At 42.2% G+C, this 144,179-nt stretch overlaps 5 protein-coding genes across 15 annotated transcripts in view; 2 read left to right on the forward strand and 3 right to left on the reverse strand.

Annotated features, from left to right (window-relative positions):
* ilrun (inflammation and lipid regulator with UBA-like and NBR1-like domains) overlaps positions 1-5,794 on the reverse strand; it is an 11,108-nt gene extending 5,314 nt beyond the window's left edge. The window contains exons 1-4 of the mRNA XM_047583473.1: positions 4,171-5,794; positions 2,084-2,238; positions 1,773-1,970; positions 893-1,197 (exon numbers count right to left, since the gene is read on the reverse strand). Of these exons, the coding sequence (XP_047439429.1) occupies positions 893-1,197; positions 1,773-1,970; positions 2,084-2,238; positions 4,171-4,328 (816 nt within the window). The 5' untranslated portion in view covers positions 4,329-5,794. The remainder of the gene's footprint in view (positions 1-892; positions 1,198-1,772; positions 1,971-2,083; positions 2,239-4,170) is intronic.
* A 1,414-nt stretch (positions 5,795-7,208) lies between these two features.
* snrpc (small nuclear ribonucleoprotein polypeptide C) lies at positions 7,209-10,466 on the forward strand. The gene is made up of 6 exons (XM_047581849.1): positions 7,209-7,282; positions 8,167-8,209; positions 8,312-8,420; positions 8,719-8,778; positions 9,139-9,243; positions 9,940-10,466. The coding sequence occupies exons 1-6, from the start codon at positions 7,275-7,277 to the stop codon at positions 10,059-10,061; spliced, it is 447 nt and encodes a 148-aa protein (XP_047437805.1). The 5' UTR covers positions 7,209-7,274; the 3' UTR covers positions 10,062-10,466.
* Positions 10,467-25,812: 15,346 nt separating this feature from the next.
* On the forward strand, positions 25,813-69,100 carry anks1ab (ankyrin repeat and sterile alpha motif domain containing 1Ab). Of its 9 annotated transcripts, none has more exons than XR_007112595.1 (15): positions 25,813-26,280; positions 42,667-42,739; positions 48,675-48,790; positions 53,501-53,599; positions 55,309-55,455; positions 57,416-57,523; positions 58,223-58,393; positions 59,806-59,943; positions 60,128-60,199; positions 60,391-60,474; positions 60,570-60,707; positions 61,497-61,673; positions 63,693-63,791; positions 64,668-65,231; positions 66,501-69,100. XR_007112595.1 is itself a non-coding variant. In XM_047582668.1 (15 exons), the coding sequence occupies exons 1-15, from the start codon at positions 25,987-25,989 to the stop codon at positions 66,532-66,534; spliced, it is 1,848 nt and encodes a 615-aa protein (XP_047438624.1). In that variant the 5' UTR covers positions 25,813-25,986; the 3' UTR covers positions 66,535-69,100. The 9 variants fall into 9 exon arrangements, 7 of the variants coding, with proteins under 7 accessions (XP_047438624.1, XP_047438625.1, XP_047438626.1 ...); XM_047582668.1 differs by having other exon boundaries at positions 64,668-64,765; XR_007112596.1 differs by lacking the exon at positions 63,693-63,791.
* A 1,334-nt stretch (positions 69,101-70,434) lies between these two features.
* Positions 70,435-79,273, reverse strand: LOC125006542 (T-complex protein 11-like protein 1). The gene is made up of 10 exons (XM_047582676.1): positions 79,177-79,273; positions 77,829-77,919; positions 77,573-77,702; positions 77,367-77,487; positions 75,302-75,522; positions 75,047-75,183; positions 73,721-73,893; positions 72,795-72,979; positions 72,284-72,456; positions 70,435-71,672 (listed from the first exon to the last, which is right to left on the reverse strand). The coding sequence occupies exons 2-10, from the start codon at positions 77,905-77,907 to the stop codon at positions 71,440-71,442; spliced, it is 1,452 nt and encodes a 483-aa protein (XP_047438632.1). The 5' UTR covers positions 77,908-77,919; positions 79,177-79,273; the 3' UTR covers positions 70,435-71,439.
* Positions 79,274-81,051: 1,778 nt separating this feature from the next.
* On the reverse strand, positions 81,052-114,264 carry phc2b (polyhomeotic homolog 2b (Drosophila)). Of its 3 annotated transcripts, none has more exons than XM_047583321.1 (15): positions 114,088-114,264; positions 104,237-104,582; positions 102,622-102,804; positions 102,419-102,496; positions 101,979-102,140; positions 100,920-101,042; positions 100,245-100,539; positions 91,461-91,801; positions 90,074-90,308; positions 87,067-87,278; positions 86,029-86,158; positions 84,594-84,696; positions 84,395-84,509; positions 83,292-83,610; positions 81,052-83,195 (listed from the first exon to the last, which is right to left on the reverse strand). In XM_047583321.1, exons 2-15 carry the CDS (start codon positions 104,522-104,524, stop codon positions 83,041-83,043), a joined length of 2,739 nt encoding a protein of 912 aa, XP_047439277.1. In that variant the 5' UTR covers positions 104,525-104,582; positions 114,088-114,264; the 3' UTR covers positions 81,052-83,040. The 3 variants fall into 3 exon arrangements, with proteins under 3 accessions (XP_047439277.1, XP_047439275.1, XP_047439276.1); XM_047583319.1 differs by lacking the exon at positions 114,088-114,264 and adding an exon at positions 108,047-108,261; XM_047583320.1 differs by lacking the exon at positions 114,088-114,264 and adding an exon at positions 108,047-108,260 and having other exon boundaries at positions 102,643-102,804.
* Between the last annotated feature and the right edge of the window lie 29,915 nt (positions 114,265-144,179).

A 144,179-nucleotide genomic window follows, 5' to 3' on the forward strand; every position in this document is an offset into this window, starting at 1 on the left:
TGACTGTATTAAATACAATAAATAGGGCTTAACCCTGGTCTGGTAGAGTTGTGGTTGACATGTAGTGTTAAGGGGGTAGTTCCCATTGGCTCCAGAAGCAGCCAGAAGAAAACTTGTGTTCTCTAGTTCAAAAATGGGCTGGTCATCCAACACAACAAGCTCTGACTCCATGACGCTGTCTCAAAGAAAAGTTTCTCTTCTTTTAAACACAGTATTTGGCGTTTCTTGTTGTTTCGATGCAGCTTTTTTGTAGGTGACGAATTAAGTTGGTAGCACTCAATGACGATCCCCTACAACGATTTACAAATTGCTGTCTGACTGGCAGCTCAGTCTGGATTGGCCTCGATAGTGATCTCCTGGTACCGCATCTCTAGTAAAAATGTCCCAATCGAAGAAACTGACTTTTCACAATGTGTAAGGTTTAAACTGTTGAGAAGGTAAACTCATCTTTAAACTTAATGGTGTCTAAAGTTCTACCACCAACACTTTAGGTTCTGATATATGTTGATCACATGTCCTGACCCAGAACACGTGGACTGACAAAGCACAACCACCCTGACAAGTTCATAGAAATCTGAAGATTTAAGTTTTGATTAACTTCTAACAAGGGTTTATCAACCAAAACTCATTCCTTAAATGATAAAGAAGACTACAAGTAACCCCACACCAGAGGCCACATATCCAAAGCTATTAGGAAGTCACACATAGCGCAGACCAATACTGATAGATCTAAAATATTATCTTGCAGCCCAGACACAATCCCCGGGCTTTGAGTTTGACAAGTATGCCTTGGATGTAGGCATGTCAAACTATTGATGTAAACTTCATCTATAAACTATATGCTGCACATTCACATGGCAAAGGTTTACAGAAAATGTAGGTGCGTACATACCTGGCCATAAGTCACCACGGAAAGATTGGTTTGGAGACCATTTGACGTCCTATTTACAGCATTATGAGACAGTCCATTCTGATCTTGCTGGATTGGCTCTTGTGTGCGTTCCCATGCTCCGCCAGGATCTCTGAAACTGTTGTCAGTGGGATCGTGCTTGTTCTTCTGTGGTGAGGCAAATGGGTTGAAGTCTCCCTGCACGTTGCGCTGGGGCTGAGTGTTGAATTCTGTCTCGAAGGACGACAGCTGCTGGGTGACGCCGAGGAGTCCTCCAACTTCTACGCTGAGAATCACCCAGATCACGTCTGTGGAGAAATGAAATGAACGTGGGCCGACTTTATTTGAGGCATGACATCAATTTGCTAATTTCCCTTCGGGATCAGAAAGAGTTGAATGTACACACAGTCTACACATCAATACATCATGAAAATGTCTCTTGTGTCTCCAAAACAGCTGTGACACATCAGAGACTGGACATGGACGTTCTCAGGGGTCTTCTGTGGTGTCTGATAACATAATGTTGTTACTATAGGTTGAGGGGATGCTTGACCAGTCTGGGATCTAGTGAATTTAGAGGACACGTCAACACCTTGTTTGTTTTTCATATTTTTTTGAGTTGTTACCTAAATCATTGTGTGCTTCATCCTGTTAGGGAGCTGCTGCCATCAAGGAGTGTCATTGCTAAGGGGTGGGGGTGTCTGGTCTGGTGTAGTTGGGTGGTACATGTCTAAGTAACATCCACATGAATGCCAGGTCCAAAGGTTTCCCAGCAAATCACAGAATTGTCACAGGATGGTCAATGTTATTTACTTTTCCGTTTTAATGTTGTGGCTGATCAGTGTACCTATTATAAATATTTAAAATCATGCTGTTTTCCTACCTCCGTAGAATAACCCGGTGGCTGTACACATCCTCCACTGACCCTGGTACATGCCGGGATTTGTGGGACTTCGCATCTGCACGCTCACATCTGATATTTCCTGGGGATCTAGAGACTTCACCATAACTGTATTTACGTGGCCAAACTGATCTCCGCCAATGTACTTGAGACAAACCCCAGGCGGCCACGACTCTGCACCTACAACAAAGAAGTTGGGTGGAGTCAGCCACAAAATCATGACGGTGTCATTGTGCCTGCCACATACAGCTTTGGGAAGGGTATTTAAAAGATGTAAATACAGTGACGTATACCTGTGTTTTGTATCCTCCAGGTCTTTGTGAACGGTGTATCTGGAGGAACAGACTCTCCTTCCCCAATTGTTACATCTTCAACAAAGGACATGGATGGCGTGTTGACGTTGGGACTTTCGAAGTCATAATATGCACCAATAGCAGCCTGCAGGTTCCTGTAAGAACACAAAAGAGCTGTTATTGGCATTTCAGATTAACTTTAAAGGGTATCTGTGAAAACTCGCAGTAATCTTGGTAAAACAAATAACTAAAAAATTAGTTGGCTGAGTTGTGAGAAGTGGACAAGAAACCTCAAACATGTTGAGCAGCCTATGTTGAAGCTGCCTTTGTTTTTACATATTATTTAAAGGGATATTATGGCAGATTATCATTTTATAAAGTCAATAGACACATAAGGGATATATTTTTATTTAGTAATTGGGCAAAAAATAATGTGTGACAGATATAGATGTAAAAAATAAATAAATATAAATTGTGCGCAATCTCACCTCTGCTCATCTGGCTACGCCAATAAGTGATCATGCTTTTTGAACTGTTGGTTTTCCCCATGTTCCCCATTGTTCCCCATGCTGTTAATGCTTCAAAACACTTTACATCCTACACCCATACTGCCACATAACGCCTGTCGTCAGCTTGGTTAAAATCCACATCAGCCAAATTTTACACCTACAGTTTGCAACAAAAGACACTTTGAAATGCGCTCGCTAGACAGTTCATTACGTGCTGAGGTATAACAGTCCTGCACTAAAGCTTTTAAAACATCTGAGAGAGCTGTCGATTCAACTGTGGCTGAGGCTGTGGTTTGCAGCGCTATTGATTTGCATTGTGTTGTACTGACAAATGTTTCTATTACTTTGACAACCTCATTTTAATCAGTGAGCCAGGCTAAACAACAGAAACACCTTTGTGTTTGATTCAATAGAGTTTAACAGCATCACAAATTATAAAATGATCATACAACTGTAGTGCCACCTTCATAATGCGGTTTCAACATAAAGTGAACATAAGTAAGTATAATAAGTATTATAAGTCATGAGGATAAGATTTATAGCAGGACTGTTATATTAGACTGCATTTTATTTCACTTGTGTACCTGATGATGTGTCTAATGATCCTTTATTTACTGTGTGAATTAGGTGTGAGGTGTGTGTGAGGTATGAATGAAGACATTACTGCCATAATCTGAGACTGGACTCTCTCAAAGTCAGTAAAAGATGTTTCCAGCACTGATAGTTAAACGACTGGAGGATCATTTAATAAATGAGACTCATTTGATAAGTAATTTTAATTAAATCCGGTTATTGGCTGACTAATCAATATTGCTAATTTATTCCCAGAGCTATTTTCAGTGGGCAAATCACAACAACTCTCACATGATCGTGTCATCTGATCTCATGCTACAAACAGAGACCATGTGAATTCTGTTTCTTCTTTGGGGAGGGGAAGCAGACTTTATCTTTTTTTTTTCTTTTTTTTAATCTTTAAACACGACGCGATCAAAGCTATCAAGTTAAAAAACCGTGATTTGAGGCCCAGTTGATCACGAACACAAAGCTACACTGATCAAACACCACTTGTTGGTGGCCGTGGACGTATCACGACTGGTTACGTCACCAGACTAACGTGAAGTGTCGTGCTGGAGTTTAGGAGTGAGGTGTGCCTGGCTCTCCGTGTTATTATGTAACATGGCAGACCATCTACGCCGAGGGTTCCCTGTGCTTAAATTAGACCACCAGCGTGTTGGGCTAAGCTCGCTCTTAGCCTTTTTTTTAATTTATTTCACCTTTATTATAACTCAACGATCAACACAAACTTCCACTTCCGTTTTTCCACTGATCGATCGTGAGGAGTTAACTGCCATTTCCCGTGTGGGAGTGATGAAACGACCCCCCCTCCTCTACTCTGAACACCACCAACTCAGCAGCGTGTGTGTCTGCCTCCATTTTTTTTTTTTTTTTTTTTTTTTTTTTTTTTAAGCATTCTAGCATTTTAACATATGCTAACTGGCTAATTATAAAGCTAGGTGAGCGTCATGGTGCTCGCCTCCTCCTTCACCCCACTACAGGCCCTCAGATCCCCGCACTCACCAGTTGGTCATGTCCAGGAAGAAGGCGCAGCCGGCCGGGTTGAGTTGAAAGCCCAGCAGCCTCTGGAACTCCGAAATGAGGACGTCCTTGTCCGTGGTGCCCATGCAGCTGAACTTCTGCATGAGCTCCGCGTCCACGTCCATGTCCGTGCCCTCCATCGGTGGCGGGTGTCCCGGAGCGGAGACGGGGTGCTGCGGTAGGGAGGGAGGGAGGGAGGGGGGACGGGGACGGAGTCCTGTCTCAGTTTATGGCGAGGCCTCCTCCAGCCATAACAACCAGCTCAACAACAACAACCGTCAGTGCGCATGGCTCGACCGGGAGGGAGAGCGACGTTTGACGTTGGGACAGCGCGCGCGTCATCCTCGCCAATCACCTACGAGACGTCGACGTCATCTGTTGCTATTTGTAGCCCCCTTTTCATTGGTTTATGAATGAAACCGAGGTCCTCTTCATTACCACCATTAACCATCACACACTGATGCTGGATACTATAAATAAACATCATCTGTACCTGGTATCTAATTACTAGAACTATTATTTTTATACACATTTAATTTGTATCTGAATCACGTCTTATTATTTTTGTACAAAAATACCACAGCTCAATTGAACAATAGACGCCCAGCTTTCATTTATGATAAAAAACCACAACTCCAAAATTTTCCCTTTGTTTTATACGTTGGAAACGATCCATTTTACCAAAATAATTATGAATAAAATTTAAACGTATTAGGAAAAAATAAGTCCACCGTTTACTTATGGGTGTTATTTTGTGTCTGCTGCTCTTACTATAACAGTAGAAAAATTAGTAACAGTGGTTATTTTTATTGAAAAATTGCAAACTTCTAATTTTCACAGTTTTCAAAATTATGTTGAAACAGTGTAAGAGTGGTGACCATTCATCTGTGTGATTGTTTTGGAGGTTGTCCAGTTGTCCAGTTGTCCTATACAGTTTCATATGTCAATAACAGTGTACAATCACTACAGCTACATTTTCCACTTACAGATTCCACTTGTATATTTGCTGTTCATACATTTTTTGTGTATTTATTTTGTAGTCATAATGTATCGTGTCAGAAGAAGTAAAAAGTAGTATGATAGTTGTAGTCGTGCTAGAAGTATGGCATAGGTGTAGCACAGTGGGAATGTTTTCATGCACATGTTGTGGACAAAAACACAACTTGAAATTTGAATCTAAATTTATTACAAAACATACAAAGTTAATTCTAAATCAATGTTTAACACAATCAAATTCAACAACAATATCTAAATGAGTCTAAGCAACATGTAAAACATAGATAACTGCCTTTACAAACTGAGACAGTGGTAAGTGATGATAATTACAATGTTTATGAAGGTATTCATTGCAGGATTAATGTATCACATTGTCTTTAATATTAAAATGGCAATTGTATGTGTGCATTTATATGGGCGCCCATAGGTGATTTCTCTAACGATATATGATGTGTTACAGATTCAAAGTCTTAAGTTCAGGATTCATATTGTTACATGTTTCAGAAATCACTGTACTGTATACTGTATACTGTATAAATATGTGATTTTCATCGAGGAGTACTTACCATAGAAAATGTGTTATTTGTATAAAAAAAATCTGATATTAAATTACTAAGCATAGTTTTAAAGGCTTCAACTTTCTTATTGTATCTTTTCAAGCTGTACTCACAGATGCTTTAATACAAAAACTAAAATAAGACATAAGAAATATTTGGAGAACAACATGATTTATGATCATTCATAGTTTTACAAGACACTTAATGTAGCCTACATAAACTTTTATTCTCATGTTTAATTATTATTATAACCTCTTATAATGAACTACTGTTGTGCTCTCAGATGCACATTTGAACTTGTATTGGATCTTAGTATTTGCAGGCATAAAATATTTCTATTCTTCTTTATTGTTTTCTTGAGAAATGTAAGATACGGTTTGAATCTGTACACCCAAGACAACATTCTCTAAAGCTATTTCAATTTCCCTTTGGAAAGGCTTTCAAAATAAACCTTTATTTCAAAGAAAGCAGACATTGTACTGGTAGGAGACTTTTTGTTGACATGCATAAATGATGAAGTGTGTAAATTATACATAGCAACATACAAAAAGCTGCTCTTATGGAAAGAAAGACTCTTTGTCTGGATGACCACTCTTCTTTCTCTGTCTTACTACAAGCCACGTTTTATTATTAGTACTGAATGAATCTTATTCATGCTGAGTATGTGTATTTCTTTAAATATCTTTTAGTTTGGATTTGGCAATGACAGTGTGTATGCTTGCAGTGGGGATAAGTATGATTGTATTAAGTACATTTTGTGGGACTAATTATTAGATATTGTCATTCTCTTCCTTCTTAAACTTCTACCCTACTGCATTTCTGTCACACAATACTGTACTCGTCTCAGCTACTTTTATAGGAAATCTGAAGCTACTTTGAATAATGAATTAATGAAATAGTTAATGACTAAATGAGCATCATGTTTAATAAAAAAAATGTTTTCAGGTATTGTCATTCATACAAACTTGAAACTGTGAATGCAAAAAAACTTACTTGTACTTTTTTGTGATTAAGTAAATTAAGTTTTGGACTGTTAAAAAACTATTCAATTCTAACTATTCAAAGAGTGGACAAGATCTTTAACTCCTATAACAAAGCTTTACTTTGATTTACCCTGCTGACTTACCTATATGTACATATCTGTACAGCTCTATTTCCTTTTTCTTTTCTTTTTTTTTTTAAATTTATTTTACATTTGCACTACTTAAGCCAGGAGCTACTGTCCAAAATTTCATTGTCCTCACATGATGACAAGAAATGACTCTTGACTGATTCTTGATTTCCGATTAACAGACAATAGTCAGATGTTTAACCAACATGCCCGTCATTTAAAAATTGTTGTGTTTTACTGTCAAAACGTTGTCAAGGTGTTTTATAAACAGGGGTTTCATATTTTTATCTTCTGAATCTGAAAAAGACTCACGAGGCAGTTCAGCTCTTAGGGCGGAACTAACCGCTGTTAGGTCAATATCTGGTCGGACACACTTATTGGGGACACCGGAACCGCGCTCTCGACGGAGCTTGCCGAGAATCATGCCTAAGTAAGTCCAGTTATTATTTCATTTTACTACAAAATCTCACCTTCGATGTGTTCAGCAGAATCAATAATTGTCTTTACTCATGTTAAGTGTCGACTGGCTGCCAGATAAAACCCGGAAATGGATGTATTGTAGCGGGTTGTTTGAAAGCGAGCCCTGTGAGCTTTGTTTGGGCTCTGTCTATTTGCTGGAGCTAACCTCGATGTAACCGGCAAATAGTAGCACACAAAACGGCACCGTGATATTCAAAATGTTGATTATTTGGAGTCAGATAACCCCGGCTAACATAACAACAATAACGTTGCCGATTAAACAAACTCGAACTGCATTTTATCCAGTTTGATCTGTAAATTTCGACCTCTATCTCAAGGTCCTCACCAGCAGTTATTTCAAGTCTTCTTCTAGCACAACACTGCTATCGTCCTTTTTTACTATGATTGCTAACAAGTATAGCTTTACGAAAAGGGAGAATAATATACCTTCTGGTTAACCCGACGTTGATTGTAATAGCTGGGACTATAAAAGATAAGCGGCAAAGAAAAGGAGAAGATCAGACATTGTTTGCAGGATCCCAACAAAACTGTAACTTTGGAAAGACATTTTGATTAAAAATAATTATAATACCCAGCAGATCTCCTTTTAAGTTGGACATCTCAAATTGTCTTTGCAACACATCCACAAGTTACACTTAATTTCTGCAGGACTCCAAAATAAAATGTATTTCTGTGAATTTATTTATTTTTGAATTACAGTTACATTTTGCAGTTGCTCAAGTCAAGTAATATATTACGTCAAAAATGTATTGGTTATATACAAGAAAGTGTTACGTTTTGACAGTGTGTTGTATATGTTAACCATTGTCTTTCTTTTGTTTTAACAATTCACAGGTTTTACTGTGATTATTGTGACACTTATCTGACGCATGACTCGGTAAGTTTTGTTTGTATCAAATTGTTGAAAATCTTCAGAGAATTTCCATTTATCGTGCTCCAAATAAAGATGCATCATTTTCCCCCCTCTTTTCTGTTTAAGCCGTCTGTGAGGAAGACCCACTGCAGCGGGCGAAAACACAAAGAAAATGTAAAAGATTACTACCAGAAATGGATGGAGGAGCAGGCTCAAAGCCTGATCGATAAAACAAGTAAGCAGATAATAGTTTAAAAATAGTACACGGTTTGGTTTGAAGGCTTCCTGGCTTTTTTTAAATGTTCAGACTCTCAGCTTAAGTTAAACCTGCAACTGCACTTGCACTTTATACCACACCAGCTCACTGGGAGCCTCCTCTGAGATTTCAAACCACTAATCCACATATGAAAAAGCAAGGCTAATGTTTGGTGTCGTCCACTGTCGAATAATTATTTGTTTTACAGACTGCGTTCTTGTTCAAAACAAAAAGTGATTCCACATGAAATATTTGTCGATGTCTTTTCTCCCGACAGCGGCTGCATTTCAGCAGGGAAAGATTCCTCCCACACCGTTCCCCGGTGGCCCTCCCCCTGGTGAGTCCATCGCCTTTCAGCAGTAATTTAATTTACAAACTATAAAATGAGCGCTGGTAAACCTTTACGTTCCCGCAGGACGTAACGGCTAATTCAAATGGATAGTGCTGCATTTCTTAGCCATGTGTAAGGCCCTGCTTTAAGCACGTCAGAGACACATGTTGATTTGTTGCCAAAATCAAATCAGAATTTGCAAATTCAAAAAAACAAATGAAAGATGTTGAGAAACAATAATCCTACTCATAAATTAGTTTTACATGATTTTGTGTCAGAGTTTTCTCTTCAGTCGGCTCAAATTAAACTCAAAATATTTCACCCACTGAGACTCACATGAATCTGATCTGATGTTGTGTAATACAGGTGGTCCTCCTCGCCCTGGCATGCTACCAACACCCCCGATGGGAGGTCCTCCTATGATGCCTATGATGGGGCCCCCACCACATGGGATGATGCCCGGTGGACCTGGTAAGAAACGTGTTCTTTTTCAAGCTCCAGTAACATTTAAAAGGGGATTTCAGACAAAAAGCCAGTCACCAAACAGTCACCACAAGTTTGCATTAGTTCAGTTTGTTTAGAGAGGAGGCTTTGACCGTGCAGGGTTTCATCTGTTTGTGCAACTCCGCTTCCTGTTCACACAAACAGATGTTTAAATAATAATTCTCTTCATTTCTTCCTCACACATGAAACAGGCTGATTGAAAACAAAAGCAGTTTCCCCTTCAGTTCCTGTGCTTAATAATCGTTGTGTCCTCTGTTTCTGAAATGATATTTAGTTATCATAAGAGTTATCATGTTATTTTGATAAGATTTGCAGCATGTTTGTATGAATATAAATGAAATATCGTTTTTACTCTCTTTATTCTATGAAGCTCTGAATGGCGATGCACTATTTTCCTGACATTTTACAGATTGCATGATAAATTGATAATTAAATTAATTCTTAGTCGCAACAACAGGGATTAAAACTAAAGTCAAACAAATCCCAGTTTGCACAGACACAGTATTGCAGTGCTCTAATGGTTTACTTGATATCTGATAAAAGATTACTCTCTTAGACAGGTTATTCTGAATAATTTGTACTAAATGCGTAGATGTGACTCTTTATGTAAAGCGGTTGTCGTACCAACAACTAAGGTGCATGTTTCAACCCTGTGACATGTAGGAGGCATGAGGCCGCCCATGGGAGGACCGATGCAGATGATGCCAGGGCCGCCACACATGATGCGTCACCCTCGGCCGATGATGATGCCGGTCAGGCCGGGCATGATGCGACCGGACAGATAAGGCCGAGCGGACGTTGTGCGTCCTTTGTTGCCACGAACAGACGCTGTGTAGTGAGGACACTTGGATTTCTAAATGCGACTTTTTTTAAACGCCAACTCTGCCTCCCTTCCACCTGCAACATAAGTTTCCAATTATCAGTTTATTACTTTAGTTTCTGGTATTTATTACTATTCACCTCATTTGAAGTAAACTCGGATTCCCTTATACAAACCTTTTTTTTTTTTTTGAACAAATCCTCTAATTTCACATGTTCTCACTGACGTACTGTTCAGGCCACAGGTCGGGGAGGAAAAAACACGTTTGATTTGACAATATTTGTTGTTGCTTTGTGTTTTTCAGTAGATTTTAAATGTTTTCTTTTATATTCCATTGCATTGTTTTGAGAAATAAAACAGTGATTTCAAACCTGTTTCTGTTAGATTCTGCTTCGCGTCAGCAGCGAATTTAACGATTTAATCATTCTGACCTCTCAAGTCACTAAATGTAACATGCTGATAACCGTCTTAACGTGATAATTTGAGACTTCAGAGTGAGGGGAGGTTTCAATCGAGCCCAGTTTATACGAGCACAGACACCTTGGGAAGAGCTCTAACGAGGCAGTGTGAGTGAAAACACCTGGATGTGCAGGCGAATCTCAATGAGGCACGACTCAAAATTGATGCTAATGTTTCTTTTTAGTTCCTTGATGTGCAAGGCAACTATTTGCATATGCTTAGACAAAGATTTATGAATACTGTCAAGATTAAACTGCTGCGGCTTCTAAACCAAAGCTCCTGGTAGGAAGCTGAACGCTGTTTGAATTACACGGTGTGACGTGTATTTAAAACATGAACAATGCACACAAAACAAAAATAAATTGGTTGCTTTTTTTACTCCAAGCAGAAGGAGGAAAAAAAAGAAATTGTGTGAAACCTTCAAATCAGAGTGCAGTCTGTGAGAGTCTATTGTCCTCTATACCGTCCTGCATCTAGTGTTAAATTTGGCTTGTCCTTTAAACAAACCTTAGCATTTAGTCATTTCTTAAGATTTTAAAGCATAATCGATAAACACAAGTTTGTATATGTGCAGCGTGTCTAGTTGGTGGCCGGCCGCGAGTGAGCTCATCCATTGTTGGCGCTAATCGAGCCTCTGTCTGCAGATTTTCAGCCGATTCAGCAAGTTGACGCTGCACCAGAACACGTTCAGGGTTCCTACGCTAGTATGGAAGAGTATGGAATTTGATTTTAAATTTTATAAATTTGTCTGGAAAAACATGGAAAATGAAAACTAGTGCATGGAAAAATATTCATGTTTCCGAGACTGTTTCCACTGCACAGTTAAAATGTTTATGTGAGAGCACACAGTAGGCTACACATCTAAAAAAAAAAAAAACTAAAACTTTAAAACAAAAAAAACATGCACTGAATTTACCAGCTACATTACCTAGTTATAATCTACTAGAAATCATTTGATCACATAACCACATATATATTCAGAATAATGAAAACAAACCATTAATTCCATAGTTTATTTACATGATACACAAGTATTTACTCAAATGCCATAAATGTACCCTGTCTGGAAATTAGGGTCTGGAAACAGTATGAAATTCTTTAATTTCCAATATGTAGGAACCCTGCACATTGCTCAGAGGGATCACTGTGATCGGCTGTCCGTCTTGGTGAACTGGTGCACGAGAAGAGAAATGGAAGTGATGGAATTAAACTAAATTTTGCTGGTCTGATTTAGGTTTGGTGGTAAATATCTTAAGTAACATCCACGCATGAATGTCAGGTCCAAAAGTTTCCCAGCAGGACGCTGAACTGTCACAAGATGATCAATGTTATGTACTTCCCCTGTCAGTGGTTTTAATGTTGTGGCTCATCGGTGTACACAGCAGCCGACCATTGGCTATAATCTTTGTGCTCATGGACAACTTTTGGGTTCAGACATTGGCAACGTGAGGCGATGTCACTGTTTTTTTTGTCCTTGGTGTTAGTTGGGTGGGTACCTGTACCTTTAAGATCGGTGCTCGACAACGTTAAGACCCTCGGTTTGATGTTTGAACCAACCTTTTCCACCTCAGGTTCCCTTGAATGGAAGCGACGCGTTCTCCCGGCCGGCAGGTGTAAAGATCCCTGTGACAGACTCATTACTTACATCTGGGATGAGCATTTCCCCTGAATACTACAGGCAGATGTTGAAAACAGCTGGATAAATCTAATATTGTTTCATTAGACAAATGAGAGAGTTGACCCAGCCTTCATTAGTTTACTCAGCCAAGCATGTTTGAAGAATTACATAAGAGTCTGCGGCAGCTCGTGAATCATTATCCCGGCTGACATTTGCATCTCCGACGCCCCGCGCCGCTCTGTCCTCTAACTTCTGTCAACATTATGACACCGTCTCAACAGATGGAGCCAGAGAGTCGCTTTGCTTTGCAATTACAGCCGAGACACTGGAATGATGTGACTGATTACGTGCTTCCGTGGACTGTCAAATTTCTTTGTATCTCACATTCCCAGAGGACATTTCTGTGGCTTTATGGTTTAGGAAATTTCTAGGCCACATATAAAAAAAAAAAAAGAAAAAAAAAAGCGTTTGGGAGCAATCGCTGTATGCTTCATGCTGTGTTTGCCGATTTCTATACTTGCAGAGTCATATCAGATGACTTTTGGGAGCTGTCAGTCATGCATGCTGTAAACTGTGATGTTCAAAGGGACTCTGGTAGATTACATTAAAATCTCTTGATCACTCTAACTGGACGGATTCCATTAACCGTCCCATGAACAGCCGCTCTCCACATGGCTGAGACTGAAATAAAACCATGTTAATGCACATTTTATGCATATGCCGAGGACAGGCGGACGCCCGTGTGCCGTCTGAAGTCGGGAGAGTCTTTATGAATATTCAATCTAGCCACGAATAGGAGCGTTGCCCTGAAGGCAATGAAGTGGAGTGGCGAAAAGTGTTTGTGATTAGCACTTGGGAGTAGAGGAAATCCGTATTATGGTGGTTTTATAAAGAAGGAACAATACGCAGGAACAGTCGCTACATGGTTTGGAGAGAGATTTGAGAGTTAGATGAGTGAAAGTAGGTTCTTAAAAAGCTATAACAACAGCGGGAGAAGTGGCCTTTCCAAGGAACCAGCTTTTATTATTGGTACCACGATCTACACTGTAAAAACTTAACACGTTAGCCTCTTATTTCTGAATAAGTTAGGTGGACCTGAGTAAGAAGCTCCTGGTAACTTTCAGGAGTGGACTCCTGTTTTTACATTATTTCAGACTCAACTACACTGTAAACTTACAACCAGTCAAATTAAATCAACTAATCTTTTCTCAGTAGCTCATTGGATTTAGCAAATCCAATTAATTACTGTCTTAATTCTAGTCACAAGCTACAACAACCACTCGACCAAATGTCCACCTGATTGTTTAATTAGCGTTGTGAATGGTGTGTTTGGAGCAGGTGAGTCACATGATAAATCATCAAGGTTTATTTCGTTGTCTTTTTGAATCTATCACAGGAAACTTACACAAAACTGACAAACTATTGATATGATATTATGATTCTACACTCATGCCAAATTCAACATTGCATTCATTTAGACCTGCGACAACCAGTGAATCGTCAGTTGAGGTTTTTATCTCCACATACTTCTTTCTATAAAACAATTGAAAATGATCCCTCAATAAAATTTCACTTATACTGATGTCATTATTGATTCTCTTATCAATTCCTCCTGTGAATTTTCCATCTAGAAAAAGTAGGCGTTCATGGTTTCGTACGAGCTTGTGTAAGTAAACTAATAGGACATTGGTCCTTGGATCCTCATTAGTGCTGCTCCGCTGAAACTTAGCGTCAGCTGCCCTCATTGACCGAAGATTGTTGAACACATGGCACTCTCTGTATTTAATAGCGTGCGCCATCAACACATTCTTCAGGATGTTGGTGCTGTTGCCGCCCTTGCTTGAAATCACAGTGCTGCGTAAGTTGCACGTTGCGCTGTTACTGTCCCTTCTAGAGAGGTGAAGCCATGACAGCTGTGATAGCTACGACAGGCTAGTGTGAGTGAACAATATAGTTAAAGCTTAGACCAGAAGTCCATGGACTGAATGTAAAGATCAACAAACCCTTAGTGATGTCATCCACAGATTTTGGTGTTGTTGCTCCCAACCCCTGGTCACAAATGGGTTGTAGAGTTGTAGTGTGAGTCATCTAGACAGCAAGCTACCTGTGAGGGCCTTCACCTGTCCCTCTAAGTGGCCATGATGTAAATTATGCATTTTTTTTTTTAGCCTTAACTTATATTTAGAGCGGGATATTTTAAAATGGAGGTTTGACTGATGGGGATTGTTTTTGGAGCCAGGCCAGGTCAAATGGCCATTAGAGGGATTGCAGATGAGGGATGGCACTACGGGTTGGCTTAATTTTTCAGCCCTGGAAGCTGCTGCTGCAGAAAACCAAGACATTAAACCTCTGTAGAGCTGAGCTGCTAAATTGCGCATCTTCTAGTACTAACAGACCACAGTATATTAAAGGCGGCGGTATGAAGTGACACTTGTCTTGGCTTTTCTTTAAGTCAACCAATCATATTCGTTTAACTCGTTTACAATGCCGTAACCGTATTGTAACTTTTGTGGCACCAATTATGTTTGTCGATGTTGCACGAAAATGTGTATGTTTTTTTTTTTTCGGCACAAATTTTTGCAGTGTAGTTCAAACTGACCTCTTTTACATTCCTGTCACAAGTGAACGCGTTAATACCACGAATATCAAAACTCAGAGCGTGCAGGAGAGACACTCGGAAAGCAATCTCTCTGCAGCCCCCAGACCCGCCAGCAAGGCCATGTGAGAGGCTTAAGGAGGACTGCTCATTGATTAACTGTTTATACCAAACAGGTTTGCCTATGACTGACAGCCTCCGCAGGCCGCGCAGATTCACGCGCTCTGCAGGGTCGTTTGGGTTCTGTATTCATTACGGTGTGTGTTCTTTAGCTCCCAGCTTGCAGTCGGCATTCTTACCACTCAACAGCCTTGGTTGAATAGAAAATCCCCTGACTAGCAATGCGTCTAAAGCCAACTGGCTCATAAGTGCATAAAGTCCCAGATCATTCTTGGGAGTACGGCGTGCAGGGGATGATTGCACAGGGCTGCTGGGTGGCTTATTGATTACAAGAATCAGGAAGAAAGAAAGCAGTCTGCAAGGCAAAGATTTTGGTAGACTCTTTCAATACAGCCTGTCTCACCCATTCCTCCCTCCCTTTGTTTCTCTCTTCATCTCTTCCACCTCCTCCTCCTCCTCCTCCTACCTCTCGTCTTGTTCTCTCCGCTGCCCTGCTACCAACGCTACTCTGTAATTTAATCCATTTAGTCATGGCTCCAGATCAATATCCATTTTCCTCCGCCTTAGGGAGAGTCTGCTCGTTTCAAACAGTGGTTGTGTTGGCCAGCAGGGGCTCCCATGGGCCTGCGGGCTGATACAGGTGTACTACACCACAGTGTCTCAGAAAACAAAGCAACGCGTGCATCTAACCTCTCACTAACCTACCGAAGAAAACACACGCTGCCACGATGTTCTAACTTCATGCGTGTGTGTGTGTACATCACTAAGAAATCAAAGGCTTCCTTCTAGTTCACAGCTTTCTCGAGATGTTGAAATGCAAACGCCTGGCTGGTTAGCAAATGAATGACATCAAATCAGATTCAATTAAGGCTAATATGATTAGCGGGCCTTGTCAGTGACCAGGAAGAAAGATGGAATTATCATTTCTTCTCCCTCCAGGATTGATTTACTGTCGTCACTGTGTAGTAAACAGGGCCGTCGATGTACAGTGGTTAGTTTAACTGCACTGATGGGATTCAGTCGCCGCTTACAGCCCGCGACTCCTGCCAAAGTGCCTTTGAGCAAAATGACAACAAGCCAAGAACTAGTCACTTCCTGCCACTGGGTAAACATTTGGAGCACTTAATAGTGTTAGCTGCCCTACTTCAGCATAAACTGCCCAGCCCGCCGCGGCCTGCCACCGGCCAGCTGTACGCCCTGTGGACACTGACGGTGATTCTCCTTCACCTGCTCCACTGTGGTTTTTTTCCATTGCCATGATTTATAAATAACCATGTTAAATATTCATTTGTCAGCATTTGCATACAAAGTATTTTGTTTTTCACAGTTGAGTTTCATAAAGTCAAAAGGGCATAAATTTTTACTTCATGGCACCTTTACAAAACAAAGTTGCTAGTCAAAGCACTAATTAAACAACTCAAACTATAATACAAAAGTAAAAATTTATAAGACACACCAACAACATAGAGTGCAAATAAAATAAGATGAAGTAAAAGTATTTTCCAGCTTAAAAGAAACTGCATGTTTTGAAATGGAAATAAAAGAAAAAAAAGGGGTCAAGGCGAACACGTGATAAAGCAATTAAAGTTGAGACAAACTAGAAAGAGAGGGGATAAAACACAGGGGCAGAATGTGCTTTGAACAAAAAATAAAATGAATAAAAGACAGAAAAGGAGATTTGTATGCAATAAAGTGGTAAGTGACTGCACATCAACTACGGTCCAGGAAGACTCTTAAGAGGCAGAAACTTGCAACTGCTTTTATATGCGTGTATGGATGAGAACCATATGTTTGAGGTGATGAGGACCACGATAAAATATTCAAGTCCTCTAGTTGGAGGTGAGGTTACATGAAAAATTTATCAAGTTAAGTTATTCCAAATTTAGACTTTCAGAATTGAGAAAACATGAAAACACCCCAGTAAGATATAGGAGTTTACTATTTCCTCTGCTTTTAAAAATTTTACCGTGGGAAGTGTTTATGGAGCCTAAGGAAGAACAAACACAATAATATTACATATATTTAAATAGAAATATAAGGTTTCTATTAGGTTATTTATATTATATTTCGATAAAGCAAGCTTTGGACTGGATCATATAATCACTTTGTACAAGAATATCAACTTGAAGAAATCGTTAAATGACTAAACTACAATATATTTACTTACCATCCACTTTTACCATGGAAACATCGGCAAACTGACCACAGCTCGAGAACTCAGGCCATTCTGAAAATCTGTAGCTTTGAAGTTAGGATGCCTCTTTCGGTTAAAATACCAGTGAATGGCATGAGCACCTTAAACACGACATCACGTGAAGGAGACAAAAGTTGTGTAACCAGGCCAAACTGCTGCTCTCCTGCTACCATGTGAAATCTAGCTTTAGCGGCTAGCCTTAGCAAAGGCTCACATGAAATGTATTTATTAATTTCCCCCAAGCAAGTCATGGCGTCTGTCTAAGATAATCTAAGTACCTTAGCTGTGGTTACATTTACACTATAGTTCTAAAAAAAAAAAAAAAAAAAATACATAGTGAAACAAAATATGTTTGTATACTTGGTTTCCAAAGGTTAAACCTATGACTTTTTTATTTATTTATATTTTTATAAACTAATGTTTTGATCAGTTATTTAGTTAATATCTCAGAGCTAAACTGTGTTAGTCTCCTTTACTGCTGCCTTCAAATTAGGTTGTGTATTACCTGTTTATTCATTATTACACAGGATAAGATGTTACAATCCCTTGTGCCAAGATCCAATGGCAAAGCACATTAGAAGCCCAGTCCAACTGAAAAACCGACCAGCAGGCTAGCAGTCAGCTACCACTAGCAACCGACAAGAAGACACCAGCTAACTAGCCTAGCCAACAGCAGTAGGTAAGAAGTGATGGGACATGCAACTACATGTCAACCAACAATTCTTTAGAAACCTAGAAACCTAGTCCAACTGAAAAAAACAAACAACAAAAAAAAAAAAAAACGACCAGCAGGCTAGCAGTCAGCTACCACTAGCAACCGACAACAAGACACCAGCTAACTAGCCTAAACAACAGCAGTAGGCAGTAAGTGGCACATCATTGGGGTTTTCGAGTAGGCGCCTCCCTTCGCCAATGTTTCGTTAAGTTAGGCCCACGTCACCTCAAGAAGGCTTAACACTGAGCCCTTTTTACTGCTATCCAGCTCGGGTGTCCAGGCTACCTCTTTTCCCGGAAGGGAAGGGGTGGGATGAGGATACAAATCCTAGTAAAGTGCAGGGGAGGGTAGGTGATGGAGATTGAGAATATAGGACTGAACCACGACCCACTCACCCAGGAATATGAACTGCTCCTTGTTGTTCATAGCATTTATGTTTTATAAGATCCTAGGTCTGAATCAGATGTTAAATTAACATTGTTTGTAAGAAGGTTTATTTGCTTTATCTTATAGTATGTCTGAGTAAGATGCTTATATTCCCTAAGGCCTCATCCTTTTATTATTTCTTTAAATTCGATGCTAGGACCATTAGCTAGCGATTAGCTAGGACTGGTGTCTTCATGTGGCTGATTTTAAAATTTGAACAGCAAAGCTCTTTGTGCATATTCAATTTCATGTATATATATTTAAGCATTTCTGCTTCTATGAAGACCGGTTGTTCTCGTCATTAGCAATGCCCCACAAAATGGCGTTAAATAAAGTAATCCCAAATGTTGTGTAGTTTGCCAGAAAGAAAAAAAAGGAGGGGTGTGGGGAGGGGGGGTTGTGTAGTTCTTCTGCCATAATGGTGAAAATAACATGTAGAGAGTCATAATAGGAGCCGCACTGTGCAGCCGTAGAGACACATCTTTTCTTTCTTATCAGCAGAACGGACAGGCTTACAACCCTCCACTTCAGTCCTTTTCACTTTTAAATGAACACACAAGAGGAAGCGTTCAGAAATCCCTAATGATTGTAGAAGATTACCAGCGGAAAGAAGTTTTAAGAATTGCCTCTTTTACAGCCTCAGAAGAGCACACAGCAACGGCACATCGGGAAGCTGTCTTTGCAATCAAGTGTCGGTGTGCTTATCTCCCCAGCAGAAATTTCTGTTGTTCCCCTTTGTCAGTCAAATGGGAACAAGGTGGAACTAAAATACTCATCATCTGTTACCGTCTCACTCATGCATGTAATTGTGTTTAATACAAAGACTCAGATCTGGTCAAAAATGAGTGAATCCTGTATTTAGCAAAACATACGAGGGACTGCTTTCCACTCTGGAGTATTGTTATTTCTTTGCTTTCTTCTTTCCTGTGCCAAAGATTTGAGTTAGATAGTCAGTTCGTTGCCAAACGAACATATCCAGTCCCCTAAAACAAAACTCATTTCTAGGTACAATTTTATTCATTTAGTCGGAATTCGGTTTCTTGGCCATTAATGAGTTCGCATTGTCGATCCTTCCTTCTCAGAGGAGCTGTTAATTTCCACGTTTGCAGTCACTGAGCTTTCCAAGGAAATATCATGCTCAAAGCAATAGCAAGATTTTCTCCCTCTAAAAATAAGAGCGACCAGGTGACTCAAGGTTGAAACTAAAACCGTCACCTTTTAAATATGTGCGAGTCATCATGGCAGCGTGCTGAGTGCCAGGTTGCCTTTTACTCAGGCAACAAGTAAAATTGCTTCTAAAAATGGGCTTAATATAGAGTCGAGGGCACAGAGTCCTTTTTTTTTTCTTTTTTTTTTAAGGAAAGAAAGGATCCTTACTCTTTAAAATTCATTGATGTTTTGAAGTCTAAAAGCCTGTGGGTGAGCGCTGTGTATCTAAAGACGGAGGCAGATTTAGCCACAGCCATAAACCCTTTTCAGGCCAGGTTTAAGACAGGAGTTTGTGTAGCAAAGAGTACAGTACAGACGGTACAATGAAGCTCCTATAGCACTTAGTATCTCGAGCATGTGCATACTCATATTTTATAAATGGATTTTATTCAACTATCAACAAAGATTAATGTCTCTCGTCTCAACTTGTCTTCTTAATCTATCTTAAAGTGCTGTGTGAGCCGGCTCGTAATGGAAGTGCATTGTCTTAGACTATCACTTCCCTGAGAATAAATTCCTTGAGTCTCAGCTGAATATATTGAGCGTGTCTGATTGATTCATGACTGCCAATATCATTACTTTCATTTTGACGTACATCTCCCGGGCTCACTGGATATGGAGCTTGTCAAGGGCAGCTATTATGGCGATGTTACACTGAAAGTGACCTGGCTATGAACCGTCAGCATTATCTGTGGATTAATTACCCTGCTTTCTCATCCCCTGTATCCTGCCGCATCTCCTCCCCTTCGTCCTCTCTTCCCTCTGAATTTAAATAGGCGCCTCCGTCTTTCGCTCACCGTGCACCTCTGATAAGATGCGGTGCATTGCTAGTTATTCAATTCAATTGATTATTCGCAGTGGGTTTCTTTTTCTCGTTTTTTTTTTTTTTTTTTCCGAGCCAACAGAAATAAAACAGGGAATGTGTTTAATCTGTCAGCGGCTATTGTCATCATCACCCTCCCCGATGGGAAGTTCAGAAACATGGAGCTGAGCCCATTGTTTTCACTGAGAGCAGCACAGAGAGCATTAACCTAACACAGGAAGCTCTGCACGCCTCTGGCTTCAACACAAACGTGCATGCAAACATGCACATCCCCCTCGCGCGCGGGATATCATGCCATCGCTTCTCCTCGTACGTACAAATGAAACAAGTACAGCTGGCGTCCACTGCGCGCTTTGATTCTGATCCGTCAAGCGTGTTAAATTTATCTGTTCATTTTATCTACGCCCCTGTGTGGCCCGCAGCACTTGGTGTGGCACGTGACGCCACGCGGCGCGATAGAATAAAATGAGCAGTCCCCCAGCTTCACTCCAGGCCTAAAGATACATGGATGCTTTGTAGATGCTGTAATAACATCAAAGATATGCGGCTGCTGGAAGTGAGAATTCATGGCAACGACGCCAAAACGTCCCACTCAGAATGGGTCGACCACAGTGCAGTTTATAGGCCAGGGGTGCCAAACTCATTCAGAGGCCCAATTTGATCTCACGGGGGCCGGACCAGTAACACAATAGCATAATAACCTAAAAAAATAAAAACATCTCCAAGTGTTTGTCTTTGTTTTAGTGTGAATAAATCAGTTCTGAAAGCGTTTGCACTGATCTGATTGAAGGAACCAGCTGGAAATACACGTGTTCACTCTTGACGTTCTGCTCAAGGTTTTTTTTTTTCCTGCCACCGTCGCCTTCAGGCTTCCTCTGGAGGTTTCAGGCTGGTTTTTGTAAAGCGTCTTGAGACAATTTATTGTATTGTTATTGACTCTATACAAATAAAATTGAACTGAAATGAAAATTGAATTGAAAATGTGTCTTGCTCTGTACGCTCTGTACCACTAACTTCATTTGCAGTAGAACATTGTCACAGCTGCTGTTCTTCTAATGCATTCATATTGCTGTATCAGAACTTTTGTCGGGTGTGGGTGGAGAGATGGTTCATATTTTGGAACCAACTGTAAAGTCTCTAACTCACAAGCACGCACATAGCTTATATTATAAATTATCAATCTCCACCTGGACATTAGTTTATTTCCATACACATGGTAATCTCAGGAAACGCAGCAGTGACAGAAAAATCTATAGTATAAGTGTAAACAGAGACAATGGTCAGTACTGATTAAATACTGAACTCCACGTGGCTGCTTTACACACATTAAAATGTCCCATAAGCGCCATTTAAAAGGTTTTACACACATTTTCCATTTTTAGGCGATCATTTCTAACAGTGGCTGTGTGTTCCTTTTTCTGAATGAACGAGGCAAAACTCTGCTAATGGAAGAGCGCCCCACTTGAGTTACATTGCCCTTAATGTGACCCGGGCTGAAAGCCTGTATAAATATGGATGGCGTGTCCCCACTTCCTTGCATTGGCCAAACTGACGTTACTTTCCCGGGGATAGATGCATAAGTGGAGTCGCGTGGAGCCGCAATGGCGATGACCCAGCTACACTTCTGCCAGACCCACTTAATTAATAGTCGACTTTGCTCTACCATGACCAGTTACAAGGAATTGTAGGATTTTACACTGTACTTATTTCTCAAAATAGTTTTTACACTCACATTGTAACTCTCTAACTACCTAAAAAAACTGAAACCATCCTTTAAAAAAAGTATTTGATGTGTATTTTAGTATTTTAGTTTTGACCTTAGTCCCATCCACTAACATGTAGGAGGTGGAGCTTATGACCTATACTGCAGCCAGACACCAGGGGGAGCTCTAATTGCTTTGGCTTCAACTGTTTCATGTCCATCTTTATACAGTCCATGCCCAGGATGCACAGTGTGTTTACACTGCTAAAAGAATGTGGCATATTTCGCCATTCAGCACATTTCTGTGCCTTCGGGTTCAGGTTCACATTCCTCTTATCCTGTAGTCTTCATACGAAACACATCATTAGAAATTGGGCAGCTTGTGGTTAAGAGAAGTTGTCTTTTCCTAAAATGTATGATGAAACGAGTTGATGAAGTGCAAAGAGACATGCTGAAATGAAATGAAATGAATGGGTTAGGGTGCTAACAGACAAACAATAACCATGCTGATATTTGCTAGGAATGTTTTCTATGTTCACTATTTTAGTTTCTACTAACACATGTCTAATAATATAAATTCAGGTGCAGTTGGCATTTACAGGAATTTCATTACTTTGGCAAATATTTCATCATAAACTACGACAAAATCTTTTGATCATTTGATGTCAGTCCCTTTAAAACTGTCACGTATTTTACTCAAAACCACAGAGGTGAACCTTGTGTTGCTGCAACAGGAAAGGTCAGGATTCATCACCCTGAGGGGTGCCAATCCATCTCCCCGATACTGAGATAGTTTGCCAACAAAGATGACAGCTTAACTGATGCATGGAAGCTTATTGGTAGACGGGACATGGGGGAAATACACGGAGAGGTGAGAGGGGTCTAGAAAAGAAGGAGTGGGTGAGGTTCAGCGCAGAAATGGAAAATGGTCTACAGACATAGAGAAATCCATAGACTTACACTCTGGGTAGGGGACCGATAGCCGCGAGGCAGTTTTCCGTTAACCCCCAGATGTTTCCGAGAGTGTTTGAGGAAATTCGCCGAATCACCCAGTGAGATCATCAACAAAACCCAGCTAGACTTTGAGAGAAGATCGTGTCTCTTACCCTCCAGTCTCTGTTTCGCCTACTCTCTCTCCTTCTCTAACCCTGACTGATATCCAGCGCTACGTCTTCACTCAGCCATGCACACTTGCCCTCCCATTTCCCTGCTGGGAGGTCAGCTCCGTTCGTGTCAGCTGGAAAGCTTTCACAGGAGCCACATCTTTAGCCATTCTGAGCAAACAGCAGGTAGTTTTGCTGTTGCTTCTGTTTGAAGTGATTTATTCCCTCCCTTGACTTTGAAGTGTCTTTTGCGACGAGGAAGTGTATGTATGAGTCTTATCTCCTGCTCTCAATGGGCCTAGAATGAGGCCACAAATATAACTTTTACCACCTCTGTATTGATTTTGTTTTGGGGACATTTCAAAGTGTGTATACATTGTGCTGATGGCCTGTAAATGACCCCTTTTTTTTCTCTATACATTACTTGATCGAGTATTATGGTATTATTTCCTGGATATTTCCGCTGGTCCAGGGACAACCAGTATGGATTCCCACAATTTGGCGCTTTGAAAATGATAGCTCGGATGAATGGCATATATGCTGCCTCAGGGAACTGACCTCAGAGGTTAGCATTAGAGCATTCCTGTCAGTGACTCTCGGGTTAACGTCCTCTCCAAGGAGAACAAGCCAAACACAGTGCGATGGGATTTCTCAGACTGATCTGTCATTTGGGTTCATATATTCCCGGCCACGCGGGAACTGCACAGCGCTCGGTTTGTTGTTTTATGGCGTTTATGAGATTTGCACCGCGTGTTTTGAAGCCCATCTGCAGGTAATAGCTTGCTAGGTTGATTAGCTTTATTAGATCTTTACCCAGTGGCCTCGTTCCGAGTCTCTGTAGTGACGACTGATTAGGCGGGAACTGCAGGGCCCCGAATTGCAAAGAAGGATAATGACTTATAGGCCGGAGTGGTGACGAAAACGACATTAGAACTTGTGCAGCGTTATTAAAAATGTCACTTGTGGGCCCGGAGACGCATGGAGCAGGTGGAGAGAATATCCTAAAAAGCCGTCCGCGTGTCACGGAACAAAAAGCGTGCGCGCGCGAAATCAGTGCACTCCGAGTGTTTACTGTACGCGCTGCCTCTCTGCGACTTGCACAGTGTGCATGTCTTTGTTAGAGAAGAGTGTTCATGAGTCACCACTGTCTTTACCCGGAGGCTCCGTATCCAGCCAGCTGAAGGAGGAGGGGGGGGGATGCATGTTTTATTTCTGTGGCTCTAATATGCCATGAAAACATCATTATCTTGAAACGTGTCGTATTCCGGAGCCCGCATTGATTAAAACGGCACGGGAGATGCAGATAACTTAAGCCGTTTTCATCCTCGTCGCCGTCACGGAGATGATTAGCTGTGCAATCACCGTGCTTCATTAGATGTGGCTTCTGTTGTTGCCGGCCTAGGCAGCGTGCGCCCGTATGAACCTTCCTTGGTGAGCGAAGGATGTTATCCTTTCTGTCATGCACATACCAGCGCTTGCCCATAGGGAAGAGGTGAGCATGCGAGGAGCTTGGCTGATTGAGGGCACAGGGCAGAGAGGCGCGCTGTGCACGGATCGCCTGTGAATACTAAGGATGCCTCACAAGAGACCCTTTTGTCAGCGTCAGCTCCCTCCGAGGAGAGTCGTAAATAGCGCCTGAGATCTTTTCTATATTCCCGCCATATCATCAACATTTACTATCTCCCACTTTTTAAACCCCACTAGATCCGAACGGTTCATATCTGTGCGCTTGATGGCATTCACGCTAAATGCCATCATCTATCGTTTAAAATGTATCACAGCGTGGTAGAGAAGATCAATGAAATCTAGAGATTTTGGCATCAAAAATGCTTTTGCCTCTACTGCCTCAGTTTGTTATTGTAAAATATGAACGTGCGAGTCCATTAGAGATGAGGGCCCTGGTCAGTGCTGAATTTACAAAGAGATAAACGGGAGAAGCATCCACAGGAACGGCCACAGTTTTTCGGCACGACTTCAGAGTTTTTATATGTGTCAGCGAATGGCACAAAGGTAGAGTGACAGATACAGATCTCATTGGCAGTCCCTGCTGGTTCCATAAACGTCTGAAATGTCTGCTCTGCCATAACAAAACTCAACTCAGTAACCTCCTGCGCACTCGCACACACACACACACACTCGCGCACACACACACACAGTGGTGAATGCACAGACAGCGAAAGGAGGAATCCCGACTCTTCCTCTTTTAAAATGGAGCAGCTACCCGGTGCATCAGTAACCTGATTACCCCAGCTGTCAGTCTGAATAAGGCCAGGCTTTGGGATCCTCCCGTCTTCTGATCCCAGCTATAGGATAGAACCAGTCCTCCCGAAGAGTCTGAAAAGGACCTCCGAAGAGGACGGACACCAACACAACGGGAAGGCGCAAAACCGAGCAGGTGAGAGGATGCAGTGATGAACTGCTGATCCTGATGAGGAATGTAACTAGGCATCGTTGGATAATTTTTTCTGATTGAGGTCTGTGTATTTGTGAGTGTCACACGTATTTGTAGACATGTCTCCGTCTAGTTCTCCTTTCACTCTCAGATTCGTCAGGAAATAGCCTCTTTTAGGATTTGTATGACCACAAACCGGACCTGATGAAAAACAACCGCACAATGTAGATAAGAGAAAGTGTGGGAGTATTAAAGAAGGCGGCTAGCCGCTAAGGGGAGGGCAACAGGATACAACTAGTGGGTGGACCCTGATGATTGTTTCTGTGCACAACAAATCCCTCACTTACGTGCTGCCTTTCCCTCCAAACAGAAGAACTTTTTTTATGACTACACAGAAACTTGTTTACACTTCATTCATCTGTATATTTCAGTTCAGAAACAGCTCAAGAGCTCCACAAAGATCACTCTTTGGATTGACTTTTCGTGCTGCAGGAAGCTGAGGACCCCGAGCTGCCCTCAGCAGCTCCACAACAATGGCAGAGCACACGTCGGATACCGAACCCACCCAGGTGATCCAGAACCCGACGGCTGACGTTAAGGACTCGAGCGAAGCTTCAGCTCAGCCTGCGCCAGCGGCAGCGGTCAAAGCCCGACCCGCGGACCTGGGGCTGATTCGGAGCTTGTCCAAGTCGGATTCGGATTTGTTGGCTTCACCGCTCGGGGAGGAGGATGGAGGTCTGGCCGGCCGCAGTGGGTCGGTGTCCAACTGCAGCGCCGGGCAGCCGTCCATGGAGCGCATGCCTTCCTTCGCCTCTGAGTGGGATGAGGTAATACTCAAGCTCTGGGGATGGGAAACAAGTGGGAGGGTGATGAGGACAGAGAGGGAGTGGCGCTGCCGCCGCTGCTGTTAAGGCACACACGGGCTTTCAAGTGGAGTGTGTTAATGTCCTTCCAGAGAGAGCGCGTTAAGCGAGTGGGAATGTGCGAGAGGGGGGAAAAAGGAGGCTGATAAGAGAAGGCGACTCTGAATCAGTGTGAAAAAGACAAGTGGGGACGGGCGAGGCAGCGCATTTCAGGGCAGAGGAAGGAAGGGAGGAAGGAAGGAAGGAAGACAGAGGGGGGAGAGCAGAGGCAGCAGTACGAGAGCGATCACGAGTCCAGCCAAAGGAGTGACAGAGTAACTTTACCCAGGCTGTCGGCGCAGAATGCCTGCGGGCGAGTGCTTGAATGCATGAATGGCTTGATCACTTGCACCGACCTCCCTGTAGCGGCCCTGGCATCCAAGACTAATTGGGCTTGTGCTGTCACTCCACATCCACTCAGTACATGTCTCAGGGGCCGACCCACGCTTCCACTGTCTCCTCCTGCACTCTTCTGGCTCTTTTGCTCCGTCTTGCGCCATCTACTCTCAGCCCACTGTGAGCAATCCCCCTCCCCAATTATCCCCAAAGGCCTTAACTTGTGACTTTTTGAGCACTTTGGAGCATCAACGCAGTAAGCTGCGCCCTAAAGTGAATAATCATTTGCAGACAGTGGCTGATGACTGATAGTGTTTTATTAAATTACATGGCCGAGGGGCAAAATAGTGCATTTCCTTCCAAACACTTTTGACACTGTGCAGCTAGTGTTTAATCCCCATTACACTGACCGCATTTGTAGGATCTTATTCAGATTATCAGGGTAAGATCTGGCACAATGGGGCAGTCAGATATCGTGGCTGGCCACTGGTTTAAGCGGAAATTAAAAGCCTCTTGTGAAGAGATTCAGCTTTAGAGGGGTTGTTTTGCTGCCAGTGCAACCAGAGATGAACTACTGATGTGTTCACACCTTCAAGTTTAAAGTATCGGGACAATTAAATGAGTGATCTCTAAAATCGTCCCATTGACCTCGTCTGAATGTCTTTTCTGGGGTGCTGTTTCCTGCCCAGCTCCGCTGTCAGGTCATTTCCATACTTCAGTCCAGCAGATACTGAGTAGAAATTTTCGCTAAGGTCCGAGGGTCCTTCATATTGCAGATTTTCGTTGGTTTCATGGTTCACGTCTCAAACAGTGTAGCTTCAGTGTGAATGTGTTCTGATCCTTACGAAAAACAACGAAGGGATGAGGCTTCCTCTACACCTCAGAGTGGGGTAACACAAAGCTGTTGCTCTTGATGCTTAGATAGATGCGTGACACACAAAAAAGGAAATGGCTCCACCAAGAATCTCCCCTGCTTCCTTAGAAAAGCACTGATTGAATGGAGGTCAACAACAAAGGCTTTTCAACCTTTTCTTGACTTCAGTTCACATCCATTCTCTTTGATGCACTGTTTCTTTTCAAACTTTCGACTGCACGCGATTTTACGGTTTTACAGTATATTGATGATGACTTTCTAACTTTGACCGACTGTTAAACAGCTGCTGTGTATTTGTACTTGGTTCAGAAGGAGAATTTACTTGATCTTTACGATAGTTGAGCTTAGTGTATGGTCACTAAGAGGTCTTATACTGCACATTAAGTCATTCCTGTGCTCCTGTATCATCTTAACAACAAGGGCAGCATGTGTGACCTCAGAAAGCTTATAGGCGGTTTATACTTCTGCGTTAAGTTGACGCTAAAGGTGACAGTGCAGACACCTACGCGGAGTCTTTGGAGACCCTAGCGCTGTAACTGACGTACACCTCCCCAGAAATGTAACAATGCAATGTGGTGCTGTGTGCAGAGCACAGAAGCTGTGATTGGTCCGCTTGGTTGTAGCATGTTTCCCCTTTAGTATTTCCGGATGCTTCTCCATCTCTGCAGTTTTCACATTGATTGTTTTGGATCAATAAAGGATCGGTAAAGTTAATTGAGGAGGTTTGGAGATACAGATATGTGTCGTATTTGGCGAAATTCGGCCGAAAAGTTTCAGCTGCCATTGCTGAAAGAGAAGTAGGAATGTATAAATGACTGGCTATGTGCATAGGTCATGACATCGAGGTCCCTGCACCTCCCCAGAAATGTAACTGTGTGATTAGTCCTCTTCTATTTGAGTTTTCAAGTTCATTTTTTTGGATCTGTAAGGTTAACTGATGACTCACGTTCGGCAAAACTTCAGCGAAAGTTTCATTCACCATTGCTGAAAGTGAAGCAGGAAGTAGAAGCAAAAATGGACCCGTCAGCCAAAAAAAGACACAGCGCCCACAAGCGTTTGAGTAGCGTTGTCACAGAGCGAGCCAGACCTTCGTTAGCCCGCCTCCCTGTTTGTCATCTCTGTGCTCCACCCCTGTGATCTCTGACTGAACTGTTTATTCAGGCCATGTTGGGGTTGGGTGGGGTGTCCTGTTCTCAAGGCCATCCTGTTTTGCAGCTGTTCCCAAGTGTCTGTTTCTCTTCCACATTTCAAGGGATTTGTTTTGGTTTGGGGATGTGGGTGTAGGCAAAAAACTGATTTGGCTTATGTATACAGACTGTCCCCCCACACCTAAAAAAAAAAGAATATATATATATATATTTATTTATGTACACCTAAGCTGCCTTTGGAATCAGCCAGCTGTGAAGGTTTCATTCATGTTTAGCCAGCAAAGCTTTCACTTCATCCACATCAGACCACAGTAGAAGCTGCCGTTTTTTGAGAAGCCTTTTTAGATTTTGATCAGGGCTTTTGTGCGAATGCCTGGTGGTCTTCAGATCATCCTCCTGATCCACTTCTATTCCTAGATTTATTTGTAGCAGTTTCTTTAAGGTTCATTGAAATTCCTCCGGGCACCTTAGAGTTTATGACTCTATTGTCAAGTTAACCTACAGAACTACACACTGATCAGCCACAACATTAAAACCGCTGACAGGAGAAGTGAATAACGTTTGGACCTGGCATTCATGTGTGGATGTTAAGATATTTACCACCCACCTAGACCACCAGACCACCAGACACTTGAGTTAGTGATGACACTCCTTGATGGCAGCAGCCACCCCCAGCAGGATGCAGCCTGACACAGACATAAAGACAAAAACGCTTTGAGACGTTCTCTTTTTGAGACCTACGAATGTGTCAAACTCAAACTTTGAAACAATTTCAAACTTGTCTGGGATTTTGCTCTACTAGAGCCACACATTGAATTTGCGTGAAAAACATCATAAGGTGTTGACCTGGCCTCCAAATTCACTAGATCCCAAAATGATCAAGTATCTGGTTGCACTGGAACAAGCCTGATTCACAGAGGCCCCACCCCTCAACCCATAGGACCTAAAAAACCCCACCAACAACATCCTGTTACCAGACACCACAGGACACCCTCAAAAGGCCTATGTCCATTCTCTAATGAGACACAATCATTCTGGAGGCACAAGGGAGACATTAGGGAATATTAGGAAGGTGGTCATAATGTTATGGCTGATAGATGCAAGCCCTCCTTACCTATCTGTGCTCTAAGTGAAATCTGGTTGGAGTTACTCAGGTTGAATTTTGGCCCATCTGAACATAACACAAGTTTCCAAATACGTCTCTCTTTCTCTGCACGGCCTTGTGCAAATTTAATCCCATCTGTCTCATTCCTCCTTCCCAGGACTGGTTTCTGTCATATCACTCTCCCTCCGCACTCATAGATGTTGATCTTATTTGGTGTGGTCTGTGGTTCCTGTAATTCTCACTGATCTCTGAAGTGATCTTTGCTGCTGTTTCTCATCACTTTTTCTTTAAACTTTCTCCTTCCGGCCTGACATTTTTCACCAAACTGTGGAAAGAGGAAGATTCAGTGATGCTGGACTTCACTTGCCTTTTTTTTTTGTGGATATGTGAAGTCAGTTTCCTTGAAACTTCCCATGGGAAGTTCGTCAATGTCATAAATAAGTAAGAAAGAAAGTCACGAGGCAAAATGCTTTTAAATGTCCTATTAGTAGTGCTTTATATGCTTTAGCTAAACAAATGGAAGAGTCAGCTACTGTGACGACGAAGCTTCAGGATGTTTCGATGTGCTTGTTGTTAAAAGGGCTGAATATAGGACACAGCTATCGGATGTGTGAAGCCTTCTGGTTTTGTCTTTGGTGTAATTAAATGAAACTTTAATCATGCCAAATACTCAGCGGAGAACCTCAAAGACTTTCTAATTTCAGCAACAGACGGCTGCGTGGTGAGCGCTGCTGCCTGACGCTGCTCTGATGGTGCATTATGATGTCCTCTACCTGTCCTGTCAGCTTTCGCCACTGGGAGTTCATTATGAGGCGTGTATCAACATATAAAGAGACAAAAAAAAAAAAAACTTTGCACAAAGCTGGATAGTCCTGCACCCAGTTGGAGCTATTGTGTGGTAAAAACATAATAAATCACCTCAGTGTTAGCTGACCTGTAAGAGCATGTTGCTTTCACTCTTGTCCATCATTGCAAAAAGCCGTTCTAAATTATATTATTGGCCCACCATATTTCTCCCTGGGACTCCAGACCAAATTTGGGCTGGCTTCCAGGCTACAAGTGATAAATGGTAAATGACCTTGTTTTTATTCAGCGCCTTTCTACCGATTGCTACCCATTCGCTCGCACAAGCACACACACATTCCCACACCAGTACCACGCACACTGTGAACAACCCGCTCTACCTACTGAGCCACAAGTACGTTTTACATTTACAATTCTATTATTATAAATAGTAAAGTAAGGATTTCAGAGCTCGTACAAAAACATGCACAGTGTTGGGGCTGAATTGTGTGTTAGATGACATGTTAAAATAGCTTGAAGATGTAAAAATTGTAGATATGTTCACTACGTCCTGCAGACATTAATAATGTAAGTCTATATTCAAACTAACTCCACCACAACTGCTATTTCATGTCACCATAAATCATTTTTCTTTGTTTCTTTGTAACTACATTCATATCCACATTACATTGTCTTATTTGTTATTCCACCTAATCTTTTATAAGTACGTAAAAGGGTAAATCAAAACAAATCAACATATTGGATACGAAAAAGAAAAAGAACCAAATAAGCCAAACTAACAATAATTAAAAGTAATCAGAACACAAATATTGCCAATGTATCAATAAAAACAACTATTTCATGTCACCATAATGTTTTTTTATTTTTTCTTTAATTTTAACTGTTTAACTGGAAATGTAATTCCCTGTTAAACTGCGCTGTAGCTGGTACTTAACTTCCTCCTTCCATCTACAGCAACGGGATACGTACTCCCCCATACAGGAAACCACTTTCACTTTTACATGTCCATATACGTATTTTAATGTGGATTCCACCTTTTCCACAAATTATATAAGAATGTGCACTTCAGTGACGACTTCATGCTACTGAGAATAGAAACTCCATACATAATATAGGCGACTCACGTCTTCGCTGCATCTGTTCAATACTCAAAAGGCGAAGGTTAACACAGCCACATGTTCCACGTGTTACAGATGGTTGAGTGGCTTCATTCGTGTGCGTACTCTAAATTTCCCAGCGGTACTCGTGAGGCTTTAACACATGCAACCTTTGGAATTCTAACTTCTTTTCTTAAGTCTGTGGTTTTACCAAACAGAAGCAGATTTTGACCTGTAAATATAATACAATGATATGTTAGATTGAGCCAATTGTAATGTCTTTCAATTGATATTCTCAACATGCTTTTTTTTAAATTTTAATTGCAATGTTGATGGTGTAAAAAAACAGAACAATAGGCCAATAGCGCATAATATAATTCACAAACCACAGTTTATTATCTGTATCCAGTAAATTAAGCTGCATATTGAATAAAGATAAAAAAGATGCTTCGATGTAGGTAATTTTTATCTGATAAAAAAGACACTATGTTTAAAGTATGTGTAAGCTGGTCCATAATTCATATAGCGAGCCACGGCAGAGTGAACACATCCCAAGATCTGGTTAGACAGATGTGGTACATGAATATGAGAGTAGCGGCGATGGCGTTGCAGGGGGTCTGTGAGGGGGGAGGCACAGTCCTGCTTCACCTTCGCTGCCGTGTGCTCTGGAAATTTTCAGGTTTATGAGACATTTCATTGCCTCTAAACTGCTGTTATTCCAGATGTGGACGGACTACCTCTAAAATGCCAGTTTATAAATAGTAATCTAAGGAGTTAAATTTGATGGGACAGTTACGATGGCTGGCTAGTTTCATAGCTTTGAAATGTTCGTGTTATGTTATTTAACAAAAGAAGAGTCTTAAACATATATACACACAACTGCCCACGAAGCTGGAATAATATGTTTCTACCTCCTCTCGTGATTTATTCTTGACTTTACTGATCAGTTTCTTCCAAATATATACTGATGTGTATAAACAGGAATAAAAAGAAGGATTTGTCTGAAAACAAAATTATTCCAACTTTATGGGCAACAGTAGTGCATTTACATTCAAAGCTTAATCAAGCTATGCTCGAAATTCAACTTTCAGTTATGGTGCATGCGCACGCGTGTTGTCCAGTTAAAGTCTGATTAAGGCGTACACATACATTTTCAATCACATTATCTAGGGTGTTGTAATGTTTACATGCACTAAAGCCAAATTCTCCAGTTCAAGTCAGATTAAGTCAGATTAAGGCAATAATTCATTTTATATCTGGCTTTAGTTTAGATGATCATGAGCTGAGATCTGAATTTAATCTAACCAGGTTAACTTTGCATAACTATGCTTAAAACGTTGTAGAAAATAAGTCTGGTATCACGTCACTGGGATTATGAAGCACTTTTCAGTTGATTGAGGGAAAATATATTACTGCACCCAAGTGAATAACCCTACAACCAACCAGAGCTTTTTTGTTGAAAAAACTCACCTCAAAACATATTGTCGCCAGGGGATGACGGGCTGATGTCTAGGCTATGACCAAAAAACAGCTTCTGCAATTGTTTTGTATTTTCCAAACAATAATTAATCACTGGCAAACTTTTAAAAGTTTTAACAAAAAAAATAAAATAAAAAATGAATCGCTGGTGTCTTGAACTAATGTATTGGGCTGGGTGTTAAACCTTGAGTAGTGTTTATGGCACAGAATAAAACGTTGGCACTAAACACTTAGTCAGATACTTCAGACGTGTTTATTACTTAACTGGACAGACATTTCCTAATTCAAGTCATAATTATGGTCATTTTCAGACCACATTTTAGTACAGTGTAGGTGAAGTTTTTTTTTATGGCTTTGATGATGCATTTGCTTTAATTGGTGAAACAGAAAAAAAGAGGAACGCTGATACTGAAACTCATTATTTATGACGAGTCGCTGTTCTATTTATGAGTTGGTCTATACCATAAAGTTGTACCGACATTTTTATTATGCTCAGTTGTAATCGTTGTATAACAAGCCTGTAACAGTCCAGCCAAGAGAAAAACTAATTACACTTTAGCATTTCCAGCTGATTTCCCCACACGTAGTTCCATATTAAATGTATACAAAGATATCAGTGGTGAAATTAGAACTGATTAAAACTGATCAAAATTTCATGAATTAGTCACATGTAGAGATGACGTCTCTTTTTGTTGCTCACCACTCTAATAAGATTTCCCAGCGGGAGTCTGAAAAGCAGAAAAATGAAATGTTAACATCCTAACAAGGGGCCCTGCGATAGGCTGACGACCTGTCCAGGGTGCACCCCGCCTCTCGCCTGATACCCGCTGGGACAGACTCCAGCATATCAGTGTGTGGGGGTCCATGAACTTCTGAAGACCCCATGAACAACATGATAACATTTATCCAGATGAAGTATCATCATACTCCAGAGGTGCCAGAAATGTGATTCATGTGACCCAGCCCAAGCTGGTGATAATCACGGCTCAATAACAAACTCTTTATAGAAAAGCTTTATTTGTCCTAAAGATGCTGTGAAGTAAAACAACCATAAAAACATAGTGTGTTGTTCACACATCTCCCGCTCCCCCACCCCCTGCAGTTATAGTAGGCTGGGAGGGCTTCCTGACTTCCCTGTTAACCATCCTCACTGGATTTATTTATGCTGTGTGGTATCAAATCTGTCAAATAAATGAAATTCAATCCAAATCACAAGCACTGCTGGATAGAATTATGCGATCTGGGTCTTGTATACCGCGGCGCTGCGGGCCCATCTGTCTTTATTGACAGTGATACTGAGTCAGTAATCCCGTTTCCAGACCAGTGCCAGTGAAGCAGGCCGCCTTTTTGGTTAGTTTATTATATCCAGCCATCATTTCCATTATCTCTTCTGTTCTGGGCTCGCAGCCACCATTCATGCACAGAGGAGAAACTGGCTCAGCGAACAATGATGTGCTCTGCATCTCTAAAGCACGTTACTTAAGATTATTTCACATTATCTTTATCGTATTAGCCGGCGTGCGCTTTACCAGACGAGAAGAATGGGAGGAGGAGAATAAATTACATGCGGGTTAGAAGCTGAATTAAAACACATACTTTAATTTATAGACTACCACATACTGCATTGTAGAAAAAAACAGTTCAATCAGCAAATCACTCTAAGGCATAATGTATCCAGCCTCCCAATGCTTTAGTGTATTTCTCTCTGCACGAGGGACCAAATTCACTACCCAAATACTGTATGTCAACATTAATATTAAATTTGTCCAATTTTTCGTGGACATGTTTTAAATAGCAGTTCACAAAATAAATAAAAGAGCAGGTGATGTTCAATTAAAAAAATTAAAGTCAATGGTTTCATTTCTTAAATCCTTAAATATTCTGCATCGCCTATATAGAGTCCAGGGCCATTCTGATATTATTTTAGCATTTTAGCATTTAGCAATGCTGAAGCCAAATTTGGTTAAACAAATTACTGAGAGCCCCGAATCAAAACCATTAACTTGAACAATTGAAATGATATGAAACAAGCTTAAATGTGACTCTTGAAACTGACACATCTTTGTCGTCTGCACGTGGTTGTGCAGGAATGTTGCAGAGTGATGCTCATGAATAATCTTTGGCAGAGTACAGGCTGCAGAGCGCACGCAAAAACATAAAAATAGCCAAGTTTTGTTCTGGCCTGTCTCCAAGCTACCCGTAGAATTAGCATTGGTTAGTGACAGCTGATATGAGCTGACACCAGTGAGGTTTGTTTTTCCGAAACGTTTCACGCTGCTTTTCCTAAATGATTTGTTTTTCTGGCGGAAAGATCTTTGTCTCTTGAAAAAGAGCTAATTTGTTACTGTCAGAGCCAAGTCAAACAAACAGTTTTTCATATTGGCACGTTGTAATTTTTGCTCGCGTACGCAGTGAAATGCTTGCAGTGTAAAGCCCGCCTGTCATTCAGTAGAACAACACGTTGTAGTGTTTAATTTTGGCAAATTTTAGCTGGACGCCCCAGTCAGTTCTTATCAGTTCTTAATACCTGTCCGTCGCTTTCAGGCAGAAAGTTGGTTGCTAATGGACGACCCTGGTTGCCCAGGTAACTGTCTTGTATATTTCCCACTCCAGATATTTTGGCAAACACAAGCACATAAAAATAGTTTATGGACGGTGCTAGTCTACATTTCAAAAGTGACAATTCACAATTTTCTTTGACCTACAGGTCTAGAACAGTGTCTTAGATGGAAGGTGCACATCATGGATCACCCAGTGCTCGCTCCTGTTGTTGTCACTGCTCAACAAATGCGCCCCTCGGTCTGCTTTTACCCGACACTCGAAGCCCACCATCATCTTGGCGAATCTGGTGGTGGGAAAGTCACAGACAGCGTTTCCTTGTAGTAAACAATTGGGCCCAAACAGCTGATCACGCTAGTCGCTCCCATTGGACTCTGTACCTGTCCACTCATCGCTTCAACTCGCTGAACTTCATTCAGATTCCCTGGTGTGTTGATGCCACATTGCTGCTAGTCTCCTCCTGTGTGTGCGTCCCTAGGACAGGATGGGGGGGGGGGGGCTTTACCTTTGAATTAGCTCAGATGTAATACAAACATATGAACCAGCTTTGATTACCAGTGTGACTTTGTACCCCATGGCCATCCCGTCCTCTTTATCACACAGTCCTCCATTGTGTTAGGTTTTCCATTGATCTGCGCTCTTCAAAGCCTGAATCTGACAGGGACGCCGCGGGGGCCGGCGTTCAGGCTATAGTACAATGAGTAGGTTTTTGATAGCGTCTGCTGGTGCTGAATTCAGAATTGTCTCATGCGATTATTTCACTTTAATGGTGTTGATCGTCGGCCTCCACCACTTACCTGGGCCCCCTCCTAGCTGCAAATGTTTCGCCGAGAACTGGTTTCAAATTAAATGTGTGATATGTGATAGAACTGAACAGTAAATGCCTTGTCCAAAACAGAGAACATCCAACAGAAACTCAACCCTATAGCCTTAATTAAAAAAAAGAAGCATGTACTACTAGTGGATTTGTTCCCAGTTTGTCTCTAACCTAAACTTCTCTTTTCCGCCTACAGCCCAAGTTGAGATATTTGCCAATTAATTCTAATTGTATTAAAATATTCCATCCCCTGGTTTAAATTTTCTCTTGGAATTGCGCCACATATGTATATATTCTGTCTGTTTTTCAGGGCCAGTGATGCACGTAATGAGAGTAGGTATAACAAGGAGAGTAACTCAGTCAGCCTCACTGGCTCAGGCTGGAATTGGCCGACTCGAGGCTAATATGGACCTAGCTTCTTAAAAAGTAACAAAAGTAACAAACTGTGAAATGCAGCAGCCACATTGGCTCTGTTTGCAAAATGAATTACCAGGGACGGGCGGTATACGTGCGCCTGATAAGCATAAAGTCCCAGTCCTGGTAATTGAATTGTAATTGATAATGACATCAGCTAATACGGAGCTGAGGCAGATGAGAGACAAATCCTGACTCTGAGGTGATTTGTGTTTATCTGTCGTGTTATTTATGTGCACACACACACACGGTCTTGAGGTTATATCTTAGTCGCTCTGTTACACGAGTGTCATAATCCAAATTATCTGCATGATAATATAGGATAAGGACTCTTTATTGTATACATTAACACAACAAGACTACGAGTTCTCATTGGTGCAGTGCATACAAAAGACAACACTGTAGTATTATATGGTCATAGTCAAAATGCTCTTTCAAATGTAATCACGTTTTATTAAGCAAGGATACCTCACAGGAGGTATGTTTTACACAGACAGAGCTCGTAGCCAATAGAGGATCAAGCTGCAAAACAACAATGGTTGAGTCTAATTAGAGGCTGGAGGTCTCTAAACCTATTGTCTTGTCCTTTAAGACTGTGACCAAACAACCATCCTCCTCCTCCTCCTCTAAACCAGAGGAACCTGTCTTTATATCAGCAGCACAGAGGGAAGGTCATAGGAGAATGAATGAATAGAGTGAAATGATCTGAAGGATTTTTTCCTTTAATCTTAGTCTCTCAAAATGAATCAAGACTGGTCTTCAGAAGAGCTGGACTGTGTTTCCTGGACAAAGCAGAGTACACAAAGTTGCGGGAATACATGAATGCTTCATATCTGTGCTCTAAGACAAAGTGAGCGCACTCCAAGGTCAATATTAGCTGGTCTTTGAGCTTGCGCAGTGATTTAGATCGAAGAGACTGGAGTTCTTCATCAGAACACTTGTACTGAGATTTAGAAGAACAAGTCATGATATCGTGATGAGGAGAAGAAGTGTCAGAGACGTAAACTGATTAGATTTGCACTGGAACTACGCAAAATTAATTCCCCTTTACTGTGAGATCTGAAACGGTGACGTGAAATGAATAATTTCTGCATCATGCGCAGAAGCCGGGAGTGGATCATCCTGTATTAAAGTGTAAATCACTTCAGGATGTAATGCCATCGCTCATTGAGCACCATTGATTTAATGACCACTCCGATTGCTTCATAACAGCATTATCAATTACATTTCTGTGTGAATGGATCTTCTTGCTTTATTATTATTTGCTCCAGGCTCCCAGACGTTTTCCAGAAAGAACATTTTGAGTCAAATTAAATCTCACAGCAGGCTGATCAGGTCACATGTGGACCTTTTCCTCTTTTATATACGTCCAATAAGGACGACTTGATGCTTATCTCATTTCCATAAACACACTGTGAGTGGTGCATGCCTGTTGCTGTGGAGTGTACTGGAGCTAAAATACAATAGACACAGGAAGGAATAGTCTGAGTGTTCCTGGTTTTTAGATAAACTGACTGGCTGCTGGCTGTAGCTTCATATTTACTTAAAGGCAGGTTACGTAATTTCTTGTTGGCGGAAGTTTGTCCAAATTTGATAATAGCCTGACAGCATATTGTAATTCGAGTGTTATGAGAGAACCCTTGACTTCTGTGCCTCCTCCTGTCTGTGTTTAAAGGCTTTATAAAAATCAGCCTGTGAGTGAAGTTTTCCACCACTCACAGGCCCATTGGTTACTCTATGTAAGACATGTGCGTTCATGGTCCGTTGCTAGTCAGTAACTATGCTAAAGTAACATTTGCTTGTTCATAAACTCAATTTGTTCACGACAGAAAGGTAAAGTACTTTACCTGTGACTCGGCCGTGGTGTAAAACTGAATACTTGCTCCACAGAAGTGCACGTTCACGGGGAGGAGGAGGGAGTGTAGCTGTGACATATACACAAGAAGGACATATCGGAGTTTTAACAATCTACTGATCCAACTCTGTAAGAAAGAAAATTAACTTCTCCAAATGTTAATTTGTCTTGTCATTCTTCTCGCATAACTACCATTTGTTACTTTGGAATGAGGTACTCAACTTCACTGATGGAAATGGCAACTCTACTTCATGACAAACAATCTTAAAAGATAAAATTTGCCAGTTTTGAATTTTACTGATGAGTACATTCTTCAGTGGATGCTATCTTGATAAAGTTACACAAAGCTGCATATTACACTCTGACTCCGTCAGGTTCCCCACAATTGGCTGAGACACTATTCAGTCCCCTGGTAAAATTCAGAAGCACGCTATAATATTATATATATGCAGATACATGTATGTTTATGTTTACAGCAGTTGCACGGCCACCCTACTGTTACACATTTGAAATGATTATTTGAACCTGTGTATTCTTTGAATAGCTTTATACTGAATGCAAAATGAACCCCTGCTCCGGCCTAATGCAGCTGCAGCCTCAACGTCTCTCTGATGGATTACTTACTGATTTTTCTGCTGCTAAAACAAAGTAAGCCCTTATTCTGTACATTCGATTCTGCCAATATGTAAATATTCTGGCCAATAACGTCCCTTTCTATTTATCTAAAAGTCGGAAAATTGTTGCTGTTGAAAACGTAGTTTGCTTGCGTTGCAATGCTGTGGAGTTTGAGGAGTGTAATTTCCAGAGATATTACGCAAGACAGCAGCAGAAATAACAAGAGTACAAAGTATCAGGTATAAAAGATAAATAATAAAATTGAATAGAATAAAAAGATACTGGCTAGATACAAGTTCTGGCAAATGTACATAGGAATAGTAATTTTAAAAGCACTGGATGACGACAACAGGTTTTGTTTGACACATTCAGAGGTGACATTTTAACATTTTATGCCAAACACGTATCTAGTTGCACCCAGTGTGTGCACATGAAGTTCTTAAATATCCCAGCACTTTAATTATGATGAGAACAACAACAGGTTTTCTCATAAGCGGCATTTTTGGCATGAGATTTCAAACGCGGATGTAATGTGGTCCTCACCCGTGTGTGTGTGTGTGTGTGTGTGTGTGTGTGCGATATAGAATGTAACTGGGTTAATTCACAGACTAATGTGAGGTCTGTACTGCTGGAGGCATATGCCGTGCGTCCCACGTGCCTGACTTCCAAATGAATCAAGGCTTTTCCACAGTGTTGATGCCACTAGCCAAAGTGCACAGGGCTTTTTCAAACACTAAATATTACATCAAATAAGCCTGGCCGTGTCTCCGGTGTCACTAGTGAAAGCAAAATTGTTTTTTTCAGCTTTGCAAAAATCTTCATTGCCGATTGTGAACAGACCACACTAGTGACTATGAATTTAGTTCACAGCCTGATTTGATAATATGACCTCAGCGCTGGATAAATGACTTGCTTTAAGTTAATTAAGTTCTTGGAGTCAACCTCTTTTCTGCCAAAGGACATTTACTGCTATTAATATGTATAATGTGTTTGTTTGTTGTGAACATGAGGCCCTATTGTTCTTAAAGCATGAAGTGTCAGCATGCAGCATGAGAGGAATTATTATTCAAATATGCAGCACATATGAAAAGTCTGTTTGCTTGAGTTTGAATATCATGAATCATAAATGAATATGCTGAATGTAAAAATTTCAAAATGAAATATCTGTTCCCACTGAAATGAATAAAATTCTATCAGTATGCACTGGTTCACACAAGAGAAAACATTACAGCTAGCAAGTTTGATTTTCTTGCCCGGCGTAGCCTCTTATCAGAATATGAGTCTGGCATCGCGCCATTTTGATCTTTATAATGGGGCGTGTTCAAACTGATACAGAGAGAGAAAAAAAAAAATACTTCTGCACATAAATGGATTGTCCAACAAGCAATCAGAGCAACAAATGGTGTGACATAAGCTTCTCGACAAATGTTTTTAATCGCTGTTAAGTGTTTGTGGATAATCTTTAGACGGAATCTGGCTTCGCTGATGGCAACTATTTTGTAGGCGGTGGACTGTTAAACACGTTCTCCTCCCAGTCCCTGATTGTGATTTTAGGATATCTGTGTGGAATTAATTTGAACTGTTTTTTGTTTTTTTTTGTTGTTGTTTTTTTGTTTTTTTCTATAAGGCCCTTAGGTTCAGGCTTGCTCTAAAAACTCAGTGGGTGGTTTTCCATGATTGAGTGGTGTATAACTGATAGTGGATAAACAGAGTTTTAAAAATAAACTGTACTTTAAGAGGTCGTCCTCCAGATTTACGCCTCGAGTTCTGTTTACTGATTGTTATTCAGCCTGTGACAGCAGTAAATACTAATCTGAATACACCGCGGCTCTGGAGGAACTTTCTAAAGACTCATAAAATGACCCTTACGAATCCACTGATGTCTTTAAGCTTTTTCTCTACTTCCACTTGGAGAATACAAATATATGTAAAAGATGCCACTATGGGTTTGGCGTTCACTGGCATTGCCCTGCAAACGATGAGAATGTAGAAAGATAGACATAACATGCCCACAATCAGTCCACTTACACCAATCAGCCACAACATTAAAACCACAGGAGAAGTAAATAACATTGATCATCTTGTGACACTTAAGTCTCCGCTGGGAAGTCTTTGGACCTGACATTTGTGATAATGTAACTTAGGCATGTACCACCCACCTAGACCAGACCAGACCAGACACCCCATAGTAATGACACTTCTTGACTCCTTGAAACAGTTTAGGAACAACTCAAAACAAACAGCACACGGTGTCGACCTGACCTCCAAATTGACTGGATCCCAAACTGATCAAGTATCGTCTGGAGTCTGATCCACAGGACCCAAAGGCCCCCCACTAACAACATCCTTTTTCCAGACACAGCACAAAAGGCCCATGTCCATTGTCTGATGAGTCACAATTGTCTTGAAGGCACAAAGGAGACCTACACAATATTAGGAAAGTGGTCATAATGTTATGCCTGATCGATGTAACTAATAATCTTAGGACAGACACCAGTCTAATATACAGTATTTGTGTACATTTGCATTGTACGTGTAAGCTGAGAACTATTCAGTTACTCAGCAAAATAAACAAAAGCAAACAAACAACCTGGAAAGCCAGTGTCCTCTTAAATAAACATTTTCATCTCCGAGCCCCAAAACAGCTCTTTCTCTGAGTCGCTCTCTAATCTCCCGCGCGCAGCATTGTGCACACTTAGCCGTGCCCCGAACTGCTAGTTTATTCTGGGAAGTCTAAATAATACAGGTCTGACAGGGCAAACAAATAGTCCCAGGGAAACAGTCGGCAACGGATCTCGGATTCCCCGGGACTGGGTTTGGACGTGCTTGCAGAACTTCCCGCAGGCCCCCGGGTAACTCAGAGAACTTTTCTGGAGATTCTTGAGTCACCTCATCACCGGGCTGTTTTTTTGCTGAGTGGTGGATTAGTCATTGAATTGCTGTCCACGTTGGGCTGCTGCTTGTAATCCATCATTGCAAAGCAGCCCGCCTTCTTCCCAACACTCCCAGCATCAGCATCAGCAGCAGCAGCAGCAGCAACACACAGTCCTAACTCTGTCCCACTCCTACGGTGTTCCTCTATTATAATTGGGTTTGGCATGGTTAGAAGAGAGGAGGGTCAGACGGGAGTTTAATGCACGCTTGACATTAATTTTACAATGTCCATTTGAGTAGTTCACCAGTGTTTCGCGCTTGTTCTCTTCAACAGATCGAGAAGATCATGAACTTGATCGGAGCGGGCATCGAAACGTCCAAAAACAAACAGCCGACCGCCGACTCAGGTAAAGCTCCGCAACACTTCGACGCCTGTTTTGTTGCCGTTAATTTCTGCGCTTTTCCCCAAAGATATGTCCGTCTGTACGCGCGATCTACGGTTCGGTTAATGCAAAATGACAACTGGGTTTGGGGGATTAAACAGGCCTTATTAATTGGCCATTTAGAGCTCTTAATTGCCCCCGGCGCCTCACCGGTGAAGGCACCTTGGGGTTTATTTCATAGGAATTATGTGCAATATTTGCTGCAGTCAGACATTTTACACCTCCTTAACCGGCAACATTTGTGAGCAGCGGCAATTTCCCGAGCCATCTGATATTCAAACACGGCTCTGGAGACAGCGAGAGGTAGTTTTACCGTCCTTATAAGTCACCGAGATTCAAGCTGACATTTGCTTGGCACCTTGTTGTTGTTATTTGTTGCTCGCGGAGTAATGGGAAATCTAATTCTGAATTCCCTGCACTGTTGTATATAGAAATCTATTTATTTATTTATTTTCCTTGACTTACTGTACATCTCACTAAGGCTTGATTTGATGGCACGCTTCATCAGCTGTCCTTCAGGCGGCGTAGAGGGAGAAGCCAGCTGGCATCGCCTCAGTGCGTTTAGATAACACTCCTGAGATGGTACAGTGTAAACCCACCTCCATTAGATACTGTGTCACAAGGTGGTTTCATCACACAGGGTTGTGTAACAGCTTTTCTCATCAAAGTAACTGTATATAGATACAACCTTTAGTTATATGTGGTATACAGTGGGCTGACTATAAGAATCACACGGGCAGGACAGAAATAATAAATAACTGTGTCTAATTATGATAAAAAATAAATAAATGTGATGAAACTGTTACTGCTGTATAGTTCTGACACACAATCCTGTCATAATTATTTTCTCATTATCACAAAAGGATGTCTTTGTATAGATTAACAATCATAATTGCAGTGCTCACAATTAAAAAAAAAAAAAAAGTGAGTGATTGTTTGATGGCTTTCGATGCAACACACATTTCCTCTGGAGTCCATTTTTAATTATCAGTCCAACTGTGGCAAGATTTCATTTTGGCCTCAAGAACTAAAACCAATATTCTGAGAGGAAATTAAAATTCCCCAATTATGAATGTAATGAAATAAAGCTTTAATTGCGCTTCAGCCTTCATATCAAAGCGCCTGAAAGAGAAAAGAGCGCACAATTCAAATGGTTAAAATGCACGAGTCTGTTTTAAGAGTGGGAGCAGAAACCAGAAAACAAATTGAAAAGAAAAAATATATTAAAACTAGATGAAGTTGGCATTATTATAAAAAAATCTTCACCATAACCATATAAAATAAAATAACACAAAAATCTAAAAAAAATCTCTATTAGCTGTTGTTTTAGGCCAATGAGGCGCATTTTAAAGAAACAGCAGCGTTTAATTATGACTTTGATTCCACCTCACTGAGCGCTCACAGAATAATTGCTACCCAAACAATTAAGACCTGAAGTTATTTCACGTTACGTAAGAGGAAATATGGTGTGTTATTTTTTTTTATTCATTCTTTTTTCTTTTTTTTTTTAACACTTATAGGTGTGTGCTATTTATAGGCTGCCGTTTGAAGAAAAGGCATGCTGAAAGTGTCCCAGATTCAGCTGAGTCATGCGGTTGCAGCTCCGATTTTAATCATAGATTGTGTGTAAGTAGTACCGGAGGTTGCGAGGCCGCTCTCGTCGCAGCTCCTGTGTCTGTCTCTCAGTAAAAAGGTCATATTTCTTTTGTGCACAACGCAATAAAAGGAAACAAACGGGTACCTTTCACAATAACTGCAAGAAGCGGGGCTGAGACGGAGAGAGGGGAGGGGGGATTGTAGAGTGATGGAGACCTAAGTTGTAATTCTTGATTCCGGCGTTTTATTTCGATTGTGAAACTTTCACTTATATACAGTCTCACATCACAAGTCGAGGATGGTTAATTCGCCCTCTGGATGTCTGATTTCTGTGCAGTCTCGCTCCCTTCTGCGCGCTCGGGGATGAGGTTGTTTGTGTTGTGTGCCCGTCGCGGGTTCCTCGATTGTGTGCTCGGAGAGCTCTGAGTAAATGAGCTTAAAAAGAAAGAGGGAGTGGAAAGAGACAGCACCGCTAACAGCACACAGGAGGCATCGGCTCGGCTTGTGTACAGGCACACGCTGACGTTCAAAGGAAAAGAGTCCGCCTTCAGTTTCCCTGAATTAATTCAGCTTTGCGGCTCATTTTCTCCAGCGCTTGGGTGTGTTGACAAGGAGCTAGCGCTTTTCTCCCGCTCTGATACGGCGGTGCGGCCTTATCTAGCCGCAGCCTTCTACCTCGTCCTCCGTAAATAGGCCTTCCTGGGCGCTCCTCGGAGCCAAGTCCAGACCTGGCAGTGCTCAAACAGAACAGAAACCCACTCGGATAGGTTTGACAGCTTGGCCTGTTTAACAGCGGATAAGACAGTGACCCAGTTCCACCCAACGGAGGAGCATCGGATACTCTGTCAGTCAGCAATTAGGTCTTACTACTAACGGGATGTGCTCCTGTCCCAAATGAATTGAAGTAATTGGGCGGGGTGGCTGGTATTTTTAACGCTCTTTGTCTGGATATTGTGTCGTAAAAGCTTACTCCGATATGAGGCTCGGGAAGGAAAAAAAAAAAGAAAGGGAAAAAAAAAGGAGGAGGACGCGTTGTGGGATCTTGTAGTGAATCATAATTAGTCCACTTCAATCCTTCTTACTTCCTATTACCATCTTATCTCGCCCATATGTTTCATCGCCTCCTCCTCTATTAGTCTTTCTCTGTCTTATCTGTCTCGCTCATTCGCTCCTTCTCCCACCCCCCCCACCCCCCCATCCCTCCATCATTCCTCTCGTCAGTCAGTGCAAATCTGATCGCAGCCTCTCCGCCCGATAACGACAGAGCGAACGCGCGCTGGTCCTCGCGGGTGACGGACGGGTCGCGGAGGCCCGGGCACGGCCTCTGTACCTGACCGTTAACACCAGAGCGGCGGGGAGGGTGGGGGGGGGTACAGGTGGGCAATCAATAGCCCTCCGCTTGCCGTCGTTGCCTCCCCTTTGCCTGGCTGCCTCTCCGACTGCCCGTCTGGGAACGTGCGAGGTGATTGCAAGCAGCTTGAAAGCCTGCATAATTACGCTGTGCCTGCAGATAACACCCAGTGCTCGATGCGAGGAGCAGCCCCAGCATAGGTGGGTGCTGAAGTCTCTCAGAGTCAAATTGGTTAATTCTATATCATCTTCGCTCGCTCAACCCAGGCTTTTCCCCCCTTTAAGTATCCTCTGTCGTGCTCTAAAGACGTTTGACGTGACACGAGCATCTGGAGGTACATAATGGAATTCGCCTCTTTTCTGTCATGCCGCACGACAGGGCTCGAAGTCGAAGTGTGTGTTTTCTCTTCTCCTCTCTTCTCCCGTGCGAGTGCATTGCAGACTGCTGACTTGAATCAATGCCCCCCCCTCCCCTCCTCTCCCCTCCCCTCCTTGTCCTATCATCAAAGTGAGATGTAAATGAATTAAAGCCTCCTGGTAATAGGCAGGGGGTCTGAGGTGACGCTTTGTTTCATTACCCCCCCCCCCCCCCCCCCCACCCCACCCGACGACGAACAGGATCGAGGCGCCGCCGTCATCGCCCTTTACATTCGAGGCGTCCCTTGCAGTAAAGGACTGTGTTTTTTTTGTTTTTTTTTGGGATCTCGGCGCTTGTTCCTCGCCTCTGATAGTGGTGTCCTTTCTGCACTGGCGAGATCAGAGCGCCTCTGTGCAATTCTAATCAGTGCAGTGGAGGGAGAGAGGTGGGGGGGGGGGGGGGGGGGGTGAGGTTAGAGGGAAGAGGAGAGGAGAAGAGAAGAGAAGAGTGAGTATGCATGCGTTTGTTTGAGGTTGAGACACGGGCGATGAAGAAAGAGGGAGAAAGGGTGTGTGTCTTTGCGCGCGCGCGTCCGCATCCGTCTGTGGCTCCGAGAGCGGAAAGCCAGGGAGCGAGACGGAGCGACGGGAGGGATGGAGAGAGAGAGGCAGAGGCGGAGGGAGGGGAATTGATGTAGTGGGAGAGAGAGGGAGAGGTGGCTACGTGGAGCAGCACCCCACTTCATCAGGCAGCATACGGCAGCCCCGCAGTGCGATCACACAGTGTGGGAAAGGGGCTATGAGAGCGAGAGAAAGAAAGCAGAGAGGGACGGGAGCGAGAAAGGAGGAGGGGGGGGAGTTAAAAAGAGGAGCTTGAGGGATTTGCTCGGATAGAAAAAAAAAAAGAAAAGGGGGTTGGTTGGGTTGGGGTGGGGGGGGGGTGATCACTGAGTCTGATGCCTGTCGTGGATGTGGGAAGGACGTGGCAGCAGCGGCTGAGGGGTTGAGGCAGATCTGTGGTCTCCTGTGTTGAAAGTAGCCGGCGTCAGGACGTTATGCCCTGTGAGCAGTGAGGGGTAGCGCGTGCGAGCCAGGAGCAGCTGCTGTGACCGCATCTGCGCTGCCTGCATGTCTCAGAGAGGCAGGGGATGCAGCAAACCTCTGCCCTGAGCACACAGGCTGCTAGCTGTACCCGGCGAGGAGAAGAACCAGGTGGGCTGGGGCAGAAGTGGAGAGGGCTCTTATTTTTTTTAATTTTTTGGGGTTTTTTTTTTGTTTTTTTTGGCGGGTGGCGGGGGTCGCCTGCCACAGAGAAGAGGGAGCTAGCTTAACCTGCACTGTGATCCCCCGCTTCAGAGTCGAGAGGCTCACCTGCCGTCTGTCGGATCCGAACCTGGATTTACTGCTTTGAGGGATGAGGAGCACGTTCTCCGGCGGAGCCGCGCAGCCAGCAGCCTGCTGAGGAGCGTGAATGCAGGGCAGCGCGGGGAGCACCGGCACCACCAAGGACACGCAGCTCTTCTCCGCGGGCACACAGCCTACCTGGAGCTTTATCATCAAGGAATCTATACTTGGATTTTATTATGAATTGAGGAGTTTGGAATCAGCACACTGTGGAAAAATCCTAAGCCAAGGTTTCTTTGATGTAGGATTTACAATATGTCTACCTGACCGTACTCCCGTGTGGCTCTGGAGTAAGGACGAAGTATGATTTGAGCGAATGTGTGTTTCCCTGATCAAAAATAACACGAGTACCTCAACAGTACTTTAGAAATGCTGCTACCTTCATTGTATGAGCCTTGTCCTAGCTCTCAAAGAGGTTGACCAATGAAGCCATGGGACTCAGCCAGAGCTTTACAAGTATGTGGTGAAAACCCTGACAAATTCATTTTTTGGGGGAACTGAATATTTGTGTGTTGCTTCCTGATGGAATCATTTCTGATTTTAGAATACATGACGGGGATGTTTTTTTTTGTTGCTTTTTTTTGTTTTTTTTTAGCAGAGTAAATAATGTGTGATATATGAAAATGTCTTGATTTAGAGATAAATAATTTCACCTTTTTCCTCTACCTGAAAGCGATCTAGCCTCCTGACTTGTGTTCATGTTGTCGGACTAGCTAGGCACTAATTTTTTTACACCTGCTCATCTGCTCACTAAAGGAATGTTTAGTGAGCCGTGTTTGTTGGAAGGCGCCGTAGCGGCTCGGTCCAACATGAGTTAACGGCACCGATCTTCAGATGGGCTTCCTTCCCTGCACTACCTCCACCCTCGCCTGACATTTCCAGTCAGTCACACTAACACTAGTGGGTGTATATTAGCCTAGTCAGTCCCCTGCAGGGCTCGAGCGGTCCCTGCAGCACTTTTCCTCTCCCCTCCTCCCGTGTTTTGAGTTTAGCCGGGCCCCCGCCTGTACTGTGGGAGCCCCCTCACCCCCGGCCTGGACCCTGTCTCCCCCCCACCCCGCCTGGTGCTGCTGCACTCGGCTCTGCCTCTGCTGGCCGAGGATGATGTGGCAATGCCATGTGTCGTCCTCTGAGTGCCGCTGCTACCGGCTGAACGGCTTCTCCCTGCTGAAGCGCTTCCCTCTCTCGGCAGATGGGGCCTGTGGTAAAGCCCTGGACCAGCCGGTGGGAGAGTGGCTGGAGCACGTGGGGCTGCCGCAGTACGAGAGCAAGTTCCTGCTCAATGGCTTTGACGACCTACGATTCATGGTGAGTCACCTGCGGCATGTCATCTCGGGGGTCGCTTCCACTTCACGTCACCCCCGTCCATCCCCCCCCCCCCCCCCGTCCGTCCCTCCGCCGGCCCACATGCATTTGTCTTTTCGTGTCACCGCTCTGCTCGTCTCCTCTGTGGCTCCGCCCCCTCCACGTTTCTCTCTCTCTTTCAGCCTTGCACCTTTCCCCTCCTCCCTCCATAACACTTTCCCCTCTCGCCCTCATAACTCCTCTTCACCTCCGTGCCACGCATGACCCTGCCGAGATTTATGGCCGCTCACCGAATCCCCTCTAAGAGTACGGGCTGTCACCGACGGCAAGACAAACGGCAACCAGAACCTATTAACTCCCCCCCCCCCACAGTATTCCCAATCACGCCATCTCATTTGTAGTAATTCCACAGTTATCTCCTCCCACCTGTGCCTATTTAAAGCCTCCGGACTTGACCCCGGCGCAGATGCAGTCAAACAGTCCTCAATGTAAACACACGGCGGTTTATTCTAAATACACTTGGCATGGTCGCTCGCCAAATCTCACTAAATCCTCCACCCATTATGCTCTGTGCCGTGCTTGTGGTGCTTAAGAGACAGCCTTGCAATAACTGCATGGTATGATTACACTGCAGCAGCTTGCTCTAATGCTGTGTTTATACACGCCGTGCCATTTTAAGAGTTTAATCACACGTGCGTGTGTGCGTGGGCGTTTATCCTGGTTATAAGTGTGTTATTTAGCCAGAAAAATAAATCATTAAAATACACATAATTATTCCACTAAAAAAAAAAAAAAAAACACATAGGACAACATAGATAAGTGTGTCTGAAAATCACTGAAACATTTTGCGTAAAAAAAAAAAATGTTTTGCATTTCTCTAAAAGCCCCAGTCAGATCACACATTACAGATTCATTTAACCGCGGCTTGACGCACGTCCACGATCTGTCTAAAAGCGTTATCATGTTTCCCGTAAAGAACATTCGCCAGGGAACTCGATATTACGTCTGGCAGTGATTGTACCATTACGTTTTCCATCCGCCGGTCATGTTTCTCTGAAAACATGGCTGCGCGGCCGTAAATAAGCAGGCCTGAAGGGGCAATGTGGATGCTCAGTCCCACCACAGAGCTGTATTAGCACCACGGGTTGCGCGTTACGTCTGTTTGTCACAGCTGAGCTCAGTTAAGTGAGACGAGTGAGCTTTGAGATGAAGCGGTCGCATTCACAAAGCGTCGCACTTGAGAGGTGCTGCTGCCTTCTGCTCGGTTTTCCTTTCTGGGAAGACTTGAGGTCACGTATATAATGGGAGCGCTTAAGAACGCGAGATTACTCCTATTATCAGGTGAAGGGCAGATGCGAGTTTTAGATTCAGGGTTGTGTTCGTTCGTGAGGTGGCTGCATGTGTCATTGTGTGTGTGTGTTTATTTGAGGAACACAGGGGAGGGTGGGTGTTATGGAGCCAAACCAACAAATCACTGTTAATCGATATTAATGCCGATATAGTGATAGTGATGTATCTGTAGAGTACAAGTAATCACAGATTAGTTGGTGATCTAAGAGATTTAGAAATGTTAGTTTTTAGTTTCTCCAGCTGGGACAGGTTGATTTTTAAGACGTCCCGCTTGGCACAGACGGTATCAGGTGGGTTATTGATCCGGCTCTGCAGAAATAGAGTACTGATGTCATCCTTGTCCTCTGCATTCCCAAATTTAAACTCTCGATACCTCACTGAATGTGACTCATACAGTGTGTGTATATATATATATTATTTAAAGTAACACGAGGTGCTGCAGTGGCACCAAAATCTGAGCTAGTGTCCCATCCTGCCTGAAAGACTGACAAACACTCAACGCCTAATCTAATCACACTGATAAAGAAACTGCACTCAACGTGGATTAATCCTATTATTATCACTTCATAGGGGCAGAAGTGGACCATATCGATCCAACGTATTTAACTGGCCCGTATGTAGTGGAGATGTGTATCTTCTTGTATAAATATGGATAATAACTGCAGTCCTCGTAGGCTCTTAAAATAAACCACCTTAATCTGTACGTGAAATGTCTTTATATATCCGCATTAATAATGCACTCTATGTGACAATTGAGTCATTTTTTTTTATTTTAACAAAGAAATAGGTCATTTATTATGTTCTAATTCATTTTTCCCCCATTGTTTTAACAAATGAAATGCACGACCGAAAAGGCCATTAATTCAACTGATGGAGAAATCCAATCTTGCCATAAATCAGTCCTTGGTATTGATTTGCAAGGTAGCCTACAACCGCCTAAATCAACCAGAGGCATTAAAGAAATGGCCCTAAAGCAATATCTCTACCCATGCAACAAATGTTTATATACTGTATAAATATAAATATATATCATCGTATCGCCCGCGACTGTATAATTATCTAGAGTAGTCATAACGAAAATAAAGCGACTTCCTTGTCTGATTGGCTTTAAAGGATCCGTGCTGACCAAGATTTCCCGAGACATAATGAGATGAGGACTGTGGGTCATTAGCCATTCTGATGTTCTTTTTCATGCCACAACCGATGCGTCTGCCGGACCTGACGCATCAAGGAAATAAATCATTAGCTCCACTAGGCAAATTAAACACGGATATTTACAAGGATGTGGAGGTTGCCAACAAGGGAAAGGTCAGAGGAGTCAGGCCTGCCGACGTGAATGTTTAATATTGTGCCCTTTTAGATCGCGCCAGACCTGCTGCAGATGTGATCAATCTAACTGAACTCGAACATCACAAGTCATTCGTGGGATTCACTGCGAAGACGGGCAGATGGAGCGGTGGAGGATGGCGCTCATTTTCAATTCAGTGTCAGTGTCACACTTTTTACGAAAGAACAGCGAATTGAAGAATGACGCCCAGAGACCGGGTTTAATGAGACGCTGTTTGGTTCGTACGTAGAGAGGAGGGCAAAAACCTTCCTCGGGTCTCCCAGAGTGTTTGTGTTACTGTACCTATAAACCATAGCTGAAGGTTTACTGTACACCGCTGCTGGGAAAGTTTCTCCCAGCTCCCGCCCACCGGGAGAGCAGGCACTCACATGAGTCGACAGGGCTCTCTGCATGTGATGATTGCTCTGAGATGCAGCTTTTGAGGGATCATAAATTATGAACAGCTGTGTGCCCATTCTCATAATTTTTACACGATGATTATCATTTTTGTGCTCCTTTCATGCTACCAGAAGTGGGGCGCCTGTGGCTTTCATTCTCTTGGCCTTCTCCTGCTCGCACACATTTCATTCTAGTAAAAAAGAAAGTCCTTATAATTTCATTGTTACACAGCACCGTGCTTTGTTGCTCTAATGCCCCAAACCGGCGTGGAAATCAGGCAAATTGCGTTGCATCTCTTCCGCGTTAATATTGCATCGGACTGCAGCCCCCTATTTTTAACAAACGTTGTAACGTGGAGCTGAAAATACATTTTGTAACACGTAATTTTTTTTTTTTCTTTTTGTTACGCCCAGTGATTCTTGAAAAACCGAGAGAATCTATTGCTCTGTGGGGCAGAGCAATAGAGCAATCCTAATTCACTGTTGACTTAACTGAGTGCATTTAGAGCGATGAAGGACTTCTACCATGGCTACATCTGCAAGTCATATCAAATTAAATCAAGCTACCATAGCTCATAAGCTATGTAAGAAGTGAACCATACATTCCCGTCACATGTTTCAAATGCAGCATGAAATAATAAGTTTGCCGAGTCTCCCGAGGCGTCATCAAACTTCAGACTGCGTTAATAAAAGTAGGGGGATCTATTTTGGGCAGACCCCGCTTCATTTTGACCTTTATTCTTGCGATCAGTGAGTAATCTTCAGACTGCGCACTGATACGGGCCCGTGAACACTGCTGCATTGTGTCGAGAAACCAATCCAGCGAGAGCAGATTGAGTAAAGACTACAGAACATTTTAACATTCTTGGCCAGGAACAATCAATCCGCAGCAGTCCGCGGGGGGAAAACGCTTAGCTCCACACTTTCACGCATCTCCCCGTGTCTTCATTCCTGCGTATAAACTGGAATAAGACCACGAAGCGGCCAGATATGTAGATGGACGTCTTGTGTACACGGCGTGGACAAGAAGCCGCTTTCCAATCGAGATTTCAGGACGTGAAAAAACAGTCATTGTTCATTGTGGCTGTCTCCTAAATTAGGAATAGTTACAAAATGGAGTGACATATTTTAATTTCCTCATGGACAGTTTAGTGTCCCTCAAAGACACACAGCAGCAAAGTGTCCCGTAGATGCTGCTGCAGTTATGAAGGCTGTGTTCCCTCTGAGTCACATCAGATTAAATTGATTACTCTTGGCATGCACAATTTATTTGACTTCATTGTCCTCCCACTCTGTTGTTACTGCTTGTGTCAGGGATGTGCATATTCTGTGTGTGTGTGTGTGTGTGTGTGTGTGTGTTAAAAGCAAGTGTGTATTTGTATAGCTACAATTTTACCCTGGTAGTGAATACGTCATGTTATTTTATTGACCTGAGCAGGTGTCCTATCTGCCTATACCAAAGCTGGATCATAGAAGACTGATTTTTCTCACATCGTATGTCCACATTGTACATTGTCGTTGCGCGTGCATATGTGTATGTGACTGTTTGCATGTGCGTCTGATGACTTTGTTTGTTCGTGCGTGTGCCTGCGCGTGAATGTGTTTATTTGTGTCTCTCTCGTGTTTGTGCACATGCAGGGAAGTAACGTGATGGAGGACCAGGACCTCAGAGACATGGGGATCACTGATCCAGGACACAGGAAGAAAATCCTCCATGCGGCACGCAGCTTGCCCAAGGTACTTAACATCATAACTCATCACCACTGAGGTAAATGGTGACTGACGCTGCCTCGGGAAATAAATAAGTACGCGCACTTTCAAGACAATATCTGACATGCCAAAAATAGTTTACTAAAATAAAAGACTGTGGATAGATGAATGTGCCATGTTGTTCACCTGGACAAAGAAACCTCCCATTAATTATGCTAAACCAGGGGTCTCTCAGCATTTTTCAGGCCATGGACCCCCAAACTGGTGGAGAGATTAAGTGGGGACTAGGGACCCCCTACCAACTAGTGCTAGTGGCTACTGCTAATATAAATACACATTATTATCATTTTGCATTCAAAATTAAGCTATTCAAATAATACACAGGTTCTATTATTCAGTTTTGTTATTTCAAACATGTGCAGCAGTAGGTCGTGCAACTGCTATAAATATAAACGTACAATCGACAGGTCTCGGCTACCAAAAAATAACGCCTTGTGCCTCCATTTATCCCTTTACTAAAATGCGTTAGATTCATGCTAATGTACTGTGTATTTAAAGAAATTTAAATTTGTGGGAATAATGAAAAAAAAATATAGAAAATCAACCAAAGATTCAGCGACCCCCGCTGCAGTACCTTCGCAGACCCCCTGATATTCACCTTATTGCAATTTGAAAGAAGGCTAAATGTATTCTAAGTTATTAGGTCAATGTCAGAACAACAAATTAAAACCTTTAGCTAAATGCTGACCAACATGCTAACAGCCTTAATTCAGCCTGTAAATGTTAATGTCGACATGCTAATAGTTGCAAACAAAATGCAAACAGTTGCCTTAGTCTATAGTGTAAATGCTAACTTTGTCAGGCTAATGGTCTCTTTTGCGTGGCCTAGAACATTGTCCTGCTTACATGTCAGTTTAGCCTGCGAATGCTAACACGGTATGCTAAAAGTCACCTTAATTTAGCTTGTAAAAGCATGCTAACAGTCCTCTGAACATAGCGCATGAATCCTTACATAGACAGGCTAACATTGACGGCTTAGCTTGTTGGCAACAATGCAGGGCTCTCAACTTTTGAATTTAGCTTTGAGTGAGACTTGACTGTAATAAGCAACTGTAAACTGTTATTGTAAATAATAACAATAATAATAAATTAAGTGATGAAGTGATTACCAGATCACGCACTTCCACTTCCAGTTCTTCTTTGAGGAGTGCACATTTTCGTGCATTTGTGGACGGCGTGGTTAGGTTGCTCCTATTTCACCCGGCAACGACAAATACTATTTTCTGATTGGGTGATTGGCCGCAGATATTTTCTGATTGGCTGATTGGCCACAGATATTTTCTGATTGGTCGCTGATTGAAGTGGAGCAGCCTGACTTCGTCTCATCTGTCCATAGATTACTAATCTCTTTTAACGTAAGTGTGAGGCGAGTATAATCATTTTTCGGCGTGAGAAATGTCATGCGTGGCGTGAGAGCGTGTGAACTTATTTAAATGAGACTTGAGAGCCCTGCGGGAGAGATGAGTTAATGAAAAGTCATGAGGTTTACAAAGATACATCCTTGGCAGATGGAAGAATGAAAGTGTTGAGACTTCCCATCATTTGATTCACGCTGCTGTCATGCATAGCAACAGCTTCAGTTAGGTTGCCTTAAATCCTAAATTTGTGAGGTATGCTAATGTTTTAAGTCATTGAAGCTACAATCCTTGCTTACTCAAACAAATTTGCCTCAACAGGTAAAAGCACTGGGCTGTGATGGCAGCACATCTCTTGCCTCCTGGCTGGACGGCCTCGGCCTGCATGAGTATCTGCCCAACTTCCTCTCAAGCGGCTACCGCACACTGGAGTGTGTCAAGAACCTGTGGGAGCTGGAGATCGTCAATGTAAGAAGCCACTTTTACTGAGTGTCTCCCGACTGCTCTGCTTAATGACAAGGCCACGTTGTGTTTGAGGTTAATAAGCACTTTAAGACACAGTGTTAACACATCAGAGAAGTGGTGACTGGTGCCAGGGAAATTTGTAATTTGGCTTTTTGGAAACAGCGTCACATTTGACGATAATTAGATGCATGTCTCAGTTTGGTTCAACATTTATGTGCAGCGTGTGATGTTTGTGTGTGTGCAGCAGCGTTTTCCTAATGGCTTTCTAAGATAAATCTATTTGCACAAAGATTAATGGAACAAAGAAGAAAAAAGACATTGTATTCAGCTGTCTGTTCTTTATTTTTTGTGGGTTTTTTTGGGTTGGTTTGGTGCATTGAACTATTATGGTGAAGCGCTAAGCCTTGATCACCTATCGTCATGAGTGTCTTCAAATGAAGTTCCTCCATGTGGTGACTGGACTCAGCTCTTTTGTGGCTAAAGGCACCAGTTTTGTGGTTGAGGCATCTCATGAAGACGTCTCCTGGGTGCCAGCAAGCTGGGAGGAGACCCCAGGGTAGATCCAGGATCTGCTGTAGGGATTATATATCTCGGCCGATCTGGGAATGCCCCGGGATACCTCAAGAGGATATCTGAAAAGCATGACTGGGAAGAGGAACTTCTTGTTTAGCCTCTCGTCACTGTGGCCCAACCTCAGATAAGCAGATGAGAATGGATGGATAGATTGATATTAGAGTTACAATAAATATTATTTTTGGGCTCTGCCAAAAAATCGAAACTCGGTTGTTACGAAGTAAGTGGTGATGACTGGTATGTGTGGAAGCTTCTGGCTGGGAATTGGTGTGTTTATAGTCTTCACACTTACGACTGCTTCTTTGTGGGCCTGGTTGTGGTGAAACAGCTGCAGTGGAAGCAGCAGCAACAGGGAAGCAGCAGCCAAGCACACTGCCTCTGCGGCGTGTGCGAGGGAAGGCGTCCAGCAGACTGCGATGCAGAAAGATGGACATAAGTGCAGGGCACATTACTTTCAGTGTGCAGAGTAGCAGAACTGCCTCTGAGCGTCTTGGCAGGGCTCACTTTGTCCATTACATTTCCTACACCTTCCTCAGCATCTTCCAGCAAATAGCGTCGAGCTTCAGAGTGATCTACGATCTTGTTCACATGCGCATACAATCCCGGGGATCAGACTTTCACTTATTACAAGCTCCTCCTGCACACTGGTCTCATTGGGATCCGGTGCATGAGGATGATGAAAACAGCACCAGAAACCCGGCGCGCAGACCAGTTGCGTCTTCTGCCGCCGACTCTCCCTGAATGAATTATTGAATCCGTCTTGACAAAGAATCATATGAGCCTGTTACAAGATATTTTGCACCAGCTATGTAATTGCGAATGTAGCATTAATCACTCAACAGCCACCTTTGCTGGATGAGCATGAATGTTAATAGCCAATTATGCAAATATACAGTGTTAAGATAATAGGTTTCGACTACATAAAATTAACCTATGGTTCGTCCTGTGAGGATTTTAGACACTGAAACGGTTGAAAGGGAGAGACGCTGCAAATTGCCGTCATACATTTTAAATGCGGCAACTTAATCTATGCGACGCAATTATCTGATCTGAAAATCTCTTTCTTATTTCCATGTTATTTCCCCACAAACCATTATCTGTGTTCTTTAAGCCCTGTGTCTAAAGTTGCATCTTGAATTATAGAGTGTACCGAGAAAGAGACAGCGCTGTACTTTAAGCTTACGGCAAAACAGATTGAGGCTGAATTATTGACGAGAGTCATTTCTGTTTGCCTGTGGATGCCTGCCAGTGAGGGATGCATGCCACCGACCCTGTGTCAGTGTATTTAGGATATATCTCTATTAGCTTGGTCTAGATATATTCTTGAGAGATATTGATGTGACGGTTCACTGGAGAGTCTGATACCGTGCCTTCACGTTGCCCTCTCTAGGTTATTAAGATTGGTCCTCTGGGCCACAGGAAGAGGATCATTGCTTCTCTAGCGGAGAGGCCGTATGAAGAGGCACCGACTAAGTCCCGTCGTCTGTCCCCAATTATGGTAAGACTGTGGAAACTGATAGAGCTAAAAACCCACTTTATTGAGTGTTATTCTGTATAGATGCTTCAGAAAGAAAGTGCAATATAAGGAGGATGTTTTTAACTGAAGCACCAAGACTGCAGCACTGTTACTATTTAAACACTAAAGTGCAGAAACATTCCATCAGAGCTAATTAATGGATTAGACTTGCTTAACGAGCAGAACTAGAAGAGTAGCTACGCACATGTGCCCAGTATAACTAGTATTTAATGTCCCCAATGTATTTAAATTGGGTTCTCTTTTGTTTTTAACTCAAAGTAGACATTCGTGATTGCACCTTGTTATTTTTTTTCTCACTGAGCATCAGTCAGAACGGAGCTGGAGTTAAACAGGATGACATGGCCACAATTTTCTGTGCCAACATAATTTTGTGAGAAAATGGATCCTTTTCTTTGTGCGGCGGATGTCTAATTTTGGAATGCGATTCTTCAATATCGTTATGTTCACAACAGTTAAATACTCGGGGCTGATTTCCCAGGCAGATTAAACCGGGCTGAAAAGCGCTGAGCGCATACACGGAGGAGGCTCTTTTTGTGGAGGATTAAGCTTGGATGTGGATCAGGGAAACCAGTGCGTGTAGACAGTGCTTTCAAATCATTAATCTGTCGTGTGTGTGTGTTTTTGTGTGCGTGCTCCGTCGTGTGGCTGTTTGTGCGGCAGTTCCACGACCTCCTGTCCCAGACCACGTCTCCCCTCAGCCAGATGGACCCCTACACCAGTCGCTCCATGGACATGCTCCTGCCCCTGTCCGAGTCGGACCGGAGGCGGAGAGGAATTGACCAAGACTGTAGTGTATCTCTGCGTTCTTACAGCGAGAGGCCGCGCTCTGTAGTGAGTTCCCCCTTCTTTGGCTTTGGTCATCTTCAACTTTTTTTTTTCCATGAGGTAAAACAGAGGGATGCAAACTACCCGACTGAATTATGTTGTAGTGGAGTTCAGTTAAATGTCATTGAAAAAAAACATTTTTGTTTCTTAATATTTTGGGGTAATATGAGCGAATAATTTGAGTCATTACTCGCTGAATTGGCAAGAATACAGAAGCCCTAAGCGGCCATGCCCTTAACACTTTAATGTAGTAAAATAATAATAGTAATAGGTCTACTGTAGGGCGAGACGTTTGTTTTGTGCTTTAAGGGTAATAAACAATAATGATCTTGGGAAAACAAGGCTTTGTTTTCCCGAGGTAAATAACTCGAGATCTTGAGAAAACAGAAAACTCGTTGTCACAGGAAAACGAGGAAAAATATAATATGTGAACTTCCGTACAAGAAGACAAATTTGTGTCTGATATTTTGTCCATTTGTCGAACATAATCTTAACTGAAAGTCATATTTTGGACCCTTATCTAAACATCGCATGTTTTTAGAGATTGTCTAACAATCCGTCACACCTGGTTGGTTGATGAATTATTTCACGTTCCAAAGACAATACACACCAGGATGTGGAAAACACATGCAAAACAACAGATTAATTGAAAAGAAGTTAAATGAAATGAACGGCTCCAAAACTCTTCAGATATATGATGATTTTTTTTTTTTTTTCGTTACATTTGCGCATTATCGTTCATTTGGTTGAACACGACATTACATCCTTTTTTGATTCTTGTTGACTGGCATGAATTCAGTCCTTGGGTTCTTCTGCAAGAGAACGAACTAAGAATAACTCTGTGATCAAATTTTAGCATTTGCTAAAGGTCAAGCTGAGACACGCGCAGTCAAGTTGGCACGCCTGCGTTCTGACTCACCGAGGCCAAAGAGAAAACACAGAGGAGCCTCCACAGATGAGGAAGATGTTGCTCCGTTCAGGGAGCGTGATTGGAAAAAAAAAAATAAATAAAATACTAATTTTACTAAAACCTTAGTGTATTATTAGCATAAGTATTTTTTTTACTCTGACAAGTGATTTATGAAAACGCTGAGCACGTTAACCTAAGGGCCCAACATGCATGAATATTTATAAGCCCACCAGCGTAGCATATCATAGGAGGCTGGAAGTGCTGAGCAGACAAACTTCAGTTGGCTTAAGCAGTCAGAAATCTTTTGCCTCACCGGCTCAACCAAAATAAGGCTACAAGTTTGCTTTCTGATTGTAGTGCGCAAAGTGCAACATCCTGAGATGTGTGGATCTCAGAGAAAAAGCGAGAAGGCTCGTTGCCGCCTTACAGAATAATAAGTTTGCGCCGCAAAACCTTCAGTCCCTCCTTTTCGTTGTTTCACCGCCTTGTTTTTCTGGCGTCTCCTCAGGACAGACACAGCGAACGACACAAAGAGTCTCGTTTAAACCTCCGGCCGCCGAGCCAGTCTGCTACCTACGCCACGGTGTCCGCCTGGCATCACCAGCCTGAGAAACTCATCCTGGACTCCTGCGGCTACGAGGCAACGGTGAGTCACGTTTACCGCGCACACATCTGCCGTTAATGTACAAAATACATGACATAATTACTGATGTCGAGCGCGGCTGCCGTTCATTCGCTGCAGGACATTTAAATCATCCCGTGTTTGCGCTCTGTGCCGTGCGTCAGCATGAAAATTAAAATCTAAACCGTGTTTTAATTCTTTCTCTCAGTACCTGGGATCAATGATAATCAGGGATCTACGAGGAATTGAGTCCACACAAGATGCCTGTGCTAAAATTAGAGTAAGCATTACTTTCCTTATAATTTTATTTGCTGGGACCTTTGGGAGAGCAACTAAAACGGTTTTATTGATTGTGGGAATTAATAAGTTCCTGAAGTGAGCAATTATAATGTCACTTAGAACAAAGCTACAGAGAAAAAAATACTGCCACGTTTTTGTTTTGTTGGCTACTTTTTTTTTAATCTATTCTAGAAATCAAAGGACTCAAGAAAGGGTCCAGTTGTCATCCTGTCCATTACCTACAGAGGGGTGAAGTTCATTGACGCAGCCACGAAGGTAATGTTTGCGTGTGTGTTCATCGATCTGCCCGACGCCAAACACCGTGGCTGATTTCCAGTCGTCAGCGCTCACCTTATTTCTGTCTCCTTCAGACTATAGTTGCAGAGCACGAGATCAGGAACATCTCCTGTGCCGCCCAAGACCCAGACGACCTCTGCACGTTTGCCTACATCACCAAGGATCTGAAGAGTGGCCACCACTTCTGCCATGTCTTCAGCACAGTGGAAGTGGTGAGTGACGTAGATCTCATCTCGGTAAAACTCCCAACATCAGCATCGTGTCACGGATTTAACACAAACGTTATGGTCCACGGGATCCACCTGCGGATTTCTCTGCCAATAATGTGGAAAAACCAACAAGCACAGTAGTTATGAGGGGTCTTGAAGTTGAGTCTGCATGCAGCTTCCTGTGGACATTATTTTCTTGATTGGCTCATCAGACAGATTGATTGAAGCCCCGCTCCCGCTATGAAGATGGCATTTCCATGAACAGGCGCAGATTATGTCATTTGTGCCTCGAAAGGTCTCAAAAGGCCAAGATTTTTTTCTTCTATTTATTTATTTCTTTGCTTGACGAACCACAGCAGACCCACCTGCAACAGCAGGAAACCAGTTTTTAACCGAATTTAACAGAGCTGCTCTGTGCACATAATAACATAATTATTAAAAACATGATGATAATTACTCTGTAATATGTATTCTAACAAGAGCAAGGTGACAACTGTGGGAAACGTTTATGCCAAAAAGAGCGGTGCTTTTGTGCGCCGGGAAAGGATTTCTGTGTGATGCACAACAATTTGCCGACCTAATGAAGTAGTTGTTAAACAAACAACAGTGAGCAGTAGATTTTTATAGTCAAAGCTCTGTTGTGTAAGTTTGTGAAAGCGAAATTAAAGAGTTTATCTCAATGTTACAAAGTCAGTAGTCGGTTAAAACCACCTACGGATGAGAGGCAGCCACCGAGACGAAGCCCCTCGGCCTCCACCGATTTGAAACGCGTTTTTTTATTAACTCACACAGACACAGACCTACGAGATCATCCTGACGCTGGGGCAGGCGTTCGAGGTGGCCTATCAGATGGCGGTGCAGTCCAGGGCGAGACAGTATGTCCCCCCTACATCTCTGGTCTCCGAAGTCGTAGAAACCAAAAGCAGCCGTCCCGTATCTCAGTCCTGGAGCGGCATGCGAAGATCAGCAGTGAGTACCACCCTACAAACCCTCAAAGACAACTTGGTGAATATGTGTGTGTGTGTGTGTGTGTGTCTTTGAGGCTGAGTGAGTGTTGAATTTGCTCCATTAAAGGACAGAGGGAGATCAGAAAGATGCCGCACAAACGACCCCGTGACCAACTTTTTCTCCACAGCTCAACCCCCCCCAATGGGCCCACCTACAAATGAAGATTTGCCGCGCGCGTAGCAGAAAGTGATGAGTCATTACTTTGCAAACAATTCTATCTTCCCCACCCCCTGAAAATCCGCGAGTCACTCCGATATCAGGGCCGATTTTCTATTTGTGCATACGTGATGAATGAACGGCTTTATTCGTCGCTTGCGGGCGACTCCATGATTTCCTCTGGGACTTTTTTCTGGACCCACCGCAGCTTCCTCACCTCTGATTGAGTGCGTTGCATAAATGTTCACGTATGCACCCTGAGCAGCGCGTTGATGCATTGACCTCTCAAGCAGCACATAATGCGCATTCAGTGATCACTGCCACCTGAGAGAGCTGCACAGCCGGCGTGCACCCACCCTGCTGGACCACATGCTCATGCAGAGACACAAATCACTTTGTTTTACTACCTGTCTCCAAAGAGGATATATGGAGTAATCAAAGAGCTGCATAATGAGTCTGGCTGGTTGTTTAAGTTTCCGATGAGAAGGGGGGTGATTTCTGTCAACTGCAATTTGTTTTAATGTGTTTCACTGCTACCAGATGTAGTTGCTCCCGACAAGAAACTGAGACCGAATTCTCCCCAAGGGACCAATTGACGGTTTGCTGAGTCCTGTCCTTGCTCTTACAGTTATGCCTATCAAGTTTTCCATTCACACATGCCACTTATGCGGTTTACCATAACAGCAGTGACAGATTTGTGACAAAAAAAAACATCTGTGATGTTTTGAAACTTTGCTTACAAGGACACAAACGCAGGCTGAAAAAAAAAAAAACTGACACCAGCAGATTTCATCCGCTGTAGCTGTTGGGTTAATTAAGTGAACTTTAGCCCCCTGAGATTTTTCAGGAAATGCTGTCTCCCGCCGTCTTTTTAATCATTTCAACTGACTAGTTATATATAAAAAAAAGTAAATACAGTGAAGGGATCTTAAATATTCACTAAATGACACTTTGCTTAAAGGCTGAGCCCGAGCATCATCAGCTGATGATCCATGTAAACCACTTTAAGTACGATGTAGATAAATGTGAGCCTCTAATGGTCTTCAGGTGATTAAAAGTAATTATGCAGATAACTAATTATTGTAACTTGGGCAATAAATACAGTTCATTAAATGTTATACCCAAAGATAAAGAGCAGGACAGAGACGCGCATAATAAAAAACACTTTGGAAGAAGGTAAGTTCATCAGTGTAGGTAATAAGCTAGTTAGCCGCGACAGCTAACAATACGTCCTTACGTTTAAACGGACAAACATATCGTTTCATTGGTCTCTGTCACCCAGCCCCCTACAGGTCCTCTGCTGTCTTCAAATATTGTGTTTACTGTGTTCACAGGAAAAATGCACATTCACAACCTCACAACTGGAAACTGTCAACAATGATCGAATGCTTCATGTGCTGTGTCGTGTTCGCTAACATTTTCAGAAATGATAGTTTACACATTGCAAATAAGTAGTAGAAGTTTCTCTGTAGTTTTGCTGTATGTACTGTAAGTACATACTGAAGGCCAACATTACGATACCTGGTCGTTAGCTTGCTAACTGTTAGCCTCGCGTGCTTCTAGATGCTAATGAATGTCCTAACCACGAGCCCCACTTTAAACCAACAACACCTTCCTTGCTACGACCACGTTTAGTAAGTGGTCAGTGACAAAAGCACAAGTAGAACTTCTGTTGAACATTGTCGCAGCTTTAACTTTAAAAAAACTTTATGAACTGCTCCTGTCTTCACTGACCATTGGGTGCCTTGAAATGCTTTGTCCCTGTCCTCTCTTCTCTGTTTAACATGTCTTTGTTCTTGTCTTCTTGGTCCTCCTGCTTCCCAGGGTGCCCCTCTGCTCGAATGCCGCTGCTGTCACTGTCACACGTGTACTACCCACCGTCCTTCCTTCCTCCCGTTGCACTCTGTTAGCCCTGGAGTCCAGGTCCTTCTCTTTCCTTTCCTCTATTCAACCCCCGAATCATCATCCATCTTCTCTCACGCCAGTCCCCCTCCAACCACGTTTCTTTTCCCTGTCGTCCGGGGGGGTGCCGCAGTGCACTTCGCCCCCTCCTCATGGTGTGGTTCTCAATATTTCAGCCATAAACGTTTTCCCCATCCGTTTACTTTTCGCATCTCTCATCTTCATCTTCCATTTTAAGGGTTTAAAGCGCAGTTAGCTCGAGCTCTGTCGATAAACACATTCAGGGAGAAGAGGCTTTCTTGACGTTATTTACCTTCTCTTTATGAAGACGGGTGGCTAAATTTAATCCATGGCAGCAGTGGAAGTTGTCTCCGTTGGATGGTTTTAAACTGTTTTCTATTTTTTTTTTCAGTGTGTGTGTGTGTGTATGTGTGTGTACTGTATCGTTTTTAAGTTGTCATCCATGAGCAGGGAATTATAAAACATCTAATGCCTACGTCTTAGCTATTTAACATTCGCATGTAGCTCAAAGTGAATTAATCAGCATAATGTATGTAGAGCAGCGTGTGTCTCGACTGTTCATGCTACACAGTAGCCACTGGTGTAGAGCACATCTTGCTGTTGTACCTCTAATCAGCATATTTGTGTAGCTCCCAGAGGGTCGTATCTCCGGTTTACTGCTGCGGCTCACAGCAGCCGAGGGCGTTTTCTGTCAGACATCATCCATGTTGTGGATTGAGCCCTGAGTGTCTGTGATTATAACATGATCACTGGACTGTACCTCTAATCCACATGCACGTGTGTGAGCTGAGGACTTGTCAGTGTGGCGCAATGGCCTCCACTGCCGCTCGTCTCACGCCCTCCTCTCGTCCCTCCTCCCTCCCTCCCCCCCGGCAGATCGACCCCCTGGAGATGGACGCAGACATGCAGTCCCTGGGCAGCACCACCTGGCTCTTGGACCAGCGGGACTCCAACAGGCGCCCCGTCAGCACCAAGTACGAGACCACCATATTCTGAGGCCGGATCCCCACAGCCGCCCCTCTCTGCACCCCCTCGTACTTTTTTTCCTCCCCCTTCTCCCCCTCTGCATCCGGTTCTCTTATTTATTTATCTCTCTCTCTCACGCACACACACTCACACATATATATATATACATGTGAGTCCCGTGCCTTCTCACTGTGATGGTATAGCATCCCTCAGGGCTGCCTACTCCTGCACCCTCCTCTGCCCTCCCACCTGCCATGACAAACAATCCCGCGGCTCTCCCGTGCCTCCCCAACACCCCCGGCAGCCTCCCTCGCCTGTTGCTGCTGCAGCCAATGGCGGAGCCCTGGAACGGATGATCCTGGACTGATCTCATTTTACAGTGGCCCTGCTCTCTCAACCAAACTGCCTCTTCCTCCTCATCCTCCTCCTCCTGACAACTTGCATCTGCCTCCAAATCCCAGATAGCTCCTAGAGGTTGCATCTTTATAATTATTATTATTATTATTATTATTATTCTTAATATTCTTTCAAGTCATCTTTTAAACAGGCAAAACGAGCATGTTCATCTTTATTTTGTTGTGTATATCTAGATTTTTAGGCATTACTGACGGGTCAGAAACCGTTAAATGAAGCGTTTGGCATTTTGGGAAGTATGCATATTCGTTTTATTTTCAGATCTGGTTGAGATGAGGAAATTGAAAACATTTGGATATCTGTTAAAACAACAGGGGGTTAGGTACAAACCCTGATAGAGTTGCTTCCATTATTCTTCGATTTTCCTAGTTATAGAGGGTATGCATTGACATCACTACCGCCTGGGGCCACGCCCACCTGAGTGGCAAAAACATGGTGAAATGTATCAGTAAATACAGCGAGACCAGGAAAAATGTGGATTATCAGATAAACGGACTAGTATGGATTTGGAAAAGTGGATTAGCCTCAGTTTCAGTTAGTTTTAGGTAATTTCAGTCATGATAAATGTAGCTAAATAAAAGATGCTAATGCTAAGAGCTTTACGGAGAAGTAACGTACAATACTGTAGCGTCCAACTGGACGTTAAAAGGATGATGACGAGTGATCACAGATATTCCTTTTATTTTTTTATTGTTATTTATTGTTGGAACTAAAATAGTTGGCCATAACTACGCCAAAACAACAACATCCAGAAACATATCTGACAGCCCTCCAGAACATAACTTAAGAAGTAATTTAAGACATGACTTCATCAAAAAATACAGTATAAATTAATATCACCTGACATTAAATGTGAACCACAACACCACTTTGCTAGCTGTGACGTCACATGCATACACTCTATTCCTTAAAAGTTTGACATTTGGCCTTGTGTGGCGTATTGTCTGATGCTGATTTGTCAGTAATTTAGCGAGTTTTAGAGGCGCTACTAGAGTTAGCGATGCTGATTTTGTCCCTTTACAGCAGAGCCAGTGTTGCTATTTCCTTCTATTTGCAACGATTATGCTAAGCTAACTAGCTTCTGGCACCAGATGTGTGTGTTTTATCAGTCTAGTTCTCGGCAAGAAAGTGACAATGCCTATTACCCGAAATGTTAAACTTTTCGTTTAACACGTCACACCGACTGAATAGTTAGATTCCAAATATGTGACCAATGCTTTCAGTTTTTTATTTTTTTAAAGATCATTTTTCTGTTGTTGTTTTTCATCTACTAAATTGTTTGGTAGTTTTGCCTCAAGGTATTTATTTTTTTTCTTTCTCCATCTGTAGCCTGTCCTGTCTTACCAGGCATCTACCACTGTGAGGCACTATGAGGAGGCTGCTTTGCTAGCATGGGATGCAAGATGGACAATTAATGAGTGAAAAGACAAAACATGCAGAGCGACATGCAGAGAACATCCAGTTTTTTCTTTTTCTACGCATTTGTACAATAGTCATAGCGAGACCACAACGGACTGGTCGAACAAATCTGTCAATGATGTCTCCGAACGGACCAAGAACCGAGACCTCGAACACTGACACGCAGGAGGACAGCTGTCCTTCGCCCTACCGAGGACAACAGCCTTACTTCATTTAGTTTTCTATAATCGGCTAAATCCCCTGACCCCTCCTGCCCCCGCCCCCGCCCCCCGAACACCGCCACCCAACAACTGCACGCCTCCACCCTGCTTCTAAAAGACTGAAAAAAAAAAATGAAAAAAAAAGGACATGTTATTACCCGGTGTATTAAACTGACTGTGACTGGCTGGGATGATGTTGTTCTGATGATGGTACAGTTTTGTCAGGATGAGTCTTTGCTCTGGCCTTGTACTGCCCCGTGCCTCTCAGCATTCATGGTAGCACAGAGAGAGCTAATCACAGCATCTTCTTCTTCTTCTTGTCAAGTTTTTATAAGAAAGAAAGAAAGAAACACTGTGTTTAAAAAAAAAAAAAAAACAAGAACAAAAAAAACGTGGCACTATCCCTTTTAAAAAAACTTGTTTTCTTTTCTTACAGCGCAAATGGGAAATTGGTGGGTTTTGTGATAGACGGGGGCTACATGAAACACACAAGGGTAGATAAGGGACCGCAAAGGATCCCGACTTGATTACAACCAGAAGCAAAAAACAAACAAACAACTGAAAACTAACTGACCTTGCTGGCACATTTCACAATTTTTGGGAATCTTACACCAAAAACAAGGTGATTTCATAGTCAACTGTATTAGCGAGCCCCCGGCACAGATTTGGTGCACGTAGCGTCCTGTTATCATGATTACATGCTGTTTCACGCCAATTTAGAATGAGGTGCAAAGTACGTCACCTGAGAATAAACAGCAGTGAAAAGATTTAATCCCAGACGTAAACGTCGCTCCGGTGTCGCGTTAGTGGATTTGTCACGGAGGGAACATGGCACCATTTGATTTATTTATTTGTTTGTTTGTTTGGTTAAAAGGGATTTTCCTCCTGCACTGTGACTGAAAAATGCTCGTTGTTGGAGTCGACACATGTCTGCGGGTTCCCCCCTCCTCCACTTTTTTTTATTTGTGTGCACTTACCTGCCGTGCGTCGCTGTATGCCTTGTTTCTGTCTGTCCTCGTGGGAGTTTGGACTGTTAACGTCGCACACACACATCCTCCCGCACCCCCACCCCCCACCGTCCTGGCCACCGTCCTTGTCTCTGTGTGCTGCAGGAGACGCGAGGGACTGGAGAGTGTTGAGATGTAACCGGTCTGTGTGCGGTACCGTGGCTGTGTCATTGCCACTCTGTTCTGACTGTTACCCGTTAGCTTCCACTGGCGATGCATGTTGGCAGTGTTTCTTTTCCTTTGTGTTCTGTACTCTTTGATGCACTTGGCCTGGGCCGTCTCTGTATGTTACTGTAGCAGTGTCTCGTCTCCTCTCGCTCATCCGCTTCCTGCGTTCTTCGCCGGTTCCAGCGTTCCATGCGCACATCTCCCATTTTTTTGCCATCGTCTTCATTCCTCCCAACCTTTTCGTATGTCCTGGCATTTTGTGTGTCACCAAGACAACCTGCTCTAGTATGGATGCATAATATATATATATACGTTTATATATATACATATATATAAAGAAAAAGCACTACACTTTAATGAGCAGCAGCTGTTTTTAAAGCAAGTTTTGGTGGCATGATGATACGGCTGTGCATGTACCGGTCTTTTTTAACATTGGTGTTTTCCTTGTGTAGCTCACCCCAGCGTTCAAGTTTCCGGATACCAAGCTGTGAGTTGAAGGGGAGCGGCCGATGCGAGAGTGTGTTTGCGTATGTGTTGAGTTTAGTGGGAAAAGAGTTAGAGAGAAGCCGAGAGGTAAGCCTTTACGCAGCGTGCAGGGCCCACCAACACTACTCTTGACATTTAGATCTCACTCTGTATAACCCCCCACCCCCCCTAGCCGCCCCCTACTCCTCCTGCTCCTCCACTGCCCCTGAGATGAATCCCAACACGAAGACGAAAGGTAACCCGTGATCCCGCATCACCGGCTAAACAGGGCCCGTGTATCACTCCTGTCTTGAGAAAGGTCAGCCAGAAAGGTCAAGTCTATTTCCTGGCCTCCGTCTGACTTTCTGATCCTGTCATGTAGGTACTGTAACGTTTAGAGCACTGTAGACCATTAATGATATAGACCAGTAATGAGCATTTCTATTGATTCAGGTCTATTGAGGATAGAATACTGTGGGAATTATTAAAGGGTAACAAAATGTAGAGATAAAAAAAAAAAAAAGAAGAAAAACTGTACCAGCATACAATGCTTTGCCCATGTTTGTGGACAGAGTGTGGTTTGTCAATGAAAATGTGATACTGTTTCAAATTTCAAAGCAATATTATATTAATGAAATTAAATAATACAAAGACTAAAGAATCCCTCTCACGTCTGTGGTCGGCATTGATTCTTTTTTTACACGTGGTTGCGACGGAGACGTTACACCGGCTGTCTCTGAAATTTAAAGTGGCACATTTAACAACGTGGCAATTATTGCACAATTATACTCGCAGTGTTTCCCCCATCCCCCCCTCCCCATCCCCCCCCCCCCCCTGAAAAGATTAGTGGGTGGTTTAACTTTGAATCTAAACAAACGATTAGACTCAGTTTGTGCCTCTCATGTGTTTTTAGTGCGTTCAGAGCTAAGCGTTGGAGCGCCTGCTGATCTCTGAGACGCACGGATCAGGGTGGCTCCCTTTATAATGACGGTATTTACACAATACAGATGTAGACTTTTGAAGCTCTTTCCAAACTGCAGCTTTCCCCAAACAAAGAAGAGTAGCAGGATATTAAATCAGATCAGTTGTATATTGATTATATATTTCGTTTATCAAAATGTGAAGGAGCGTTTCTGGTGTTACTGCATGTTTCACGAATAGTTCAGACACTACAACGTTTTAGGAGTTTGTTGTACGTGGTTATATTACAGGTATTATTTGCATTATTTGCAGCTGACTCTTGAAACCTAAACATATTTTGTTGTATGATCCGTGACCCCAATAATGTAACTCTGACACAAGTTAAATGCTACGTTCACTGCGATGGGTTATTCAACGTAACAAGACGGAAATGAACAGACACGATCAGTTTCCTGACGTGTTGAACCGATATCGTAAAATATTTGACATTCCAGCTATTAATGAAACCAGTGAAAAGCAAAAAAACATTCTTCTCTCCACTAAGTGAATGGACGTGCTGCAACAAATGAATATTTCTTTTCCATTAACCCGTCGGTTATCGTCTGTACAGTCAATTAATCTTTTTGCTTTCTAAAAATATTAGTTTTACCATTAAATGTTGAACATTTTATTCCAAAATATGAATGATTGAACCATTTCAAACTTTAGTGTTTACCTAATGACACTGTGCAACAAAAGCTAAGATTTAATTAGATTTAACTGCGGAGGTTAGTGGTGATTGCAATTGTGTATAAAATAAGATGTTCCTTTCATTTATCCCACAGTGGGGACATTTACATTGTTGCAACAGCATGTAGTTAAAGAATTACTGATCCGCGCACAGTTAGGAGTATAACATTAATGGAAGTCTGTGCTGTTTACTTTAATGTCTATATGTGAGGAAACAAGCTGTTTAAATTGTTTACATTTGTTTAAACACACATATTTTTAGTGGTATGGTATAATCTATTTTAATAGCTGGTGAAAAACTGAATCACTTCTGTATTTGTTCCCAAGTATACCACCATCACTAATGACAACAACTGTAGAAAACACATTTTTTTGGTTTATAAGCAAAAGTGCAAAGAAACAACAACAACAAAAAGAAAAATATATGAATATAAAAAGTGCGAACTGCCTGTGGTAAGTTACACATAAACATCTGTCACCATAAAGATAAAGAGTCACATATTAAAGCTTAAGTGATACAGTATTTACAAAAAGTTAGCATATTTTCTTTGGCACGGCCTCTTTAAAAAACATGAGATTCAGAGATGAATGAATTTTCTCGTTAACACACTTTGCAATTCAGTGGAAAACACTTACTGTGATCACACGGGTCTGGGTCAAAATGATTAACATGATTAACATCTAATTAATATTTGATTGATTGTTATGTAACTGCAACGGAACTGGACCACTTCCTGTGTCCTGTGTTTCCATCACTAGCAGCCATGACTGTTTCTCATTGTGTGATGAGATTTCATGAGGTAGGATGAGGAAACGTCTGCTGCCGTCTCTCGTTTATGGCCGTTTGGCAGGTTTGGGGAGACGACATTTGTCAGTGAAAGAGACTGACATTCTTTATCACCTCATGACTTCAAGCAGATAAGTTATAGCGAGGTCAACGATCAGGGAGGAAAGAAAATTATTACTATACTTTCAGACTTATTTCTCATATGCTCTCATGTATTATGACTTCTCTGATCTGTGATCACTATAAACTGTTTCCACTGAATCTGTAACTCCGGTTCATGAGAAAACTATTATTGGTCTCTTTTTTTTTCCAACACTATTTTATCCTAATGTCTTGCACACACCTGTGGTTGAACTGCACCATAATAATCGATTAATTAATACCTGAAAAGATTCTCAAACAACAGAGGAAGGAATATTAAATCAGCTGTCCTGTTTTACAGTTTGGGTTTGACCTCTGACAACTGAGTTCCTCTCGTTTCATCCACTGTATTTACACTCTAAAGCTACACATCCAGCATCAAATTGCAGCTCATGTTCGGGTCACTGCCGGTTGTCTGGGTCACACTCGGCTCAGCGCGAGTCCTCCCCGTCCTCGGCCTCTCCTGGCGGGAACAGCAGTTTCCTGAGGATGGGGGCGTAGAAGGGGCCGAAGACTGTTCGGTTGAAGTGGACGATTCGCCCGAAGGCCGTCCCCAGCTCGGCCAGCTCGGCGCTCACCAGCCCGAGGGGAGCAGGGAGATCTGGATTCCTTTTAGCCGGGCCGCCCTGCAGCGTGGCCTGGAGGAAGCCCTGGACTCGTTCTCCTACGTTTTATTGAGAGAGAGAGGAAGAGAAGTCATATTTCTGCAGCAACAACTTCCAAGATTAAAAGCATTATGAAAACACCCAAATTCAACGAGAGCATTTATTCTTGGCCTCATGCTATTTATAGATGTACATTATTATTATCATTTTGCATTCAATATAAAGCTATCCCTTATCCCTTTACTGAAATATGTTGGATCCAATGTGTGTTTAAAGAAATTATATCTATCTATCTATCTATCTATATATATATATATATACATGTATAAAATGTATAATCAACCAAAGATTTTGCGACCCCCCTGCAGTATCTCCGCTGACCCCCTAGGGGTAGCGGACCCCCGGTTGAAGACCTATGGTCTACAGAGTCAAATCTAAAATGTAAAGTCAGATCTACTAACCTTTGTCACTTAAAGCCAAAGGAGGTCAGGTTATTTGCATTAAGTATTTTTTCTACTGCACAGTGGAGATCAGATAGAGTGCTATTAAGTATCTATTTCCTAAGACTGAAAAATCAATACCAAGAAATAAAGATGCAGATTTAAATGTATAATATCCTTCCACTTGCACTTGTTTTAGTCGTGTATCCCCATTCAAGCTCATAGCTGACCTAGAAGCGTGCGGACGGGGTTGTTGTGCTTCCACAGGTCGGATATTTGTCCCTTCAGCAGATCCTGGTTCTCCTGAGGCAGCGCTGCTCCTCCCTGGGCGCTCAGACCTTCGGTCACCTGCTGCAGTACCGTCTCCCCGAGTCCCAACAGGGCCGTCTTCAGGTCAGCTTCCCTGGAGCGCCACAGAGCAGCATCACATCAATTAGCGGCAGGCTAAATAACACAGAGTTCTCTCTGAAGGGATTTCAATTAAACCAATTTGTATTTTAATAAAGGCGACGAGGAGAGAACTGCCGATGCTACGAGTGTGAGCAGTCCCTGAATATCACAAGCTGCTGTTCCACATTCATCCACTAATCATGACGGGGCTTCTCTTAAACAGAAAGAATGAGGTTAGCTGGATCTGTTCTGACAAGCTAGTTGCCTCCTGTCACCTCCATTGGTTTCCTGCTCGTGCAATACCTGTTCCCCGTGACAGCCGCTACATGCATCACCACATCCTCCTCTTACCTGGTGTGACTGCCCTCCAGCAGGGCAGTGACGGACTGCCTGAGTTTACCTACAAACCCCTGCAGGGAGAAAACGCCGCTGCCGCCACACTGAGCGCTGGTCAGGAGCAGCACCGACGCCTCCAGGACCAGCGTGCGGAGCCGGCGGCCCAGAGCGTCCAGACGGGCCCGGTCCATCAGCACCGTCTGTGAGTGGAGGGCAGGTCAGGGTCACACAGCAAATAGACGTAAACACGGGGCTTTTAAAAAGATAAGCAACGGCTGAAAGGTGCACTTGATAGTTTACAGAGGATGGTCCTGCAAGTTATTATAAAGATTAGACATTATCACATTTTGTTTGTGTCTAGCTAAAATAATTATATAATGTGTTGATTTTTGAGGCTATAAATAAAATAAATCAATCAATAAAAGGTGAATTTCTTTGCTAAATTAAATTTTTATAGCTGAAATAATTTTGTAAAAATTTTGATTAAATTTAGAAATTCAGATTTTTAAAATCTGAACCAATGGATACATTTTTTTTTTTGCTTTAAACCTTTGAAATATCATGTCCGAACAGAGAAATAATTCACAACAAATGAAAACGTGACCAAATCAATTTCAAGTATCGGTTATATGAAAAAACAGAACTGTCACGTTGGATAACATCAAGCTTAAAATCAGGTCAACCTGAACGCATTTAAAACACATCTTATGTTGATTAATGAGTTTGTGAGTCCATGTGACAGGCCTGTGTGGGTCTGTCTGATAGAACAGGTTTGGAGCTGCTCCTCTACTACAGCTGTAACGTGTTGTCACATGCTCTCAGATGCAGCAGGCTGAGGAGTGTGCGTAGGGAAAACGAATATTCCCTCCTAATCAATAAAATATCCTTCGCAGTAATGAAAAGAGCGATGTGATGTAATTTTTTTTTTTTTCCGGGCTGACCTCGGGATATTTCTGGTCCTGCGGGTCCCAGCGGAGCAGACGGATGTAGGCTCGGTTGAGGACGGCGGTGGCGCTGAGAGGACCTCGGCTCTGGGGACCGGGAGAATCTGACTGAGACGACGATTCCTCTGATGCTGCTGCCTGAAGCCAAGCGGTGGTATTATCCAGAGAATCTGAGCAAAAATGGAATATTATAAACATGCTGATGTAAAAAAATAATAAATAAGTCATATGATTTCATGATGGGTTTAAGAGTCTGATGACAGAGTGTGACAGTAATTTCTGGAGGTGGTAACTTTAAAATGTTTACATATTGGTTTCTTTAAGGAAAAACTAGAATTTCCTAGAAACTAGATGACTTAACTAACCAACCAGTAAGTGGCAATGTATACATGGACAGTAGTATTTTGCTAATAATTTGAATAACAGCCTCATCGGAACAAGATGTCTCAAAAATTTGCCACTTAAACCAGAAGAAGACGCCCGATGGAAAAGCATTTCTAATCAGATTTAGAAATGTAAATTTGTAATCTGTTCTAAAGGAAGACGCTAACTCCTAATAACCATGTAAACCCACGACCCAATTGTTTCTGGAATTAAGACATTCTTTATGTGCACATTTGCCCCACATCTGGTGAACATCAGGTTACGTGTCAGAAAAATAGAGTTGTCTTGGTTTGGATAAAAATCATCTCCTGTTACATTTCCTCCAGGTTTGATGCTCCACAGCCGGCGGAACCTTTTCGCACATCATTTTATTTAGTGTCTATGTAAGCAGTTGAGCAGAAATCTCTAATTAGATGTATTTCAGTCGGGCTGAAGAAATGCTGTCAAGGTAAATGTAGCCAATTAAAAAAAAAAAATAGATAAATAAAGTGGATGTCTTCGTTCTGGACTCCTGATCGAATAAAAAAATAGCATCTTTGTTAGTGGAAGAAGATCCGCTGATCAGTCATGAAATCCATCCACTTCTACTTATTATTCAACAGAGTGAGGACATAGATACTTAGTAAAACGCCTGCTAGACGTTTTCCTGATTATATTTAGGTGTCCCAGCTAGCGTGGCTGCATAAGCAGCTGTCTGTGCCAGTGAGGAGATTAGCCGGCTCTATTTAAGACAGAATACGGGAGCCAGAGGTCAGTGATTGGCTGTACCGCTCCTCACCCAGCGTACGGGATGAGAAGCTGAAAAACGGCCGGATGGCGCCTTAAAGCATCAAGGGTCAAAATGTATTTAATTGAAAACTGAAACATCCAGTGACCATAAAATTAACAACGCACAGAGTCACCTTCACCATCCACCACTCTGAGCGTGTCGGTCCTCACCTGGCTGCTGCTCCAGGATCTGCTGGAACTTGATCCTCTCGTACTGCACGGCCTGCTGCATCAGATGAGGCCTCAGGCTCTGGACGGTGAAGTTAACCATGTCCGTCTTCATCAGGCCCAGGACGCGGAAGATCTCCCTGAAATGAGAGCAGGGGGGACAACGTGTTACACCACACGTTAATAATTAATAAATATCTGGGGCCCTGACCCCATGTCAGACGTGAACTCATTCTCCAGAGGCGTTCTGCCCTCTACCTCAGAAGCTCCACAGGGTTCTCCAGGTCCCGCAGTGCCTTGATCTCCGGGTCGCGCACCGGAGCACACAAAGACGCCATGGTGTTGATAACGAACGCTGCCAGCCTGTGGAGGTCCAGAGCTCCGTGGTCGACCTCCTGCTGGATCAGCTCCATGTCCAGCACCTCCTCCAGCTGGGACCGCAGTCGGACGTGGCCCGGCAGGAGGAGAGACAGAAGCATCTGACGGGAAACAAAAGCTGCTTCTAATCGTAGTTCGCTTACAATTTAGATATCAAGACAAACCTTAAAATAGTACCTTAAACGTTAAAATAGACAACAAACTACCAGCTCTGTTACTGTTATGAACATCATAAGAAAATTATGAATTTACCAATATTGTCTCCAGGCTAATTTGCACACACAATCATCTTAGATACATGACTGATTATTATTTGGTGCAGATTTGATTATTCATCATCACTGAAGTGAACCATTAGATGACATTTTAGATGATTTAAGTGTTTCACTTATTTATCAGATAAACACAAATAATCTTTGAGTTTGTATTTCTTTGGAAAGAACACTACCAGAAGAAATCATATTGACTCGAGACTTGAGATTTGTTATAATTGGTTTGCACAAAAAAATAAAAATGATAATATATATATTAATAATTCTCTTTGCTTATAATAGTAATTTTTAGTGTCAGTCTTATATCCGTAGTGTTAGGTCACTTCCTCTGTGTGATGTCGGTGATGTGTTTGGGTTTATTTGGTGTTTGGTGAATCTCGATGGAAGACGCTGGTTCTGGTCAGACCAGCTGTTATAACGTGTCCTGGGTGATGAATCACAATTGACCAGCATTTGAGATCTGATTATTCTGACCACATTTGGAGGTGTATTCTGCACTTGTGACCGTCTGGATGCTTGCAGAGGTTCAAGGTATAATCAGAGCTTCTTTCAAGTCTCTAAAATAACATCAGGGGTGGAAATTAATAAATAACCAAATAATAACTTTGTCTCATTGAATTTGTACCACGTCCCCATGTCTGGACACACAACAACAAACAGTGCTGCTTGATCCATTAGAGACAGTAGCTGTTAATAAATTCTGTGGTTTATTTGTGTTCAGAGGCCAAAACCAGATCAGATCTTTAGCGGCAGCTCCAGACGCATATGGAGACACATTTTAATTCTAGGTGTGAATACACAACGTTTTCAGACCAATGACCCCAAACTAAAGGAGAGATTAAGTAGGGACCACCAACCTACTATATGTGTTCTACATTAAGCTCAGCCTAGTGCTATTAATAAATATACATTATTATCACCATCATTTTGCGTTCAATATTAAACTGTTCAAATAATACAAAGGTTCAAATTTCAAACATGCAACAGTAGGATGCCCGTGCAACTGCCATTAAAATACATACCTTTACCTTTAAACATACCTAAATGTAGTAAAGACAGGAAATCACCAAAAAATATTGGCCTCGACAGTTGGCTGACGGGACTGAACTGCACGTTTAGCTTCTCTTCTACAGCAGGTGTCTGGATTTTATCTGGGCTCTCGGCCAATAGTAGGGAACCTGACAGAGTCAGGAGGCATAGATTGACATGTCTAATGTGCTGCATGTGAAACAGTGCAGTGTTGAGACATCACTGAATGAGTGGAGTGGTGACTGAAAGATAACCTCAATTTATACCTTTACTAAAATATGTTGGATTCATGTTAATGTGCATTTAAACTAATTTAAATTTTAGAGGGGAAAATTAAAAAAAATATATATGAAAAATGTCTAATCACCCAAAGATTTTGCGAGCCCCCTGCAGTACCCCCACAGACCACCTAGAGCAGTGGTTAGCTGAAAGTTTTTCATAAAATAAGAAATTGCACTTGCACCTTGCACTTCTTAAGAAATTCACGGGAGTTGTCGTTATTTACCAGATAATAAGCTAATGTGTTACACGTCCGGCCCCCTTGAGATCAAATTGGGCTGTGTGTGGCCCCTGAACTAAAATGAATTTGACACCCCCGCCCTAGAGGATGCATGTTGATACCAGGCGTGAACACGACCACTCACAGTTTTGACCTCCTGCAGCAGAATGACAGCATGGCTGTAGTTTGGAGGATCACTGCTCAGCTGCTCCTGAAGACTGTCCCAGAACGCACGGTGCATCATCTCCGTCACTCTACCCTCCAGACTATAAGAGAACAAACCGTTAAAGAGCCTCTGTGAAGTCGGGAAGTAAAAATAGCCAAAGCCTCTTTAGCAGTGTTTTTCCTTGCCTGTCGGTGGGAGGGCTCCTGGGTTTGAAGCAGAAGTCTCTGTTCACCAGTATCTCATGTGCGAGGCTCAGGTTGGAAACACAATTTTCCAGCTCCATCAGACTGGATAATGAGGCGGTGGGTGGGCTCCCTGACACCACAGACAGGACACACACACCCACAGATAATTAAAGCTGCCACGCTGGTAATAATTCAATTACTAATGGTCCCTGAACGTGAATGAAAACAATAAGCGCTATAATAAAAAGCTTCGTACCTGTAGGTGAGTCAAGTTTTTCCAGACAGGGGAGGTCAGCGGGGGAATCATCAGCGGACTCGTCTCTCAAATTTGGCATTTCGGCAGCGGCCTAGAAGTTTAGATGACTCAATAAATTGGTAAAACTGGTCATTTAGATTCACCCGTGCTTTAAAATTTGCAGCTTAGACCTTCAGTCGGTTGATAAATCATCTCAGTGACTTATTTTAAACAAATGTGCTAAACACAAGATAATTTCCGATGTTAGAATTTGCTTATTTTTTCTTGTTATCTTTGATTTTTGATTTTCTTTTCCCAAGAGCAATACATATACCTTTTTATTTATTTATTTATTTTAACCCATCATGTCATTTCTGTGTAGTATTTCTTTTTAAGAGCTATACTCGCATTGGAACAATTCAGCCTCTACCACTTCTAATTAAATCTATTCAGTATCTAGTTTTGTACCCTTAATATATTTACTCACACTTAGCTCATTGCATTCTTGGACTTGTAGCTTAATTGCACATAGAAGAACCACACGTAAAATGAAAGAAATAAAATAAAAATAAAATAAAATCTTTTTTTTTTTTTTTTTTGCATTGTTTTGCCCTGCTGCTATAACAGCTGAATCTCTCCTTGGGACTTTGGAATTTGTCTTGTATTAACTTATAAAACAAAACATCTTAAAGTGTCTCACTAACTAACCACTGTCTGTCTGTCATTTACAGATTAAACAGTGAGTAAATTGAATAATCTGCAGACAAACTGACATTAAAAATTGCAAATTGCAGCCATAATAATCATAATTCATTAAAAAAAAAAGAATTCACTTTGAAGGATATACGTTTTTACAGTCAAAAATGAGTGGTGGATATTTAGATCTTATATTTAAGAAAAAAGAATGATGCATTCAAGTCACACCATTACAGTAGCAACCCCTCCTTTTTTTTACTTGATTATGATATTAATAGAAATTAATTTGCATACTACTGGGTAGCTTGTTATCTACAGCAAGGGACCAATAAAGCCTTATGAGTCATTTGTTAATACTATTAACAAAATAATTTGTATTTTTTAATCTATATATGCAAATTTGTCTACTTGCAACTATTGTAACTAAATCTACACCAATAAAGAACACAATATTTGCAACTAAAATGTAGTCTTAGTAAGGTATGAATACCTCCAAATAATGCAGTAACAGTTAGTGAAAAGGTAGGAAAGGAATTTGCAGACTTTACATCAAAATAAGTGAAACGCTGCTTATTAAAATATATAAATAATTACGTGGTTTACAAGAACCACAGAGAGAAGATTAAACTTCGACTCTAATATATAATATTGCACTTTTTAAATGGTGACTTACCTGGTGCTGTTGTTTAATTGAATTTCTAATGAGTAACACGTCGCCTCCAGCTGTTCGCCGTGTTTCTTTCTACCGTTTAAAATCCACGTTCAACAAGTTCAAACCTGGGTTAAACCATTACTCTCCGTGTACGGGGGTGCTCACAAATGTCATAATTTGTTTAAGTTTGAAAACATTACCTAAAACCTTAACATGTGAGCAAATTGCGTTATAATAAGTCGATATGAGTGTAACGCGTGGCGAGTTTTGTTAGTTTCTATATAAGATACATAAAAGTGTGTGGTGCTACTTTTGGTATGTTCCATTCTCAAATCAAAACAATGGGCGTGTCACTACAGCTGCCCCCCGCCCCTCGCTAACAGATACAAACACAACGCAGCTTTGAAACTAAAGTCACTTTACCTGTTTGCTATTGTTCAGTTTGGTGGAAACAAAACGGAAAGCGGGAGGTGTGCTCGTATAAACGGTCTGTTGTGTAAAACAAAAGTTATAATGCAGCTGGAAATGTCCCGTTTCTTACAAAACCAGGAACTTCGAGAAGACACGTGACTTCATGTTTGGACCCATATGATGCAGTTTAACTAAAGAGCATGATCAAAAATGTAAAATAATATAAATTACTTAGACGTTTACTTAGATTTTCCCCGTTTAAATTATTATTATTGCTATAGTTGTTAACATGTAGTCATTGCTCACAACGGAGACTGAATAAGTCTATAGCCTTTATAGATATGCACATCCGCGAAAAAAGTTGTGTTAGACGATCTATTTATGTTTTTGTGTCTATAACCTTTCAGAAGAATTCCCTTATTTCATTTTTTTGGGAGGTTAAAATAATTCATTGCACTTATTTAGCCTTGATTGTATGTTTTATTTCTACTTTGGGCATGTTTGCTACTCTGTGTTGTCATTTCTGGGAACACTACTTTTTTTGTACTTCTGCCACAGTTTGGGAAGTATACTTTTGGTCAATGTCCATTTAGAAGACCATTTCCCTCCCGGGCACTAGCTTCTAAGATGATGTCTGCACCAGTGCCCCATGCAACAAATCACCACCGGCATGCTGCTGCTACCTCCATGCTTCACTGCTGGGATGGTGCTCTAAAAGGCTAACAACCACCCATTCTTTCCCCTCCACAAGACCAGAAAACAGTTTTCAAAATAAAGTATGATCTTTATCTCCATGTGACAAATAAATCATCCTTTTTAATGGCAGATTTGGAGCAGTAGCTTCCTCCTTGCTGAGCAGCCTTTCAGGTTAGGATGATGTATGACTCTTTTTTCCTGTGTATATAAATATTTTTGTACCCATTTCCTCAAGTGTCTTCACACGATACTTTGCTGTTGTTCCGGGAGTGAGTTGTTCTTTTTCTAACCTCTCTCCTGAGTGGTATGAAACGTACATGGTCCCATGGTGTGTCGTATTGTTTGTAGAGATGAACGCGGGACCTTCAGGCATTTGGAAATTGCTCGCAAGGAGAAAGCAGACTTGTGGAGGTCAACAGTGTTTACTGATTTGTTGGCTTTGAAATATATCCCCAAGCACACCTCTGATTGACTCAAATGATACCAGTTAGCCAATTAAAAGCTTCTAAAGGGCATGAATTCTCCAAGCTGTTTAAAGGCATAATCAACTGAGTTTATGTAAATTTCAGACCAAGTGGAATTGCAAAATAGTTAATTACAAGTCAAATATTTGTTGGGAAATGTAGATGTCCTAACCAACTTTAACATGTAAGTTTTTGTAGAGTGGTCAAAAATAATTTGAATTACTTCAATGTGAGGGTATGTACGCTTAATTCTACATTAATTCATAAAGCTGCTTTTTGTTGCATTATATTGTAAATTTGATCAATTGCAATAAACACAAAGACGTCCAAAAACAGAGCTGTATTGCAAATTATTTATAACTGCAAAATGTGTAACAAACCGTTTTGATAAATACAAGCATTTGACAAAGCATTATCTAAAAAAAGTCAAATTTTCATCACACCCACAACACACAAATAGATACGATAAAATTTTCATTAAAAAAAGACCGTAATAAAAACAACTCCCAGGCCAATGATATTTTATACATTTGCATATTTCAAAATATCAAACACCGCTGAACTTTAAACATAACAAGGATAACTTAAAGAAATAACAGACTCTTTTTTTCTCACATTAGCTGCTATGTACATATAATTATTATTTTTTTTTCTTGCATCGCTTCACAAATGCCACTCTGGACTTCTCTCTTTAGGCAGCATATCTCTTAGCGTTAAAGCAAACGACAGGGGAAATAAGTGCCAAAAGCAGGGCTATGTGAAGAGACACGGCGCGGTTGTTCCCTGGATAACTTAGTGTCCTCCTCTGAAACTGAGATAAGGAATCAATGTCATATCTGAGCAAATTGTTTCAGAAAAAAAAGAAAATCGTAAGCAGTTTACGGGAGGAAAACGGTGAGAGAAAGGAAAATCAATATCAGAAGAGAAGCTGCTTAAATGCTTTCTCTGCATTGGAGCTTTGTATTCCAGAGCTATTGTGAGAAAAGGAGCATCTACTGAATAAAAATGAGCAAATTAATGAATGCAATGTTCTGTTCCCAGCCACACATACAGCCATCTCGCTCGCTCGCTCGCTCTCATTTACACACGAACAAAATTGTACAAAAACATGTCTAATTATATCAGAAATTCAGACTTTTGTTTTGTCCTAATGCCACGATTTATACCTGCTGCACGTCGAGACCCAGACCTGCCTGGTGGTGAACCAACGTTACCGGTTATTCTCTCGGACTCGTTTTCTTTTCCTCGGGCCAAACCCAAGACCCCTTTTACACCTGAGCCTTTGTGTCTACATCTGATATTAATAAGCGTTCGCTATTTTAATTCTGACGCAGTGCGATCAGATCCTAACAGATAAAACATGGCGGTGATGATGTCTCAGGTGAAGGTACGCAAAGCCGTACGAGACAGATAAAAGGGCAATTTGCAGCATTTTGATGCAGAAGTTTGAGAGAGCAGGCGAAGGCGAAGGAAGGTGACCTTTTAATTTACTGGGGAGAGTTTCTTTATTTCTTTCTTCAAATTGAGGTTTACGACAGTGAACATAAACCCCAGCCTCCTGTGTGTCCGCGTTTTCCCCTGTCATCTCTCTATATTTGATTCCAGAACAAAAGCACAAATTGCCCCAACCTGATGGACATTCAGCTCAGAGTTCAGCTCTGCCTCATCAATCCTTTACACTTTTCCAATCTGCTTACCTATTTAGTGTAAGAACAAACATTTTAGACTTTGGCACTGGTTTTGTAAAGAGTCACTGTTTCTATGACGTTTGAGTGCATGTGAACACAGATGAACGACTTCCCGTCAGCGCTGCAGACCACTAACAGAACCACCGACATACGTACTGAACACAAATACACGCAGATGAGCCATAACATTAAAACTCGTGGGCCGCTGTTGGATCAGACTGGCCAACGTCCGTTTCCCACATTCATCTGAGTTTTGGCCTCACATGACCATGTCACCACCTCTTCTCCTTCCTTGGACCATTTTTGAACGTACCAAAAGAGCTGCAGTGGAGATGCTCTCAGCAGTTAGCCATCGCATCACCTTTGAGGACAAACTGTTCTCCTACTGCCAAATGATAACAAGATAATGAGTGTTATCCACCTGACCAGTGATTATGACCAGGTGGTCACAATGTTATGACTGATCGGTGTAACTTGCGATATGGTGACTCAGATGATGTAGGTGAGTATGAAGATCTGTCTGTGGGGTTTATCCTAGTTTGAGTGAGTCCAGAAGTTTGAAGAAGGCCGGGTCACAGTGCAGTCTGTGCAGTCAGTGCTACGATGTACACTCACACCATCTCCTGCTATGAGTCTTTGAGCATGTTGATGCGAGCAAAGATCTTGAGTGCAGGTCCCAGCTTAATGTTCATGGTGCTCATCAGGTGGTCCTCCTTCAGCAGGAGTAAGGCCTGTCCGTCAATCTCCTGAGAGCGAAACTCCTCCGCTATCTCCCGACAACCTGCGCGGACGACAAAGACAAAAGTTGCTGTTTAATTAATATGGTGAAATATTGTCAGCTTTTTAAAAATGTGCTTCCTGGACCAACTCCGCTGACCTGGCAGTGAACGGATGAACTCATAAACCTCCTCCACGTTCCACTTGGTGGGGTCGTTGGGTAAGAAGGCATGACAGAGCGGCGCCGCGTCCCTCCCGGCGCAGCCGTCTTGGTCCGAGGTCCTGCTTGGCTGCCGGTGAACGGGGACCTGGGCCGGGGCGGGAGCCAGGGGTCCCGAGCTGGCCGCCGACATCGGAGAAGGCAGCTCCTCGTAGCTGGACATGTCTGAGCACGGGCTGGACTCCTCCTGACTCGGCTGTGAGGCGTGAGGCGAGGATATAGAACCGCCCTGAGGCTGCTGGGGAGACGGGGACATCTTCTGGAAGGACGAGAGCAGGAATGATGTCGTAACTCGCTATCAGACAAACTGATGGCCTTATCGGTTAAACACTGCTGCGACGTTATATTAAGACAAAATGGCTAATCAGTAAGGTTTATACTGTACAGCAGCCTCAAGTGGCTATAATACACACGCAGGGAGTTCACAGGATTATTGGATCAATACCAGTTGCTCGAAGATTATTTTGTCAGACGTTGAACCCTCTAGATTATACAAGTCATTTGTGGGTCCAAACATGAGACAAAAGCACCCCCCACTGGAGATCCAAGACTCAACCTTCAAAACATTACATAACTCAAGCTGGGAAAAAAAAAATGCTCCACTGGCAAAATGAATGTGTATTTTAGTAATAACTATTGTAACACACCATGTTTTATTACCTCATAACAGCTCTTATATATGTAGCGAAAAATTAAAACAAAAAAGTAATCATGGTTCGAGTTTGATGTCTAGATAAGTCGTGGAGCAGGCTGATAATCTGTCTTTGCTAATGTTTCCCCATCGCTGCTGGTCAATGATAAAGGTTGACGGCGATCATAGAGTACCTAATGACCCTTTAAAAGGCAGAGGGAGACAATCAGGCCCACACAAATTATAGTCAAGCTCATCAAAGGACGCGAGGCGTGAAAAACCCAGGCAGGATATAAAATGTGCAGCGGAGGCAGAATCCGATGAGAGGTAAAGTGTTGATGAGGAAGTTTTACAGCAGTGAGAAAGACGTGTGTGTGTGTGTGTGTGTGTGTGTGTGTGTGTGTTTCAGTACCTGCTTTTTGGCCTCTATACTGGGACGGCCCTGAGATTTCCTACGCCAGCGACTCGCTGGTTTGGTCCTCTCCGGGCGGAACAGTCCTATCCTCTTCGTACAGCCAACATTGTACCTGTTCAGGGAGATCAGAATCATTTTTAGTTTGGCACGGCTGGTAAACACAGCTCACCTCACCAGACGCATGAAGGTGACGTACCTCTTTGCACAAACCACCGAGCAGAACCTCTTGGAGCCCTTGAACGTGTAGGCAAAGTCGACCCAGCCGCAGTATTCACACGTCAGCTTGGGTTCTTCTTTTTCTGTGGCAGAGGAATATTAAGTTTTAATTGAGAAATGTTTGCTTGAAAACTTATGTACAGTCTTACCAAATAACTGAAATTAGAAATTAGAAAGGCATATAATAATCAGCATATTCAAATGTTTAACATGCATGAAATAAAGCAGTGTGACCACCCCCAGGCTTTATTAGACAATATTTAAGTTTCTAGTCCAGAAAGCACCCACCAAACCTTGTGTTCTTGTGATGTTTGTTTTGGGGATGGACAGATAATGAACACACAGTTCGCTGGTCACCACTATTGACACCTTTTCATTTTTTGCATAACCTGTACAATATATTTGGAAATAAATGGAAATGTACTTAATGGGATGCCACTAATCCACACGAAATACGATGCACATTGTTTATTTACAGTAAGAATATGTGTGTAAAGCCACTGATGCCATTTCCTGCACCAAGTTGTCATGGAAAGGCTACTTGTTATAACAAAGCCAGATAAATGAGATGTCTGATGAAACAAGAACTGACATTACGAATTAGTGAAAACAAACCTCCAGCAGCTGAAAAAAAAGGGACTTTTAGAGAAGCTACATTATTGAGCAGGTTAGTTAAGAGATGCAGATAGATCAAGGATTCACAAAATGTGGTGCATGCAGCTGCCTCTAGGGGGAGAAGAAGTTATCTTCTTCTACCAACTGTATATTCGCACCAAGATTGTGGCCTCTTACATCACAAATTTTTATGCAAATATTCTCAGCTGGGGGCGGCACAACAACAGCTCTGTGGTTAGCACTCTTCTCTGGGTACACGAGTTTCCTCCCACCTCCAGAGACGTGCTCGTTAGGCTGATCGGTGACTCAAAATTGACCCTAGGTGTGAGTGTGAGTGCGAATGGTTGTTTGTCTCTGTGTTAGCCCTGCGATAGCCCTGCCCGTGACCCTAGTGAGGATAAGCGGTAGTAGAAGATGAGATGAGAGGCTAAACTGGCTGATATCAGGGAAACTGTCAGGTGGGATAACTCAAACCAAACTCTTTGATGAAGGAGGAGAGGAACCAAGAGAGAGTGAGGAATCTGAGGCAACAGGAGAGAAATGCAAAGGATCCAGGAGAAGAAAACGAGCCAATCCAAAACAACAGAATTCAAATTACTGACGTTCTAATTGCATTTCCACAACCGCGGTGTTATGATAACGGGGTCATGTTAGCTCCACGGCCTTTTAAAGTTGCCGCAATTTTTGTTTAACGCGGCTGACAATATTCTGACATTTGCCTCAATGTATCTGAGAGAGGGAAATAGTACAGCATAAACAAATAACCACAGCCTATTACACGTCAGTCTGTTCGGTCTCACCTGGTTGGTTCATGTCCTCGGCCTCAGAGTCGCTGTTGGCCGCGTTGCTGACTGGAGTTTTGTCGGGGTCCGATGAGAGCTGGTGATCCAGCTTCTTAGGGCTGTCGATGAGAATAGGCAGACGCTCCACCTGGTGTCAGGAGGCAAATATTTACAGAGGTCACAAAATGAAACGCTACACGCTCCTCGAATAAGAAACAACACATTCACTCGAGTACAAACAGTTGGACTGCAACCATTCTGTCCACAACCAGTGTGAATGCTTACTTTTCTTTGTAAGAGTCGCCCTGTGCCAGTTAAAAGGCTGACTGACTCATTATACTATACATTACTCTTGTCTATGCTTCCCATAAGAAAAAAGAGATCATCTAAAATGTAAAGTCATCTTTTGGTACTAAACTAAATGTCTGCAGTGAAAAGGTTGACTAAGTAATCAACACATTAAAATGAAAAAAATTGCACTATGAGTCACTTAATCAAGATAAAAATGCATTTTCCCAAAAATAAAAATTCTAATGAATTAAGTGGAAAACCACGTCCACACTGAATAACAACCATTAGGAAATAGTGAATGCGTTAGAAAATACAGTGCGCAGTTACACCACACGTCCAGTAGGAGGCAGAGAACCCAAAGTATAGAAATTACCAGAAGCACATGTCATTGTGTTGTACTTTTTTCTTTTTTTAAAATGACTAATATGAAATAAGAAGATATAAATGTTAAACACAGGCATGGAGACGCGCTGTACAAACAATATGACACAATAAAGCATCGGTTTTAAGGGAGATGACACAGATTTTATCCCTTGAGATAATTGAGTCTACAACGGTCCGCAGCTCATTACACATACCTCCATCCTTCATCTGTATTCTTTACCAGCTACAGAGCCCTATCTACCCATAATTAATGACTGGCCCTGTGTGCTGTCGCTACTAGCAGTAACAGAGGGTTTGTGTTTGCCAGCTGACAGCTCCCTGCAGGCATCTACACTGGAGAGCGCGGTGGGTTGTTTATCATGTTTCAGTCGGGGCACTCACACACACGGGGAACGGTTCGGCTCCCTCCTGGATGACAAAGCCCTCGATGACATGTGTGAGGACCTGGGGCTTGACGATGGCCTGAGGCGGTTTGTTCTCTCCGTTCTGCGGCGTGCTGCCCGTCACGGTGGGCGCTTGGCTCTCATTTCCTGAGGTCATGGCTGGGGGCGGGGTCCCCGGTGGCACGCTTGGCCTCTTGGTCGAACCCCCTCCTGACGGGGAAATGAACACAGTGTCCGGTTAATACTCAAGAGTGTGCTGTGTGTGACAAAGGTCTGGGTTTAAATTAAATTAGTCATTCTTAAAAGATGAAAGTAAAACAACTCTGCTGTTTCAAGGGAAATTAAAAATATTTAATGCTTCACTTGAAATATTCGGAGTTTTAATATCTTAGTTTTTGTGGCATTTTATAGACAAAGTAAGTCATTAGCTGAGTAAATTTCTAAACAAAAATGTAAAATAAACATGTTTAAGCTTCTTAAATGGGAATATATGCAGCTTTTCCTCCTTATAAGTGATAGTAAACTATATAATTAGTGGTCTCATACTTTAAGGTGGAGCAAACTAAACATTTAAAGCCATAAAGTGAGTTGTATTGGTTCATTTTGTAAGTAAACAGATAAATTAATGATTAAAATAATTAGTTGCAGCATTTAATGTAAACGAGGTTTTCCTAAAGAAATGAGAAAGTGAATTTATTGTACTGATTAGTTCAACTTTTTTTTAAAAAATACACATATATTACAGATGCTGTGTCCTGTAACATTATTATTACGCTGTTCAAATCACCAACATGCAGATCAGTTTCCTTCAGCCACATCACAACACGTTTCTGCTGTCGATGATCAGACAATAGCTGAAGTGACCGACTGAGACGATGTCGATGGACAATAAATAAACCTAAAAATATATCTGGATTACTTCGACCTTCACAGCGACGAGTCAGATTTTAGATAAAAAAACGCACAAAAGCGAAAGTAAACATCAATCCGCTTCGTCACGTGAAATCAAGTCTGCTGAGTGAGAAGACTTTTCTTACCGCGCCACTTCCGCCCCGTTCAGACAGAGAACATGTGGTTTGGTTTGTTTTTGTTGTTCTACTGATCCGACAGCCTCACAACGACCCCTCCGCTGCTGCTACTGCTGCTGGTTGACGCTGAGCGGATTTAAAGCTGCTGCGCCGCTTCACACCCGTAAATGAAAAGCTTTCAAAGCAAGGTCCGCCTCCCCTTTCCTCCCACAGCGGATCCTCCTCAATCTGCTGCACATCAACACGTTTCAGGCGACTCACGCCGGCAGCTAGACGCGAGTGGGCCACAGACTTCAAGCTTCAGCACGGAACATATTTTCGTTTTTTTTTATCCCACCTACCCACTGCGGCCAGCTCCCCCGTAATTGAGTAATAAAGCCTTGAATAAACATAACGCCAGTGTTTTCAGCAGGGCCGTAGAAGCGGGTTTAGAGGCACCGAGGGCCTGCTGGTCCCCCACACCCCCTCCGTGTTATTTCATGAAAATCTAAATGCAGCAGTGTAGTAACCTTCTACACAAGTCCCAATGTAAATTGTACCAGTGTATACACCAATCAGCCACAACATTAAAACCACTGACAGGAGAAGTAAACACTGACCATCCTCTGACAAATCAACGTTCTGTTGTGAAACTTTTGGATCCAACATTTAGACTCTCTTTACTTAGACATGTACCACCCACCTACATCAGACCGGGCACCCCTGCCCCATAGCAATGACACTCCTTGGTGGCAGCCAATTAAAAAAAAACATGAAGAAGCACAAGGTGTTGACCCGGTCTACATCCCAAACTACTCAAGTAGCTGTGGGGATTAAACTACATACCACCAAATATCATATTATAAAATGTCCTCACCACATTTTCACTCTATGGCTATACTATGTCTCAAATATTGGCAAACTTGGAGAAAAAAACATTTTCAGGCAACAATTGTCTGTCATATACTTCAAGCAGGTATTAGCCAGCTGGCAAAAATGGACAGTTGAGCATAGAGATTAGCAGAAAAATTAACTGTAACATGAATTAAAAATAAAAAGGTGAGGGCTGTTGTGCGATTGACTGTACCAACAGATCTGAAAAGCAGTCAGAGATATATTTTTACATATAGTTTTACATCTCCAACTGCCAAAGAAAAGAGAAGTTAATGGATTGCTGCATTAGTAATCCATTACAACTGGAATCCAGACAAGGAAACCTGGTGCTGTAGTTTACATTTAGTGTCAGGTGATATTCATTTATGCTGTATGTTTTGATGAAGTCATACTTTAAGTTACTTATGAAGTTACGTTCTGGAGGGCTGTCAGATAAATTTGTTGATGTTGTTGTTTTGGCGAAGTTATGGCCGACAGTAACTATTTCAGTTCCAACAATAAATAACAATAAAACAATAAACATAATATTCACTCATCATCCTTTTAACACCCTGTCAGACACTACAGTACTATATGACTAATGTCACTGCTCAGTAAAACGCTTAGCGTCTTTTATTTAGCTATATTTATCATGACTGAAATTACCTAAAGCTAACTTAAACTAACTGAAACTGAGGCTAATCCACTTTTCCAAAACCATATTAGTTCGTATTGATCACTGTGGAGTCCAACTGCCCTTAATTTTATCTGATAATCCACATTTTTCCTGGCCTCGCTGTATTTACTGATACATTTCACCATGTTTTCGCCACTCAAGGGGACGTGGCCCCAGGCGGTAGTAAAGCAATTACACGTAACTATGAAATCAAATGAGTTGCCGACATAACAAACATCTAACACAAGTAAGCATAGGCAGTGATTCCTTTTTTCTTCACTGGAGATGGGACAGAATGTGCTTGATTTCCCGATTATAAGACAAAAGCTGTAGTTATCATAGCTAGTACTGTTCTCCCAGACGCTAATTGGTCAAAGTGTTTTTCTATTAAGAGTAGGTACTCAATTGAGAGTCATTTAGCAGCTTAGAAAATCCTGCTGAGTCCTTACCTTGCGGCTGTGCAGCTGGTGCGACTGGGTCGACCTTGGGCAGCTCTGCAGGCTTGGAGGGTTGTGATGGGGAAGGTGCAGGTTGTTGCTGCTGCTGCTGCTGCTGTTGCTGCTGCTGCTGCTGCTGATGATGATGATGATGATGCTGATGCTGCTGCATGGACGGGGTCTGACATGTCTCTCTGACCACTAGAGAAGTTGGCTTATCTTTACTGTCCTGAACCGGCCGAGGACCCTACGAAGTGCAACAGAAACATAATATGAGAAAAGATATCTGCGGCAGTAATGACAACACCCATCAGGGGCTGTTAGTGCTGCTTATGTCAGGGAGTTTGGAAAATATCACACCACTAGGAAAATACTGCAGAGAATTCCAAACTCAGGAAGATTCCTGTGTTTTTTCACATGTATGTTTTGGAGAAGAGATGGAGACTGTGGGTGTTGTTGGAAGAAGAGTTTTTGTTTTTCTGGTTACCCCTTTCAAAATACCAAATTCAAGAATAGATACAACAACACAAAATGTCAGTGTTAAGTGAAGCAGAAATTCACATTCTAATAAGGTACGAACACACCAAACCCATCATAGAACTAGAGGCAACAAAGTTCAACTGTGATGCTACCTCACACCTCGACCAAAAGGTTACGCTTCAGCATATGGCAACACGCGCCCTTCCAGTAGGCAGCAGTAGTCTGTTTTAATAAATGAAAATAGGTAACAAGAAGAGCTACTATTAGCTGGGAGGCTGGGAAGAACTACAAACTGCTGAGCAGAGCTGGCCTCTGTTGAATCATGCTGATAGTTTGTCTAAAAATCCTTTGTTCTATATGATCATGTTGTCATAAATATATCCTGTTACATATTTGTGTATTTGAATGTTTAGACAAAGATGATTAATGAAAAGCTTTCCACGTGTGCCCTTATGTGCCCCTTTCATTTCTTTATTCCTGCCCTCGTTCACTAAGCTGATCAGAGTGATGTCTGTGGCTTAATCATCAGAAAAGCCAGCAGCGGTCTGACTGGTGCCAACGGGGCAATACACACTAACAAAAACTAGCATCAGACGCTCGCCAACAGCCCGACGCTGACAAAAGTGTGACAGTCGGCTTGGTATGCAACAAAGGTGGAAGGCACCAAACTAAACACATTCAATAAACAAATTCTGAAACACCTACAATGGCTAGTGTAGTGACTAATTGAGACAAACACATCCAATCTGGTAGGATGAGGAGCATGATTCTTTTTTGCATCTTCTTGATTAAGTTATTTTTCTCTTTATATATGATCTGGTGCTGTTTTTTTCAGAGAAACACAGCAACGCGCCAACAAAAACACTGAAAAAAACTAAGACTGCAAGCCCGTTGACGTGGATGCAGACCGTGTACATACCGTCGGCTGTATTTGTAGGTTGATGGCAGTGAGCTGAACGGGCTGCGATTTGGCATGGTTGAGGGAGGAGTGGAGGGCGTGGGGGCTGATGGTGGAGTGGAAGATGGTGGCCTGCTGGCTGGGCGCGGAGGGCTGGTGAGGAGCGGGTTTGGGCAACACGGGGACGGGATGCTGCGACGGCTGAATGGAGGCCGTCTGCAGCAGCTGGCCCGCCGTCCTCTGGGAACCTTGGCTCTGCTGGACCACGAACTGCTGCGGTTGCTGTTGCTGCTGCTGCTGCTGCTGCTGCTGCTGCTGCTTGTGCTGCTGAACCAGCGAATGAGGCTGAATCTGGGTGTATGCTGGAACAACAACAAGCAATTCAATCAACCGCTGCGTTCGTCAGGCACAACACTATGATATGACGTTAAATATTAATGCGATTGGTATCGTTGCCGTTTCCAAGAATCGGTTATTTTCACGGAATAAAACGCAGTCTGCTTCAGTCTTTTCTGACAACATCTATTTGGGAGAGTCACTTTGAAATTGTGAAGGGAATTTTCCACATAGTTTCCCCATATATAGATATAAAACGTTTCATCTGAAACAACTGTCAACTAATCAAATGGTGCACACAGAGATTACGTACCAGAAGCCAAAAATGATGTTCTTCTGTTGGAGAATTCAGGATATTGCTTAAACAATGGAACTCACAACTTGCTGTGAATAATGGGCATGATTCATTTCGTGCGCGCGCACGAGTTTCCAAACTCCGGCTATCAGGAACACTGCGCCTCAGGGTCATAAACAGTGAAAAATGTAGACATCTGCACAAAAGGGCTTGTTTTGTAGCGTCGCCTTCACCTGCGTGCCCCTTGTTGACAGAATGTAATATTAAGAGCTTGTTGAAATGTGCACAGAGGGGCCCACTGTTGCAGTTTTTTGCCTGACCATTACTCACAAATTGTTTCAAAATGGCCTGTCACCACCTGTCAGTGCTGTGTTGAGGGTAAGAAGACATCCTGAGCTCATAACTTCCCCTGAAGCCATAGACACAGCACATCAATCATGCATTGCGGGAGCATGCGAGTGGGGGAGTGTTCGGCAGAAGTAGCCCGGGGCTGGTCTAATATGAGAAATCCTTTAGAAAAGAAACATGTAGAGCCCAACGTCCGTGACACAGTTTACAGAGTTAATGCTAATGAGTCAGTAGGCCCATATCTTTGATCTCCACCGACTCCACAATAAAACGAGACTCCATCTCATTACTAAAACCAATCAAGAAATTAGCTTCCCCTGCATCAAAGTGCTGCATAGCAGCTCCTGCTGTACGAGCCATTTGAACTTGGAGGAGCTGTTAATAAACCTCCCAATAAATCCAAGAGTGGAAAACTGCCAAGTGCATCAGTGATTATCTCAACTCCCCACGTCTCACCCTCCTTCCCTCCCTGTTCTTTTCATGATGTTTTGTGTGGGATAGGCTCCATCGGCTTTCAAAGTTTCCCTGTGAGGCACTAACCGCAGTCTGTGCCCTGCCGTGGAAAAATATAGATGTTTCTATCCAGCAGAGTGTGCATGCGATTAGTCGCTTTAATGCCACGGGATCTGCTGAAGAGCGTTTTCTTTTTCACATGGTGAAACACGGCGGAATCGACCGACAGAAAATGTGGTTAGCTGCGGTGTAGACGGAAGACTTTCTGTTAATATTTGCGATGTTCAGAGCGGGATGAAAATGAGCAGCCAGCAGCACGACGATCAAAAGGTTCCTGTTTGAAAAGCAATTTGAAAGACACTTCAATGGATAATAACATCCATCAGTTCAGAAGCTACGCCTATGGGTGGCAGAGATAACTGATTTTCAGAGGCTGCAAAGATTTTCTACTGAAATATTTAGCATGTATAACTCCTTTTTCGTTAAAGGAGTTTTTTTTTTAATGCAAGTGTAGTTACTCTCTTGAAGCGTGCAAACTTTGAAGAAGAAAAGAACCAATAATGCTTTACATGTCAACAATCAAAAAAATCAACACTGACTTATGAGGATTTTTATGTCAAACAGTTTGACACGGTCTTAGGCAAACTCAGTAGATTTGCTGGCATGCAGTCAAAAACTACATGTTATTACGTCCCTCAATGGAAGTCATTTCATTCCCACTATATTACAATTCAGCGTGTTGCTAACTTGAATGTGCTCCAACTTCCAGGGTGATTATTAAACATTTGTCGAGACTTGCTAATCTCACTTAAAACCACAGGGCTCCTTCCACAAAGTGGCGAATGAACAACACAGACCTCTCATTAGAGCGCACGTCTCTTCCTTTGTTATTACTACAACTGGGTCTGAAAACAAAGGCGCATAAGAAACCAGTGTAATTGAAATTGAACTGTGCAAACAATTACCCAGCAACTCTTATAAAAAGAGGCAATAAGTCAAACCCGTTCGTAGTGTTACAGTCTATGAAGTAGAGGACATGGTTTCCCCAAAACAACAATGCCTTGACGGCAGCCTACTCTAAATGGCCTTTTTTTTTTAAATCAAAAAGCATTATGGGAAATGTAGTGGTCTTCCACGGCCTAAAATATTTGTGCTGCATCAGTTTTGGTTTGCACTTTGCTTTATCCTCAGTTCACATCAGAGCCAAAGGAGACCACGTCCTCTCTGTAGCAATCACATTCTAAAATGAATACTAAAAAGACAGTCAAAATAACTTTATGTGAACTTTTTAAATTTCCCATGGCAGATAATTGTAAATTATAAGAACATTGTAAATGTGGTCATAAAACGAAATAAAACTATGGAAAGCTGCCTCAGAGGATGCAAAACATGCAACCGAGCAGTAGCGAAAGCTCCCCGAGTCATTATATTCCCAGGCCTGGTCTGTGCGAAGGAGGGGGATTTCAGAATCACCGGATACAAACAGCACTCCTCATGAATCCTGACAACTTTCTCAAGGCCCTAATAAAAAACAGAGAGAAGACTTGAAGGAAGGGGAAGGCAGGGAAACTCATTTAAATGCTATTCCCCCTCAAGCTCTTGGGATTAAGGACTGGAATGACTCAGGCCCCAACGCCTACACACATACACGTGCAGATCACGCAATCTTCAGCATGTTGCAGTGACCTCCTCTCTCCCCGAGTTATGGATGTTTGCAGCGTTGAGTCTATCTGCGAGTTGTTAAGCAACGTCCTGAGAGTGAGGACAGTATACATTCCTTTCAGCGTTTGTAGCACCAGGCCCTGGAAAATCCCTGAGTTTCCACATTCTCACACATTCTCACTGGCTCACTTTCCTGAAAACACATTCTGACCTACAACAACACAGCAACAGCATGATTTAAGTCGTCCTACTCCCTTCAATACGATTCAAAATCAGGTTGGCAGGTACTTGCATGTTTATACTTTCACCTTTAATAGGCATGTTTATACTATGTACCCACATAAAAAGAATTTGTCCTCTGCCTTTAACCCGTCCAAGCGAGTACTCGTGGAGCTGTGTGCAGCCATGACAAGTGCCCAAGTCGGCATGAGACGCTTATCAACAGAAACTCACGCCAAACACATTTTGCACTGTGATGAACTTGAACTTCCTAATGATAAACTGTGTGATTACAACGCAGAAGTCATGGCTCATTCAAAATTAGTGCTAATAATGTGATGAAAAAGAAGAGGCGCTGGCGGCTGCTTAGCCGACTACACAAATGTTTGCGGGCGAAACAAGCAGACCCTAAGCATCGTACGGGCGGAGCTCGCTCTTCTCGCCATCAGCGCTCTGCTCTCAATTTGAAAAGCAAATAATCGTCAACAACGTCATCACTCCATCCGAGTTCACCACACACTCGCTGTCAGCTAGGGCTTGTAAAAATTGACTTCACCGTTGGGCCATGACGCCTTAAGGGGGAAATGAAGCACTCAATCAAGTAAACCACATTTTATGGACGGAGTTCCGCTTTTATCAAAAAATATATAACACTACTGGGAAATGTTAGCATATAAGGAGAAAATACAGCTGCCGTTATGTTTTTTTTTTAGCACAGGTACCGCCATCTTGGCGTACTGTGGCCTGTGACATCATGGGGTGGGATGGCTTGGCGATTCACATCGTGGTAGACTGTGAGAAGACAGAGCTTGGTGAAGGATAGATAGCGAAAAATAGATCATATTCCTGTATCTACCGAACATTGATTTATATCGCATTTTAACACGTGGTTAAAGCTAGCTTGGTGTACCTGCTACAAATGGGGCGTTGCAGTGTTTCCTCTCGGACGTCTTTCAGTGAAAGCACTGCCACCATATAATGTGGACAGTACGCGATGTGGTGATACAGGACAGACCGTGGATTAAATGGTCCAGCAGATGTACAGTGAAACGGTGGCATCAGTCTAACAACTATATCAACTTCTCGGTTTCTATGCCATATTGGTGCAAAAGCATCTCTATTTCATCCTTGTCCATTTCCAACGGCGTTCAGAGGGATCCAACCAACCCTGTGATGCATTTGATTACGTCACTTTGAAATGGCAACTCCCTAGCAGGCAAGTCAGGTGAAAGTTATGAAAAATAAACTTTTTATAAAAAGTAAAGGTGTTATATCAGATGTAGGCTGCAGTACAAGGACCAATACCTGCACGTTTCATTTGCCCTTTAAGCATCATGACGACCAGTCAATGATCACGTGACAGTAACAACATAGTCGGCTCAGAGAAGACAGGTGACCAAGCACCAAGTGAAGTGAAATACTTAGACTAAAGATGAAGCCCTACTACTACTACTACCACTACAACTACTACTACTACTACATCAGTCAATCAATGACTCCACCTAACGCCCCGTAGTAACAAGTCAACAATTTGCTGTTGAAGTTCATCGTCAAAGATATTAGACGTTTAGCTGCGCTGATGGTTCCAAGTAACAGCCTGACGTATCTGCAGCGTACAGTATGCAGCACATGAGCTGTCTGATCTCAGCATATCTATTCAAGTCAAGAATATATAGATTTCATTGTTGCAAAGCATTACTTTCTAATTTGTTTTTATTAGTGACATCAACAGTGTCATTGATTTATGTGATTCACATAACAGTCGTGCAGCCCTTAGTGTTAGCATGGTGGATTTGATGGTGTTTCCTTGCAGTATGTGAATGTATCATGTGTCAATCAACTGTATAAGAATCTCCCGTTGGTCGTTGCCTCAACTGCGCCACATCAAAGTTGAAATTAGTTCCACTTGATAACCTCTGAAGTTGTACGCCCTATCTGTGCCCTAACTGAATCTCGTAACCTTTCGTTCGTTGCCACCACATCAATGCTAGTCTCTGCATGTGTGCACGCCCCTCAAGAGCAGCAATTTCAGTTGAAAATGGAGCAACTGCGATAGGTCTATGTTATTGTTCGTAGAACAATGAGTGAAGCAAGACAAAGGCTTTGTTAGCAGACCCTCTGTGGTCAAAATAATGAGTTTCAGAGTCTTTTACTGTTTACCCTGCATATATATATATATATATATATATATATATATATGTATATATATATATATATATATAATAAATATAATATATATATAATATATATATATATATATATATATATATATATATTTCTGTTCTTCCCTGGAAGAAGTGAAAAGCCCCACGTAATAGTGGAAAGACTATTCTCCCAACAGTATGCACTTAAACCATCATACGAAGTTGTTAAAATGTTTGGGACAGAGGGGGAAACACAAACAACACAACATCTCAAACGCTGTTCTCTCCATTTTTTTTTTATCTAGTATGTAATCAATACACTGCACAGTTTTGTTCTGCCTGGCTGTGTGTCAGGTCTGTGCAGTGACTGCAGTTTGAATGTTTCTTCTGGTAAAAGAGACAGAGAGTTCCAAGAAATGCGTCTCAGCCATTGTGACAAAACTGTAGTCTGTCAGTATGGTGATTTGGGGCTTCCCTGCTGTGGTTTGTGTAGTAAGGTGTTGACTCTTCCTCGTGTAGTGAAGGAGACGACAGACGCTTACTGCGCTGAGTCAGACGGTCTAACATTTGTTTCCTGCCCAGTTCCAACACAAGTGAAAGTGTCTGTCTCTGTATTTAGGCATTGGGAGTAACTGAAACGCTGCATTAGAAAAAACTCATGACCAAAAATAGTAATAACGTTTAATCATACCTCCCCCAAAGATTTTTTTCTTCTTTTTTGAGGCCAGACTACAGTACTCTCTGTTGACTCACATTAAAATCTGAGTGTGATACATATGAGTCTGATTAACAGAGTAATGACATCAAGCTTCCTGGGTTCTTGCCTTTACTTCTTTAACTCGAAATTTAAGAAGTAGTTCAACTTCTTACTTAACAGTAACACTGTACAAGTGTAATAAAAACTTAATGCTATAAACAACATAGTTTTATTTAAATCAGCTCCACCTCTGCCAAGGCGATCAACACACTCATGCTTCTATAAATAAAATATACACAGCAGACTTTGCTGCCGTGCACATCAACCATCTTACCATCATTCAAGATTTCGCACCTCAGCTGTCCAAACTTTGATTTATAATTGCCAACATAGCCTACATAATTCTTCAGGGAGAAAGCGGCAGAAGAAAAAAAATGCTGCAAAGGAATCGAAACTCTTTGAAAATAAATAAATAAATAAAAGTGTAACCCATATCCCAGAGACGCCGACTCGCGCGGGAATGGATTCTTTCTCTGTGTTTACAGAAACATGAGAAGGCAATTTACTGTGTCATTTTTACTTTACATATTATGGATATGTGACGATTTGCAATGAATCACGGACGAACTCTGCAAAGGCTGCAAATTACGAGACATCATCAGGTTAAAGTAGTCTGGTGTGAATGGAGCTGAAATGGATTTTAATGATATATCCAGGAGGAGAACTGACACAACTAACTGAATGTTGCACAACCACGTGGCAAAAATAAGGTAAAATTATTACCTTGCCTGCTTTTGCAAAAATGATATTTCCTTGTAACACCATTAAGGTTTAACAGGTGTAAATGTAGTTACTGACCTGTGTCTGCTTAGTCAGTAATTACATCTACTATAAAGCCTTAAGTATAAATAAATAAAATTGTGAAATTAGCATTCAACACTAACGAGCAGCAGAATCTCTGGCTTCCTGCAGCTGAAATCCATAAACGTAAAGACAGTACGCTGAGTTTGGTGTTTTTATCCTGAAAATCAAAAGTGCACCATGACCCTGTCGCAGTCAAGATGAATCCAAGCTTTTATCCTAATCTGAATCCCATCAGCCACCCATTCAGCCTCCCCTCCTCCTGATCCACAGTGTATTAACTCCCCAGCATCTCATGTGCACACCTGTCCCTCGTGGCCCGCTGCTATGGCAACTACGTGTTAATTTTTTCAGACAGCGTGCAGCCAGATTTTCGGCTTCCATCCTCCCTTTCATTTTATGTGAATCCATTACTGAAACAAAGCAAGACACAGTTGTGCACCGACACACTCACATAATCCCCACCCCACACCCCCACTCCCCCAACCCCCCCAGCCTTCCCCCACAAACAGACAAGCCCCAAAAAATACACACACACACGCATTTGAACGCGCAGACAAAAACAACTCGGTGCATTAGTACAGCATTTGGTTTATAAAAGCTTTACAGACATGCACATAAGCGCAGATGTGGCGCACACACACACACAAATCACTTTGTGAAACGTGATGTGTTATCAGGACCTTCTTGAGAATCAGGAAATGCACGGCTTATCCCATAAACAAACTGGACCTAATTTGTCGTAACGAGCTTGTGCCGCTGGCACATTTGCAACCATTCACACAAAAAAAAAAAAAAAAAAAAAAAAACAGCTGCCGACTTTCAATTACACAATAAGTGGTTTAAAAAGACTCTAGCGAGGCAGTGTGCCTCTCACAGCTTCTGGTTCACAAAGCAGCTAGACTGTTCTAGACACAGCCCAACACGCCGTCTTTAATATGGCTCGTTTCACCCTTTTAGTCAATGAATGCATTCGCGAGGCAGGCCCCGACATGTCACAGCAACAGCCAAGAAGTCGCTTAAAACCCTCCTCGTATAATTTTAGTATAAACACAAGAGCGCATTCCTATTGTACATGACAGCCGCCTGAAAGTAAAAGGCTATTTTTACGGCGTGAAATGTATATCTATTACCAAAAATGAAGTATGCAGCAGCTGGCAGGCTACTTTGCCTTTTCATTTATCTACCCACAAAAATGAAAACAACCTTCCTATGGAGCACTGTGCCAATAATAACGCGACCTCTTTAAAAATGTGAACGGGCACCAACCATACTTACTAACCGGTGTGGACACCGTGGCAGAGGAAATGCCCATTTTGTGCGTACACAGGAAACACAGGAAACACAGCAAACGCGGCTTCAGTGTTCCTTCTGTGTCAAGTTCAAAGTCTTGAAACCAGACCGTGATTAGAGATTTTTTTGGGATAAAAGGACACGGTGACCTACCAGTGGTGCTAGAGGGAAAATCAGGGGATCACCAAAGTCATTAGCTCCTCTCCTCTTGGGACTCTGAATGTCTGTACAAATCTCATCAAGATTCTGAGATATTTCCGTAAGGTCCAATCTGGTGGCAATAGCATTTATAGAGCCACAGCACAGGCTTAATGCTAATTGTTATATTTGGCTATATGTACTCGTAGCAGCTATTTAACTCACTGAAGGATAAATATCTCGTTTCAGACCAACCTTCATATTTAGTAAAGCTTGAAAACCAAGCACACATTAGATGTGTGATTGGGTATGATACCTTTAACTGCCTTTAATGTTGTGGAAATGCAAGCTCCACTTACCTGGAGCAATCAGAGGCTGAGCACTGACGGCTGTGACGTTGCGGCTCATGTTTATAGCTCGGACTTCTGTGGCTGCCGCACCGTCCCCCTTCCTCCCTCCTTCAGAGAGGCCGTCGGAGGAGCCCAGCTTCCCTCCTGCGGGGGCCTGGGTCACCGGGCTGGGATTCTTGATCAATGAGGCGGGCTGAATGGGCACAGGGCTCTGCTTCAGACTGAGGGCCTGCAGTGTCTGAGTCTGAGAAGAGGACGTTGTCGCCCCCTGCTGGCCACGGATGGCCAGGTTCTGGACCTGATTCTAAGGAAAAATACAAACAGAAATACTAAATGAGGTACAGCAGAGGATTTGATTTAATTTTCAGGACTAACTTCACTGTGATTTGAATGACAAACTCAAGAACCATATTAGGCTCCCACTAATATAGTGCTTTCTTATTTAATAATAATAATAATTAATAATACATTTTATTTGTGGGCACTTTTCAAACACTCAAGATTAAAACAACAATACATAAAACATTACAATAAAATATACAGTACAAATATACAATAAAAACAGATTAAAGTACATAAGAATGAGTGGGTTATTTGTATTAGCAGGCAAAATCCAAGCGAGGATGTTAACGCTGGATAAAAGCTTGATTTCTTTATTATTATAATCTGTTCCGATAAGCCTACCTGTGAAGAGGTCTGCGTGGAGCTCTCTGACTGGACAGCTGTTACTGTGGCCGCTGGAGTGAAGATGAGCTGGGGGGACAAAGGAACAGCTCGACCCAGGCTCCTGGCCACCTGCACCTGGGCCTGAGGAAGTGCCAAACAAATACGCAGAACATATGTTGGATCTTGAATCACATTCTTCTCTCTCCTTCTAGCTCCAATACGTGAAGCAAAGTACTGGTAAAAAGTGGGAGAACATGTAATATGATATCGTTCAAACAGAACTTAAACACAATTTGGTCAAGTAAAGATGAACAAACACATAAAGAGTCTTATTTTCTTACTCTGGCATGTCATTTCTTTATTAATTTTATTTATTTTTATTCCATAAAGCTGAAAATATTTAGAGTGTCATTATATGTTTGTACCAACTTCTAATAGGCGTATGCATTGAAAACAAACATATATATTATCTACATCACTATACCACTATAGGGGTTTATAGTCTTATGCACAAATTTAAAGCTCAGAGACATAAAACAAAGCCCTCGTCAGTCTACTTTAAAGAGACATTTTTATTGAAGCCTGCTGCCTGCCACAAGAATCGCTAACGTCTGATCAGTTGTGTACTGGATCCTTATCTAACAATCTGTAGATCAGCTGCACAACTGACAGCAAATTGACGCCAACAAATCACCGACAAGCAGCTTTAGCAAAAGGGTAAAAAACAAACAAACAAAAAAAATACTCTTTATGCAGCTCTTCTTAAAAACAACTGGACCTCAAGAGAGAACACCTGTGACCTCCCAAACATGCTTTATGGAGATCCATGCACATTCATAACGCTGCCTTCTGTTTGTAATGAGCCCTCTGGGGCCGGGCGGATTAACCTGACCACCTACTCTGGAAGCAGTATGACAACAAGCCGCACCGTTCACTGCGACATTAACACATATCGAGTTGAAAACACACACTCGGCCGTCGGGGGAGAGAATTTATGCACTCGAGCTGCGCGCGAGCGCGCTTGTGTTTATGCATATGTACGCGCTCGTATGAATATGCCGGCGGCTGTATTCTCACCATCTGCGCACGCAGGTACATCTGTGCCTGGCTGGCTGTGAGAGCGGGGCTTGAAGGGCTGCCCAGCAGAACGGCCTGCTGGGAAATACTGGTAGGGGTGGAGCTGATGCTCTGGGCCCGACTGATCAGCTGAGCAGCTGCTGGGGAGGTGGTCAGGTTGATCTGCGTGGAGAGACAAACAGGATAATTAGGTCGCGCACTTCTCTGCTGATATTTAACCAACGGATTATTCTAAAGACATGAATCACAACATGTAACTCCTTAATATGTTATTCAAAGAAAGCTTGATCTCTTCAAAAGTAAAAGAGGCAGAGCCCAGCGGCTCGAGATGCAAGTATCATGTTGCAAAAATCAACTTCCACGGTGATCTTCTTGAATGTTGGTAACTTTTGTTATGAAGGCCATCAGGAGGCAGCGTTTACACTCAAAACAAGACTTACTGTAGCCTGAGTGGATCCGGTTTGCTGAGATGAAGTGCCATTTTGTGAGGAGCTCTGCCGGCCAGCCGCAATACTGGCCTGTCACAAGAAGTCAAGGAGCGGACAGGGAGGACAGAGAGAGTACTGTAAAATTTATGAAATGCGTCTCGCGGCAGGGAAACAACAGCAGCGATAACTGTCTGCGAGGTGAGAGGACGGATTACATTTGGTGAGCGTTTGCTGACCTGCTGTACAGCAGCCAGGCTCTGGAGCTGAGCGGTGCTGAGGCCGTGCTGCTGCTGGAGGGCTGCGGTCTGTAACATCAGGTGCTGCTGCTGAGCTGCGTACATCTGCTGCAGGTACTGCGCTGCTGTGTTGGGCTGTCTGTGTAACGCCTGCTGGAATACCTGCAGGTGAAGACCGACATGGACCAGTTATGTTCCCTTGGCGAAAACAAACAAACAAACAACAACAACTTTTCACAAATCCTGCATGGACTGTTCATACAGCCGACAGAAACCTTACGCATTTGTTTGAAGCCATCCAAATCACTCCTCCACTAAAATGAATGGCGTGTTTTGTACATAATGCTGCCTGCAACATTCACGTCATGCATCAAAACATGGTGGTGGCTTTGCTCTCAGTAAAGTTCCTAAGACAAGCAGATAGTAAAAGATATTAACACTAGAATTACCAGCTAATGCTACTTCTAACGAGACCAAACTACTCGGCTGAAGGAAAAGTTGCAAATGAAGTCCTGTGTGGTTTCATTAAATGGGGCATTCAGTCACACGGTGCTTTTATGCAAATGACACCAGGAACTGAGAAAGCCACACCTAGTCAGCAGCATTTGATCCACTGTAGGATATCAGTTATCAGATTACTATGAATGGAAAAGCTAACTTGATCTGTTATAGTAGCCCTATATTTTAATAGGATGTGAGGATTTATAGCTTTTCACTATCTCACATCATCATGAACTGAAAAATGGTAGTTGGACAAAACAAAGGAGACATCTGAAGACAAGACCTTCACCTTTAAAATTAGGCTTATTAGACTAATCATTGTTAATTAAAAAGTAAAAAATAGTTGTTAGTTACAATCAAACTACATTAAATCAGAGACTGACATATTGTTGGACTGATCACATGGTAACACAGACAATAAATAAACCCTCAATCAGCGTTGGCTAGAAAAGTCTCAACAGCTCCCAGCGCAACAGAGCTAAACCTCTTCACCGTTCACCTCAGTAATTAACCTCTGTCATGTCGCCAAGTAACTAGAGAGGATGCGGGCCTGTAGTCCATGGTGTCAAGGAACCATCCAGAATAGTTTCTTGTGGAATGAGGGTTAAAATTAGCAAATGTGGATACACGCATGCATTCGGCACCGACTGACCATAAAAGACCAACAGTTCTTTATGCTCAAGAGGGCAGCTTGGTGAATACAGCGCTTGGCTTCTGAATTGTTATCAGGTTGAGAGCAAGGCAAGGAGAGCTGAAAGTCACAATGGCGACCTTTAGCACTAAAAGCTGAGTGGACCTTATTCAGAGCAAGACTAAGCCTGTGTAGAGGCTAATCCTGGGGTTAAAGGGTCAAGAGCACTAAAGCAGAGAAAGCATTCCTTCATTCAAAGTGGTCGGTTCCTCAAACTCTGAAGCCATCACTCGTTGGAGCTTCCTTCATCACAAGCATCTTATTTCCTTAATATATTTTCAATTAGAAGATGCATTTATATATAGATGTGTCACAAACTTGTATGTGGCTTCGTGACACCAACAGGGGGCAGTAGAGAAAAGCAGCTGACTTTTGTGCAACATCAACAAACAGCACACTCACCTGCACCGTTTGTCGGTCGGGTATCCCGCTGTAAACCGATATCTGAGGCACCGCCTGTCTTCCTGCTGTAGTACTACTACTACTGCTACTACTACCATTACTACTGCTAGTGGAAGTAGTAGAAGTAGTGGTAGTAGCAGCGGTGTTGGAGGTACTACTGCTGCCGACGGCCGTGGTGCTGGAGCTGGTGGTGGATGAGGAGGAGGAGGAGGAGGAGGAGGCGGCGGTGGTGGTGGCGGTCCCGGCGCTGCTGGCAGTGGAGGCAGGGGCCCCCGCCTCACTCTCCATGGTGCCCTCTGCTCTTCTCACCTTTGACCCTCGGCTCTTCTGAATGGCTCTCCTGTGCCTTACAGAGCAAAGACAACAGAGCGCATGAGGAAAAGTCCTCCCCACATATTTTCGTTGAACACAAGCCAGGGAAAACTGGTATTACGTGCAACTGTCACACAGAGAAAAACCTGCAGCAGAAGCTGAAATGCACCTCGCAAATGATAAACTGCTCAGTGTCAAGTAAAGCAAGTCATTAATTATGCGAATAGAACAGATAAATTACTTTAAATCTAAACAAGCAAACATTAACTCACAAACTTTATTTACATGTCTGAACATGACTTTGAGTTTTAATGATTCGAATCAATGAAGTTGCTCACTGATCCAAAACAGTGGGAAACAACAACAACACTTTACCCGGTTCTGATTTTTAAATTTGAATCAGTGTTCAGGCAAAACAATTTCAACATTTCAACTTCAGCTTTAGGATAATGTGATGCTGATTTGCTGCCATTTCCTAAGACATGAGGCAAAATGATTAATCAGTCATCCCCTAAAATAACTCTCAGTCTAATTAACAATGAAAATTATAGTTCAAGCCCTAAACTTAATGATAGCGTGAGCAAAACACCACAATTGAGAAAGAACTACTGGTCAGGATCACAGATGAGATTAAATGATTAACTGATTTACTATTCTCAGAAAGCTGCAGGGGTCTCATGCTAGTAGCCCTTAGAAACCACAGTAACTTAAGGTCCCGTGCACCTGGACAACATAGAGCTTCAACAGTCGCGTCTATGGGAAACACGGCAGGAATCTAAATAAACCGGAGTTCTCCTTCACTGTAAACAGTAAAGTACGCGCTTCAAAGGCAGACGAGGAAAACATCTGCTGTAGCATCTAAAACCTTCGCATGTTTCAAGCTTCGAAATCCGTCTCCGGTTCTGAAAATTGTGCACCAATTCACAACAATATAACAGCAGCAGAGCTCATTTACATTTTGTTGTGGTTGGGTCATAGTCTTTGTTCAGGATGGTAATTTTATTCAGTGGCCTTTTGTCATTTCTGATCCAAACCAAGGACCTGTCTGTTCCCTCGTGTTGTTAGTATTATTTACCTGTTGTGTATGTGCAGAATTATTAAGATGAGCCCCACTAATTTTATCAATTCAGAAAAAGTCCTAAAATATACACGGTGCACTGTCTGCTGTCTGCTGCACTGCCTCATCACACCTCTGCTATTCCAGGAGAAACCTGCTGTCTGACTGCAAATTGACCTATTGCTGCGAAATCCGCAGAAGGACACGAGCGCCAGCTGGAAAAGAAGAAGAGTTCTTCTTTTTATTTACATACACAAATACAACAGAAAAATGACGTGTAAATGGAGGAGTCTTGCAGAGCAGGGCGCCAGAGCACAGCTGGTTAGAGAAGCACACAACAATTTACTGATTTAGCGAACTAATGAACTCCAATGAATTTAGCATAAAACGGAGATCGGCTAAATGAAGATCATCAGCGGTCGTCCCAAATTACCTTCAACAACTAGATGTTTCACATGAAAGTAATTCAACCTTAATGTAAATATGAGCCAAATACACTCCCGTGATTAGATTCTCGTTACATTTTAACAGTATTTACACCACTTAAAATCACATTTCTATCACATAATGTATCTCAGGCTTCCAGATCCACTTCCTCTTGTCAGTCATGAGAATAAGAACAAGTGATTTAGACCCCTTCCATAAAAACCTTTTAAGGCTGCTCCCATGGTGCTTCCTATCCATTAGCACGGGAGGAAAAGGGTTCAGAGCCAAGGGGGGGGGGGGGGGGGGGGGGGGGGTGGAAGGGTACTCAGTATGGCAGGTGATAAGAGGTGAAGAAGATGGGGAGGAAGGATCCTTGCTTGGTGGAGAGAAAAAAAAAAAAAAAGACAGCGATTACGCCGTTGAAATGATGTAACGGAAGTTCAGAAGTCTTCGGTGATTCTCATAAACAAGAAAATTATCTGAACTTATCAAGAAGGAGGTGGGTTTAATGAGTGTGCGTGATGGGGGATTAAAACAGCATGACAGCCAACGTAACAGAGCTGAAAAAACGGGGGCCAAAACAAAAGCATGGAATTTCTAGCCTTGAGGTTAGAGGTGCTCGTGTCGAGTTTAGGCGGCTGAAAGGGAGAGAGAGCGAGCGAGGGGTGAAGGTTGTGGATTTTAAATGGGCTGGAGTGGGAAGAGGGTGTGATGGAAGTAATTAAATAAGGAGCAACGCTGCTGCCATGCCGCAATTCTTAAGCTATTTCCTCCTCCTCCTCCTCGTTATTCTTTTGAGCGGATTAGGAGCCAAAGCAAAGCTCTATAGCCCACTTATGCTACAAAGGAGATTTTGGAAACAAACTGCAATCTCACTAAACCATATGCTATTACTTAAACGGCAAAACCAGAGAAGCTCCAAATAGCTCTAAAATGCTAGAATATAAAAAAAGGTTGGAATTTAAGTTGGACTGTGTATGCTGAATAGAATGGATTTTAATTTAAAACTATAGATGCATCATGAGACAAGTTGAAAACAGTCATATTCAGCATTTCAGCTCAAGTTGCAATTCAAGATGTTTTCACACCCACAAAACTGACAAATCCAAAATATAAAACACTACTATACATTTCTAATGTTCTAAAACAAACTCACATTTATTTTACAGTCATGTGTGCCTGTCATTTAAATTTTCTGGAACTGGGAAAAAAAAAAAAAATCAAAATCCAGTCAGGCAAACTGGGTTTCTGCTAGTAAACAAAGCACCGCTGCTGCCTCCATGCCGTCATTAGCCTACATCCCACAGTCTGCTTCCTATTGCCTCCTTATGTGCAGAGAGGGGAGGGAATCCCCTCTGGTAATGAAGCCTTCAACCCCCTGTCTCTCTGAGAGGAGTCACCCATCCATCAGTAAAGGGGTGCAATGAAACACCCCCCAATCCAGTCCTAAATCCCACATCTACAATCTGGCTATAAGTTGATTTTTAGGAAGAACACAATTCCCTTCAAGGGAGCCAAAGTCAATGTGTTCGAGGGCGCATCAGTGTAGGGTGTAATAGATTACAAAGAGCCGGTCAATATCATAACAATGTAATTTCAGAGGCCCTAACAGTGGGACGTATTGATCGAAAGAACGCCGGCATTAAGAGACCACGAGAAATGCCTGTCAGACTTCTGTCTACAGGATCTGCATAAGCAGCGGGATGATGAGGGCTGTTAAAAGGCTGTCAGACAGACTGGCTGTCTCTGCGGAGCTTACATCACAGAGAGGAAGTTCAGGAGCCTCCATCAGGGTCCGTCCTTCAGTCCGCATTTAGGACAACTCTGATGACCCGCATTAAAAACACCACAAGGAGGCCTCGGCGGCGCAAATCGATACAAGCGCAATAACGGCTTTAACAGCGTTGAGATCCACAGAGAAACGCACGAGTCTGTGTAAATGTTGGTGTGTGTATATGTGTGTGGAGGGGTTGCTCTGCTGCTGAGACAAAGCCCCCTAACCCTGGTGCTCCTACCTCCTCCGACACCCCCGCCGCGATGCAGGGGTATGATGCCCCATCCCCCGGGAGCGTGCTGTCCTCCTGCAGGATGCTGCTCCTCTTTGTCTGTCTAACTGAGTGGCTGGCTGGTTGGCTGACTGACTGACTGAATGAATGAATGAGCGTGTGCGAGGGTGTCTCCGCGCTGTATCCAAACCCCCCAGCACCTCTCGTCTACACCCGACACTCGGCGAGCTCGTCGTCCCAGCATCAACACCGTGGTCCACCAACCAGGCCACGGCCTGCCTCCTGATTATGTGGTATCCTAGCGACAGCCAACGGGGTTCTTATGGAATCCCCGTGCAGAGCAGCGTGCTGATTGGACAACGGGATCCTCTCTAATGAAGATGATGGTAATGATTTTACTCAGTTGCTCCCCTCCCCCTCGATGTTGCCTGAATACTGAATTTTAAATTTCCTTTTTTTAAAAAAAAAATAAATAAATAAAAAAACACACATAGACCCTTTAAGATAAACCATAACTATGACCTAAATTGGGTTTGATAAGATATAAATGCAAGTTGCTGACATATTCCTTTAAAATGACAGCCCTTCTCAATCTGAAAAGCAGAAAACTGAAGGCTCACTTTCAAATTCAGTGCCTCAGTTTTGACTTCAAGTCTGCCGCACAGCTTTTAAAAAAAAAGGTTTCCACATATATCCTGCAACTTTAAGTGGGTCAGTTTCATTTCATCTCAGTCAGGTAATGACTGAGAACTAACACATTCTTTTGACAGGGCAGGGCTGTAATGAACATACATTTTCATTTTTTTACACAGAGAGAAAACAAGTAAGGAGAGTCGAGCAAAAATGACAAAAAAAAATCTTTCAACAAAATTTACCCTAATCCCGTTAAAACGACTCCATTAAATACCTAACACAACTTATGACTAATCCAAATCCCAGCAGGTAAGCAACAAACCACCTATTTTCCAACAGTTATAGAAATTAAATGCTAAACAGCGACAGCAGAAAATCACAACCCCCCCCCATAAAAGTGAAATGGGATAGCTTTTGAGTTCAATCCAAACCTCTCTTTAATGACAAGAGAATTCATTTATGCAGAATAGGCTAGATAAAACCAGAGGATAATAGCATGCTTATGGTGCGCCCCGCCACATTAACACACCACCCAACTGTCTGGCTGTATGAAATGTAGCAATTTGAGTCGTTTGCCTGCGCTATGTCATATTGATTGGGGCCAACCATGCGTGAACCTCATTGATTATCATCTTCTCATTAGCATATAGATTAGCTGGCGGTGCAGCCAGAAATGCAAGCCTGGAGTCTCGCACTTGGCTAACGGAGCAGCGCAAGCGGAGGGGGTCAAAACAACAATGAGAGACGGGGTGGCCTGGTTTGATACGAGCTATTTGATGACTTACCTCCAGAGCCCCGAAATGCTATAAAACAAAGCAGCGAGCCGCGGTCAGGGGAGGGATACGGGGTGGATTGGCATGGGGCTAAAAAAAAAACAACAACAAACCCCACCTACTGTTCAAAGAGCATTCAAGCTCATTACCAATTTCCAACTTCTGGGGAGTAGCATAAAAATAAATGATCAAGGCACCATATGAGCTTTGTTTTTAGGCTTTTACATCAAAGACGTCGCCAGCCGACGCACTAAAAAGTTTCCTTGAAATTATACTCGTTATGATCCTTCTAAAAAGTTGGAAATTATAAAATGATGTGTCTGAAACACACGAGCCGCTAACAGAAATGATTTCTACCCTTAAGGCTTTGTCTATGTCTGTCTTCAATTATTTTTTGGCCTACATATATCACACAGGGGAAATGTGACTAGTAGACTGATTGATTTTTCTGGATGGAGTTTAAGCCGAATTAAATTCGTCTAGAAAAAAAGAAAAAAAAAACATAGCAAAAGTGAAAGATTTTTTATTCGTTACTTATGGCAGGATTAACAGAAGAGGGTTTTAATAACCAAATATTCAGTTATAGAATAATGCCAAATGAATGTCTGTGGAAATGAATCACACGTTATGAAAGAAAACCAGCAACTTCAGGTGCTTGATCATGTGGAATTATGATACAAACTTCTGATCTTTTGCTCATTAGGTCCACAGCTACACAAGTTTCAGTTTGATTGCGCTCATTATGGTGAACGATCAAATTTCTAATATCGCAATATAAGATGACAAAAGGCCAAGCAGATATAAAAAGGAAGCCAGGACAAAACATATGTCCCCGAAGGAGTCGCCGGCGATGGTGGGATCATCCCCTGACGCTGCTGATAGTCGATGAGCCTTGTCCAAACAGAGCAAGCAGGGCAATGCCTTTGTTGGAGTGTGTAAGACATTGATCCTGAGGCAAGATTGGTGGGGCAGCGGTAATTGAGCCATCTCATTCAGTCGGACCTTGCCTTCCACAGCCGAGTAGCCCAGCACAAAAGAGGCTCTGGCTGCTTTCCAGTTAAACTGCGTTGAGCGTGTCTGCGATTCCAGCAAACTGTGAAGATACAAACTACTTTCATCTGACTCCCCCGGGAGGCCCTCTGCCTTTTTCAGTTTAGCTTCATTTAGCAAGGCCTCAACGTTTAAGGTGAAGAATGCTTCACAGGATGCTAAACATTTCTTGGACTTTTAACACCCCTCTAAATAAACACATGGGAAGCAGACGGAAGGACACAAGCTGTGTTTCCATTACAGGTTTTCCATTACGATTTCTGAAATTTCTATTAGGTACAATTGAGCTTTGTACAAGTTTCATTGAAAGGTATTTTGTAAATTAGCTGAAACTCGTAAAGTCTTGTCTCGCGATATCCCATTATTCTCTTAAATTCTCGTCGCGCAAGACTTGAAAAATGGACTTCAAATGAACTGGTCACACGACCCCCTACGTCATCTCCAGTGTCACTGGTGACAGGGAATTGTGAAAAAAGTGCTTCAATTGCACTTTTGTGAAACATTTTTATATCAACACGTCTGAAAAAGGTGCTATGTGAGACATTTTTCAAAATGTAGGTGTTTCCATTACCAGTATTTATATTGCGATATTTAGACTTTTGCATTTACAGCGGTAGTAGAAGCACAGCAACAGAGACAGACCGAGAAGAGCCAACAATACTGATAGAGGAATGACAGATTCTCTCTCTGATCTATAAATACCACAGTTAAATAGTTCTGGCAAAGCCTGAAGATTAGTAACATGCTTCAATCCACACTGTTCCACCACGTCTCTGAGGGATCACTCTCAAGTGTCTTTCATACAGGGAGGGGAAAATGGGTCAGGTATGAGCTGGGATGAGCAGCAGCACACAGAAATGACTGCCTTCATCAGAAACGACATCTTTAAGATCATAGGAACGCCAGCAGTGGACCAGTACAACTTATCCCAAACATAACAGAAAAGTCCCTCAATCGTTGATGAAATGCTATTTTAATTTAATTTAATTTTAATTTGCATCAATGTTATTCTCACAACAAATATGCCGCATCCTAACAGAAAACCTTAGTCTGCATGTAGACTTCTTAAAGCAGACACAAAGGTCAAGCTAATAATCAATAAGCCTGTTTCCTGTGATAAATACACAAAGGTCATCAGTGGGTCTTTGACCTGATCTGACATTTTGTCGTATGTGTTGGCTCATTTTGACATTTTCTATTGTGGAGGGAAAGCACTTTCAGGGAGCACCGGGGCTTTCTCACATATAAATGATCACATCTCCCAACAAAACTCCAGAATCATATATGGCTTTAATGTTTGTGAAATAAACAAATCAGTCTTTTCAAAACACTCCCATAAACAGTACAGAACATACTATTTGAATGAGCTTAATGCATCAGCTCAGGTGTCGGCAGTGAGAATGGATGTGCAAGTAATTATCTCTGGATAATTTTCCCTCACAGGTTTTAAGGGAGTTCTCCTATTCCTTAATAACAGCTTGCTATGCTTTTAAGCGGGGAAAGAGTGCATCTCCATGCAATTAACCCCGGGAACCTTGAGAAAAATCCATGAGCTTCATTGCTGAGCAGGTTGGTGCTTTTTATTCCTGAAATAAGCAAATTAGTGGGCATCATTTGACCCTCAGAGTGCTGATAATGAGAGGGTGAGTGTCAACAATTATGTGCTGGCAAGCAAGGACACCAGCAGGCAAAACTGGCTTTATCTGAAGAACATTAACATAATGTAATGATTCACCACAAGCTAAACCTATAGACATTATTACATACAATTAACAGGTCCCTGAATCATTGGCTTCTCCTAGCTGGATTCACATAGTAAAACAATCTAACCCATTTTGCAGCACCTTGTAAAGTGACATCAAACCTAATTGTCCCCAAGGAATGTTTACTTAAGTAGCACACAACAACTTTCAAAACAAGGAAATAAACCGACAAGCATCACGAGCCGTCCCCGTCAATTAACTATGGTTAAGCTTTAAATGAAACAAAAAAAGGACTCAGGTGGACGTTGGGTCAGCTCGCACTCACAAATGAAAACATACTGAAAACACCAGCTAATTAAAAGCAACAACTCCGATGATTACAGCAGCTATGTTGTTGCTGTTAATTATTTTTATGGCCATTGCTCATGCCATATCCATGTCTATGCCACAGCCTGGCAGGTATCAGGCAGAAATGTAACTATGTGTGGTCACAAACTGCGACAGCTGTGATGGGGAGGTAATTAATTTCCTTGTTTACACATCATCCACGTGGATGTCTCCTTAAACGTTGTTCAGCATTTATTAACTTTAACACGTGATGCTCACTTCCAGATGCTACTGCCTGAAACACACAGAGAAACTCAACAGAGATGACCAACTAGGATTTAAGCAGCATGATTACAGAACAATGCAGAGACACGGGTATATATTCTTATAGTGGTGAAACTACACCTGTGGTGTCGACTACATGCTCAGTTGCATCTTTAGTCTTCTGAATTATTTTGCAGTTTATTTAAATAGTCGCTAATATTCTGATTCATCGTCCGAGTGAGTTTTGCATAGGCTGCGGAGACGCACAATCGCACAGTGTATATACTCAGCGCCTGCCTCTACTGGCCATTTCATTGGGTACACATTTGGCTGTTAAAACGGTTCTCAAGTAAAAAAACAAAGACGTTTCCATCATTTAGCCCAACCCATAGACTGAAATGGGGTTGTCAAAATAATAGAAACAAGTGTCAGTGCAATACAATACGTTCAACAGTACTTCAAACTACAGCATCAAAAATGAAAACACAGTTGGGTGAACAGTTCTCCAAGTTATTTTAAACAAATGTAAAGTATCATTAGCTTCATAAAGCCAAGATTTTGTGCATTCATTTTCACTAGTACGCGAAATAAACTAGCAAGTGAGTGTATACCAAGGTCTACCCTTAAGCTTTGCTGTTCTTGTATTTGTATTGTTGTCTGTTTTTATATTCTGAATAGTTTGTGTAGTTGTTATTCAGCATTTTATTGCAGTGTTATTTGTCCACCTCCTTGTTTTGGAGATTTATGAGACATTTCAGATGACCTTCACTTGCCAAAATAAAAAGCTCCTCCTCTGGGGCAAAGGTCACGAGAAATGGGACCTCAGGTTCCTCAAGTAAACACCTCGCTAACCTTAGCCAAGTGATGAGGCATAAACTACATGTAAATGCACCGAGGAAGACGCGTTACTGCTGCGCACAACTTCACACACTTCAACGTCAATCTCACGTTAGTTAGTACGTTTCACTTTATAGCCAATTGTTCCCCTTTCCGGAACAATTCCTTCATAAATCGGGCTAACGTTAGCTCCAGTTGGGCTCCTCTCCTTGTAGTAAAGCTCTTTTGTCGCCATGGGAGACGCTGCAGACTAAACTTAGCCGTTCAACTCGGCGTTAGCAGACAAGCTAGAAACAAACGCTGCTGCTTCTGCTGCTGCTGCTGTTTTGGGGCCCCGGACAGACATTAGCTTGTGAGACCGATTAACCTCACGCGTTCCAACACACAGAAACTCAAACTGTAACTAAACCTCTAACCAACCGTGACAAGAGTGGCAAAGGGGCAAAAACATACGCAGCCTTACCGCTAACGTGAAGCCTGTAGCCTTGCTCCTCTTTTCTGTCCGCTCTTCCTCAGTATCGCTCCTGGTATTCTACACCATGTCTGGACGGTGGCTCGCTGCACCCAACAGGCTCCAGGGCAGAGAGCAGCAGCGGGGCTGAGGGGCTGCGGAGTAGCTGACTGGGCCGAAGCAACTTACCATTAGCATTCCACACTGACAACGTGACGAACACCTGACCAATGAGGACCGAGTATGACGTTTGGCCCCACCCCTCTCTGCCGTCAATCAACGGTATCCCCAAACAACCCCCGCCCCCACCCCCTTTGCTCCACGCGCCTGTCAAGTGGCGACCGCGGCTGTCCTGATCTCCATGGTAACAAAGGACCTCAGCCCCAGCTCTGTGATGTGTTTGTACTGCAGCTACGGGCAGATAGTGTTTTTGTAACGAAGCTCAGTGATATCTGTGATGTTACCAGAAGACCAGAGTAAAGTTGTACATGTATGTGGCAGTTGTTTTTTCTTAAATAAGGAGGTCAGGATTAGGGCCCACAAAACAGCGCATCCTGCGGCCCTTAGTAGAGATTTGGGGTATTGTTTGGGGGCACTTCATCTGCTTGTCAGCTTAGCAGCTTTTATAGGCTTATTATTGCTGCAGTCAAATAGAATATGTGAGCTCGTGTACACAGAGTGCTTGGTGTTCAAGCTGCAACAACACTGATAGAAGCCACCTCCTAGCAGCGCTAACCATTTAGCAAGCTAATGTTTTTCTTAGACATATTATGAAAATTGAAAAAACAAATACAGTATATTCACCATCATCACCATCATTCACCCCTGCCATTGTAATGCCCTAATATGGGTCAGAAAAGTGAGAGGAATAAAGAAGCAGCTTGTGTCTTCATTCATTTGTATTAAACGATTTCAAACAGACAGATTTTCCGGTTCGAACAGTAACATACTAATTACATTTTCTTTTTACTTGTTTTTAACTCACATGTGCATGTATTAATTAACTGAGTTCCACTACAACAAAACAAAGACTCAAAACAAGTGATACAAGACTTACACAGACATATCAAGAAAAAGGCTAACAAATAGCCACTAGCTTTCTGACTTCTAGCTTAACATATCTCAACTCAGCCTGAAACTCTCCAAAACAACAATAACAAAACACTTTCCCCTGACTCAGTAGATGATAGTAGCCTAATTAAAACTAACCTGAATAGAGTTTAAAACTACTTAATCGACATAAAATTGTGTCTTCTTTCATTTGTATTAAGCAATGAAGAGCAGTGCGATCCCCCTGCTGGAACCCCAAGGTATTGTTGTCCCCAACATCCTAACCTTTGACCTTTAGTGCAAATAAGGGGTTAAACTGTACACCATTAATAAACACACAATGCAGCAGTTCAGATGATTCTTCTGCTACATTTGACCTTATATAGTGCAATGTTACAGGCTGGAACTCTTTTTATACATTTCTTCATAGATGGGCAAACACCCAGTCTATTTTTTTCTTCTTTGTTTTTGGGTCCATTCTCTTAACGTACACTGTCCATTTAGCAATGCATAGCGTCAACACAGTGTCCACAATCCATAGCTGCCTTGTTACCAGTTCTGTCTCTGTAGCATACAACAGTCCATTAGCATGTCAGTTCTGTGTTAAACAGTCCATTTGGTTGATTCTCTGAGTGTAATGTCTATACACCTACTCATTTCAATTAGTTCAATGTTCCTACTGTCCATGTCTCTAGTGCCGAAAGTGCTGGAAGTGGTACGGCTGTACAGTATACGCCCAAGGCACCCTACAGTTGCTGCTGTAGTGCTCCTATATGGTAACATGCTGGTGTGCCAACCTATCATATGTGAAGAGCTTGGGCCGTCTGTGTTGTCGTCTAGGCCGCGGATGTTCTTCCCAGTCAGGAACATTTTGCACAGGCGGGGGGACAGTATTCTCCACAGGCAGATCCTCAACATAACTGTTCTCTCTCTCAGATGAGTCCTTTATTTGGTTTGTCGGTCCTTGCTCTGTCAGTGGCTCGGGTGGCATGTTTTCCTCTGACTGTATGCATTCAAGCTGTGGGGGTGTACTAGCACACACAGGATTCACTGGCTCAGGTGGGCTCATCATCATCCTCGTCCTCTTCCTCCGACTCGTCTACTTGCTCAACTCCTTCCACCCCTTTTTTTGTGCTGTTTCCAAGGGCAAGTGGTCACATGGGAGGAGAAGATTACGGTGCAAGATCTGAGTTCATTCATTCATTCACTTGGTGCACAACTGTGTGAACAGTGTCCTCCCAGTGGTTTCTCAGTTTGCCTGGACCACCACGTGGTGTCAAGTACCTGATTAAAACATGATCACCAGGCTGTAGTACAGAGCTTTTCACTTTACTGTCACAATGTCCCTTACTTCACATGGCAGCTTTGTTGGCATGTTCTTTAATGATCTCATACGCTTCTTCCATGCCCTGCTTCCACTTTTCCATGTAGTTGCGATGATTACCATCTCCTTGTTCTGATGTCATCGGAAGTAGTGTCCGGTTAAACCGCTCCACCTGTCCGTTCCCTTGGGGGTAGTAGGGAGTAGTTCTGGACCCAGCAACTCCACAGTACTTTTTCAGTTGTGTGAATAGTTGGTTTTCAAATTCACCACCCTGATCATGGTGTATTCTAGTTGGAAAGCCAAATCTCAGTGCATAGTCATTAAAGATTTTGCCTGCAGCTGTTTTACCTGATTTGGAAGTAGTGGCATAGGCCTGGGCAAAACGGGTAAAGTGGTCAATGATTACAAGGATATATTCATAGCCACCCTTACATTTGTCAAGGTGCAAGAAATCGACTGAAACAAGCTCGAAAGGTTGAGTGGTTACGATGATTGTCAGTGGGGCTCTTGTCTCACGGCTTGGCTTCCTATGTTTGAGGCACACACATCTCCTTGTGGCATAATCCTCTATCTCTCTTTGCATATAGGGCCAGGAAAAACGGTCCCATATCAGTGATGTTGTCCTGTCCACACCTTGATGGCCCATTTCATCGTTAAGTTCCTTCAGTACTGTACTTTGTACATTGTATTGTATTTTGTACCGAATCACTGGTGCAATGGTGGGGTCATCCTCCTGATCATGTCTGTTAGTGGGGTGAGGGATGTGCCTATAGTTACTGCTGCACATTTGACTGAAACACCCATGGACCAAGACACACTGGATTCATCCTGATTTTCCACTGCTCGTGTGGCTGCTCCTCTGTACACTGTTTCATGAACGTTTCCTCATCTAACGGCATTCTGGACAGGCTGTCTGTATCAATATTTGATTACAAAATGGAAATCAGCTAGTTCTGCGACCCACCGGCACCCTGTTACATTCAGTTTGGCAGTCAACAGTACATACGTCAGTGGATTATTGTCACTGTAGACAGTAAAGAATGGTGCATAGTAGAGATAATCACGAAATGTCCCTGTGATCGCCCATTTGAGGGCTAGGAACTCTAACTTGCCTGAGTGTAAATGGTAGTTTTTCTCAGCTGCAGTTAAAGTACGGGAGCCATAAGCAATCAAATGGAGCTTTCCATTCTGTGTCTGGTACAATACAGCACCTAATCCTTGGTTGGAAGCATCAGTATGAAGTATAAATGGCTGCAAAAAGTCTGGGAAACCCAAAACAGGAGGTTCAATGAGACAGTCTATTAACTTTCCCAAGACTGACTGGTGCACGTCAGTCCACTCAATGGGTGTGTTGGATAGGACACCCTTGCTATTTTTCCTTGTTTGCCACTTTCTCTTTTTGTTTTGTGGGATCTCAGTTTCTACTGGTGCTTTAAACAGGCAGTGATGGGAGTAACGGCATTAAAATAAACGGCGTTACTAACGGCATTACTTTTTTCAGTAACATGGGAAGTCTATCTAATTACTGTTTCCATCATAAATGGGGCACGTTACTTGTTTCTCAGCCACCGCAGCAACCAAACTGTGGTTTGTTTGTTTGTTTTTTTGCTTTTTTTTGGCGAGGATAGGAAGAAGGGGCGAAACAACCGCATAGGCGATGATGATTGGCTAAGGTGCAGTAGGCTTTCACGATAAGCCGATCTCAGGCAGTGTTCAGTTTATACACAAATCACACCCACAACAAACTAGCAGAGGTCAGCGGCAGCAATGCCAAAAGAAAAGTTGCGAGCCGTCACTGGTTGGACCGGTATATTATGACTCGACAGCCTGACAGATTGTATCATTGTAGAAGCTTCAGTTCAAAAACAAGTTTTGATCTTCTCCCATAAAGACCGATCTCTGAAGGGCGGAGATTGTTGTTCCTTTTTTTTTTTTTTTAATCAAACAAATCAATATGTTGTTACACGATGGTTAATGGAAGTTCATAGGTGAATAGTGATTGTGTTTATATCCATCTTGTATAGTGATCTCCCACACTTTAACAATCATGGCAGCGCTTTACATTCAAGAAAAGGGGGGATTTGGCGTCAGATATCGGGCTGTACAGGACACAGTGATTGATTCGAATATCAGCAGCCTTTTGAAAGAGCGCGGGTTTGACCAGTCCAATCTTTCAGGTCATCAACAAACTGCAACTTTATCTGCAATGTACGCGATGAGGTATGAGGGAAGAAAAAAACAGGCACGCAACTCTCACAGCTGGAGGGCCGACTTGGGACTTTTGCCAATGTGAAAGCCTTATATGTTTACCAGTTGGGGTCTGAGGTGCAATAAATATTAAAAGTTCTAGTAAGTATGTGTCTATACAATTCTATATGCAACTGGCTGTGAAACCTGCTAAGAAAAAAATCTAATTATTAGACATATTTAAACTTAAAAAAAAGAAAAGAAAAGAAGAGTAACGCAATAGTTACTTTGGTTGTTAGTAACTTTTATAGTGGAGTAATTCAGTTACTAACTCAGTTACTTTTCGGGGAGAAGTAACTAGTAACTATAACTAATTACTTTTTAAAAGTAACATGCCCAACACTGTAAGCAGGTCATATAAGGGGCTGGCAATACGTGAAAAATCTTTGATATACTGCCCGTAATAACTCAACAGTCCCAAGATTGCTCTTAACTCACCGACAGTACCTGGCTGTTTACTTTTCAAGGCATTGTCGGCAGGGTCCATCCTGTTTCCATCAGCAGACACGATCCGCCCAAGGTAACGTACTTCTGCTTTAAACAAGTCACACTTTCTCGGTTTCAGTTTTATGCCATGTTCCCTCAGCCGTTGCAGCACGCTTCTGACATCACTGACATGGTCCTCAAATTTCCTGCTAAACACAAGAACATCGTCAAGATTAGGCACACATATTTCATCTCTTAGACCTTCTAAGCACTCTTCCATACAGCGCTGGAATGCTGCAGGTGCATTCATCAGTCCAAAAGGGATTCGGACCCACTCATATAGGCCCCAGGGGGTCACAAAGGCTGTTAGATGCCTACTGTCCTTGGCCATAAACCCTTGGTGATATGCCTTTCTCTGGTCCAGTAGTGAGAAGAGAGTGTTTCCTCCCAGAGTGTCCATGATGTCCTGTACTCTGGGGATGGGGTGGCGGTCTGGATGAGTTTACTTATTGGGCTCCCTATAGTCAATACACAAACACAGCGTACCATCCCTTTTTCTGACACAGACAACTGGGGAGGAATACGAAGATGCAGACTTTTCAACCCACCCTTGCGCTATCAAGTCCTGTAAATAATCCTTCATCTCCTTGTACAAAGGAGATCCCTCAGCGTCTCAGTGACTACTTGTTCTGCTGTTCATTGAGGTGAGTCAAATCAACAGGAGGATCCCATTGTTCGTGGGCAGGGGTGCTGTCACTGGAGCTGTGAGTTTGAACATTATGGATGGATGCAGTTGAAGGGTGATCTCTCTTGAATATGTTAGCAGGATAAACAGACCTGACTGACAGTACAGTTCCGATAACAGTTCTCCCTGCAAGCATAATGTCGTGACTTGTGACATTAAAGCCAATAATAGGACAATGTTGTTGGTTACCTTTTAGAACTAGCATGGGTATTAGCAACCTCTCATCACTCACAGTGAGCTTAAAGGGCGCTTCAAGCCAACCAACATATGGCATCTCCGTTCCATTTGCTGCTTTAATTTGTAGTGGGTCAAGCGGATCAACTAGCTCTGCTACATCTCTGAGTGGCACATCAGGTAAATGACTTTCTTTCCACACCTCATCTATAGCACAAACTTGTGAACCTGTATTCCAAAGTGCCTGAATTTTCTGCTTGTGCAGGAAACACTGGATGGTGCACTTTTTCCCTACCAACTGCCTTACAGTCTGTGTTTTCTTTGGAGCACTATTTTCTTTGCATTTGATCTTCTCACCTGACTACATCGCTTGTTTCTCAATATCTGAACAGGCATACGGCTTACAGTGTCTTTTGTGTACAGGCCAATGAGTTTGCTGGCATTCTCTTGAACAGTACAGTGTGGTTTTACAAGCTGAGCAACATTTTAGCATCTAAGTTCCTTCCTTCTCACAACTTGCACTTATCTGTCTTGCCGGTTGCTCCATGTCCCATGGGAGCAACCCCTCTTAGTTTAAAGGGTCCTTTCTAGCAGATTCCCTTGGTCCCTGTACCTTACAACCTGCTCTGAAGTGTTCACTGCTTCTGCACCTAAAACAATCCTGACAGTAGTCTTCACCTGCTTGCATGCAAGAGAAACACCTTGGCGTGGTGCTGGGTAATATCGCTGTGGTGCGAACCTCTGTTGGAACTGAGCTGTTCCTCTCATCTGTCCAGGGCCGAATGCTGGTTGGTACTCCTGTACTGCTGCTGATGGCCGCTGGTGGTAAGAAGGCATGGTATTTGATTCAGTCAGTCAGGTGGGGATGAAAACACTGGATAAGAGGCAGATACATTTGCTGGTCCGCTGCTTGGTGGAACAAACTGTGGGGGTGCAGGTGTGGACCTTTGGATGGTTTCTCTAATTTGGGAAACTTCAGCTCTCAAATCTTTCAACAGCACATGTCAGAGCGCATTTCTTTGACTTCTGACATCAGATCGGGGGGCAGAGTGACTACGTTATGTGATGTGGCACTTTTCTTTTCCACCATACCTTCACTTGACTGGTCTGTATGCACATTAGTTGCACGTGATGGATGTTTCTTTTTGTCCTGTCTCTCCTTTTCATTGGTGCAGGCAATATTCAGTTTCTCCAGCAGCAGCAGCTCATCTGAGGTGTTTTTCTGCAGAAGCTAAGGCTGCAGGTCACTTTTAATATTGTCATTTTGTAGGCCAGTTAGGACAGTATGCATGAATAGACTCTGAACTAGCGCTGGGTCGTATTTTGAACTCGAATCAGCCTCCTGAGAAGCAAACAGAATTTTCTGTCTCAAGTCCATTGCCCTTATCAGAAAATTTTGAGGGGTCTCTTTAATGTTCTGGACCTCAGAGGTGAGTTGCTTATATAACTCTGTTGCACCTCTCTCCTGGTAGTGAGACCTGAGAATCCGGCGGAATGAAGGTAGTGTGAGCTTGTCTTTTCCTTCAAGATAACTACGTAACGGCAGGCCTGGTATCATGGCGCGGATCACAGCATCAACAATCTCTGATTCTGGATAGCCTTTGCTAAGCCCACTTTCAATTTGTCTGGCCAGACTGGGAAAAGTTAGCCTATCTTTTTGCCCTGGCTCGCCTATCTGGCCTGATATCTTAAAATCTTTGCGCCACATGGAGCCAGTAGGGGGTGCTGGGGGTACAGTCTTTGATGGTAGGGTGGGACTGGCAGCGGGGTTCCTGTTCATACTCAATAGGCCATTCATTGCATTCTCTTTGTCTTGCAGCGTCAGTCTTAGTGCCTCTACCTCCTTCTGGAGGTTCTCCTGTTCATCAGCCTGACTTAGGGTTTCATATTCACTTAAGCATGCTGCCATCTGGATTTTGTCTATTATGTCCTGAACATTAAGGAGGTCTGACTTGCCCTCATCCTCTAGTTCTAGTTCTAATTCTTCCCGTTCGAGATACTTTGTGATATGTGAAATCAACTGACTGCAGGTTTTACCTGCCACATATTCTAAGTGCGTTACATGCTTCAATCAGTTGTTCTACAGTCAGTCTGTACAATGCTCCTTTAGCTTCCAGCTGCAGCTTCTCCAATTCAGACTCCATCTTATCAAATTTATCAGACGTGAGCCAAAGCAGTAAAACGGGATTTGTCTGACTTAACTGGCTTTATACTGCTCCCCAGTGGTCACTTTTTCTCACTTCAGGATACAAGTTGCGAACGTTTGTCTGACGACCACCTCAACCGCTTCGCTCCTTTCTCTGATGTCTGGGTAAGTTTAAGGGATGATCAACAAGAAGACCTGCTGGAACCCCAAGGTATTGCTACAGATGCCACTTGCAGGCTGCTAGCATTAGCATTTAGCCTAGCTCGATAAACATGTACATGGACATGTTTCGACAGCGTGGCTTCCTTCAAACAGTGGTGCTGTCAGGCACTTCCAAGATGGCGTCAGCCTGATCCACTTTGAGCTTCAAAAGTAGACTACCCTTCAAGTTTTTGGTGGTGTCATTTCATTTTATAGACAGAACACGGTAAACAGAATCCCATTTGAAGGTGGCATATTTCACTTGCGAGTGTGGCGACATTTAATGAATGCTCACTTAGCATTGTTGTCCCAAAATTGAAAGGGCAGTCACAGAGATGTTCATGTTCAACAAAAACTATTTTAAAATATTTTCTGTGCTTTTCGGTGCTTATGTGAAAAGACGAACCTTTTTATCTGCAAAATGGAACTGTATTTATGAGCTCAAAATAGAAAATTTATTGAAAACTGACTCTCAAATGGCTACAGTGACCTTTTTCACATCACATTCGATTGGATACCACTGTCATTAGTGAATAGACCTTGTCTGCAGGGGCTGTCAATTGCATTAGTTAAACCTTTGCTCTAAAAGCCAGAAATATATATATATATATATATATATATATATATATATATATATATATATATATATATTATATATATATATATATATATTTTTACATCCTGCGGAATCACGTTGTTCACTGAAGGAACTATTATCACGCAAATTAATATATTTTTTCATGAGTGTCGTTTTGTAGTTTCACATGACTGCGTTGTCTTGTTCAAGTTCTGATGTGGATGTCTTCAGTCACAGTCAACATTCACCATACTGTGCAGGACCTCATTGTACAAGCAATGAATCTTGAATGAAATGTGTATCCAGATGGAAATGACCCAGCATGGTAATAAAATGGACAGCAATGAATTGCTAATGTTTCAGTGAGTCACTATTGTGTTGCCTGCAACATGAGGAGGGAGAGCATTCATCCGCCTGCAAATACTGAATAATTTATCAGAATATGACTGATTTGGTTGGACCCTGAGTTAATTATCTGGTCTTTCATAGCTCCCTTGATACCTCGCTCACAGCATCAGTATGAACACAGTATCGTTCCAGTAGCATGGTCAACTCCCCCAGGGACACATTATGGGCCCGCAGGCAGGCAGATGGATGTATGATATAAATATTATAGCGGAGGTAACAGTGAACTGAAACACTGCTGTGCTGGACTGGAGCACAACTTTAAGGGTGTCATGGACCAGATGTAATGGTGTGAAGATGATACACGAGAACCTTAATGGAATATTTATGCAAGCTCTCGTCCAGTTTGGTTGATCCTCTGTGTCAACAAAGTGATAAAGACAGTATCCCCGTATTTCCCTGCTGCTGCTTTCCTTTCCTTTCACACAGGAAGATTGGTTTCAAACACAATGTTTTGACTGTTTTGTGGTCTCGTGGTGGGGGCGTTTTTGCCCAGATATTTCATGGCGATATGCATCACATATCCTTTCAGTATTTATCGCGTGAAACTAAAACCACAATCCAGGAGACACGGACTGTTTCTTCACTTGGTTGTGCTTGTGCATATATTTCCAAAGCACAAACCAGTCTGCCTTTCAAAATCTAAACAAAAGCACCATTTGTATCGGTACTGTGGCCAACCTGGCTTGGACAAACAGAGCATTATAAAAACGACAACAACAACAAAAACTTTAAAACCACAAGTCATAGAAAATTAATTCATTTAATTAATTTCTCATTTGCCAGAGAAAGTTTATTATTATTGATGTTGCATTTTCAGCTACTTAATTTTACAGTTTCTTTAAAATCATTTTAGATTATGTTACAAGTTGTCACTAATGTTTAGTGCTTATGTGTAAGTGTGTTGTGCAGTAAGACATTGATAATAACATTGATCTTCTTGTGACAATAGAATCTTCTGCTGTGAAACTTTTGGACCTGACATTCACGTGGATGTTACCTATATATGTAGCACCACCTAGACCAGACCAGGTATCTCCAACTAAACAGGAACATCTAAATAAAATAAAAACGTGAAAAACAGCAGAAGGTTTTGACCTGGCCTCCAAGTGGTACCTCCACAGAGACACCTCCCCTCAACCCATAGGACCCAAAGACCCCCCACTAACAACATAATGTGGCCAGACACCACAGGACCTTCTCAGAAGGCCTGTGTCCATTCTTTGTTTTGGAGGCACAAGGGAGACCTACACAATATCAGACAGGTGGTCATAATGTTATGTCTGATTGCCATGTTTTAAAGGTGTTTAACTTCTTGTTTGGAGTTGACAGTGTGACCACTCCCAGAGCCCTTTTTTTTTTCATCTGCATTTCTCCTCATAGTTTAACACAAAAGGGTGTTGACATTATATGAGATTGATGCAGTTATATTCTTGCAGCTAAATTTTACTGTTTCAGTGTGTGTGTGACCATCTCCAGCCCTCCTTGGAAGTTTGTTTGTTGATCTTTACTCGGTAGAATGAGCTTGTGTGGCAGGGAGAGCAGTGCTACGCCTCAGTGAACATAGGAAGGATAGACAGAGGAAGGGAAGCAGGTGGCGCTGCTAAGAACTGGCGTGGTCCTGTGCTTTTCCTGTCACCTCATTCAGGATTAAGAGAGTCCAGAGGGTTTTTGTGTAGATCTCTGGAGAGACAGGAGTCCAGGTAGGTAAAGGTGTCCCAATAGAGGAGCAAAGACAAAGACAGGGCACATAGTGATGGAATGAAAGAGGGATTCATCAGTTCTTCTTGATGTGACCCAACACGAGCTGGCAAGTGAAACCACACATGCATGTGGACATTCCCTAAATGAGTGAGACCGTCACCAGGGCCCAGAGATGTGTCAGGAGTGCCGGCTCCCCATGCCCACCACACTGGTGAGACCAGTTTTAAATCCTGAGTTTCTCTCTCCAGCAACAAACAACAGGACTTTATTAAGTCAGGACAATCATCTGAAACAGTTCACAGCTAATTTAAAGTGCAACTAACGTGCTTCAGCTTGAGGTCAAGGCATCTGCCTTAACTCATGATGGGTCAGAGAAGGATAATGACTTCATTACATCATAAATCAGGTGATCTGGCAGAAGGAAGAGGACCCTCGAAGACAGAACTGTTAACTGTGTGAAAGTGAACAGAGCGAAAATGGTAACAGTTGTTACCCAACATCACTTTTTGTGGCTGGAAATGCTAGAGCTGTGAAATGCGTCCATGAATTGAAGGTAAGAATTTTTTTTTTATCAGCGGTGCATGACTTGGAACAGACTCAGGAATGACCAGAACTCAGTAAATGGATGAAAATGAGGCGAAATCCTACACTGAAAAGGGGTATTTCTGTTTTCCTCTGCAAAATCCCGTCATGGGTTGAGAGGACGCCTGGTATTTGGTGGGTGGGAGAAGAAAATCTGCTATGGTTCTGACCCGAATCACAATTTTGAAGCCTTAAGTGTTCATTTGGATGTGTGACAGTTGTGTGAGTGTCTGTCACTATCATCTGCTGAGCTCTTGGAGACTGGCATGTGGTTTATAGATGTCCACTGTCTGGGAAACAGTTTACAGAAGGCTGGAAATAGTCTACTGCGGAATTTAACACGTAATCTGGACTATGTTCGGGGATAAAGTCACTCCTAGTAGGTGACTTTTTGACCCGGTGTACCGCTTGCTTTATCATGCCGTATGATTTCAAGCAATATTTCATTTTCCAACTTTAATTGTTCGGTTATGTGGCAATTCTGTGGAAACATTTGAAGGGAGAGGTCATATTTTCTTGCAACACCGACATGACAATACATAGAAGACTGGCTGGATTTCATCATATTGCAAAGTGAATGTTTGTGTTCACTATTTGAATTTAACATTCAAAGACAAGGTCCAATAAGCCACACCAACAGTTTATTTATGAACGGCAGAATGATGGATGGTGGTAGGTGTTTAGGAAGAACAGCGTTTTTTTTTTTTTCTAAATAAAATATAAAAATACACAAAATCAAATTAAACATAATTGAAGGGCGCACAAAGGTCAGGGATTTAATGGGGAATAAAATGTCAGCATGCCAACTCACGTCACTAATGCAGCTGTTTTAATATAATAATACTCTTCACATAATACAGAAATCTAAATTAGGATAAAGAGGTCAGCAACTGATAGACACCACTAAGCCAAATAAAGGGGTTTAAAACATCCATGTTCTTCAGGTTCTTTGTTCTTATGAAGGAATGGGCCTTGCAGGCTGCAGAAGGCGTGGTTTTGAGGCTTGTTTGTTCTTTGAGTTGCGCTGGCTGACTTGTAATTTAACACCACCTGTTAAGTTTCAATCTCCTCTGATATGAACTATGCTTCCCATTTGAAGAGCAAAGCACACTAAACCTTTGCTAAAGTTATCGGCATATTTAAATTTAGATAAGTTCACCGGCAGAGCGAGACGACACCACGACAATCACCAGGCTTCAGGAAAGGTGCAGGGAGTGGTCTTTATTGCCTTCATCATCCAGGAAGTGCTTGGCAGCAGTTATCGACGTATTTGAATGTTGTAAAAACTCCCAGCTAAAGGGCAACACGCATCAATGGAGCGCTGCTTTTAAAGGTGGACCCATCTGTCGATGGTGCAGAAAGTATTGTTCTGTTGAGTTAAAATAATAGTTGTAAAGCCATGAATTCAGAGCCACAGAATAGATAAATACATCTTTGAAGATTGTTGTGCTATCTTTCTGCCACAAGGGGGTGGCATCATGTTACCAGTCTGCAAAGGATATGCCCTGCCTGATGAGGAACACATTCATACGGAAAACTTTACAGTACTTGTAAAGAATATTCCTTATTAACTGTTTTATAAAGGTATGAGTGTAATCTTTTGGATCTTCAGAGATTAATGTTTACCCATTGTTTGACTTTTAAAGAAGCATTGAATGACTTTTATGAACATTTTTAAAGGTACGGCTTCAAACCATCCCAGTTTTCTGATAATACGTTCATATAACGTTTTCTGGGAGTTCTTTTCCCAGTTGTCATCATTCTCGCTAGTAGAAGGTGTTCAAAATAGCCTCCAGGAAAAGGTTAATTGTTCCCTCGAAACAATGAAAATTCCTGAACTCAAAGGCAGTGTGTGGTTGCTTCCTCAGTCCTGTTGTGTTTGCTTTTATAATTTTCTTCAAAAGACGGTCCAAAACACCACCTTGATGCCTTTTTGAATTGTTGTTTTTCTCTCTGCTTGCGAATGACGATAGAGAGGCCACCGGCATCAAAGTTTGCTTATTAGTTCAAGAATTACGCACTTTTCTTCTCATTGTTTTATAGTTCTCCGATTTGTCTGACTTGCGTTTGACCATTGTGAGGAAGGATATTTAGTCTCATTCAACCCCAGCAGACATCCCCTCCCTGCCACAGACCAACTACACAACAAAGTTTGGAGGGTTACAAGCATCCTGTACTTTGACCTCTGCATCAAGCACTTAATCATGCCATCTTGCATTACTGTTACTAATATTTACACTTCTGGAGATTATTGTTAAGCAATAAGGGAAACTGACAAGCCCATGTGGAGCAAGAAGAGGTCGAAAACTACCTTTCGTCTTTCAATGACGTGTCTAAAGACAAAAAAGTCACCCTTCGACCTTTCCAGTTACTGTCCTTGTGTGAGAATGAAGTAAGACTTATTTCTGCCATATTAGAAAGTGTGTTAGAATGAAATCCTCTCTATATTCCTGTACTCAGAAACAGCCCAGTACCCTCTCCTTGCATTGATCCATTCATAAGAAAAATGTGTGTGTGTGTTTTTTTTTTTAAAAGAGGCATCAGAGGCAGCAGCACTGAATAACAACAGCTTATAGCGTCTCAGAAACCGAACGGTCGAATGTATCCAACACTTTCATTACTTCAATGTTCACACACTAGATCAAAATAATAGGATTTTTGCCATCGACATTACGCCACGCTGGGCATGTGTGCAGTGATGTGTGTGGAGGAACAAGGGTCCAGTGTTTTCACTGCCAATGAAAGGCCAGTCAGCTGTATGTGGACTGTAGCTGCCCATGCCCGAGTCTTGCCTTTTGGCTCGGTGTGCTCACGTCCTTTCTCTTTTGATTGTTGGCGTGTTGTAGTCGGAACAAAATGTCATGTCAGTTCCTGCAGAAGTAGCTGTTAGTGAGAGAGACATTTTCCTAGATTAAATGTGATCGATGTTGTACAAGACAAGACCCTAGGGCTACCTAACCCTAACCCTAACCCTAACCCTAACCCTAACCCTTGACCCTGACACCACATGTGGCCCACAGGTAAATGACACATATGGGCCCTTTTAAAATATATACAGTATATGCAACAAACTCTGACACCCGTACACATCTGTATACAATAAACAAATCCTTATATGACTGTATGCAGTGTTCATGGTAAATTGCTCAAAGGCTGTTTTAAAGTCAGCTTTGTCTATAAACGGCAAATACCCGTCTGTGTAAGGGAATTATTGAACTACACAATACACAGCTTGTTTTGATGAGGCCGATGACATAAAGTGACAGTTGTGATTTATTTACCATGTCCTAAAGCGAGTGTTGTGCCTCTGTCTTCCACAATCCACAGCAGTCGTCATAGCCTAGTTCCATAGCTTCCTCTCATTAAATACCTGCCATTCATTTGCACGTACGACTTCATTCCTGTGACGCACGCTGGTATTTAACCTGCTGCTGCTCCTGTTCTGCCGGATTAAAGGCTCAAACAAAATCGTGTGAAAACATCTTTATGTAATTTTGTAGGCTGACTTGTGTAGGCCTTTGCATTTTTTATCTTTCTAAGTGACAAAATTAAACACTGCGGTATGGTTCTTAGCACGGCTTTTCCTGTCAACAGGGCAGACTGGTGTCTCACTAATGAAAGGATGGAAATGGTTCGTGATGGCAGACAAATCAGAGGCACCCGAAGCCTGCACAGACATAAAAGTGAGAGCTGCAGCGTGTTGGCGGGATTTTAATATGAGTCTGCGGTTACCTGAACATAAATAAATGGTATCACCTCTGCAAGCTGTGACAAAACATCAATGGCAAGCAAAAAAAAAAGGAAATAAAACTGAAACGAAAACAATCATAAACTGTAAAAGGTGGATTACTCTAGTACAGCTGAGCTGAAGATTGTTGATGTTTGTGCATTTTGCTTTCAAAATGTAGAATGTAGAAGTGTTTTTTTTGTATTCTTTGGTGCATATATGTGTCGCTGATATGTATGTACGTTTGTTTAACTCTGAAAACCCAAATAAAAAGGGTGTTAAAAAAAAAAAGAGTAGAACAGTGGAATAGCTCAAAGCTGAAAGCGGCTCATTTTCTCAGTACCTCCCACCACGCCAACGGGTGTCACACTGTGAAATTACTTAGAAATTCCTGAATGAGAGGATGCGTTACAGATGATGAAGCGTCGTCGCTGTGTGTCAGTGCAGCAACCATCACACTCACATGGTGAGTGGGAAATCACATCAAGAAACAAAAAGAGGCTATTTTTACACTGCCAATGTATTTCAGTTTGCATAATCCCCAAATATGGCAGGGAACATCTTACGATTACTGTGCTGCTCTGAGTATAAGCTAAGCCAAAGCAGAAATTGACTGATTATTTTCATTATAAATAAAGTTTCTTTCTGTCACTCTGCGTGTGTCTGAGAATTTGAGGTCAGCTGAGGTGATGTGCAGTGAGAGCAGTGTTATGGCCGGGGCGTTAGCGCAGCTCTGCTGCGCAAGTCATTATGTTGTGGTTTGACCTACAATTTCATCTGTGTGAAACAGATCAGCTGAAGAGCATGTTGGGTTTTTTTTAATCTTCATGCTATCTTTTTTTTTTTTTTTTTTTACAGTATGGCTTATTATGCCTTTCTGCTGCAGGTTACCAAGGGTGCGCTGCCTGCATGCCTGCCTGCCTGCCTGCCTGCCTGCACGCACGCATTTTCTATTTCCAGTCCAAGAGCATGGTGAGGGTTTAAACCACAGGGGCTTGTGATCTGCGAAGAGGCAGTCTGTGAAAAGAAGTTTTAAGTGTGTCTGGTAACAGTCTGTGAGTCAAACAGAAAGAATGAGCGAGTGTAGATGAGGGCCAGTGCACGTCTGCCATGAAGGGCAATTAACAGGAAGGAAGCCTCTGAGTCACTGATGTATTTGTTTTAGCGAGTGATTACAGTTCTCCAGAAATCTTTAGAGAAGTGGCTCGGGTGGTAAACTAAGACAGTCGGCTAATTGCAGAGCTGGCATCCTGAAACTAGGTCCCCGGCGTCCTTAGGTGAGACACAGGACCCACTGGATGGCGAAGTATGTACGGTGAGCGCTTTGACCGGAGGCTCCACCACCACCGACGGTGAACAGATGAATGATGTCCATGAACAGGTGCCTGAGATACACAGTACTAAAATCACAGTACTACTAAGAAAGAGAAGCTCAGTGTAAGTGCAGATTATTTACTCAACATTTAGAGTTAGACGCCTACAAAATAATAATTCAATATCCCAGTGATGACTTAAATAGGGATCAAAATGAACCTGAACTGAAAGATGTTTCAATGGGCCACAAAAGAAAAAAACAGGTAAATAATAAAACAAAATAGAGGCAATTTTATAAAGCAGCAAGGGGAAATGCAGTAGAATCCACAGTGTATGCCACCACATGCACCTCGTGTTAGGGAGTGCCCCCCACCCCCTCCTTTTTATGAGCTACCAGCATGCATCAAAGTGATTGTTGGCTGACTGACCTCAAATAAAAGGCATAAGAAAGGAAGTGGATGAGACAGAAGTTGCCGTTGTTCCTCTTCATTGTTCCTAATCTGTCATAAAAACCAAATGTATTTAACATATAGCTGGTGGGAAGTCTTTCAGAGTGGTATACTGTGGCAGTGTAAGGAAGAAAAACAGAAAACGGAAGCAGAGTAGTGGTTAGAGAATCAGAAACCACTGCTCTGGCATAAAACGACTAAAGATGGAGATAGAAACAGAGCGAGAGAGAGAGAGAGAGAGAGACAAAGTCATTGTGACTAGTCACATGCAACAAGAGAGAGAACCAGCGTAGTCCTGAATGGACTGGCTGCTGCAGGAGGTGGTTCTTACATCCTGCTTACATGCTTTAATAATGCATAGTCATCCTGAAAGCAACAACCAGCCTCCAGTTTCCACTCAGTTCTCTCACGTTTATGTGTCTCTCACTGTTGCCTGATCAGCTCAGGTGAGAGTTAACTGGATGACGCTGAAGGCAGAAATTCAGTCTGATAAGATAACATTTTTACGTTTTACATTTATTTCTGCGCTGTGCGACTTTGCTGGGAACCGTGAACATTTCCACGTCACTACATATTAGTCGGAGACAGAGAGGCATGAGCGATGATACAATCACGCTACCTGCTTCGCAAAATGATGCAAACAACCTTATTTTCAGGTAAACGTGAAACCTTAGACGTAAACTCGGTGGCGCTCTGAACATCAAAGTGAAAACAGGAAGTCTGCGACGAAAGTTTTGTCTGTGCCGATTCTCACTCAATGAGAAATTGGGTTTTTCCACATGGCTCCTTCGGTTCTAAAGGACTGAGTTTAGGTTTCTATTGGTCACATCCGTGGTTGGTGTCCACCTGAAACTCATGTGACAAGGCTTTCATAAAAATCTCAGTACTCAGACGTTTCATTAATTCCAGAAAAGAGAAGAGAGAGAGAAGTTAAACAATAATAATAATAATTAAAGTGGAACGCCACTTTGAATGGTGGAGGTGGACTGAGCTGAGTATCGTCCACAGACTCCACATTTTCCTGTATGGACAGAAGAAGCTGCTTGGATGAGTGGACAAACGTCTTCAGGGAACCCTACATGTCCAGTCGCCCGCGTCCTCATTTTTTTCAGATCCCCTTTTTCCTTAAATCATGAAAATCAGGACATCACCCGGGTTATCCTGCCGTCCTCTAACTCCATGTGAGTATTGTGGTTTTAACAGCCTGGTCATGTGAGTTTCAGGTGGACACCGCCCACATGTGTCACCAGCTGCCTGGGAAAATGTTGCCTTGATTTATTTGTGGAGTGGATGTGTAAATGTCTCAGGAGTACACCACCCACACGTGGCCCTAATGAAAACCTGAATTCCTCGGCTCATTTAGAACAGATGGGATGAGTTGTGAAACGTATTTACGAAACTCCTAAACTGTCTAATTGTGTCTAAGCTAGTTCTGTAGATGATTCTGCTTTTCTTTTCTCTGACATACAGCCCAACTGTGGTCCATATTTTATTTTTTACTTTTTTACAACCTTCATCTGAACATTCATGTGTTTTTTTATCACATAGATTTTTGTTCGCATTATTTAATATGGAAACGTAGTAGCAAGAAATTAGGACTAAATTAGGAATTAGGACTGCAAACCAAAACACCACAGGTACGGAAAAAATCTGCCCAGTTCCAGTCTAGTTTGCTACTTTTCTGCAATCTTTAGAGATCAGGTATATCTTCTGAGAGTCATGTCAGGATGGGCGGTGGGTGGATCACGCTGGAGGTGTGATCACAGATTTCAGAAATGAGGGTCATATATTTCTGGCGCATGCTTACAACTGAAACTGAAAAGCTTCAAACCGTCAGCACAACCACGTGAAGCACTGCTGATGCAACACTCGACGCTAACGCTGCAACCAACGATCATCTCCACAATGAACAGTTCAGCTTTACTTACTACTACTTCAAGAGTGAGGAGCAGGACTCAGGATGTATTCACAGGCCTGTGACACAGCAACAGGCAATAGCTCCGCTTCGCTGTGTGTAAAAACCTTTAACCTGAGTAAAAGCAGACTTCGGGAGAAGACAGCAGACTTGCATGTCCTCTTTTCGGTTTCCTTCCCCTCTCACTTCGTTTGGCCCGGGCTGCAGACCTCGGAGATGCTCCAGTGAATTTCAGCAAACGCCGCAGAGGCACGCTAATGCAATGTGACAATCTGTTTTTCCATTTTGCACGGTTTTGGAGGCAGCGGCGGGAGTGACGTTTGCCTAATTGAACATAATGATGAATAGAGAGGGAGGTGGGTGCACCAGTTCGAGATTAGAATAACGCCTGTTTTCGCTTTTGAAGGACGGTGTGCAAGTTTTAACTCACTGACATTACTTAATTGCAGTCAGTGCATGTTTGGAAGACATTTTTACATATACGTATCTACACATGACACTGCCAACAAGCGAATGCTCTTCTTCTCTCATCTGATTTGACCTGAAAAAGCTGACTTCACATGTTCCTTCGTGGATGTGAAGTCTTGCTTGGTTAAAGCCTAGGAGATGTTGCTGCTATTCCTTTTCTTACTGAACTTGAGAAGTGCCAACATAACCACATACATTAAACCGGCTCAGATGGATCTGTAGCAGGGCTAGGCAATTATTTTCTACATGCAGCCACATGAAAAATCTGAGCTGTGCTGGAGGGCCGAACCAAACAGTAACTTGAGCTCAATTCTAAAAAGCAGTAAATTATATATGTTGGTAAGCTGCTACTGGTAATAAGAAGTATAAGAATATTCTGTAAATATTTACTTTAATTTATGAATTTAGGTGTGGAAGAGGAAAATAAAACACAACGGATCTGTAGTTTTGGATATAACGAGTTGGAACATTGGAAACTTTGTCCTCTTTGCACCAAGGAGGGACCATGTAGCTACATGAATCATTTTCTGTGTCTCAATAAATCTCAATAAATGTTTAATAGATCGCAAGAAGCCGTTTTAATCATCCTTTTCGAAGAATTAACGAACACAGATTATAACAGTGCCGTGACATAATACATCATGGCTTTTCAGAATAAAAGCGACACAGTCGTTTTGCATGCACATCACAAATACTTGCTCATTTGCTTATGACTAACATGCCGCGGGCCAGACAGGGATGCCCAAAGGGCCGCATGTGTGAGGTCTGATCTATGGGATGCCTGCTACTGTACCAGCCCCCTCAGCAAAGACAGAGGGAAATGTATTAGCCAATAATTTAAGTTAATGGAAGTTACAGACCAAGTCAAGCAGTTGTTTAAGGGTCGTGGGAAAGTTTACCAGCAAACTTTTACATTTGAGGTTAATGTTTCATACTGCCTCGTCTTTGTTTCTGGCTGTTTAATTACTGTGGGATTAGACACATTTAGCCTTCAGTTCCCCTCCAAGCACCTCACAGGCGTCTTAATCGGTGCGGCCGCAGGGGCCTGTGGCACCAGGGGTGCAGCTTTTGTGGGGACAGCAAAGAAAGGAAAGGAGTGTGTCAGCGACTTAGCTGAAAGCTACAGCCTTGCTTGGCCTCTCGCCTGCTGCCCGGTGGACGGAGTTTTTGCAGGGGCATTGGGCAGAGTGACAGGGCTAGTTGCAGTGAATCAAGACCTTGTTGGACCTAGGTGAGTTTGCGAAGAAGGATGAGGCAAGCTGGGGGAGTAAAAGAATGGGCTTTCAGTCCTTGTGCTCGCTGCTTCTGAACTAGCCGGTTCATTCTGGTTAGTTTTTGGGTTGTGCTCAGCGATAGCAGTGCCAAAAGCCTGGGCAACACTTGAAGCCATTTGTACTTTGCACTACTTCATACTGTGACCAAATAGAGCGCTAACACGTTTTCAAATCTGTTCCTTAGAAAAAAAACGTGACTAAATCTGACAAATTGTTTGATGAAAGTTTAGATCAAATGAACACATTTCTCTATCAAATCTCTGCACTGGACTTCATTCAAATCTGAAAGTATTTTTTTAGTTAATATTTTCATCTTCCATACATTTCATCTTTAGCATATCTAAAAAAGATACAGGGTGATGGAATTACAAAGTAAAGCAATAGGGTGCTACTGGAGGATAAACAAAGTAAATATAATGGTGATATGACTGAGAAGTGTTCTGGCTCAAATTCACACAGACGTGTGGATTTCTATTTGTTGCCACACATGATCTTTTGTGAGGTACTGTGCTTTATCTTTCAGTTTCACAACCTCTCAGGCATGGGTGAAGCGAAATCAATGGAATTGAGCAAGAATTAAACACCAGCTGACATGCCAACTGTCCTAAAGGTCACCACAGACTTCGGCATAGTGCAGCACTCTGTTGTGTGTTGCCAAGGTGAATGTTGGTTTGATTGATTAGTTGCGAGACAATGCATGAATACTTACTTTAACCACATCCCGTAGAACCAGTCTGATGAGGTATCTGTGCTCCTGTACGAAAGAACTGAAGCTTACATTAAGGTTTTTTATAGTGTTAAAAAGCTAAATGTGACACCAAGTTCTGCAAATATTTCCTGATCTGCTTTTATTTCTTCACGGTTTTCTGTCACGGGGAATTGTTCAGTAAACAGTGTCTTGGGTAATATCCACTGGACTATTGCTCTATGCAATTCAACAAGGCTGGGAAAACTTGCAGATGGCAGAAAGACAAGTCTAATATTTCATTTTAAAAATGGCCGTGACTTAAATGAATTAAATCATATCCATTTACATGAATCACAGTGTATTAATTAGGATATGTCCCACATGTATGTGTTTTTTTTTCTATTTTCTGTAGGATTATGATGTGGACTAGTTTTCCTCAGAAAATTTCCACTTTTGTCTGTAATGCAATCAGTTTATTAGTTTTTCATTAAAAAACTGTTGTACATCAGGCTGGAGTTACCAGTATTATATTGTGCAATTTGAATTTGATGTCAATGTCTTGTTACTCTTTGTGATTCCTAAACCAGTAATCACTTTCATTATTACAGATCATCACTTCCTGGTTCTTTTACCAGTTCCAGTGTCATATTGCTTTTTCCATTCTTTGTAATATGGGCAATTAGCCACCGGCATTAGTCAGTGTGCAGAGAGAACTCAAAGAAAAGTATTCCAAAACTTTAACGTATGCATTGAGACAAAGGCCTTACTTGTGTTTTGTCAAATAAGGGATTAGTCGTCGCGGAGTAAACAAATGCAGAAAAAACGCACGTGTTCCCATGTGAATGCCAGTCCATGCTGCACTTTTGACTAAGCTGAGTTACGGCAATATGTACGGGGGAACATTAGCAAATACCAAACAGCATATTATAAAAGACTAATCTTTTTTTTTTTTTTTTTTTATCACATGCTGTGGTGAATTTTTAGTTTATTTTCTGCAGCACAGAGGAAAATAAAAACAAAAAACAAAAAAACTACTGCCGTAGTAGAAGAAAACTTGAAAAGGAATATAGAGTTTGGTTCGCTTGGAGGGGCCTTGTGTGGGAGTAGTTGTGCGACAAGTTTGAGTCATGTGTGTTGTAAATACTGTATAAACATTACAGCCAGGAAACAACCTGATATTGCAGGGCGTTAGTAAACCCAGGGCAAATACTTGACATTTGTTTTGAGTGAAAGAAGTGAGTAGGACCTCAACCAATGGGGAAGCTTTAGCCTATCACCAAATCTGATAATTGTTATCAAAAACAAATACTTTAATGTTCATCGGTTATGTATATGTTCACCTGACTAAAAGAGACCATTATCTCAGTTAAAGATATGATAAACAGTCTCCATTAATACCAAACAGAGTGTGTGACAGCTTTAAGGACTCTAAGATGAATTGGCGTTAATGTAAATCTAGCAAACATTAACTCAGATTGTTGGATTGTTTCCCCGGGCATCTGAATTCCACCTCAGTTATGTAACATATTTAGCGTAAATCCCACAAGTTGAACAAAGCCAAATATGAAAACAAATGAGCAGAGCAGACTTGACTCATGAGCTACATCGCTGCCGCCTTTCTTTCCTCGTGCTCGTTTCCAGCAGCAGAGCGGCCCTCTTGGCTCCTTTTCACTTTTGTGTCAAATTTATAAAAATTAAAATTGCTGTAACCTTTGCTGAGGTGACGCCTTAAGGCTTCTTGGAAGGGGGCAGTGGTTATAAGCTGCGCTTGTGAGGGATTCAGATTTGCACGCCACAGCTTTAGAAGGTCACAACAGAGGTTCAATTGTACGGAGCTTCTGAGAAGAGTAGGGGATTAAATCAAGCAGAGCTCTTTTTTTTTCTTTTTAGAGAACTCTTTTCTTATTCCTTATTATTTGTATTGAATGGGCTGTGAGAGCATAAACACTGTCAGCTGAGGCCAGGGTCGCAGATCACAGGGCGAATGATAATCAGCTGAATAATTTCTTCAGAAACTTGGCAAAGGCAATTAGACACCCTTCATATTACATAACTTATTATTACAAAATGCATATTGCATGGCTTATAATTCATTAATGTGGTTTAAAACAGTAGAAACAAGAAAGGGGATCGTTGTTCTAACTTTTATGTTTTAATTTTGTGATGCAACATTTCTCTGAGGCTTCTCATGTATTTGTTCATGATGACGTTGCATAATGGTTGGCTGTGGACCATAATGTCTCTATCCCTCTGTGGTCAAGTTGAAGTATTTTTGCTGCTCTCTTCTGTTCATCACTTCCTTTTTCCCACCCAACGCTTAACTCTCACAACAAACTTGTCACTGAGACTGAGTCAGACTCTCCTCCTAATCATCTCCACTTTTTCATCCTGGTTTTTCCAGGGGCGTCTCAACAGAGGTCCACTTGAGCCTATTTGCTCCACCAGCAGCAGCAGGAGCAGCAACCAGCTTCCAGGGGGTCCTGTTCCCATCTTCTGCTTTCATCTGAGACTGCTCTCTATGATCACTGAAGTCATCATCAAAATCTAAACCATTCACTGTTAAATGTTGATGCAGATTTAGCAGGACAGTACTGTAAAACCTACAGTACAGTACCAAATTCCTTTCATGAAAGGAAAAATATCAAATACATTGTATAGTATATATTCTTATCCTTATTGCTGTTCTGAACACTGGTACATTTTACAGGAGTTGCTGTTACGATTCTGATTTTAGGGCTTAATGTAACCTTGCTGTAACTCAGCTAACTAAGCTAACTTAGCTTAACTGACATGCCAGTATAATATACTAATTATTTTAGTAGAGGTCCAACTGCTAGCTAGGTATGTCAGTGATTTCCTTGCGAAGTATGTGACTTCAGGGTGCACAGGCTATCATCTTATAAAAAGTGTTCATCACCCAACTCCAGATGGTGATATTTAAAAGAAACACACCCTAAATTCCCAGCAGAATTCAACCCAGTCCCTACACCCCAAAGACACTCCACTTCCTGTTATTTCTTCAGTGATGAATATTGAGTAAATGGACAAAAACAGTAAATGAGTCAAATATTTGAATGAAAACTAAATACATGCAAAGCGAATGTCATCCCCACCCACAGCATGCCACAAAGCTAAACAGAGATCCTGAACACGCTAAACCTTGCACCTGTTAAGCATTAGCATTCGGCTCCTGTACAGTCTGTACCGTCTGCTCTGCAGTTTGGCCTCATTTGACTTTTCCGTATTTGTGTCTCTATAGCCCAAAGCTGTCCACTTTGGCCTCCCAGTTGTAATTACTGACTGAATTTGCTTTTCCTGTGGTGTTTCTAAAGAAAGACCACACTTTAAGAGGCTAAGTCAAACCAGTTTATTGGAATGCACTGCGCAAAGGTAAATCCAGCAGACAATCCTAAACTCAACTGTGAGTTCCTGTTGACTGTAGATATAGCATATTGTGTTTCCAAAGAAGCACGTGACAACACAGTAGAGTGGTCTATCTTTTTAGCATTGACAAATAGTGATGTTCCAATGGGAATAAGTGAGTGTGTGTGCACATACAGGCCAGGTTATCAGCCACCGCTGATATGCAAAGCACAACAGAGGCTAGCCAAATACATGTCAGGGTTTTAGACGTGTTGTCATTGTCCTGCAGGAGCTCTGGTTTTAGAGGAGCCTGGCTGACGTGACCAGGTATTGAAGCATTCTTGTAGACTGTGGTCAATTGTTACTCTTATTATTGTGCTCATTGTAAAATTCAGTTGTGGAGCCCTGGTATGCAGTGTCCAACTGCCAAGGTTTGAGCTGACAGATTAAGTCACATTTTGCTCATAGGACGTGAAACAAACATAGGCAAAATTAAGGTGAAGGTCCTCAGCCATGCTTTTAAACCTTCCCACCAGTCCCTTAGAACTGACAAAGCTACTTGGATGAGTGAAACATCTATCTATCTATCTATCTATCTATCTATCTATCTATCTATCTATCTATCTATCTATCTATCTATCTATCTATCTATCTATCTATCTATCTATCTATCTATCTATCCATCCATCCATCCATCCATCCATCCATCCATCCAATTGTCAGTAGGTAGCAGGAGTCATGCTCCCCGGAGGATTTCCTTGGTGAAGTATTTCGTTGCAGTCTGTGTAGTCCAAAGAGACTTGGTGCTAGCATTAAATAAATAACTATGGGCCTCTTTGATTTGGTTCCTTTGCCCCAGATTTCACTGGATTTGCTGTATCCATGGTTTTGAAAGCAATGCCTGTGGGAGTAATGGTGGCCAGTGACAGTACATGCAGAGGCTTGTCTTTTTAAATAGCCACCACTAGTAGACACAGCTTGGCACAACGTCCACTCGGCCAATCACATTCCAAATACTTTTGTCAAATGTTTTGTATACAGATGAATGACAACGCAGCCTGTGGCCTTGGCCTACAAGGATTGTCAGTGATGGGCCAAGGAGGACTATCAACAAAGAGCTTAAGTCCATAACTCTCTGCTGGTGACAGAAAGAAGTCCAATCAAGGTCACTGCTCTGTAACATGGTGTCAATATCAGAAGGCCCACATAGATGATGAAAGAATAAGTTCACGGTATAATCCAGATAGCATGCTCTAGAATTTAAATGTAGTTGATTCTGACTTTGTTTTTTTTTTTTTTTTTTTTTTTTAATACATCTGATCTAATCTCAATGCACTTCTTCTCAAGATATGTGTAGGCTAATACCATACATGTTTTAATCATATGCTTTTGAGTTAGTTTTTTTTTTAAATATATATATATATATATATATATTTTTTTTACAAAGGATAATATCCAAGCCTTTTATTTTAACCAGTTGAAATCAGGCCAATCAGTTGAAATCTTGTTTTCTAATCCGATATTAAACGACAGTGTCAGAAGCAACAGGCACCAATGATGTACTCCTGTGACCCCATGATGAAAGAAGACCTTTGATGCATTTGTGTTTTGCTGGAGCACAACCCAGGCTGTGCTGATCAGGAAGCAAATCTGGTTTTTGATAGACCCAAGCCCAGGCTCCTGGGAGTGGTTGCTTGCGTCTGTAATATTAAAGGAAGGGCTCCAGCAAGGATGCAAAGCATGCCGGACAGGTGGATATCGTAATACACATCCTGCTGTCGCATTTCCGTTCATAGACTGGATTCCTTATCTTTTTGTATGATAAATATCAGCTTTGAGTAATGGCAAAATAAGGTCAGGTTTGGAATTTATAACTGATGAAAGTACAAAATGTATTAGTCAATGATTAATCAATGCACAGTAGTTTGAAGAAACATTAATTAGGTGTGTCTTCTTAGGACCCAGGTTAAGGATTGATCTTTGAAGTAAATAACCATTTGGCTTAGCTTAGCTTTGCACAAAGATCATAAACAACTAGCTGCTGCCTGTATCCATAAGTTTAAAATAATGTTTTTAAAAATGTATACCCTGTTAATGATCTCTAAACTACACTAGACTGTGCTAAAGCGCTGCTAGTTTAGCTGCAGTTAAGCTACCAGCTTGGTTTAGGGTTGAGTTTAAACCCGCATAAAATCACAATTTATAATACATGCTGTTTGCGTTTTACAAAGATTGAATTTACAAAACAAATCAAGATGGTTTCCCCATTTCTTATCTCCCACGTAAAACTATGCTAAGCTACATGCTGCTAGTTTCGCTACAGTTTAGTCTATTGCTTATTTTGGCTTTGCAGGAAGACTGGAAACGGCTAGCTCTTTATTTTCCTCAGGATTAACAAAGTATCTGCCTAATCTAATCTAATTTATAGCTGGATATATCCAAAGGACTCAGATCTATGTTACAAATCTGTGTTTTTGCACAGACTAAACAAACAAGAACCAATTCTTGTCCTTAATAAGCTAAAATATGGGAAAACTGGGAGGCAACTGTGCCTAACAATGTTTTGACCATACAAAAGTTGAGCTACGCCTCTGAAACCAAGACCTGTTCTACACTGAACACATCATAGACACTTTTTAAAAATATTTTTTTCAACAGACATATATAATACTTGTATTCTGTCTCTCTGTTTTATTTTTCAAAGCATAATCCGGTCCTTTGTGTTTTCCACACTGCCCTACCTAGTAAGACACTCTGACCACACTCTGGTCAAACTGGGATTGCAGCTAGCCATTTTATTAGAACAAAACACACTCATTGGAGCTCACACCCTTGTCTAAAAACCAGTTTTATCATCATTACGACACATAATGCAATCTTGTAAGGCCTGACTGGGTGGAGCTCGCCATTTGAGCTATACACAAACCGAGGTTCCCCAAAAAGTGCGTTTAGGAAAAAAGTCTTCTCCTGAGAAGAGCATTAGCGGGACAAAGGCTAGTGACGGATACTGACCCGTGAGAACAACGCGGCGGGGGAGGCCTACGTGCACGAGGGCACAGACCAGCTCCTGGGTTCTTATTGTGAACAGGAGAATTTGAGCCGCTGGTTGACTCAGGTGAAAATTAGCCGGGGCTTTGGTGGCAGTGCAGTCAGCTGCAGATGAGGTCACTGGCTGGCAGTGGAACAGAGGAGCTGAAATCAAATACCAACACAAGCGTAGACTATAAATCTACGTTAAAAACTTCAACTAAATTACACTGGAGTGAAAGAAATAGTCTGATTATAATGATAATGATGATAACGATATATGTCGTTTCTTTAATATTTGCAGAAAAACTACAGGTTATAGCATTATGTTATGTCTATTTCGGAGACACCCTACTGTATTTAGATTTACAGTGTGGTATGATTAACACTAACATATTAATTGGTGAGCTCTAGCATTTAACTGGCTATTTTTCACACTTACCATACAGGCATGTCTTAAGCACTGATCTTATTATCCAAGAAAGCAAATAAAATCGTTCACCGCTTTTCCTCCCCATCTGCAGGAACCAGCAGCTAAAGGAGGATTCTTGAAATGAAACAAAAATGACTTTCCATGTGACCGTAGAAAAGCCTCCATCGCTTCATATTTTCTGTTATTTTGTCTGCAGAGGCTTTGTTCAAACAGGACAAAACTCTGTCTCCTTGTGACTGGCATCCTGAGCGTTTGATTTTTCTGCACAATACCATCCTTCAGAACCCTTTGTTCCATAAAAAAATGTCTGTTTTTGTTTTTGTTGGGCTTTCAAAGGATTCGCAGGTTAAAAACCAAACAATAACACTCTGTTTCCCTCGATGTGTCATTTTTTTTTTCTTCCTGATCGTCACCTCACAGCTATAGCTTGACGAATACATGTTCGCACCTCGTTTACCATCGTGATTGTTTCCTTTACATTTCAACTGGCTTCAGCTATGTACAGCAACGTCCCAACGCCCAGAACAAAAGGCAAAAGGCTTCATGTGTAAACCTTTGTTTTGGGATTTAGGTGTAGTGATTCAAAACAAGGTACATTTTCAGAGGAAGATTTGGTTTTAGAAAATGAATTAAATCCAGACAGCGGCATTTTAGTTCCTTAAGAAGTAGAAAAAAAAGTCATTAAGTCTGCTAATGTATGATTATTGCAGAGGAAATGTTATTGGTGAGAATGACTGGAGTCATACCTTCATTTTTGTTTAAAACACGAGTTTGTTTATTTGCAGTTCCCCACTCAACATTTTCCTCAATATTTCCCTGTTATTGTTTTCTCAAGGTTTCAAAGGCATAAGACAAGACGTGGAGGGAAAAAATTTTGACAAATCCAACCTCGCTCTCTCTGTGTTTTCAGGCACTGTACAAACACATGCATTTCCCTTTTGGGTGCCCAGAATTATTTTCTTAATTTTTATTTTTTTTTAATACACACACACAATCAAACCGGTCACCTCCCCAATCCACTCAATCCCAGACAAAAGGTGGTGCACAATTTTCAAGTGTTTTTCAAAAGCCTTTGCTAACAAACATACCAGATCAGAGCAGAGGGGTTAAGCAGAGGGCAGACGTATCATTACACTAAAGTGGTGAAGGACCAATAACTCATCGTTAGACGCCTAAGGAGGGCGGAAGGTAAACAGACAGACGTGCATTCAAAGCCACCTGGAAAATGAAATACAGCACACAAAATATAGCCAAATAAATGCAAAACATTTTCTTAAAATATAAATGGACTTCCCAAAAGTGCATGGAGCCTCTTTACTGTAAGTGGGAATTTGATATTAAACAGGATATGAATAACAATGGAGAGAACAAGTAGATTAAATGCACAGAGGTGCATTATTCTGACCTTTAAGGTCCATGCATTCTTAAATAATAATAAAGTGTCGAGATTCAGTGTATCACAGGACGATTTTTCTCTAAAAACAGATATTCCTGTCTGATTATTGACATATACAGTATGTAAATATGTACACAACAGACATTGATAAATAAAATTACTTGCCACATGGCTGACATAAAGTTTTGAACTATTTTGTGTCCGAGTGCAGTTATGTAGAGGATCAGTTTGCGTGTTGATGGATTGATTTAAGAAAAATTTCCCAAAGTGACACCATGGCAACATGCTTGTTTTGTCCAAACTTCAAATTTATGAACAAGGCAGTATGGCAGTATGACCATTTAGTGATTCAGTGTTCTGACTAAAAATGACTAATTATTTCAGACTCCATGGAACAGAAAAAGGTTTAAAATTAGGCAAAATGGTTATCACGTCCAATACTTTAAGCTGCCTTGTTTTGTACACGGAC

The sequence above is a fragment of the Mugil cephalus genome, chromosome 4 (assembly GCF_022458985.1).
Source record: "Mugil cephalus isolate CIBA_MC_2020 chromosome 4, CIBA_Mcephalus_1.1, whole genome shotgun sequence".
Classification (NCBI taxonomy): domain Eukaryota; kingdom Metazoa; phylum Chordata; class Actinopteri; order Mugiliformes; family Mugilidae; genus Mugil; species Mugil cephalus.

Coding starts and splice junctions, on each gene's coding strand:
- LOC125006542 (XM_047582676.1), bottom strand. CDS start 77,907: ATGCCAAATTTGAGAGACGAGTCCGCTGATGATTCCCCCGCTGACCTC. Junction 77,703..77,828: donor AAAACTTGACTCACCTACAG/GTACGAAGCTTT, acceptor CTGTGGTGTCAG/GGAGCCCACCCACCGCCTCA. Junction 77,488..77,572: donor AGGAGCCCTCCCACCGACAG/GCAAGGAAAAAC, acceptor GTTCTCTTATAG/TCTGGAGGGTAGAGTGACGG.
- snrpc (XM_047581849.1), top strand. Junction 8,210..8,311: donor CTTATCTGACGCATGACTCG/GTAAGTTTTGTT, acceptor TTTCTGTTTAAG/CCGTCTGTGAGGAAGACCCA. Junction 9,244..9,939: donor GATGATGCCCGGTGGACCTG/GTAAGAAACGTG, acceptor TGTGACATGTAG/GAGGCATGAGGCCGCCCATG.
- phc2b (XM_047583319.1), bottom strand. CDS start 108,090: ATGGGGCATCATACCCCTGCATCGCGGCGGGGGTGTCGGAGGAG. Junction 102,141..102,418: donor CCGGATCCACTCAGGCTACA/GTAAGTCTTGTT, acceptor CTCTCCACGCAG/ATCAACCTGACCACCTCCCC. Junction 100,540..100,919: donor CCACGCAGACCTCTTCACAG/GTAGGCTTATCG, acceptor ATTTTTCCTTAG/AATCAGGTCCAGAACCTGGC.
- anks1ab (XM_047582668.1), top strand. CDS start 25,987: ATGGCAGAGCACACGTCGGATACCGAACCCACCCAGGTGATCCAGAAC. Junction 59,944..60,127: donor CCTGCGGCTACGAGGCAACG/GTGAGTCACGTT, acceptor TCTTTCTCTCAG/TACCTGGGATCAATGATAAT. Junction 61,674..63,692: donor GCGGCATGCGAAGATCAGCA/GTGAGTACCACC, acceptor CCTGCTTCCCAG/GGTGCCCCTCTGCTCGAATG.